Source organism: Cottoperca gobio, chromosome 14, assembly GCF_900634415.1.
Source record: "Cottoperca gobio chromosome 14, fCotGob3.1, whole genome shotgun sequence".
In the NCBI taxonomy this organism is placed as follows: Eukaryota; Metazoa; Chordata; class Actinopteri; order Perciformes; family Bovichtidae; genus Cottoperca; species Cottoperca gobio.
The window spans coordinates 13,207,837-13,352,015 of NC_041368.1; the positions used below are offsets into that span (position 1 = coordinate 13,207,837).

Consider the following 144,179-nt stretch of genomic DNA (forward strand, 5'->3'; position numbering starts at 1 on the left):
TACTATAGTACCCTGATCTCTTAAGCACACTACATCAAGTGTCTCACTGTGACACAGAGAGGAAACTTGGTAGCTGCTGAAGGTGGATTACTCCAACCAAATTGTGTTTCTTATTAACTGTTTATGGCTTTGCTGGTTTTATAATCCAAATTGTTTAACCCTCCTGTTCTCCTCAAATGTACTTTACACCCTGTATCCTGTCGGGTCATTTTGACCCCAGCAGTTTGAACTTCAAGAAAATGATCATAATCAAAATTTTGACCAAAATGTTTCAGGTGCTTTATGTTTCTTTGTTGACTTCCTAAATAACCATTTAAATGAAAAATAAAAAAGAATGACCCCCATTATAGATCCAGAATACCTATTCTGTAGCTCAAAATCATATATATCATCATACCATCTCACTGATTGCCATAACATTTAGAAATATATGTTTGCTGTTGTTAAAAGATCTATATTATTTCTAAGCACAATGTTGGCATTTAAGAAAAACTACTTATATTACCAAGGATAGTTACATATATTGTGTTTGCCCTCACCCCAATGTTTAAATGGGGAGCGGAACCATGTTAACTTTCCTTTTTTGGTTAGTAACGTGTCTGCTTGTGGTTGAGAGACATCAGGAGCATCTGCTCTCAGGGTCTCATTCTCATCAGAGCAGGAAGCCTCATAATCAAGGTCTCGGACACATTTTCTTTTACATTACTTTCACCGTCAAAGAGCTGTGACAAAACTTCTCTGACAGAAAACCTTTTATTCAAGGTAATTTTCAATTAGGAGAGAAAAATTAGGAGAATTCACACAGCGCACCAAGACAAAAGGTTTAGAACGCTGCTACGCAAACTTCAATATGTTTGCTCCTCTCCTACGTTGTGTAAACTACCAATGTCCCCATGTTGCGGGAAATATCAGAGTTCTTGTGGGTATTCTCCCCTCCCCCATGTGAATTATGAGTGGTTCTCACACTACAGGTATAGTATGTTAGATTAGATAACTAAAGCAGAGGGAAGTTTTTTTTTAAGATTATATATTTGCATGCAATAGTCACCTCAATATCATCCTAAAGAATCAAAACAAATATGTGTAAATAGTGACATTTGTATATGTTTTATACAGCTAAAACAAGTGTGTACAGGACATTTACAGGACACAGTTTGACCAGACTACAGGGAATCCCCGACCACTGACAACACGTCAATTAAAATAGACCAGCAACCTCTGCTTAACCATTAGGTGGCTAACACACTAACCTAGATTGCTGGATACCACCCATTTACCGCTGTGTGCTGTAACCCAGATTAGATCAGATGAGTAGTAGTAGAACCAATAGGCTAAAATTCCAAGCTTGATCAAACTTTGCCAATTCAACTATATAAAAATATATATTGTAACAATATTCACTTTTATAACTAAACGTGTTAAATTAAGAAAATACTTGAATACTTCAAAAACAATGGTGTCAATGAAGGGGTATTTTATCTCATGTGATAGGACTGTGGGGTTTGTCAGACAAACAGGAACCATTGCATTATATCATCAGCCTGTCCTGACGTACTTTCACAAGTGATGCAAACTTTGGCATTTGTCAAAACAATAATGTAAAACATGGAAAACCAGTGATGATAACATTGGATACTTCTAATCAAAAGTGTTGCAGTTATGAGCATTAGATCGCACCAGTGGTTTCTAACGTATGTTTAATAATAAGCCAAGGTTGGGAAAAAAAAGAGAATGAACATAAAATGAACGTGAGCAATTTAGTAGATGTTGAGTGGACTGCTAATAGAGGGGGTAATTAAAATAAATGGCAGGTGATTTAGAGCAACACCCTTTTAAGAAACAGACGTACAGCACATTTCATGAAATGACGGATGACTGAAGGCTCTGGTGAAAGGAAGGGAGAGAAATGGAAAGAGAGGGGGAGACAAAAGGAAAAACATTTGAAGCCTGCCCTGCCCCCTCATCACTCCCTGGGGAACATAGGGATTATGGAAATGTTTCAATGCAAGACAGAGGGAGACTGACGGACAGAGAGAGAGAGAGACAGAGAGAGAGAGAGAGAGAGAGAGAGAGAGAGAGACAGAGAGAGAGAGAGAGAGACAAGAGAGAGAGAGAGAGAGAGAGACGAGACAGAGAGACAGAGAGAGACAGAGACACAGAGACACAGAGACAGAGACAGAGACAGAGGACACAGAGACAGAGACAGAGACAGGGATGGAGGGAGGAAGAGAGAGAGAGAGAGAGAGAGAGAGAGAGAGAGAGGAGAGAGAGATGAAGGGAGGGAGAGAGAAAGAGAGAGAGTGATGGAGGGAGAGATAGACACAGAGAAAGAGAGAGAAAGATAAAGAGAGAGAGAGGGTGGAGGGAGGGAGAGAGAGAGGAAGAGAGAGAGACAGAGAGGGATGGTGGGAGGAAGAGAGAGAGAGAGAAAGAGAGAAAGAGGGGGGAGAGAGAGAGGGGACACAGAGAGAGAGAGAGCGAGAAGAGAGAGAGAGAGAGAGAGAGAGAGAGAGAGAGAGGGGAGAGAGAGAGAGAGAGGGAGAGGGAGCGAGAGAGAGAGAGGGAGGGGACACAGAGCGATGCGATTGGTTGACTGTTATAACATCAAGCGTGATAGAAATATTTCTCTCGCAGTCTAAGAAATAGAGGAAGAGACAAAGACAGTAGACTCAGGAAACACAGTCAGGTCTGTTTTGAACATCTCTGGAAAAGATCAAAAGAAAGAGGACTTTAGACAAAAGAAAGGCAAATAAGGAAGAGGGAGACAATAGACAAGTGGACTAATTAACTTATGACTTCTGGGGGCTGTGGAGATTTTTGCTTAAGAACAGAAGAGATTTCCAAGTCAGAATAAATGCGACTCAATATGTAGATGTTCTGCCGGTTTCTGAGTAAATTTCCCCCCTTTCCCCACCCCCAGAATTTAATAATTTACTCTGCACGCCAATCAGCAAAGACAAATCTTAATGTTTTTGGAGAAATCTGGGAGATGCGTCTGAGAGAAAGATGCAGAGAAGAGAATTCTGACATGGTGCCGACCCAAATTGACAGAGACGAGGAAAGAGTGGACTATTCAGTGGCAGACACGTCTCCAACCAGACACAGGTATTCTCTATTCGATATTAAGATTCAATTAAGATATCAAAATATTGATCCATGCTAACTCAAACTACCACCAATATTGTGCTCTGATCTTGTATTTGTAAGTCCTCTTGGATGTGTGTAATTGACTTTGTGATGTTAAATAGTTGTTTCATTTGAAACCAGATTCCAATATTTGCTGCCTCACTGATATATACTATTTTATTATTTTATAGTATATTATTCTATTGAAAAGCCACCACTAAATTGCTTTGTCAGAATATAATTGTAAAGCAATACCTTTTATCGTCAACAAATGATCAGATTCATGTTGAGGATAAATCGTTTCCCAAAAATGTAGTAATAAAATAAGTAATATACCAAGAGACTGTCCCTGTAAATGATAACTCACAATTTACAACTGTGTTAAATGCGTCATTAATGGTGTTCTTGATTTAGAGCAACAGATTAACTGAAAGCCATACGACAAACTGCTGAACTATCACAAGCCATAACCGTCTGAGACGATAATCCTCGCTGTTTCTAAAACACAGCGCTGTGCTTAGTATCGACAAGAATCCTGTGCTTCTGTTGTCAGCGTGTCAGTCAGTCACTTTGTGGCTTGTGTTACTGTGAGAAGAAACACAATGTGTAGGCTTTGTCTAAAGAGAAACTATATGAAGATGGAGGAGGAGGAGACAGACATTTTCCCTGTCAGAGACTGAAAAAAAAAGGAGCATCAGGCAAACGACAGACAACTGTGGCTGTGAGCAGACTTATAAGTGCTTCCTAAATCAAAAAGGTCACCCTGCTGTCAGATAGACAGAAAAGGACAAAGACATGAGTGGAACCAGTGAAACCAAGCTAGTTATAAATTGTGACTGAGTGCTCTACCTGCTTGGACGACACAGACCCTGCTCGCATCGCAGGGGGACACAGACAATAACCTCCAATAAAAGGAGGGAGGCAAACGCCAGATAGAGAGCAGGGGAGAAATCCCCTTCCTCTCTGTCGACCCATCTCGTCGTCAAGATGGCAGGCTCAGCTATGGCATTCACCTTTGCGGCCTTCTGCTACATGCTCACCTTGGTGCTGTGTGCTGCTCTCATCTTCTTTGTCATATGGCAGGTGAGTAGCACTGTGCACATACTGAAACCAAAATGTATGGCCTGTGAGCGTCCACGCTCCGTCCCACGCAGGGAGACAAACATCCACCTACACACAGTTGTACAACACTGGCAAGAACACGGCATACACACACGTCGCTCAGGTACTCGGGAGGTAATGGCATGCATAAATGTGTCAGCTGAATCTTGAGGTAATTTTATCCTATATGTGACTGACATTTTTAATTGCCTCTTCAAAGCCACCAAATTACACTGTATACCCTTTAATTTCAAACACCTACATGCAGCTGGAAATACATAATTAGAGTTGCAGGAGATGCAGGAGTCTGAAAAGCACAGGATACTAAGTCTAAATGTGTGTGTTTTGTCCCTCTATTTACATACAGTGATGGTGGTTTATCACCAGTACAGTTAACTGGAGCTCGTCTGACCCTGACTCCATCCCTCCACAACCTATGATCCCAGAAAACAATAAACAGTTCCTCAAACAAGATGTTCAGGCTTCAGCAAACTGCACAAAATGAGTACAGGGAGGTGGCAAAACACAATGATTATAAATCTCACTGTCAGACTGTTGTGAGTCTGTCTGCCCGCGGCATTTCGAGTGGAATTTGCACAAATATCGCCGGACACCGGTGCACGCGGCTTGCTGGTTTACCCAAGTGCAGACAGAACAAACACTAAAAGCTTTGATGTGTCACCTTTCAACATTCGATCCATGGAGGCAGGAATAATGTGAAATACAAAACACATCATTATGAACATAAGACTTGAAATGACTAACGTAGCAATTGACTAAGTGGGTGAGACTACATATGAGTCAGTCAGTGTGTCTGTGTGTGAAGGAGAAGCGTGCGTCTGGCTCAGCATTCAACCATGTGATTGAAACGTTTATCAAAGTATGATAATGTCCACCCCTTCCCCCAGTCTGCCTCTACCCACGGGTACAGCACCCCAATTCTATGTGCCTCTCAACCAATCAGAACGTGTGCTCACTGCTATAGTAACCATGGAGCCCACTGAGGGGCTCACCGTGTCGCCATGGAAACTGCATCTGTTTACAACGGAGCTAAGTGTGAAGGAAGACGAGGGAGAGCCTTACAGACTCGTATGGGGAAATTACCAGCAGCACTGTTTCTATTTCGAACAGATAATGTTTTTATTTCTATTTATTTTTATTATGTCGTTGTTGATGCAAATCAGACGCTCACTTATCTGCAAATAATGTCTGCTTTTTATTGCTTTTCAATGAGCCGGCAAAGATAAGCTTCGCTGTTTAAAAGCTAAACTGATGATAAGCACAGCGGGTGGCCTTTACACCAAGATTTATTAGTATTTTATTGAGCTATTAATCAAGGAGCTGGTGAGAACAATTATCACTCATACTCACCTCACAGCGAGCGGTTACAGAGCCAATAACGTAATGTACCCAAACAATGACTTAAGTCAACTGTGCAAGATTTTAAACATCCAATAACCATAATCCTCTTCAATACAAACAAAGTATACTTTTTAAGTTTTGCATTTTATATCTAATAAACTTTTGCAAAACATAACTTTGATTGTTTTAAGTCAGATTATGAATAAATAAATGATACTTTTTAATACCTTTCACAGCTGTATATGTTCAAATCGATATTCTTTAGTTTCCAATGTGAACTATATTATCAGGCTTAGTTAAAACAGATAGGTTGATCATTTTAGAGGAGGTGCAAATGGTCATATCCAACACTATGACAATAACAATGAGAATTTAATTCAGAAGTTAAGCTCCTTAAATAGTAAGAAACTACATACTGACACATGACCAATGTCGGAGCTCATACACAGTGTATAGGAAAGAGCGAGGCTGTAAGTAATTACATATGTACACATTCACCATTTAATCACTACGTGTGCTCGGGCAGAGTGAGCGATGTGGCTGCAGCTGTACAAGATGTAGTGGGTGTGCAGTACATTAAACTGTTCTAGGAGAGTTAGTGTTGTACAACAGGCTGAGACTTGAGACAAGAATATTTCTCGAGGGTGTAGTGTTGAAGAGATACCATTCATTTGATACACATTACAGTTACAGTATGTGCATTCATTAGTGCTCTGAAGGTAACGATATGAAAAAACAAACTCACACGTCTGTTATTTTTCAGATCATTGCATTTGATGAGCTTCGCACAGACTTCAAAAATCCCATTGATCAGAGCAATCCCACCAGAGCGGTAAGATCCCTACTGTTTCACTTCTTTCAAGAATGATCTAACCCTTGTGTGCACACAGAAAACCCTTCTTTTTAATTCCAAGGAGAACCTTCAATGATCTAAACATACAGTAAATGCTGAGAACAAATGCAGGGTTTCACTCCAAATGTTGCGTATGACCTTTAATATATCCGTCAATATTACAAACGTCTCATAAACACACTGAGTTTATAGATTTTAGCGCACTCAGCACATTGAGTTTATGCCTGTAATCATACTGGAAAAACAGACATGCTTTTATGTAAATGAAGTTTTTGTGATTTTGGAATGAAATCTTTTCTAATATTTTATTCAGCTACATTTAGCCGACATCAAATATTTGTATTTCCAGGTGTTTGCAACAGTAACAGGCAGCGTTTGCCTTGGACACTCATTTGTATGCAGATTGAGGCAATCCACTTTCTTTAAATACGCCAGCTTGATCAGATTGATGCAGATGAAGCTGCTGTTCATACAATGAGATACTGTGCAGAAACGAGGTTTCACCTCACTGTAACAAGAACCAACCGACTTATCTCATCTTAAAATCTCTGTCTCAATCTTTTGCCAAAACGTGAAATAACAAAGTCAAAGACGACTTACATTATTCATTTAGCAAGTTACCAGCAGCTGTGAATGTCTTTTTCACAAGATAGCTAATGTTCTAACAATCATGTGAACCTGCTTCTGAACTGCAAAGTGAGAGTGATGAGGAGTGGGAGAGGAAACTGTGAAAGCAGACTGGGGGAGTGTGGAGGCACGCTGCCAAATACAGGGGGTGGACACAATAACTGCAACACCTGTAAAATATAAAAGCAACCAAAAAACAGTAGCTCTGAAAGAAATACTGATGTAAATAAGTGAATGTGTTATGTTTCCCCCTCAGACAAAGATGGAGCGCTGACAAATATTGAACATTACAGGACAGTTGCCTGTTCAATAAATAACCAACAAGCTATACTAGTGAACAAGCGAGATGTAGTCAGAAAGAAGATGATCTGCTAGAACGTTTTGCTGTCAGTGACACCCAGAGACAATAAACTGCACAGACAGAAGAGCACATACCTGGCAACAGCTTTGGCAAATAAACAGCAATTATTTCTGATGTGAGCAGAGAGCAACGTAGAACACAATGGAAGAGACTAAACAACACGTGTTTCCATATCAGGTTTATGTGCAACAGCCATTAATCACAGCTAGTCTAAAAGGGAGACACACTGTACGAAACACTGCTTGGCTGGATGACAAAAAGTGGCTGAAATGTAGAATTATTTCCTCTTGCAATGCCTTAAAAAAGAGCCGTGCCAAAAAGCTTCAGTATTATATCTCTCTCCAAAATGACAAACGTCAAGCTCTAGACATTCTCTTCATTTCAAGCCTCCTTTAACGGAGGTGGCTGTAGAAAAACGGATTGTCAGTGAAATCAGATATGTATCTTACTTGCTACTTGATAAGATTACTAATTATGTTACATACTTGACAACAATCTTTGCTCTGCATTTCTTTTACTTGTTCTGTATACTGTGAAATGTCCCGACAGCCTTCGATTAATATCTCGTCGTGTTTCCCTTGTTGGAACAATTAAAAATTCATAGTGCAGTGGATGACCTGAAGCTAATTAGGGCATCTCAGGGAGTCTCCACGCTGTACAATCTAAGCAGAGTTACTGACAGACAACCATTTTCAAGTGCAATTACAAACCATACAAAGTAAATAGTTTAGCTGGCACATCCAATTAAATTAAAAAAACTCTGTATTTGTCTCTGGGGGGAAATTTGTAGAGTAGTACAGCAATATATAACAGAATAAGGTAACTGTACACTTCCTATGCTGTACATTAGTCCAGCGCGGTGCTCTTTACATTTTACAGCGGTGTCGTGAAAGGATGCGCTGCACAAAGCAAGCAAAAAGAAAGGAAATGAAATCATCAACAACTGCAAATAGTGTCTGGCTTGGAGGCTGGATGTTGTAGATTCAGGGCAAAATCCACTTTCAGGTCAGCGGGGGAGTTTGAATTTATGTCCACAGATTCATAAAAGGTGCAGTCTGTGGCTAAAGGGAATGGACATCACAAGGGCATCGATACTGGAAGCCATCATCCTGTAACTAAGACAGATGCCTCAATATGTTACACAATTAATACGATAGTCTTTCCAGCTGAGGCTTCATTAAATACAGAGGGAAACAAACATGCTCCGCATATAGCCACTTATCTACTCAATATATGCTTTCACTAAATAAATTAATGAAAACAAATGAGCAATGTGTCTGTTAATTATCTGACGATCTGTACTTTTGTTTGGTATTGGACACAGATTAATCTAGGTGGATGCACTACAGCAAAACATCTCATTTACCTTGCTAGCTAATCATTGAACACCCAAATAAAAGATCACTATAGAGGCCACAAGCTGCTGGCTAGTAGAAGATGGATGCTTTTCATTTCTAAAATGGATTATTGAGCCCTCTCTCACGGCTTTAGTGCAAAATGTCTGCAACAAACATCACTGTGCTTCTTGCTTCAAATGTGACTGAAGTCTCAGTGTACTGATGAACAGCTTCCATCAGTTTGGCTCAACAACCCACAATTTATTGTTTGTGGTTAGTCGTACGTAAAATAAAAACATATTTAATAACTATATAATGGAAAACAAGAGATTGAGATGATTAGTCAGTTAATTATTATTCATTAAATGTAGTTGTCCAGATGTATTTTGTAATCATAGCCATGACATTAATTATTCAAGCAGGACTCTCTATGTATTTGAAAGCACTCATTAGGTCTAGCTTTTGCATATTGTTGATGTGTCACTGAAATGTGTCAACATTTGTCAGCTAAAAACAAAGCATGAATTACTAGAGATATATTTTCATTGATAGACACAATAAGTGAGTAGGATGAAGAGATATGCAGACTGCTAATCAGACTTTTTTTTATATCCGCAGAGGGAAAGGATTCTAAACATTGAAAGAATCTGCAACCTGCTCCGCAGAGTGAGTAATGACTAAAACAGAGGGGCTTCTGACAAGCATGACCATTTGTCTTTCTAACCATTGTGAGGACCATGACGCACACTGATTATTTCACATGTAGCCTATCCTCACAGCCCAGCATCACCACTCTGCATTCACACACAGAGAGAACTGTTATACGTTCAAGAAGGTTTGTTGTGATGTTTTTTTTTCCCATTTCAAGGCTTTCAGAAAGAGAACTTGGTGTCCCTGAAATGAAATGTGAAATGCTGTGGAGGCCATTTTGAACATGTGTGTGTTGGAAAATGTTTAAGAGCATTAAGTAGGCCTACAACAGATGACTTCAAATAAGCTCAAGTTATTATATCAATAAATACATATAATACAACAGAAGCTTTTAATACCAGGTGAGGCAGCATACTAACTGGACTATTGGGCCACATTTAGAGTACAGTATAATCTTACAAGGTCAGGATCATAATATGAACCATAATGTATTTCAAATGTGTGTTTATGATTGAATGAACGGTTAGCCATGGGAATAGAGTATTTTAGATTCAGAAGGAGAAAATAATTATCTGAGGTTTACCTTTATCTACTGATTCGCAGATTACGACTAATTGTTTGATTTATTGACTGGTTATTTTCCACAGTGGTGCACTGAAAGGAACTTAAGTATCACTGATGCATACCCAATCCACCACTATGTAATTGAAAAAGAAATTAGATGACACGTGTGTGTTGAATATATTTGCTGTAGGGCAAATGTAATTTCAATTATCTTTAACTGTTGCAGAGGGAGAAAACTTGCAGAGCGGTTCAAATTTCATCTTCAACATGGACATATTTAGCTAAATCCATGAGAACGCTCACCAATGCTGTAAAAAAATCAGTTTCCCAACCAATTTTCAAATAGAAAGGTGATCATCTAGAATGGTACTCTATGTACAGTCTGTTCATGCCAACCCAGCCAAGAGGGTTACATATCTGTACCATCAACAATATTGTCAAAGCTATAATGGTTGATTGGAGGAGTTCAAAGTTGCTTTGTCAAAAGAAACTATGCTGTAGTCCGTGTAGCGTTACGTTAGTTTGTTTATTGGACTAAAAGCAAAGTAGCAGAAACTAGAAAACGACACGCATATTCGTCTCGTCTTCCTGGTGCCAGCCAGGAGAGCAGCCTGCCGGGGGAGGAGAGAGGTCGGCTGCCTTCGTCAGACGGAGCCTCAGTCAGCGGCCAATGAGACTTGAGCTCAGCCAGAACAAGCCCCAGCGCCTGCAGTCACAGCAGGCTGCTGGACCTGTGTAACAGCAGCAACAGTCAAAAGTCTGCAGTTTCCCAGTGCTGTGGCTGAACTCAAGCTAACTGTTAACTGAAGCTACGCCGTTTCCTGAAGCTGTCGACAACTATACAGGCGAAACAGCCTCCTGGCAGCTGTGAGGATGAAGCGAGGTGGTGCGGGTCGTTTTCTTGTTTCAGCCACTTTGAATGTTTTCCAACTAACAAACTAAAAAACTGACTGGGCTGTAATATTTAGAAGAGAGTCAGACACAATACATTCATGGTCAGGCAGTTCCTAATTAAATACTTCTTCTCCCTCTGTACTGAGGGCAGACTGGAGCTACAGTGACTCACTATCACCTCTAGAGGAACGAGTGGTATGACAAGACTGGACGGAGCCGAACTGTCAGTTAGACGGATAATTTCAGTAGATATCTCTGCAACACAACACATACACGTCTTTGACATAACGTCACCACTGTAACCTCTTCACACTGTTGATAATGTGAGTTCATTGTTTTATTGTAAGTTTAAATTCTAGAATATCTTACACATTGAACCTTTAAAAGTTGATAATATGTCACTGTTGATTGGGGGCTATTGAAGCAAGCTAGTTATCTGGACAACCTGAACCATCAATGTCAAACTACATTCATTTCTACCATAAAAGAAAAACATAAAAGAAGTGGACGTAGCCACTGTGACATCACCCATTGGTATATGGCATACTGTTTTGAAGCCTTGTGTTTGGCATTTTGGCGGTCGTGTCTAGATGGTAACCCAAAGTTATTGCATGATCGTTATAGTTCGGATAGGTTGTCCGGCAGCGAGTCTTGCTACAGATTTCGCAAAGTTTCTCATAGACTTCTATATAATCATACTTCTTTTTGCAGACAGTGGAGTCGCTCCTTGTTAATATAATAATGCAGGTTTAAGGCAGATCGGCATTGGCTTCACTATTCAGACCCGGAGGCTACGTCCACTCGTTCGATACAGCTTATGATTCATACTAACATCTAAAAACCAGTCTAAATGTATACGAAACTATATTTTATATAGTATATTACTATATTAGCATTCGTAACAGCAGCGAGCTATTAGTAACATTAACACCTTCTGTGCACAAGTGTTTGCCTCGCAGTGTGATTTTCGTTTCATCGATTGCAGTTATATCTCAACATACAACACTTGCATGTTTCATGGTGTTGAAGAGCGATGACTGATTACTGTGATTATACGCAGACCTATATCCTGACTCACTGTGTCTGTTCTACTTAGTTGGTGGTGCCGGAGTATTCCATCCATGGGCTCTTCTGCCTGATGTTCATGTGTGCTGGAGAGTGGGTCACACTTGGCCTAAATATCCCGCTGCTCTTCTACCATCTTTGGAGGTACAGTCCCATAACAGATGTCTGACAAGCTTCTGTTGATCCGGTGCGAGCGTGAGCCAAAACTCTCTGCTTTTTCAGATTTTTTCATCGGCCAGCTGACGGCTCAGAGGTCATGTATGATCCCGTCAGTGTGATGAACGCCGACATTCTCAACTACTGCCATAATGAGTCTTGGTGTAAGCTGGGCTTTTATCTGCTCTCTTTCTTCTATTATCTCTACAGGTCAGTACAAATTCACAATCTTGTCAATCCACTGTTGCTTGATTAGGTTTCAGTAATGGCTTTCAGATTTGTTGCAATGTTGTGTGAACTTAGAGCTCCTAAATTACTGTTTTCTCCATATTCTTTCATCTGTTGCCACTGTCTATTTCCTGCTGAAGTATGGTCTACTCCTTGGTGAGCTTCTAACATACAGGATATCTGGAGAAATAAAAGGAAGTATATGTAAGAAAGACACAGAGAAACAAAGGGAGACAAATACTCTTCCTCTCTCCGTGTATCCTCCCAATCACTGACTTGGGTTGTCTAACATTGGACAAACACAAGACCAATCTGAGTGATAATGTGAATGTAAAGGCCTCCAGTCAAATATATCGCTTTGACCCAGATACTTCTGTCGGACGACTGGACAAAGATTTGAAGGACTGAAACGAAACAGAAAGAGGACGCAGCAGGTGTGTTGCCTTTGACCAATTATACAAATTAACAATATATTCCTGAAGGGCTGGAGTTTTCCCATGCTGCTCTTACTGATCCAGTCGCTCAACTCACTGTGAATCTCCAAACACTTAGGGGCTGGAAAGCAAAATAATATGTCTGTATTCTTTGACTTTGAAAATGTACTAAAAGCAGGATTGTTCAGTATCATTCCATGTGTTTAAGATGATAGACACCTCTAATATTAAACCACTGCTTTGATTGTGTTAGAGGTACATACAACTGTAAGAAACAGGTTAGATTGTACAGGAGGACTTTAAAGCACTGTAAGAAATGCAGACGTTCTGGCAGGGGAATGGTGATAAAGCATAGATCAATCCAACATCTCCTTGATGCCATCCCCGGCCAAAAGTCAAATTGCACACTGTAACAAAAACAAAAAGGAATTAATCATATGTTTGACTGCAAGGGTCAGTGCTTGTAATGTGCATTTCAAAATAAGTATATCCATAAGCTCTAAGGGTGTATTTTATGCTACATGCTAGGATCATGCTTTCCAAAGAGCTCCATGCTCAGACATTTAATATCAAAAGTCTGTTTCTGGAAAAATGTTGTGCCAAATTAAAGAGAAAAGAAAAGTGATGGGTAGGTGATCTTCACCTACGTGCTGGGGCGCTGTCGGGTCTTTTTTTCCCCTTACTGTTCATTTTGGCACAATGTTTTTTTATTGATAAAAATAGAAAACACATGTAGTTCTGTTGTATTTTTTTAATGTGCAGTGAGCGCCTTATTCCTATTTCCAGTTTACTCTCACTCATCTGCATCTGTACTATTGTCATTTTTAGCACTGTAACTTTTCTCTGATCCGAGGTAGAATAGAAATCTCATGTACAAAAAGCAATTAAAAACAGCAAACTAGCAATGTGATATGATTCATGAGACATATCAATGCAGTGTTATTCATGTATGTAATAACAGTGAGTGGGAGACGAGGCAATAACGCCTATGACAATGTTTTAGTTATTTCAGAAATGTAAAGGCAGTGAAGTCATCTCGATACGTCTACAATCATACAGACTGACGTAAGACGTTAGTGTTGCTGATAACCAAGATTCGTAAACAGCGAAGACTTTCCTCAGCTGGTGCTGCCTTTGCTATCATGTGTTCATTAGTTTGATCTATTAGGAGATAAGTGATGGTTCAACTGTGTGATTTTAATATCAGTAGAAAAAAACTGAAACTTTGGAGCCTGAGAACAAACTGTGATGTTTGTCGCACGCCGGCTCTACATGTAGTAAATGGTGTTGATGACATGTCTGGTATATAAACTGTGGGACTCAATTAGGAAAATAACGTTGTCCTTGAAGCCTATTGAATTAAAATACACACTACAACATGAGCTTACATGGATTCAACAGTAGTCACTGATATTAAGGATTTGTTCTTAAATACAGGACACAATATATTAAAGTACATTTTATTGCTATTACTACACAAATCATGTTGCTGTATGTTTAATTACATTTCAAATGGAAGCAACTATGGATAGCAATATTATAGGACAATAGGATCTAGCATAAGGTTTGCATCGTTACATTGTTTTGTTATTGTCCATGAAAAGACTAAAACCAATGTGTTAATATGTTTGACTTCCCTATCCTGTCTGTGGCACTCTACTTTGTTACTACTAATGCGTAAATCTTTTTTTTATTTTTAAACTGGTTAGAAATATATTGTTTAATCTTAAATGCTAAATAATTGACTAACTGGGCACTGTAGTTTTTAGGAATGGTCACTCAAAGAGGAGTAAACAGAGCATTTATTAGGGACTATTTTCAGAAGCGGATAAATACACATTTGCCACACTAGTGAGTATTTACAGCATCAGGATGGTGTATGTGGGTAAACTAGATCAATCCTTTGCTGCACAAGCATCGTCAGCCCAATCTCATTCCCAGGGCATCAAATAGCTACCTCTTGTCACAGCGCTTGGCGTCTGATAACGACACATAAAGCACCCTTTGCATCTTTATGAGGCTTTCAAATAACTACACATCTCTAAACCCATCCGCAACTTTAGATGCTAAGAGCAAGAGCTCCAGAAGTGTAATGACGTAGCATAAAGACCAAAACATTCGCTTAGAGCGAGTGGGAGGATGGATGGGTGAACAAACACAGGATAGGACTTTCACCCAGGAGTTGTTGTTCGTGACCCATGTGGAACGAAATGTAACGTGGAGTTTTTTTCAAGTTAAGTTACGTAACTTTTATTAACCTAATAACATTTTTGTTTGCCCAAGTGTCCAATATTGACAAGCTGGGAATGAGAACGTGTTGGTTTTGGTCTTTTCATAGGATATGTTTACAACAAGAACAATCATAGACTATCCCCGGTCTTATCTTTTACATAAGAGTTTCATTCACACACACAATCAAACTTTATCTTTTTAAAGTGATGAATACACATTGCTGTCAAAATGATATTCTAAATATATCTGTAGTGACTGTTCATACAGTACATTACATATGCTTTAACTTTCAGGAGGAATAATAGCTTCACTGCAGAAGATTCTCAAGTTTAAAAAAACATTTTGTCCTCAGTGTTGCTGCAGTACATGTTCTGTATCAATATGTCTTACCATATGTGACATTCTTGATCGCTACAGAAATTAAATTAAGAAAGCTCTGTGGTAGAGCGCCCACCTACCTACACACACACACACACACATACACACACTTCTTGTGTCGATCAGTTTGTTTCATGTCACTTTGCTACAAATAACTGGTCTGAAAGGAGCAACTCAAACCACTTGTTTGATTTGAATTTCAACCAAATTGCAACATCTACTTGACTTTAAAAATCTGTCAGTGTTGTTGAAGACACATAATGGACAGTACATGCTGTGCCAAATGGTATTCCCATGAAAGTAACCACAGGACCCTGAGACCTCAAAACTCTGCCATCAATATGAGTGCATGGAGTCTGGACAATCACTATTAAAGCACAGGAACACGAGGAAAGGAGGAATAATGCAGCTCGGTTGAATGTCATTATGTAGTTGCTCTAAACAAAGCATTTTAGAAAAGTGTATTTCAGTATATCTATTTGTATCTGTCTTTTATACATTTATCATCAATGTACGCTACAGTAAATTTGGTGGATTACTTTATATTTATTAGGTTACACTATGATGTACAGTTAATAAAGCGATTCTCATGCCGTATTCTAATAAAACAGTAATGCCAAAAAGATCATCTCCAAGTTTCTTACTTCCAGTCTGTTGAGGGTCGGTATTTTGACCATCTGTGAGGAGTGTTGCAGACGTGATGCTCAGCCAACTGCACTGGAGGAAAAAATATATAACTCTGAGGATGATGAGGGGCATTTATAAGCAAGAATACTGAGTGATGCATTAGACGGAGTATAGTAGACAAGCTGCCACATCGAAAGCTGTTGAAAAATAGCTGCATTTAGAAGTGGTTTCAGAGACATTCACACAAGCTCTTTAAAAGCACCAAAATAACTGAATTCCCTGAAAATGCCTCGCTGATGTGAAAAGAGCTTCTACTGGAGAGGCGGCAAAGAGACGATGATAGCCTTTCATTAGTGTCTGCACCTCCAGAATACTAACACATCAAATTATAGAGAACTGGGTGCCTAATGCATTGCATAACAAAAATAATTTGACACGAGTGCATCTCCACAGCAAGAGATTACTGAGGAAAACGTCCCTGCAGCTGTATCACATTTGACATCTTTCTGGTGGGCAAAGTGTTTCTTCTTCTGGCTTCAAATGAACAAATAAAGATCCAGCAGGTGAAATGCTGAGTATGTGTCTGAACCCCGTCAGGGAGTCATTTGTTGGGTCTGTAAGGTTATCACTTGCCCAAACAATGATTCAGACAGAAAACCGAGCAACAACGAGGCTTCGTGGCTTTTCCCTCTGTTTGAAAAGGATATATATTTGCTGTCACCATGGAAACTAAATTGTATTACAGAGTCCTGTTGACTCATTCGGAGGCTCTCACTCAAATCACAGAAAAAAAAATCACATTTATTTTCTTCTTTTTTGAAAATTATTTTTTATTCATATTCCATACGGTGCATATGTAACAAGTTCATGTAGTCATGACGACCATGACCCCAACGCTTCTATGCATAACACCTGCTTATCCAAAGACACACACAGCAACATGCACGCACGCACACACACACAGCAATACACACACACACACACACACACACACACACACACACACACACACACACACACACACACGCATCTGTTTCTCGTTCCATCTCATCCCACGGTTCACACCGTTTCACACTCATCATCCTGGGCTCTTCCTTTTCCAGCACCCTCCACCACCATAATTGTCTCAACTCCTTTCCCCTCTCTCCTACGTCTGTGCTCTCGGAGAGGTGTTGCCATGGAAACTGGCTACAACTGATGGGGATGAAATGTAACGATTGGCAAGTGCACGTACGCAGAGGTGCGTGCATGCAGACACGCACACACACACACACACACACGCGCACACTTACACATTTTGCTTATTCATTATTATGCAAGACACTCTGGGATGTTGCATATGGCTGTATAGACATGCGTACATAGGAAGACCATAAAGACATACTGTACGTATTAAGACAATGGCAGCAACAAGAAGACTAGAGAGACTCAAAAGGACTATTTCATTAAAAGAACAGATTTTATCAGGGATGCTGATATTTAAAATAACAATTTGGCAGATGCAATGTTTTTTTGTTAGTTTTTATTCCCCCTTTTGTGACATCTTCATTATAATAAAATAATTGAACAACTGTTTTAAAGTCATTTCATTACACATCTTTGAATGAGCACACATTTAATCCTACTAATTTATGAAACATATATATATATATATATATATATATATATATATATATATATATATAAATTAGCATGATTAAATGTGTGCTCATTCAAAGATGTGTAATGAAGTGACTTTAAAACAGTTGTTCAATTACACATCTTTGAATGAGCACACATTTAATTATGCTAATCTATATATTTAATATATATAAATATATATTTATAGAACAGAAGTATTTTTAGCCTAGGTACTCAATGAGAAGAATGTTTTTCGTACTTGCATTCCCCAACAAAAACATTTATTTTGTGAAACATAAATTAAATGTAATTTCACAAAATGGATATTGTTTAATTCTTATACACCAGGGGTCGGGAACCTATGGCTCGCGAGCCATATATGGCTCTTTCGATAACGCGATATGGCTCGCAGACAATTTTGAGCTGACATTTTTTAACTTAACAAGTAATAAATAATTATACTGTGCCATTTTAAAGTAAAACATTTAGCAGCGGATTTGTTTTTAGTTCTCCCCTCTCCTTTCCTCCGCTGTATGTGTGTGTGTGTGTGTGTGTGTGTGTGCGTGTGTGTAGGGGGCGGAGCCCCGCCCGTCGCGAGACTGCGCAAAGCAAGCAGTAGACCGGGGGGGGGCCAACATTAAAAACTGGGACTACGTCGAGGGCCAAACACGGTCCACATGTATTGAACAGGGTACACATAAAGTGCAAAAAGATATGGAACATATTTAAGTCAACTGCAAACGGATTGCTGAGCAGTTCAATTAAAATATCTGAGCAGCAAAGTCGGCAAATGCTCTCAGTTGATCAGCAGAATGCTGTCGGGAACACAGAGGTGGAGATGTTTGTCAGTGTTTGGAAACACGTAGTGACCAAAGTTTCCTTCTGCATCCGAGTCTGCCACAGGCAGCTCGGCTTGGAAAGCTCTCACTGCATCATACATGTCTGTGATCACACGGCCCTGAAGCTGCAGGTTTAACAGTGAGATGCTTCGTTATGTCGCACAAACAGTCCAGCTCACATCGTCCCAGAGATCTGTGGTGTCTTTCCCTTTGCTTTCCAAAAACTTTCATTCCAGTCACATATTTAGATACTTCCTCAAATGTATTTTCCCGTGGTTGTGCCATGCATTGATTTAATTACCAAAACCGTCGGGCCAGTTATGACACACATATGACATTTTCTCGCGGGCCGGATATAATTGCCTTGAGTTTGACACCCGTGCAGTAAACACTGAAACGTGCACATAAATGAGATAAATAACGTAAGCGTTTAGTTTATTTAATAAAAGAGCTCCTGTTCAATGCAACACTGATACCTCTATTAGTACTCGGAGACGTGTTATTCTTAAAAAATGCACGCATAAAGTTGCATTCAAATTTATATATTTTTATATATGGCTCTCAAGGAAATACATAAAAAAAATATTTGGCTTTTATGGCTCTCCCAGCCAAAAAGGTTCCCGACCCCTGTTATACACAGACTTTCTTGTAGCAATTTTCACTTAAAAGGGTGATAAAGGAAAAAGTGAAAATCACTACCTTATTGATAAAAAAACATAAAAACTTATACATTTATATATAATTTATATGAATATTTTTCATTTTGTTGTTACAGAATTAAGATGTTTTTTTATTCTAAGAATGAAGAAGCAGCAGATGTGCTTTCTCAACCGTCGCTGTTTGTGTCCACGAAGGTGTCAAACCTGTTCGCACTTGTGTTTTATTTGGACGGTGGATCGTCTGTACAGAGACTTGAGTGTGACTCACTCAGAGTGTCAGCGCGGTCTCATTTATAAAAATATACCTCGCTTTCATCTGTAACTAAATACTAAGATTACTTTCAATTAGCTTATTTATAAAAAGAAAACACTTCATTTGTCAATTATGTGCAAATGACTCTAAAACAAATACAAAATATGTCCTTCAAAATGTGTTTTTGATAAAAAAATGAAAACAAAATGAGGGCTGGAGCCGTGCTCATGTTTTTGTTCATCTAAGACAATACATTGAAGGTTGTTGCTATATGATCAAATTCCTGAAGCACTTTTAAGGATAATTTAAACATAGTTGCAATGGTCTCTTAAATCAGAGATTGTCTGCTCAACTCATTTTAATATTGCATTTTAGGATCAAATCACTAGAATATTGTTTTATGAATGAGGCCCTGAGGCTTTTAGATCTGAAGTTTCTGCTCTTTCTGCTCTCAGTAATGATCATGACAGTGTCTCATGTTACTCCTGTTGACAGACTGCTGTAATATTGATCATAGCGGTGGTTTAATGCTTCAAAGATCCTAATAGATCAGTATCAGTATGATATGTGGTCAGTTTCAACAATAACTGATAAAGTCTTTGCTGCATGGTCAGAAAATTATATTTTGGGTTTCTCATTAACTTCACTAAAGATAGAAGAGCAACATGTCAGCACTGTGTTAGGCTCAGTGGTGAGAGAAGTACTTGGATCCTTTACTTAAGTAAAATGACCAATATGACAAAGTAAAAGTCATGCAGTCAAAATCCTACTTAAGTAAAGTACATTAGTATTGTAAGTATCACAGTAAAAGTATGAATTCTGCAGTAAATGCCCCGTGATTAATGTATTGTTATATTACTGTGATACATTTTTCAAAAGGCATTTCAAACAAAAAACTCCAAAAATGGCCGACAATAAATACAAATATCTAAGAACACCACGACGGGTGCAACAAGCGGTATTACGTTTTAAAATGCTCACAAAAGTGCACTAAAACAACAACAACAACTTTGTTACAATAATGAGTACATGTAATGTGTTATTTCCACAAGTACCTCAAAACTGTACTTAAGCACAATACTTGCAAATGTATTTGATTACTTCCCTTAATTGGTTTGGATGGCACTATACAAGTATTGGAGTGATTTGACATTATTATCTGCCAGGTAGCAATAAAATGACCAGAATCAGGGGGAAATAAATACAGTACATATACTATACACACATAAAACCTAAGAATATTATGTATTAATTCAGCATGAATCCAGCCACCATGTAGACAACAACAGCATTATATAAGCACATCCCTAATTAGCACTTAGTAGTGTGAAAAACAACACAAATAGCTTGAGTGCTTTGTAAGCAAGGCCAGGGGCCAATTGTGCTGTAAATGGGCATAAAGGCCGAACATTAAAAGTTGTGCATCAGCAGAGAGCTCTTTCATCTGTCTGCACACGTCACTGCAATGTGACATAAATATTATTTGCACTGTAGCTGCACAGTGATTTACAATTGAAAAGGGCCAATTGTATTTTTGCATAATAGACTAAGGGTCTTAATCTGTTTAAAAGAGGGGCAACAAGCAGAGAAACTCCACTTTTAAAATGCTATGTTAACCAAGTTGCTGGCCATGATAACAGACCGTTATGGAAGATTTACTACTTAGCAAGCAACTATTCAAAAAACTTTCCTCAAGGAGACGCACCAGTCAGCGAACAATAAGACCGCCTGCCACCCCCACAGTTAAAAACCTGCTCTGAATCAAAGCTTTTAGGCCGAGCAATGCTTTAATGATGATTGAGGCTGTTTGCCAGGAGCCCTTTGACAGCATTTACTTGTATTAATGCAGCCCACTTTTTGTTCCTTAAGAGTAATTAGGAACAGACCATATTCAAAACTGAAGCCTGACAGAATAAGCCCAGCAGCTCGGAGAACGTCTGCTATTAAGCCCTTAACACTGGAAAGAGAATCCATCTAAGCATTTAAGGTGGTGAACAGGTGGGAAAGGGTTATTAAAAACTGACATTCAAACAACTTCATAGAAACATTTGAGCTCCCCATATTAACACAGTATTATTGTGTTTTCCACAATGCTCAGAGAGATAATAAATGAAACTAAGATGCATGATCAAGTGTCATTTGTTTATTTTAAATGTATTTCACAAATACATGGACTTAAAAAAAAAGAAGACATTGTAAAAAAAATAACAAGCGTAGTAAAAATGCCCGGTCTCTTCATTAAAAAAGGCACAGGTGTTGTGCATTTTATTTACTATTTTTCTAGGATCGTATTTTCTCATTTTTATGAGAAAAGAATCTCAAGGCCTACGCTGTTTACAGATGTACTTGAGGTTTAGCCATTTATGCTGAACAAGAGACACTGTGTAGTGTATGTAGACTGCATACTTAGCTGTATAAGATTCCTGTGAGGAGTCACAATTCAATGAATTAGAAAATAGTGATCCATTGAACATCATTCTGTAATTGAACCGCAGCCTAAATAATGGAGGCTGAATAAAAGTGTGAGCTCCCTGCAGAATCCAAGCAGCAGCACCGGATATTATTGGTGGTTTGAGTTACTGAAAGTGGATTTACATTTCAAGTTATTGCTAAGTTTGTGTGGACTTAAAGAGTCCACGAGGATAGTGTGAGACCGCTTTGGTCCAGTTCCAACCACCTGCTTCCCCGTTCAGTAGATATAAGGGAAGATCCTGTAGGGGACGTGTCGGCAGTAGGTGTCCCACGCTAGTCCGTATTTGGCCCTACACTGTCTCTCATCACGGTCCTCTCGGTGAATCAGCAACACGGTGAAATAGATGACATAGAAGTAAGGCAGAAGATGTGAGAACCCTGAAGAAAAACACAAGCATACATTGACCGTAAGCAGGAAGAAACAAATAATGACAAAGAAAACATATTTACGATTTACAAATGAAATTATTCATTTAAAATGATCATCGAGACACTACTATTGATATCATGGTTATTGTTGTTGTGCCATCAACCAAGCTGTAATCAAGTGTGCATCCTCTTCTGCAAATAGCTGTACATTTTCTTCTCAATCTATATTATACAAGAGCCCTGCGATGAATACAAGTTTGATTAAGCTCGCAATGTTCCGAGTGTTGATTCGCCTCAATAGTCATTTCTTGTGACTGCACAAAAATACCGTTTTGTCTTTCAGACAGGGTCTGGATGTGACCACTGTTCCCTTTGTCAGTGCAGCTTTCATACATCTGGAACAAGCTGTCATGATTTCTTTTCTTTTTGAGTGCATAATTTAGCAGTTTGTGACTTTTGCAGCGGCATTTAAGGCAGACACTACAGTACATCTCAATTACAAAGGCAGCAACACAAGTGAGTCACATAAAGTTTGAATACCAATGAGCAGAATGTGTCAGCTGTAACAAAAGTCTGACAGCAACCGTTTTAGGAAGTGAGTTTTCAAGGGAACATAAGGCAGCTTACAGAGCAACAAAGAGAACACACTGTTGCTTCTGCATCAGTCGCAAACGCGGTTTAATTATCAGGAAGGAAATACGATACATTTTTGGTGGCTGCCAAAATGTCTTGGTGGGCACAGAGCACTGAAACTTTATTATTTTGGTTCAGTACCAAACAGCAGGCGACAAACTGGTGAACCTAGTGAGGAATTTAGCATCTGGCGGGGGCAAATCTGATGCAAGAAATGACTTATACACACACGTTTCCTGTTAATAGAATAGGGGTAGCAATCTGTTTGAAAGACGGGCAACAAAGATACAAAGTACAGCATTAAAGTGAGTATGATTTAGGGCCATCTACTGGCAGAAACTGTGTTTTCATTAGTATGTAATCACTTTGATCTAAGAATCCTTGTGTGTTTGTTACCTTCGAATGAGTCCTTCATATCTACATAGGGAGAGGGTCCTCTTTCATGGAGTCCACCATGTTGCACCGCCATGTTTCTACAGTAGTCCAGAACAGACACACCGAACTCTGGCTCTAGAGAGGGCCTTTATTACGCTAGCTAAAGGCCCCCATAGTTCTCCGACACGCTTGGAAATGGAGGGGTATTAAGTTGGTTGTAATCTGCAACCTCACTGCTAGATGCCATTAAATTATACAAACTGGACTTTAAAAATGCCATATGAACCAAGTTGCTGGCCATCGTAACAGACCATCATAAAAAGATTTACTAGTTAGTAAGCACCTGTTCAAAAACCTTCCTTAAGGTGGCACACCAGCTCGTTGACAATTCGACCACCTGCCAGATCGAGTTGGTGGAGACCAAAACAGAGATAAAAGGCGCGTGAATATTTAACTTGTATTCCCTTAGGTGACCAAAAACACTACAGTCCAAATCACAGACTCCATATAAGAAGTGGACGTGGTCACCGTGACGTCACCTATTGGTTTGTGGAATAACGTTTTGAAGTAGTTTGACATTTTGACCGTTGCCATCTTTTCTTTTTTGGAATCAGCTGTGAAAGTGGAGCAAGTACAACTGATGACTGAACTGGACCTTTTTAAGCAACCAACATTTTAATATTAACTTTCATGGACTGAAAATACAACGTGAAAAGGTTAAAGTTATAAGACAAAAACACAGAGAGCACCAGAAAACTCCATGGTAGCGACCTGTCAATCACAAGGTAGCCACGCCCTAACGTAAAATGAGCAACTGTTTGGTAGCAACCTGAATTTCTGCTGCCCCAAAGTGGCTAAAATAAATCAATTATTGCAGGTTTAATACATTTTAAAGTTGTATCACTAAACATTGATCTATTTTATCACTTCAGCTCCTTTGGTTTAATAAAAAAGGGTTTGTAAACAGCCTTTATATAGCGCTTTTCCAATCTTTGCGATCACTCAAAGCCCTTTAAAACACATGTCAGCATTCAGAGTCAGAAGCTACCACACTCATCACTCTTCAGTAGAGATAAACATTCACACACACGCGCATACCGTTGCCATCGGGAGCAATTTGGGGTTCAATATCTTGCCTGAGGAGAAAGTCGACCGTAGGGGCCGAGAATCGAACCACTCCGACCGGTGGATGACCCCTCTACCTCCTGAGCCACAGCCGCCCCAATACTGATCAATAGCACAGTATACCATTTGATGTATAAGGGCCGTTGTAGCAGCACAAGTATTGATGACTAAAGACATTCAGCCCTAACAATATGCATTAGGAAAGCTTTATTAGTAGAGAGGAACCAAAATTGACTATAAGACATATTCACTGAAAATGTAACAATACTACAAACTTAAAGCATTCAGATGAATCAACTCTGAGAGTCTCTACAAAAACTGAACATTGCTTGTTGAATAAAAAAAACAAATGATTTCCAGCATTCTTTAAAAAGCCGTCTTACCACATGGCAGGGACCACGCCAGGGCCATGAGGAGGTCACCGAGGTAATTGGGATGACGAACGAGACCCCACCAGCCAGACACCAGCAGGCGTTTCCCTGTTGCTGTGGCGATGGTCTCCAGTCCTGCAAGGGCAGCGTAAATATTTTACAAGAAGTGCAAGTCACTTTAGAAATCAACCCCCACTTAATTCTGGTATACACAGCCTGAGTTTAGATACATAAATAGAAATAAGATGGGAAAGTCTTAAAAAGTGACCGACTTGCAACACTTGGATGTGTAGGGTCTCGTCGGAACTGGTTCTTCTGCGAGTTGGATTTTCTGAAAACATAATATCCAATACCTTGAGGAAAAGAGACAAAGGTTAACATCTCTATCTTCAAACATGACACACAACATGCGAGCTCACACATGATTACCATTGAGTGCTATTATAGTTGCTGCTCCGAGTAAACTTAGGGCCTGTGGGTGCACAACCAGGAAAGCAGCCTGCAGGCCGTATGTGAAGGGAACCCAGGCCAGGTCCCCAAAGACCAACATAAAGCCAAAACCATCATGCACAATGTCCATGGTTGTCAGAACAGCCTCCTGTTACAACACAACAGAGCACAGTTAGAAAGATCTGTCTTTGTGTGTGCCACTTTAAAAAAAATAATAATAAGCTTTATTTGTATAGCACCTTTCATACAAGAAGTGCTTCACAGCAGAAACATAAGATTAGACAGAATAAGAGGCATTTACAGTACAATAATCACAGTGATGATGTACATGAGTCTGAAGTACCAGTACAAAAATAGCAGATAAAATAGTATAAAATAACATTAAATGGCAGCAGGACTAAAATGGGAATTCATGCATGACATTAGGATCAACAGGAAAATCTTTATCTCTGACTCTGTTGACCCCTCACCTCATTCCACAGAGCATCTGCCACGTACAGCAGCTGGAAGCTGTTGACCAGTATCATGGCGAGTGAGGGGGAACCTCGGAGCTCCACCTCCTTCATCAGCATGCCAAGGTTTATGACCACCTGAGAGAAAAGCAGGTAAAGTGATCACTGATGAGCATCTAGTTAGACGACATCTGTCAGCCCGCACTTCCCAAGTATTGGTAAACAAATTCATTATGTGACTCATTGGATGAGAAGGACAAAAAGTCACTCTCAGGTCATCAAACACCCAATAATCAATGCAGCAGAGACCGACACACACACGGCAACCGACACGGATAAAACCACAGTGGTTCCACAGACAATTGCCATTTACACTCAGTGGCCACTACATTAGATGCATCTATACAATCCAGTACAACAGCACTGCCATGAATTCCATATCTTCTATGATTCCTACTACAGGTGCATTTCCATCCACCTGAAAAAAGTTTTCTGAGGTGGAAAGGTTGGTTGTATCAGTAAAACAAAATGCGACTAAGTGAATAAATGATGATGTAAATGGTACACATTTCCAACAATGCCCCCAAGAACTGAACATTATAAACTTCATAAAGATAAAATTGATAGCATAGCTTTTGCATTGAATTAGAATGTTCAGGTGTACATAATAAAGTGGCCACTGAGTGCGTGTTACCGTTAAATAAGCAGAAAGGTTACAGCGCACCATATAACCACAACTTCCCCCGTTCGCTTCCAGCTGTGGAACCTTTGCTGCATGTCACCGCTCTCTCCTCATCTCCAGTCTGCCTCTACACTGTCATCTGATCAATAAAAGGCGTAAAAGCCTAAAAGCCTAATCTTAAAAAACACTAAAAACTGTATTAACTTTACCCTTGCTGACTTTCTTCATGCAAAGATTACTTTCTAATGTCTCCATGACTTGCGGGTTGGAGTGGTTTAGAAGTCAAAATGTTCATCACTCACTGCATGTGAAAAATCCAGTTTACTTCACTGTATTGGGAAATATCTTTTGACATTTCACCAAATAAAAACAAGTTGTTCTCTCTTTGAGCTTTTGACCTCCGTAAAGTATGCAGCATGTAATGACTCATCTTTCCATCTGTGCTACTGGAAGGGTCTAACATCACGAGATAAGACATGTAAATGTAAGGAGACTAAACATTAATACTTTATTTATAAAGAGTCATGGAACTATAACTGGCCTCTTGAAGACTATGAACTGGATTTATATAATATACGAGACTCAGCCCATAAAATGTCATTATCAGCGATTGTAAGATGTTGAAAGTTAAAAATTTAAACATTCAACAGGAAGGAAAAATCTCCCACACACTGTCTGTAGCCAGTTGGTTGGAGCTTTTTCTATCCTCTCCTACGCACCTGGCTTTATAACATTCAGATGTGCAGAGGTTTTACTGTTTAAACTGTAAATACGGAGATAGAAATGTAAATAAAGGACATTACATCTACAGTTTCCAGTATGACTCGATCTTTTTATTGTCTCCATGTTCATTTTTGTGACTAGTGAAGATAAAGAGAACCGTGTTGTCATTTTGGGAATTTCATTTGAAAAGAAAAAAGAAAAAGCTTTGAGTGATCGGTAGAAAGGGGCTTTATAAATGCCGTCCATTTACTATTCTCACTGGAATGATGATGATGCCTGCCCTCCAACACTCACTGTGTCAGGTCATCAGGGAGAAAAGTTTCTGATTCTGAATGCAAATTATAATGAAAGCAGCTTGAGATTATTATTATGAGAGCAACATCGCCACCTGTTGGGCTTTCTAACAGAGATCACCATCTGCGTTAAGTAAAGTTTACAAATATGTAATAAATGTATATCAGCTTAGTGTTTTAATAAACACCTTAATTATGTCATGTTTGCTGTAATCTTTATTCATTTTAGGTCTTTAGCTTTTAAATTAAATGATATTGTTTTACTTTCTCTTTGTATTAGAAAAATGGTTTAAAGTTGAAGGAAGATTCTATGAAGTTACATTTTATATAAACACATCTTTTTTTCAAAGTTATTTTAACCTCAAAATAGAGTACAGTATATCTATATAACAAGATATAACCTCTGTAACAGAAGGTTTTATCAGTGTCTGGATTTACTATTTTCACTCGTGCAGATTAACTCACCCAGCCCATCAGACCCGGTCTGAGTTCACAGAAATATTTAAGGTCAAAATTTCCTATCCGGGGGTTTAGCTCCCGTCCGATGAAGAAGTCATACAGGGGATTCCCTAGAAGGAACACAGGGATTAATGCATTAAAAAAAGTTCCACAAAAAGGATTTGACAAATGAAGTAATTCTGTAATTTCAGTGCCTGCAGGTATATACAGTAAATAAAAGTCAATCAGTATTATGTTTAAGTCTGTAATGTAATCAGCAACTTTTTCAATAATGAATTTTACGAGTCGATTCATTAGCGATTAGCTGTCATATTAATGTGCAGTTTTTCAAAGCAGACATTTTGATATCTCAGTAAAAGCACATCAACAACCTTGATTAATGGCTTCACTCCATTTAGATGTGCGAGTTCAGCGGTTAAATGTCTGCTGTGAAAAAGGCCAATTTTAATCTGTGATGTTCAATCCACTGCCGCGTTAGTAGGCGAAGTGGGGTTTTTGTGTAGCCACAATCCATCTGCCCGTCTCGGCTTTCTTTCAGTTATTTTCAGCAATGTTCTACAATTTCTCGAATGCCTTTTAACACCCAGCAGGAGCATGCATTTGTTGCTTTCAGTTGCTTTAGGCTGTTAATGCATGTGTGTAGACAGACTAACAGTAATGGTGGACTGAAAGCAGAAAGCAGATATAATGTTTACCATATAAACATTACATCTGCATGATATAATGCATGTATATAATTCATGCATCATGTGAGAGTAGCGTGACAGGGAGTCTACAGGTGTCAGAGAATTTAATTTAATACTTTTAAATATCTTTCTAAGACAACACACATTTTTTTCGTATTCAGATAAGCATAGCAGGTAAACATCAAGGTAAGTTTGGTCTAGTGCAGAAGGAGTTTTATGTAGGAACAGTTTCCTTTAGCTTAGAAGTTAGCGATGTAGCGATTTCTCTCTACAGGTAAATATGACAAGTAAGTATAAAGTGAGCAGAGTTGATTTCCCAACAGGTAAGTAGGCCTATAGACGATAAGGTTTAGTGGTAGACAGAGTGTGATATATGTTAACTATGGTGCAGGAGAACTTAACTAATTTTGACAAAAATAGATACATGGAATTACATGGAAGTCACCGACCCGACCTAAAAAAATGGAGTGTGACTGCTACTTGGAGAGGTCCCAGTTCACCTCCTGCCCTGCCGTGGTGCCCTTGAGCAAGGCACCAGACATCCCCCTTCCCCCATTGTGCGCTCTGCATGTGTGACCATTAAAAAGAGGGTTTCATCCCTCCGATTCTATCCATCTATCACTATATACCGAGGGCAGTTGAGAATGTCATTATGTTAGCAGGGATAGCATGTTAGCATGACTAAATGTGCTACATGGCATCTTGTTGCCATCCATCTCTTTAGCCACTGGCTTAATGTGTTTTGCTTTCCTAAATCTACATTCTCACAGAGGAAGTTTGACTTCATATAGCATGTTGTTTTGCCTTGATCATTTTGTCTTTTCACAAATGTAATCATTGGCGAGCAGAAGCTGAATCACAATACTGGATGCTCTCAGGCTTCTGCCTACAGATGCAGCAGAGCGCAGCGGAGCACAGTGGAGCACAGCGCAGCCGGTGTAGCAGGGTCAGCTTACTCGAAACAGTGTTCACTTGATGCCTGCAGGCTCCTGAAGAGCTCGACCGTTAGATAATTACCCACAGGAATACCAAAATCCTCCACCAAACAATAAAAGAGGCATACAAAAGCACAGTGCATCTCCAGTAACTGTTTTAAAATAGTATCTTAAGGTGGATTCTTTCTTTAATGATAAACCTCCACTCTCACCTGTGTTGCCGCCCAAGGCGAGAGCATGAGAAGGAACCCAAAAGGAGCGGATATAGAGGTAGACGGAAAACAGGAATGACACCGCTATTGCACAAACTGCCAAAGGCAACAGCAGCTCAAACAGATACCCCAGAGGAGCCCCGAGCCCCAGTAACAACATCAGCAACACGCCGCTGATGCACAGGCCGTGAAAACCTGAGGGAGAGAAACAAACAAAGCTAAATGTTGTTGCCCAGGGTAAGATATAAGCAGACTGACACAGGCTGGTATAAAACAATATAAAGAGTTGAACTTCAGATTGTATAACTTAAGTAAACTTTAGCTAAAGGTCAGATCTGCCAGGAAGTGTAGAGGTTAAACTAAAAGATACATAAAGAAACATGACTTTTGGATCCTCCTAAAAATAAAATGTTGCAGCTGGTGCTTTGTGCTACAGTGAAGCATTACAAAGCAACTGTGAAATATTACAGCTATCATAATATTACCACTACTACATTATTATATACAATAATGCTCAAGAGCACAATTCTCCTCCATTACTAACAGCACACACAAAGCTAGTCCCTGGTCAAAAGAATTGCAGAAACTAGACTTAACATATGCATATTAAAAACTAAAAATAAATGATCCTTAAAAGAAAACTCATGTGTTGCAACTCAGCAGTCATATAAATACCATTTATGGGATACTTGAGACGCGTTCCATCCCTCAGCACTAATCCTTCAGACACCTGCAGGTACAAAATTTGAATCTGAACATATAAAACATATTCTGTGTATTTAATGATAATTGGAACAGAGTCATAGCATATAAGACTTTTCTCTATTGATTCTCTATGGGGATCAATAAAGTCTAATCTTAGACAACACAGCAAGCCTGGCTCTGTTCAACAGCAACACAATCCACACACCAGAATATCAAGCTCACTAATGATCACGTTACATCTCGTGAAAAGATTCAACTTTCCAGATGCAAGATCTTATTGGTGGGTTCATCACGTGTCTTACCTTTCCTAATGGTATCACATAGAGGAGGGCATGCAGAGCGATCCAGCCCAGCAGAAGAACGAGGGCCAGAGGGTCCCACAGCTGGTCAGAGGAGGGGAGGGGAGGGGGCCACTGGAGCACACTGGCCTCAGGGGATCGACTCACACAGATCAGGAACATCACCGTCAACGGGAGAAGGATGGGTATGCATAATGCACCTGAGAGACGATTACAGGTGAAAGTGAGATGACATTGTGGCTGACGTTACTGAGCAGTAGTCCGAAGCAATGAAGACACTAAAAAGAGTGAAGCAGCAACACAAGGAAAACTTACAAATGGAGCACAGTGAGAATATTTAATATACCAGATTAATAGTAAGATATTAATAACTACGAAGTAGCAAAACAATTAGATTCGCTGTCAGTGTGGGTGCAACAAAACGCATGGTTAGCTTCAGTATAGTCTGTTAGTCCGCAGAGAGCTCAACTGTCATGTCCAAAATGTGATTCTACTTTGAAAACAAGGAGAGAGCTAATTGGATGTGATGCTCAATTTAAGGAAAGCAGCAGGAGACGAAAGACCACCGATGTGCTCTCTCACACAAACAGAAGCTGTGATGCATTTGTTCTCTCATTTCATGTCATGTCTACAATGATAAATCTTACTCGTTTCCTAACTAGAGATGTAATAACATATTGCAGCGAGCTTTGTCATCTCTTTATTTCTATTGTGGCAGCATTTTTATGATTTTATGAAACAACAATTATCACAACAGTGTCAATATATCACAGAGTAAATTAGGAATAATGTTATTTTGTATGCTGGCTGTTAAATGAATGTAATACAGCATTCACAGTTTGCAGGAGGAGAGTGAAGTGACACGTAAGGGAGAAGGGTGCATAGATAGATACTTTATTGATCCTGAGGGACAGTTAGGCATCCAGTCGCTTAAAAGACACGAACGAATGAAAGAAAAACGTTGTTTGCTTTCTGCTAAACTGCAGAAAATGTAACAGGAATAGGAATTATATTCAGTGTGGAGTTCATGGCTACGTAAAGAGCAAAAATGAAGGTGGATGTAAGGTGGTGGCGCCTGGTCAGGCCTGCTGTCACTCACCCAGGGTTCCTCCAAATTCCCTCTCTGTATCATGTGAGGGTCTGTGTTTGAGCGTGTGACTGTTTGGCCTCATTATTGGTCTCCTGAGAAAATATTAAGGTAGATATATTTCAGTCAAAATAAAGACATTTGAGGAACAAGTAAATAGTAATTATTCTAATAGTAATAGTATTGTCAATTATCAAAAAAGACAGGGGTAATAAACCTTTCTGATGATGAACTTGATTTGCAAACAAAAGATTGAACAAATCCTTGTTATAAGCAGTGATGTAATTATGCACGTTAATCATATTATTTGTACTTTACCTAAATATTTCTATTGTATGCTACTATGTACTTTTTAACACCACTACATTTTTCTAACTGCTACTGTAACCTGTGATTTTAAATGCAAAACACAATACTCTGTACTCAGTGCAACATGAGGCATTATTACAGATTAAAGGCCATGCATATCCACACAGCTGTTTTTAAAAACTGCAGCTAATTCGACCTCCTCCGTTGGAGTTGTGCACAGTTTTGCTGGGATTTACCTTCAATTACCAAACTGTACTAACAAGAAAGGGTATCAGGATAGTGAGACAGATTACAGCTACCCAACAGTTCATAACATAGCTCAAAGTAGCTTCACTCAACCAGCTACATTAAGATGCTGCCCATCAATATGCAATGCATCAATAATAATTGTACACTCATTTAATATATATATATTCTATAACATACATGTCAAATACTATATCTAATCCTAATACAACGAAAAATCACTTTTATATCAGTTTAAATTAAATACTTCATCCTATAGAATAAAATAAAATAAAAAGTCAATAGTACTAGGTTATATAATATAATATTTAACACAGGGGCTACTTTGGATTCTTTAAGTACATTTTCTGGTTTGGTAACTTATTTTCACACAATGGTGTACTTTTACAAGTGGAGACAATTATTCCTTTTCACACAGAGGGCATCTTTCAGGGAAATGTTCAAGAACCACAGAACTGTGCAAAAAAAAGTAGCAAATAGATATGTGTCGACAAAAAGTTGAAAATATTCTTTAAAATTAGGCAATATTTCCCATTCTGTGACATAATTCAAAGGAGCTGTTATTAGTGTTGTATTATTGCGACTGCTGTCGTAAACCACCGAGTTAAAGGTTACACCGCTGTCAGTTCCTGTGTGTCCAAGAAGCTACATTTCTATTGTGAAACATGAGACGAAAAGGACGTTTAGTTGCTGTCCCTGTTGATGCTAAAATAATCTGAGCGCGAGAGAAATAACGACTTTGCAGAATAATACAGCATGTAAAGAGCAGAAATGTTTGGAAACAGACAGAATACAGTGTCTTACCGGTGTAAAGCATGTAGAAGTAGATGGGACGGTACTGATATTCTAATGCATCCATCCAGCAGCTTGCAGATGGAAACGCCCAGAAACAAGTTCATCAGCACGAAACTGTCTCTCAGCCAATCAGATCCCTCCGTGGCCATCAGAAGAGGGTGGAGAGAAGAGGGTTTAGCCAATCAAATGAGCGCATCAGGTGGCGACAGTTCTACAGGGAGGAATGGCTGCGGAGGTTGTGAAACATACCTAATTTACATTGATATCGGTAAATACTACACATTTATATTACAAAAGTGGTTTTGTAAAGGAAGAACACACCATTTTGAATCCCAAATTCATACACTTTTATTGTAGACCCCACATATTTAAACCATTCCAAAACGTGCTGTTTATCTGTGGAAGTTACAGTAAACTGCTGTACTTACTTTAGTGTTAGACATGGATTACATAATCAAATCATATTCATCTTGCATATTATTCAGCAAAATATACCTCAAATAATTAATTAATACAGGAGATTTCAACTTTTTCTTTTTAGTAAGTGTATTATTCTGTATTCACTTTACACACATTTTCTCATATTGTATGATTTGAAAATGACTATTATATGACTAAACCTAAGTACTCAAGGCTCATGTGCACTTGAATGACAAGTGCCTAGAATGCAAACTGTCAGTTAAATGGCGTTTGATTTTCATTAGTGTTGGATTATATATATATATATATATATATATATATATATATATATATATATATATTCTTACAGTAATAAAAGTGCATTTTTCAGTATCATTTGAATATATTTAACATTTACCAGTAATTATGTAACAGAGTGAATTTTGGATAAAAGACTCCAGTGTTTTTGTGTCTGTGTTTGTGATCTGGTGTTAGGAGAAGACAGGCTGGCTGTTCTGCACTTTGAGCTTTAACCCCGCTCACAGATGACTTCGATCACACTCTGCTCCATTGGGGCAGGATCCAGGCAGCGGTGGGCGGAGCTCCCCACTATCTCATCCAGCAGGAAGTGCACAAGGTTTTCGTCGGAGACGAACCGCCACAGGTACATCTGCAGGTAGTGGCAGTCAACCTGGATCTGCTGCAGTCCGTAACGGCCAAAAGTGCGCAGGCGGACACACTCCAGGAAAGTCTTTAAACTGATTTTGATAATTCCTGTCATCACGGAGACCTGGAACAGTGGAAGTGTGTGTGAGATATGTTTTTCACTATAGATAACACATCAGAATATTTAAGACCTGCACTCACCTTGTTGAACTCTACTGAGCTGAAGATGTCAATCCTCTCAGAAAACAGCTTGTGTATGTTGCTCAGTAGATTAGTATCCATGGGAGCACTGCAGGCAAACAAAAGACAAATTACTCAAGTGCCTCCACAATTAAAATAATGACCTTATTCTTATGATTGAAGACAAGTCAAATGTTCCCCCTGCTGTGGAAGTGAAGGAGGTAATACAGATGATCTGCCTGCGTCCGTTTGTATGCAATATCTTAACAATATCATACATGGACAGAAGAATGCACAAGAATTAATGGTGGACATGTGTAACTGCTGACGAGAGGGAGTTTTGATGGATCTTGGCTTTAGATTTAGGAAAGAGCTCTGCTTTACATATTTTCACTTCTAAATGATGCATCTGTCTCATATTGAAGAAATGACAAAAACACACTAAATGAAGTCTAACACCCCTTTTGAACCAAAATTATTGCATAAATGTGGGATTTTTAAAGCATTAATAGGCGATAGACTCTTCTCCCGTTGCCAATAGACGAGTACGCCTTTCTGTTTTCTTCCCTGGTGTGTCACGTTCAACGTCACAAACACACTGGAAAGGCGGGTTAGTTAACAGTGGAAACAGTGGTTACTTCTTTTTTATATCCGTTACCGTCTCACTTTCAAACTGTCAAACCAGATGATTGTTGGAAAAGTGGAAAGACTAACAAAGACAGTTTTGATGAGTTTTGTTTCTGTTGAGTTTGAATAAAGTGTGTTTTATGATGATCAGTGAGGTAAAATTACTTTTGTCTGACTAGAGTCTGGTGGCTTGAAGGAAATCCTATAAATTGTAAGTTTTTGTAATAAATTATAATAATGTTCTTTTATATTATATATACACTCACTAGCACACAGCATCGAGCTGGAAAAAGGGCAACATTAGCATGCTCATGACTTCATCCGTTCAATCTATCCCTGACAGTCTGATTTGTTGTAAACATATAAAAATGCTGTCATAAAACCAAAAAAAAAAAAAGTTCTGCGCTTTGTTTTAGCAGGTCACCACCACCACCACCGCAGCTTGTTTACCTTGGAGTGTAGCTGGCAGCATAGCGGGCCTGCTGCCTCGAGCTGCTGTAGACAGAGAAAGTCCTCTTGCTGGAGTCACTGCTGTGTGCTTTCCTCACACCTTCTTCATACAAGAAACCGACCTACAGGAGAGCAGACAGTTCATAAGGCAGACTACTCACACACACGGTGTGGAAAGCGGACTGGACTTCAAGACAGAATGCAGATGATGATGTTGTAAACTGTCACCTGCACATCAATCGAGGTGGTGTCTTCTACTACTCTCTTCATCACAGCACGGACATTTCGTGGCTCGATGGTGTTGACCCAGTCTCGTGTTTCCACACTCTTTCTTAACATTTGGGAGATAATGAGGCCCTGAACCTGCATAAACAAACAACAAATTAAACTTATATATGTGCGAAAAGGTTATTGTATAATAGTTTCCTGCAGGGATGTCTCACTCAGTGAATGTTGTAGGTTCAAACATACCTTTACATAATGGTTGAGCAGTTTCTGTGCTGCCTCCCTGGCTTCTGTACATAAAGTTGTGACAGGTGTAACGGGACTGTGGTGCTGAGAAGGATAAAAAGAAAAAGACCTGTATTATATCATATATGGCAGTGAAATAGGTAGGAAAATATGAATAAAATAGATGCATGCTGCTGCATTTACAAGGTGCCAAGCATTTACCTGCACAAGGAACTGTTCGTCTGTGAGAGTGAGTATGTAGGAGATAGTGGAGGTTTCATAGTCCAAGCAGAGGCGAGACAGCAGCAACAGAAGGGCCGGAGGAGTGGAACCTCCCTTGTCGCCAGCACTCTCACAAAACTGGCGAGAAGACTGGCACACAAACTTTATAAAGCTCACCACCAGGCTCTCACGTACACCCTGGCTGCAGAATTCACCCTACGAGGAGAAGACACACAGAAACAGCTGTCACTCTCACTATTGGGTAGAGTAGAACATTATTTTTTGGAGTAAGCTGGCAAATAAACAGAAAAACTATCCACCTTAAAGTATGGCTTGTTGGAGAATGTAATGTCCTTAGCTGTGAAGAGATGCACTGATGCCAGCACTGACTTAATCTGATTGAGAATAGAGGCTGACAGGGAGGAGAGCAGCTCTGGCAGGCTGGTCGGAGCATCTCTGCCAGAGGCCACCCCCCCTAGAAGAGCTCCTCCTCCCGCCACTGAAGCACTGGCCACAGAGAGCCGAGGTGTCGCCAGGGCCTGCCTCACGTCCGTTAAGCTGTCCATGTAGAAGCTCTGCAGGGCAGAGAGGTACTGCTTCACTCGCTCCGTTGCCGCCCGTATCACAATCTCAGTCCCCTGGGATGACACGGAAGAGCCTGGCAGCAGTTTAGTCACAGCCTGAAGTCTGCGGTGGAAGCGATCGAGTGCGCGGACCAAGAGGGAGTTATCTCCGACACCTTTCTCCTCTTGTATCCTCCGCTCCACAAGCGAGAAATACCGAGTAGCCAGATCATCCACAAAAACATGCAATTTACCATTTGCCATCTGAGGAATGTTTTTGGATGCAAGCTCACCTGTCTGAGCGTGGTTGATAAATAGTTCTTGATAGGATGTTATTGCTAAACATAAGCTGCTGACAAATTCATTGCAGCCTCTGTCAATGAATTCCAGGATGTCAGTGTTTGAGCTGGGAGAAAAGATATTGCTCGTTTTAGGGAAGTTATGAGTCGGAGATCCAGGGGCTGCAGGAGATGACAATCCGCGTGCAGAAACATCTTTCACGGCTGAGGCAGACGGGTACGGTCTTATCTCTGCTTCCAGACCCTGGAGGTCCGACTCGAGTCGAGACCGCGCATGGCTCAGGAATTTATCACAGAGCTCCTCCGCTGGCTCATCCAACTGTAGCAGCATCTCCACACACTCTGATAAATCTTTAGCGCTTGACCCACCATCCCTTAAGAGACAACAAATCAGGTAGAAATAGTGGATCTACAAGAAATAAATCTGTCTTTCAACATTTTGAAATTCAAACTGCAAAAAGGATTTTGTAAAAGGCAAGCACAACATTCAATGATGACAAATTCACTTTTTAGTTGAGTAGCATGAATATCTGCAATACACAATGCAGCAAATTGGCAATATTGATTTGAGTAAAATCAGGGTTAAATTAGAAAAGTGTCATTTAATCCTAATTCATTTCTATGGTTCATGAACTCTAGGTACACTCGTCAATCACGTTTCTTGTTAGCAGTAAACGTGACTCAAGTGTTATGTTCTCTCACAGTGCCGTCTCTAATCTGATTGTAGGTTGAGAGTTTCCCACCTGAACTTCTGTCGAAGCTCCTGTGCCAGCTTGTCCATGATGGCGTGACAGTCGTCCTGAATCCCCTTGAAGGAGGGCAGGTGGCTGTACTGCTGCAGCACACAGCGGGCAAGGCGGTGGGACCTCACCGCCTGAGCATAGGCCTGCATCTCCAGACACTTATTTAATCTAGCAGGCAGTTCAAACAAAAACTGCAGCTTCCTTAACAGAGTGTGAACTCCTGGGGTGGAACGACAAGAGGAAAATTAGAAAATAACCATCACATCAAGTCCCACAAATGACTCAACAAAACAAACTACCAATGTAGGTCTCACCTGAGAGTTTTGTAATCTGTGCGTGCTGGTCTTGAAGAGTACCACTAATACGAGCACTGAACTCGGTGATTGCAGACATATTAGCAGACAGGCAATCCATCTCATCCTCCATCTTTTTGAAATCATTCTTCATCTTTCTTATGGTGTCTGCAAAGACATGGCAAAATGTCCATCAACGAAATCTGACAACATTTCAACAGTAACTAACAGCGAGTGAGTCGTTCCCTCACCTGTAGCAGATATGAACTTGTTGTAGTTTTCATACACAAGCGTCTGCATGTCACTGTCCAAAGAGCGGATCTGCTTGACCATGCACGTCTCCTGGTCCATCAACTCCGCAAGAGAGCACTCTCTTCTAAGCTGCATTTGGACACAAAACACACAAATAGTCAGTTACACCAAAAAAAGTACATACAATCCGACGTTAAATGACACACTATTCAGTATACTTTTGTTATTCATAAAGCAGCTTTCTTCATAACTGATTCAACCAAAGGGGTGTATCATCCACAGCCAGTAAGTGTGTGTACAGTCAATCACAACCATTCCCCCGCAAAAAAAGGTATATGCAAGAGTGCAATATGTGTATGGAATTGAAGTTACTGAATGTATACTGGTGATTTGTTGTACTGTGTGGTTAAAATGTCTTGTCCACTTCATTCTCTGCCATTATCACAAGACGTAATGTTGGTTGAATGACCACCTGGTAATTTATGCATTGTTTGGTAATACAAACGGCAATATATTCCCACTTAGCTTTGTGATTCTTTAGCCTTTATCACAAGACCTCATATTAAATCACTCTGCATTTTCTTTATATAGGTGTCCATATTCTCTGGCACACCGAAGGAGACTTTGTAGTGTGTCATCAATCAATTTAAACTGCCTGCTTGTGATGGTCAGACACGCAAATAGCAAATGGCACTCTGGGTATTGGTGTTTATTAGCAGTGATGGGAGTCAGCAACAATAAAACGCAATGAGACTCTTCTAAAAACATTGGTTTATTGTATATTTTAAGTTACTAGGCTAGGCCTACACATTAGCCGGTTCAGGTAACACTCATATTGCGACAGCTTTAATAGCATACTGTTTCTACTGTGTCTATTACTGTGTGTGTGTCACAGTGGAAACAGTTCACATGACAGCAGTGCTCCTCACCTTGTTGAGAAAGAGCTCGGGGTCAAACTGCGGCCCGTTGATGTCGCAGGGATCCAGGGAGTCCGCCAGCTCCGCGGTCTTTCCTTCCTCGTTCAACCCGTAGTAGAGCTTCAGCATGCCGTGCACCCTGCGCTTCCTGTCGGGGCCGGAGTCCCCCGACACCGCCACCAAGCCGTCTGCCTCACTGTCCATACTGTATGCCGGCAAGGTGACAAATGTACAAATAAAATGACGATAAACAAAGATGACGGGCGTCCAGCTGGCAGGTAAAAACGGACAATCACTGCCTGAAAACGTTATCTTCTTGCTCCAAAGTGACTGATATTGGTGTCGCTTAGCTGCCTGCTCTTAATACGAGAGTTTTTCAAAAACAATTATTGGAAAATGTCATATTCCTTCTGATACACAAGCAGCTAGCTTGAAAACCAGTTGAAAACGTCACTGCTTTCCGGGTTTGTAGCCTATCCAGTGTTACGTCGTCAAAGAGTATGTGTAGTCAAGAGAGTTAACTATACAAATCAATTTGGTGAGGAACGTACTTCTTGTCTGACAGTCCGGAAGTCCACTACTGCATATCATACTATTATCAGAGACATTTAAAAAAAGTTAACATGTGTAAATATCTAATAAGTATATGGTAAATATCTAATGTTACCAGAATAAAATATAAATACATAAGACCGCTCCCACTTAGGAGACATACCATTGGCGCCGATTGTAATGCACTATCTTTACTTATAGAACATCTTTGCTATTATACAGCAGTTAACTGAACCACGAGATCAGATGTAATGCATTTAATAAATATATAAATAAATATCGATCCAATACAATTAATACACGTAGTGTCTAGTGTCTGTGTGCATGATGTGTCATAAAATATAAATAATAATATCCTTATTTAATTTGTATGAAAAAAGTTAACAATTAAGTAAAATCCTGCCACTTTAATAATCTAGACGTCCATGTCTGCATTGATGAATGTTTGGAATGGGCTGCACTGCTGAAACAAGGAACGTTTCAGATCTTTTTGACTCATCAATTGTGAAATTGTGATGCTAAATCATGGCTGTTATAGACGAGACATGTTCTTGCATTAAAAAAAACAAAAACCCTGAAATCCGGAAGAGGAATCAAGAAAAGGGGAGACATTTGAAACCAGAAAACAGACTTTATCTTAAGAGAAAACAATTTTCATTTTATTGGACAATACTGTGGAATCATTTTTTAACTTATTAGTAAGTGTTTATAGTATGCATGTTAAACCGTTTCCACGGGCGTAATAATAAAGCAACTGTCTAAATAAGACTTAACATTGTTACATCACATCCCTGCACATTATATTGCCAAAATCCCATTTTAATACTATATGCTTTTCCAACCCCATCTAGTTGAAATGTAACAGTGAGTTGTGGCTTTCATTGTACAATACATCTACAAGTGTGGCATCTGAGCAGAACACATGGCAAAATAAAAGCTTTCCGGAGAGGTTCACCAAAGGGTGAGAAAGACTGAAAGGATATTAATATTGACAGCTACAATGTATATAGGACTAATCGACCAAAAAAGGGTGGAGGTGTTGCAGTCTTTGTTAAATCTAAGTTTCATGTAAAGATTATTCTCTCTACATCACTGACAAAACAATTTGAACTTTTGGCTCTTGACTTGGAAGTATCAAAAGCTCTCCATATCACTGTCGCTGGTTGCTACAGACCACCTTCAGCTGTCAGTGACGCTTTACCGTCTTTAGCTTTTGCAGCTTTTGTCCAGTCTAAACTATAATGAAATTGTCATTGTGGGTGATCTTAACTGGAACTGGCTGCTACAAGCATCAGAGGACATTAAAAAAATACTGCAATTCCTTAAATCTCTTTCAGATTGTTGGCAGTCCCACGAGACCCAATCAGAAATCTCCTGAAAAATCCTCCTTAATTGATCTTATCCTTACAAATACTCCTCACAAATACACCACTGCTTCTGTATTTGCAAATGACATCAGTGACCACTGTGTCATTGCCACAGTAAGGAATACAAAAGTCCAAGACAAAACCCCATGTCATCATAAAGTGTGATATGAAACATTTTGTGGAGCAAGGTTTTTTTCAGGACCGGTTTCTCTTCGATTGAGAGAAAATCAATCTCATTTCCGATGTCGAAAATGCTTGGAAATTCTTTTATGATGGTTTTATTATAATTGTTGATAGGCACGCCCCCTTAAGACAGTACAGAGTAAAAGGCCACTGTCTGTAAATGCTTTAATTAATGTTATGATTGTGACTGTGCTGCTGCCTGTCCTAGGCAGGACTCTCTTGAAAAAGAGATTTTTAATCTCAATGAGACCTATCCTAGTAAAATAAAGGTTACATTAAAAAAATAGCTGCAACAATTAGTCGACAAATTGATTCGTCAACCAACAAAATAATAAAAAATAAAAATAATCAGCAACTATTTTGATAAATCAATTCATTGTTGAATTAATTGTTCATGCATTAATGGCAGAAAATGCTGTTTCAGTCACTCAGATATGGAGATTTCCCATTCTTCTCTTTTTACATCATATTAAACTAAACATCTTTGGGTTTTGGGATTAAACAAGACATTTAAACCTTGGATTTTGAGAGTCTGGGATGGACATGTTTCACTATTTTCTAAAATGTAAAATACCAAATGATTAATCTAGAAAATAATCAGCAGATTCATTGATAATGAAAAATGATCGTTAGCTGCAGCGAATTGAGAAACAAAATAATTTTATAAGCAGTTAACTCCCTATTCACCAGTCAATGTTAAAGATTATTCAAGTGATCAGTTTAGGCGCAAACTGAGCAACCTCCTACATACAAGATTAATGAAGGAAAATACTTTGCAATAACCTTTGTGTTTTAAAGCAAGGTAACTCTTTCTTCAGTGCCTCAAACATAGATGAGCACCAGCCTTAAATGGATGGGTTTACAGTAGACATCACTTACTGCAGAACGGGTCAAATAAAAATAGTAAATATAGATACACAATTCATATTGCCTCAATAAAATCACACACAAGGTAACAGTTAGTGTGGCTTCAGTACATTTTATCTGTAGGTAGGTGATGTATTAAACACACTTAACAGATTGAATGTCTAATAATAGTAACTTTTCATCCATTTATTAAAAAGAAGGGAACAAAAGGATATCAGACATATTTTATTGAAGGCAGACTGACTACTCTATTGAGAGGAATCACACGGGTCAACAGCAGCACAGTGTAGTCATCCAGTATATCAATATACTCACATCAGCTACTGTATGAAAGATGAAATGCATGGTCTAGCTGAAAATGTGGGAAATATATTATAAAACACAATAACTATTTTAAACCATAGCAATAACAATTGTCCATTCCTGGTTTCCAAGCACCAAAACACTCATTCAGATGCAATGCTGTACAAACAAAAAGGCACTTAATGCTCCTGCAAACTGATTGCTTAAAAATATGATGCTTTCAATTACCTATTTCTTCATTTCATTCTTGTGTACGAACACTGACAAGTATATGAAAATGAAATACAAATATTCTCTGGTAAAAGCTAACAAACAATACAAAAACAGGTTTATAAACAGTGTATTAGTAGTAATAGTGCAGTATCACAAGATGTGTGTAGTCTGTGGTGGAATGCCTATTCTACAATGTGACATGCATAGTGTAAGTTAGCAACAATATATTGGACTGCTGCAGTTAGGTTACAGACGGTAGCCGACGTATAACGAGTCAAAGCATAGAAAAGTAAAAATATTCTACAGTACATGCCCAGGAGAAATCAGGAAGAATACATGACGTCACATCTCAAATCAGTGGAAGGCAGTATAATAAATGGCCATTAGTGAGGTGCGCTTGTTTGTTAAATGTATCAGCATTAGGGTGAAGCTCAGAGAGACACCTGGAGGTCTCTGCCATGCGGTGGCGTCGGTCTCTGGCGTGTTAAGGTAGCATACTGTGTTGCAGCACGTTAGATAGGCTTGCTTTGGTGTACAGACTGAGATTTCAACAGCATAGTCAAAAGTTCTTGGTCAGTTGGTCTGTGCAATAAGACAGAGTCCTGTCCCGTGAAAATGTATCTCAAAGTTTGGTGATTTATTTTTATTTTTTAGACGCAGTTATGTTCCTTAACGTGTTGAGAAAACGCTATTTTTAAACTGAATAACCAATAAATAAAATAAATTCAAATGGAGGTCATAATGTGAAAGTAGTGCTAAACAGGAAGCGTTCTCGTTTTGTCTTCTTGTGCCAGAAGTTGCACAAGTACAATATTGCATCAGTTTACTTTGCTGATCAGGTCGGACCAAGCAACTTTGAGTCAACTGTGCGTGGATGTCACATGTACCAATGGTGCAGATTGAAAGTTAAACTTTGAATATCAAAAAAAGAAAGCGGTTAGCTGTGTGATCAATAAGTCATAACCAAAAAATACCAAGTACAGTGCTTTGCAAAAATTGAAACCCCTTTGATAAATGGGCTTAGCGCCTACACGTTTCAACCTCAGTCTTTGTCAGGGCAGTTCAAACTCTTACTGGTCTCATGAAATGTCGTTGGATCCAAAGAGCCCTTTTGTTAAATTAGTTTTTGTATTACCTGCATTTGTGAAGTTCATTCCTCAGCCAATCTACAGGCATCTTGTTCACTCTTTAAACGTTGAATACGATATGCTAACCATTCAGTGGCAAGAATAAGAGCTGGGTAGGATTAAATAATTGCTAACTAACTTTCAGCTTTGGGTGGTTCTTGACTCTAATTTGATTCTTTTATTGGTGCAAATCAATTGATGCTGTCCAATGAGGACGTAAATGGGTCATTTTACGTAGCTTCAACAACATAATGCTTTAAAATGTCTGTTTCGTCCTGTTATTTTACCGGTTTGGACTACTTTTACAAATGAAAATTACTGTAGAATTATTTTTAAAAGTGGGACGCCCCGCCGGCTCCTACCTGCAACAACAACAATCCGCAAATATTATGTCTTAAAAGCATGTACTTCCCCAATACAGACAATGTGCTCCCATACGGCTTCTTCATGGTCACTAACACCAACACTAAACGTTTCTACCAGTACATTACTAAAGTGTCTTCACCCTTAGGTGACAACAAGGCACTGGCAGTTTGAAAAAGCAGAATAGTAGAAACACGCCCTTAGATCGTCCCCTGAAAGAGTTTGTGGTCACTCTCACACAATGTTTAATGTTATATGGGGACATGTACTGTAGTTCTTGAAGTTCAACCCCCAGTGAGAGTAGAAAGATGTAATGCAGTGGGTATACTCTAATGAGGTTCAACACTTCTGATTAACAGCAGCTCTGGAGTGCTGCAGAAAGGGCAACGCGCTCATGAGATATCGCACAGTTGTCAATTGGAGTCGTTGTCTGAGGATTTCTCTAAGGCTCGTCTCAGACTCATGAAGTCACTCCATCATATGGTGCTCAGACAACGCTGCATTTATCTCCGCCAAGGATTGTTTTCAGCCCGGTGCGTTTGTGTGTTTGTCTGTCACCAGGGTTACGGAAAAACTACTGGCCTGACTTTCATGAAACTTGATGGAAGAGTGAAGCGTGGGCCAAAGAACAGCCCGTTACATTTTGGAGCGGATCCGAATCACAAGGCGGATACACTCCTCAAGTCTCACTTTGGTTAACATTGCAAGATAGGACATTTGTGCTGCTTTCACGTGGTGTTGGAATTATCGGAGAAATTGGATTTCGACTGGGAAAATTCCCAGGAACAGATATCCACGTGTTTCTTAATCGCTCTGAGCCATAAAATACAACATATCCTTTTGCTTATGAACACACTAAAATTGGAAGAATGACTTCCCGACCCAGGAAATCTGACCTTTCTAGAAGCATGTGAATGCACCATTGGCCTTGGCGGAGGTCTGCACTCTCGAGTGTCATTTCATTGTCTTTATGTAAAACCCTCTAATAGAATAGCCACTTCAGTTTAACCTTGGAAGCGTAGCGGTTAATAGATTATTTAGTTTTTCACATTACTGTACTCTTAATATACACACACAACTTTAGAAGATAAATATTGTCACTCACACTTAGATCCCTCGCTTGGTCCTTTGCATGTTCATATATTATCAGTTAAATGTCTCAAGCTTTTATCAAGTCTTTTCCTCAAATGTCAGTGTAAAATGTTCATATTTGGTCTTTGGGATGCGTGGGGGGGAGAGTTGATCAGCGAGTTTAACCCTGCTCCAGACTCTCCGTCACTTGCACAGCAGAGTACGTGGGTGCAGTCGCCTGACGGGTGAAGAAGGACGCTGCTCGTTTCGGCTTCAAGCGTTTGATTTCTTTTCCTGAAAGACAAAAATCGAGAGAAATAAGAAAAATTACTCCAATTAAGTATCTACAAGGAGATTGTCTGGGTACAGCTGTAGCTCAGAAAGATTATACAGCAAGTAGGCTTGGACTATTTAATGTAACCATTGGACTCACCGTTGTCCACGTAGCTGATAGTGTTAAGTGAATGGACCCGACTGCACAGAACGCTGCTTTGTCTGCGCAGCATCCCGCGCCGTCCTCCGCGTCCGTTCTTGTTTTTGCCATCTTGCCCAGCAGGCTGCTGGGACAGACTCAGCTCACCGTCCATTTCAGCTGCAGCTCCTCCATCAGACGCAGACTTCAGCTCCACACAGAACTCAATGAAGCCGCTCATTAGCTCTGCCTAGTTAACAAAAGCAAAACAAGTACAAAAGACTAAGTCTGAGCCTTAAACTAGAGCTGCAATAATTAGTTGTTTGACAGAAACACAATAGCCTACAGCATATAACTATTGATAATGGATTAATCGTTAAAGCAATTTTTCATGCAAAAATATTGTTTACAGCCCCTCAAATATGAAGATTTCCTGCTTTTCTGTTTTATATCATATTAAAGGGAATATGTTTGGGTTTTGGACTGACAAAACAACACATTTAAAGACATCACCTTGGACTTTTAGAAGCTAGGATCGACATCAATATTTACCAAATAATTGAATCGAGAAAGTAATCGTTAATTGCAGCCCTACCTGAAACATTAACATAATGAACAGCTTACTTTCTAATGGCCCGTTAGTGAACCACAGGCACATAAAGGGTCACATTGCCAGCTTTGGATTATGGCCTGACGTGATTATGTATTACTGCCTCAACTATTATGTAACATCTATTCAACATCTGTTGTCTTTTTCAACCCAACAATCATTGAACAAGGATGATACACAAGAGTACAATAAAACATTAGAAATCTATTAAGTTTCAACACTAATATCGAGTGTTGTGCTCCTCTAAGAACAAAAAGCTCCAGCAGCAGCAGCCTGATCCTGGAGCTCTCAAAAACACCAGGTGCAGTGCGCTCGCTGGAGACGGCTGCATCCCCTCACTACTTGTTGAAAACGTTTGAAGTGAAACACACATACTAAGGACTACATCTGTCACAGCAGCAAGACGTTCTTAAATAGATTTTCACAGATGACAGGTGCGACCCAAAAAATAAAAAAGCCAATCAACACAACATGCTCAACAGCTCTGAGGCGAGCCAAGGCAACAGGACACATGTTGGCTGGTGACACCGTATGTACAGGTGTTAAATATTATCTTATCTTATCAGATGATTAGTGGATTCAAACTAATTAAACAAAATTCTACCTGTTTTGAGTAGATCTTTAGTAACTTGTTGACAGGAGTGCCGTCTTCATCTCCATCAAACTCCAGCCACAGAATGTGCGAGTCCCCCTGGTCCTCGGGGTAGCTGTGGTCCCAGGAAAGCTCGTTGAAATGCAGGCCAAGCAGCACATGCTGCATGAACATGTGTTAAACCAGATAAACCAGGTTAGTTTTCATGAAGTGAGATAAAAACAGCTTCCAACATTCTGCAAGTATGCACATGCACAGTGAGAAAACTGGCATTGTGCTAGGCCTGTCACAATGCATGATTAATGATATTATTGTCATTTAAAGACCATTTTATGCCACTGATATAATGACAATAAAATAGCATATTAAAGCAAGAACACCCTTTCAAAGAGCAAGGAACTTCTAAATCTTAAGAGTATATAGACATTGCAATTTATTCTGGCATCTTGTTGGCTAAAATGTTGGTGAGCATTTTCATTTAAACAAACATTCATGGAATCGCAACGGGCAATATCAAGGTCAGCAAAAATGATGGCGGACATGTCCATATATGGTACGATATTTCGATGACGTAATTTCCGTGACAGACCTACTTTTTGCTGATTTTTAACCGAGCTGTCAACCGAAGACAATGCATCGCTCACCTTCTCTTTGACATCCATCACATAAACTCCCTCCAGGCAGATGCCAACATTGACAGCTTTGCGTTTGGTCCTTTGGAGAATCCCTTGCACTGGTTTGTCAATCTCTCCAAAGAAGAAAGCGCACCTGTTTGTATAGAGTATGTTAATTAACACATAATAAATATAAAGTGATTTGAAGTCAAAACAAACATTTCTGGACATATGTAGAGTATAAATCAGTGTTCATTTTGTAAATGAAAACTATGACAACTAAACAACCTTTCATCACGAAGAAGAGACGGCACCGACGCCATGAAACCCTAACTAACGATATCAACATGAAATATCGTTGACAGGAATGACGAGACTAAATTGTAGTTTAAAAGTAAAAACTTTTGTCACCCTCCCCCGTGTGTGTGCGATTGAGAGCGTTTAAGAGACGCACACGCCGTGGCACTCAGTCTGTCTTTGTCTCAGTTCTCAGTCCTGACAACTGTGCTACTACAATGCGTAACGTTTGCGAGTTGGGTGGGATTCGGGTAGCTGATCAACACATATCTTTGCATGTTGTGCAGTGCGGATTGGTTCTCATATGGGGCCGAGAGGGTGCGACATGCATCACTAATGAGCCCAGTCAGGAGGATTCGGACAAAAACATTTGTTTTCGGCTAGTCTAGATAGACGTGACAACTGTGTCGACTAAAACGAGACTATAAAGGATAAAAATGACTAAAATGTGACTAATACTATTAAGCATTCTAATCTGAAGAGTAAGACTAAGTCTAAACTAGCTGACAAAATAAACACTAGTATAGTATAAATGGCTCATTACACAAATTCTTACCCATAATAAGGCAGAGTGTGACATGTGTTGAGGTACTGGTGTAGGAGCCGTGTGGGCTCAGAAGAGATTCCAGCAGATGTGCTGATCTTCCTGTACTCCTCCAAGAGGTTCTGCTGCAGCCCTGTCTGACGGCTCGACTTCCCTCGAAGAGTGGAGAGCAAGCCTCCACTCCCCATGGCAACATGTGGAGGCAGAAAAGAAGACAGCTTCTTCCCTCTGTGGAAAGCAGAGGAGTAATTTATTAACATTTACTGTTGAATCTCATGTTGTCCCATGCTTTAGCTGCTGCGTCTTTATGATGCACAGGATGCTGAAACAATCATACATCAACCCAATACTTTCATGTGCAACGGTATTGTGCCATTATGACTCGCATTATGTTTTCTTCACTCCTGCTGGTGCTGTAAAACTTAATGCTACAAATTCTTATCACTCAATTACTTCTTCCCCCCCCCCCATGCTCATCCCATGACATGTCCTCTGTAAAGGGTTTTATGATTACCTCGATGATGCTGAAACGTGTTGGTCTCCGAATGCATTTCTTTACAGTACGGGTGTTCCTCTCCTTATTCACTACCCATTACTGACATATAACATTCAGAGTCATAAAAGACGTCATCTGATGGTTACCTAGAGCTCCTCTGAAAAGAACCTCTTGGTCTAAAATATAATTAGCAACCAGTAATTTGAATACAAAGCATTATCCCGTCAGTATATTTCTCGATTATCAAGTTGTGTTTTTCTCCTCCACAATAGTCCAATCACATTGTAATTTCAGGATTTGATTCGACTACATTGTTAAACATCATGTAATTTATGTGTAGAAGATCAACTCAATGTCTTCTCTCATTTCCTCTATTGTTCAGAAAGCTTGGAACATTATGCTCAGATTCATGGTCAGAGAACACTATGAATATGAAAGGGAAGTCACAACAGGCAGAACCCACAGACACAGACATTAATACTGGGAGCAAACACATATGAGACTTCCTCAAAAATATCTATTCAGTATGTTACTGTAACTGTAGGCAGCCTGTAATGTGCGAGTAACTAAAATCAGAACAGCGACTAAACTCCTTTAGTTTGCAGTGATATAGTTCAGGCCTCGGTCAAGTATCAGCCCTTTAATCTCAATCAAGTCTCTAAAGGCTTTACAAAGAAAAACCTTCCCATGTGCATCACACTCCAATCAAAAATGTTATTTTATGAATTCTTGCACTTGGAACATACAGAACAACGAGTCATTCAAAAACACTTTTGTGGCACAACATAAAAAAACAAAAAAAAACACGGATCCTCTCAAACAAAAGAAGCATAATTGACCTTATTTTTCAATGCTTGTGGATTTCCAACAAATTGCATCTCTGATTGTACTTTAAACGGCTCAATCTACCAGTCTTTTACAATAATGTGGGTTAAAGGACAAGAGTTTGGTTACTTGGGTCAGAATACTTCTTGATTTTCTAAAAAGGAGAAGTCAACTGTGAACTTCACAAAATGTCCAAGTAGGATCATGTGTTGAAAAGAATGCCAGGAAATGGCACACATAATAGTTTATCATTTTAAGAAATACCATGAGAAGATACCACTATTGTGCCTTAAATATGAAGCTACAGCCAGGAGATGGTCAGTTAAGTGAGACTAGCTCTGACCAAAGGTTAAAACAACAAAGTGAATCAGCATATTTTCCCAAAATAGAAACTGAAGGGTCAACAATATATAGAACTCAAAAGCATCTAAAACCCACATCCAGAATTTGGTAAAACATTTTGTTTAACTAACCTTTCTACCTTACCTTATAGTAGAAGTAAATTGTTGCCCATCAAGACCAGTACCCTCGTCGAGAGCAACAGACAAGGCTCCGAGACCCGTCCAGTGCTCGGGGTCGCAGGGGTATCGACCCATGAGAATGTTGCCCCTGGCCTCCTCATACAGAAGCCTCAGCACTCCCTCGTCATCTATCTGCTCAGGAGGGAGAAGAAGATAACAATTATCAGGAGAAGTGGACTCCAAGAACCCAGTGATGGATAACAAAGCCTAATAATTCTCTCATATCTAACATTGATGAATGAATTAGTGTAAAATGTACCTGCAGCTCTTTAGATTTAGGATAAAACACGTTCCTACGATACTGGAGACATGGTTCATCTGAGGAAAAAGCAGAGGACGATGATGCGTTAGGGTAACACAGGGAACAGCTGCAGAAACAAGAAACTGGCTGTGCTTGGCATAAAACGCACGCTATGTTTTGAAACCAGCTTACTTAGAGAGGGCAGCTTCAGGCAGAACACCAGAGTATTTGCACTGCGGTAACTTAGTTACTCTAAAACTGATATTTAGATTTATGTGGTTTAGTGGATGAAGTATGTTGTTATGGTTCAGATTTAAACGCAGAATCTTTCAGCCACTAGGGGTCTCAATCAGAGTTTGTTGGCTTTGTAAAGTAGCGTGGGATCATGGGAGTTTGTCATTGCAGTTAGATTCTGCCGGTTAGGATTCGTTCCTCGTTAAGGAGATTTTGATTGGGAGCCAAATTATTCGCATCCGTAGACACACTCTCCAGCAGTAATCTGAAATTATAAACCAAGTCCTCCCATCCTTTCCTTACCCGCTTACTTGTTCAGACGACTATGAAAGCTGACAATAACGCAGTAACATAATGCACATAAACACAGCGACTTACAGACCAAACTCTCACCTTGTGAAATGTCTTCCTCTGAGGCCTCAGTGAAGCGATAGAGCAAGTCCTGCCACTGCCGACACAGCTTGTACGGTTGATGCCTTGCCTTTAACTGCAATTCTGAGGAGTAAGGAAGACGCAAATGTAACAAAGTGAGAGGTGTCTGGTTTCATGCTCCGAATATTGTGCCGTTTGCTGTTGTGATATTGGAGCTGCTTACATCGAAGTGAGGTTCAATCATTTAAAGAGTAAATGGTCATTTCAAAAGGCAAAGCCACAGAGTAAAAGCAATTTATTTTCTGAGACTAAATACATAAATTAAACATACTGTATTGAACATGATTGTACTATTTCATTACTGATTCAAGCAGTACTGTACTGTATAATGGCTATATTATTTTGGCTTGTTCAGGACTCTACCAAAAATATCATATACTATGTAATATGTTGTAGACAGACTGTGATGCTTTTTTTTAAAAAGGAAGTAGGACTAGTATACACCAGTGGCGGGCCGTCAGGGCCAGCAAGGCCTTCTCTGCTGGCCTAAACATCATCAGAATGTAAAAAGTGTGGGGGGGGGGGAAAGTTCTTACCGAGCAGTGGAGAAGAAAGCCAGAAAGCAAAAGCATCCTGTGCAGACTCAGGAATATGGAGAGCATCGCGAACACTGCGGCCCAACTCCTGCACTGAGACACTGCCAAGCCCTTCTACTGATAATTGTACTGCACTGTCACCACAGAGGTATACAAGCACATCTTGAGCTGTGTGAACAAACAAACAATTACAAAGACAAGTAAACCAAGGAGAAACAACACCATATCAAAATGTAAACTTTCCTTGAAGTTAATTTCCTACATATAAAAATAGTGCACGCTAGAAAACACTGAGAATTATCCTCCATGAGTTACATTAACAATATTTGCTGCGCCATACCACGGGAGAGTGTTGCAGAAGAAGCAACACTTCCTCTTTGAGAGTGATCATCTGATGAATCTGGAGGAAAACTGCAGTCGTCTCCGTCCATCTCTACTCTGGAAGACAGTCACCAAACACAAAAGCGGTCACAATATATACACAGTAACAAAACTGTACATTACAAGTATTATAAGTAGTTTAGAAACGGCCTTAAAAAGTCAGTACAGCTGAATTGGAAAAGTAACCTGAGTAGCATTGAATTGTGAGACCGGTGGGAAAAAACAACACTGCTATAGAGAACATATTCACATGGAAAATGCATGTGTGGTACTTTTCAGGTTTGCAGCTGTTACCTAAACGCACAAATACCAACATCTGCAGCTTACGCCTAACTAGCCATGCAGAATGCATTACCCATGCATGCTTCCTAAACTGCCTGATGTGGGACATAGGACCTGGAGGGACTACTTTAACCTAAACGCGTGATGGAATAGATTTATTTATTTATTTATTGATGTACATTAAAGGGGTGTCTGGGGTGCTCAAACTTGCATTAGTCTCATATAACTTTAAATAAAGTAACTGCTTCAGAGACGACTAGACAGATATCAGCAATATTAGCGGTTCCTCACTGACATATGCCATTAATCCACTATCTTTAGTCATGTTTCAATAAACAAGTTATCAAGCTAATTTAGTCTCACGTTGCACCAGCGTCACCATGTGGTATTAGACTAAAAAAGAAAGACCCTGTACAATCAGAACATCCCAGTCGACTACTGTTGAACTAGACCTACCGTATGGCCAAAACATGTCAATGTCATTCAGCACCGTTTATATGTTATTTATTAGGGCTACGAGCACAGAAATAGTAGCCTACATACAGAGAGGATGTAAATACAGAGACATAACAGCAAAATCCCGAGGCCTGTGGTACAAGGGCTAGCTAGCTAACTAACCCATGTCCTATAGCTAGCTGTTTATGGCCAAACAAACCCAAACAATGGTTCAAATGTCCCAGGGAACTATTCAACGCCACTAAATTAATTTCGTTAGCTAAAAGGCAAGGGAAGCTACCGTGCTAGCTATTGACGCATTGAGATTGTCACAAAACACTATTGCGATACTTTAAGACACAACAATACGTTTGAGTAATCAGTTGATGACGATTGTGTCACTTTAGTGGTTGGTTATCTCCCTGTTGGTGTTTTGCCCAACAGTCTGACATACCGTTAATAGCAAGTGAAGGAACAAAATGTCTCTGTTGTCCACCTACCTGCCAGTTTTCGTAAAATTTCCCTCCACTTGCTGCCTATGCGCGGGATGGGAAAGCTAATTGTGTAAATACTGTAGCTATATACGATTCGCTGTTATTCCCACGGCTTTGGCTACCAGTTGTCTGAAACTAGCTTTCCGGGCAGTGCAACAGTTAGTGTGTGACCGGCGGATGATTCGCTTCTTCTGAACGGCTCTTTACTGGGTGTGACAGTCACTCTGGAATATTTGAAACACAACTTTAACTGAAGAATTCACGAACGAAGTTAAATTAAAAGAGCTAAATACAAACAATGCAAAGTGTATGGTAGATAATTTGAAAGAACACGGCTAACAGACTGTGTGCATTTTGAAGACTTTTACAGGTTCAAAAAGGTAGGATCCCGAGAATGAGTCGAATATCAGAGAGCGCGCGTCGTCGTCTATCTGCGTAATAAGAACGTCATCGCGTCTGATTAACTACGCAGGCAGGTTTATTTTATTTATCTGCTGCCTAGGTTGCAGCCAAATTTAAACCATGGATTTGAATATCACATTTGCAATACACAAACTCTGCCTCACTGTGGAATAACAAAGTACCATTACTACAATGTAATACTGTAATACACCTCATCCATAAGTTATGGACCAGTGGAATATATTAACATTTGTTTGTTTGTTTTGTCCTCCAGGTGGACAGAAATATAATATAATACATGGGAAGTCTCTGGGATGTTTATTGCTGATTCGAGGATTCTAGACCTACACAATTGATTTGAGTCAGAAGACTAACTGGTCTGCCTATCCCCAGAAAATCACTCAAGAGGCAGTCATGTTTTTAAAAGGACCTTTAATAAAGCTATTCACAAGTACAAATAGATTTCAGAAATTAACCAATATTTTGTTTCTGGTCATAAAGAGAGTGTAGAATAATTCTCAATTATATTTAATACACTGTATATGGGCATTGGTAAAGAACACACATCCAAATTTGAAAAGTTATATATCAATATTATATTTTTTCCCTTATTAAAATTTTTATAAGCAAACAAAGCCGTGGCATAGTTTACCTGACGCAGGTTGTCTAGCTGCAAGGGCAGCAGGTTGAATATTAACAAATGGGATTAAAAGCTTTAACCAAGGTGTCCGGACAGAGGACACACTTGATGGCTTTCACTGCATTACTGACATCGATTATATCAATCTTCATAATCCTATTCCTTTCACTGACTGGAAGAAGAGAGGCAGGGGCAAATGAACAACTTGAAGCACCTGTTATGGAGGGGGACATCTGACATGTGAAGTATTTTAATGCCTGCATGTCATTACAAAGAAGCAATAAGTGACACCACTCCATAATGTAATTAGTAACCTCAAACTTAAATATGTCCTCTGTTATATTATGTCATAGTTCTGCAACAGAGCATTACGCCTAATGTCTCACTACAGTCAGCTCTACATCCTTGCTTTTGTAAGACCAAACTTCGTCAACACTGCTTCGTGAATTACTATTTACAGAGTGACTGATTAGTGATTGTTTTACTGCTTTTGACACAGACAAAGCAAATAGCAATGCACCTCACATTCAAAAGCAGTGAGGTGATTTTATGTATTTGTGGAACTTTAAACACATAAATATGAAAAAAATTAACTGGAGTATTAATAAAAAATGGAGGGGTATTGACAACTCAAAAACATTGGTTTACAATAACTTATGTGGGTATCTTTTCTGATGTTATACAGTATGTGATTAACAGAAGGGGTATCAGTTCAACATAATGACATTTGAATGGAAAAGCACAGTAATATAGTAAACATTTACTTTAGCTGTGATGGTCATCTGACAATAAAAAATACTATCACTATATCTGTGAAATTCATAGAAATGTGTGATTAATATTCTATTTGATTTTAAATAATAAATTATCATTCATTAGTTGCCCTCTGTGTAAAAATTATTTACATGTGTGTTCATAATTTGTGGTTCAGGGGCCAGCTGGGGCTCCAGTAGCGCCCTCCTCCACCTGGTTTGTAAGCAGGAAGAACGTCATCAGAGGTCCAACGTACTCCATCACCGTGTCTTTTACTGATTTCTCCAGCAAGTACCCTTCTGTTTCAATCTCTGTGTTTTCATTCCCTGCCACTGCCTCCATGGAAGTCTGCAGGAACCGCAAGCTCACCAGCACAGAGCCCTGGGAGGGAGGAAGGTGGAGAATGGGGGGGGAGCAGGTTAGATGTAGAGCAGATTTCATTAGAAAGCATCATCAAGGATCCAAACTGAAGTGGTGAATGATGGATATTGCATAGATTGTGCACATCAGACCCAATGAAGGAATGAGGAATCAATTGATGTTCACTAACAATCAAGTCAGGATTCGCATAAATTAAATCTTTGAATAATACAACTGCTAGAATTGCATTTAGCCTTGTGTATGCATATAGAATAGTGGCACATTTCTTTCCTGTGCTTGTAAAGACATGACACAATGTTAAATAGTGGGGTTTTATACAACGATGGCAGCTGTACCAATCCCTGAAAAGCCAGTGTTATTCTTCGACCATCCTCCAAACTAGAAGGTCACCACCAACTCTGCCTGAAATCCCTGTAAAACCTCTAACTCTTCATAGTATACCTGTAAGAGGAAGACTGACAGTACTCCAGCCCCAATGGTGTTCATCAGGCCCATGTAGTAGTTGACCAGTGCCTCTCTGCAGCCTCGGAGGTAGATGTTGAGCTCCTCGGTTTGGTATTCATAGTTATAGTGAGCTGAGTTGTTGGTGAGCTGATACTGGATGCATGGCCGTGGAGAGCTGGGGTTGCAGCAACTGAACGGGACTCCATCTAGCAAGTAACGGCCATCCACGTTGCTCTTGATGCGACTAAGGAAACAAGTGAAAGGTATGTTTTAGAGTGCATAAAGTTACAGTACTGTAATCCAACATCCACAGGTGTGAGACCCATTAAACTACACTCTATAGGTTGCTGCAGGAATAAGTCTTAAAACGTGGAAATTAGTTCGCATTTTTTCACTTCCGGTTCCATTGTCTCAAAGTCAATGGGTTTTTGGTTAAATAAGGTTTGTGGTTAACACAAGTTTAAGAGATTTCCATGCTTATTTTCTGCAATAATCCAAATTGTAATGGAAAAATTGCATTGGCTTTTTATCGAGGGAACCAGCACGATGCTAACTTCCCGGTTGGTTAAAATACATCATACAGCAGCTCTATATAATATTGTACACAACTTACTCCTTCACTTCCTTAGTGCTGAAATCAAGGTAGCGGTTGCTGATCCACTGGACCTCAAACCAATCCCTGAAGTCATTGTTTCCACAACACTGAAACTCCATCTGCAGGCGGTCGATGTTCTGTTTCTGGAAGCAGCGGCCCGGGGTGTCTGTGTCCTTGTAGAAGCGGATGCCGTTCCTCAGGCCAACCTTCAGAGATGACTCCAGATTGCCCTTCATTACATAGCTCATGATGACAGCTAGCAGCATGAGGACAGTGAAGAAGCAAGAGATGGCAAAATAGGGCTTCAGCATGTTCTTCCAGCGAGGAAATCTCCCGGCGTCTAGGGCATCCTGACAGATCTTTGAAGCAAAGTAGTTGATACCCAAGGACGCCAGACCAACAATCATGAGGGTGTTGGGCACAACATGTATGTCTGAGTTATCCATTACCTGTAAGTAAGTAACACAATCATGTAATCAATGTAGAATATATGTGTTTGCTGTAAGGAAACAGTACATTTCAGTACATACCTTTTTGAAGTGATCCACAATCTTTCAAAAACGTATGAAAGTGTGGCGTTAATACAATATGTCTGCTACAGATTATGTGGGTCTTTGCCTCAAATTACCAGAAAATTCACCTGGAAACGTTTGAACATCAATTTCAAAAGTTTCACAAATAACTAAAGTTCTACCAGGTATTAAACAGCCATTTCTTCCATCTGAAGCTATATGCTGCTGGTAATGTATAAAATATCCAGACCTGGATGCAATTATAATAATAGAAGTATTGTGCCTCATTTTATTATGTCCAACTAATTCAGGCTTACTTTATGTACTCAAATGTAAAGTTATGTTGGTTTCAACAATGCTTGATCCCACAACATGTGTGTTGATAAACCTCACATTGAGAGATGAGAGTTCAACCTTTATTTATAAAGGGGAGATCTTCTAGATGAAGGCATAATAGCTTTCATTGTCAGCATTACAGTCAGTCACAAATATTAATCTCAGTTTAATCAGAGTTAAATGAGCGCTGAGCCGCTCAGTTCAAGCCGTTGAGGCTCAGCTGTATTGCTCAAGGGCACCTACAGTACAGTAACTGCAGGTCAATATCACATTTGCTCACTCAGTCCAAGTTATGCTGGTAGGATTTATACCTACAATGTTGAAACTCTTTCACTAATGTCAAACCAGTACATAAACCAACATATATGAAAACACAGTTATGATCTGTCCCATGTTAAATGTAGCATTGACCAGTCAGCTTATACAGTATGATACTCACAAGCCTTTGCTAAACTATTTTCCACTGGTTTTTCAAAAGGATCTTTGCACAAGCCATGAGTCTGGAAATGATCATGCAGAGTAACATTTAAAGTGGTGGATTTTATTAAAAATGGAAGGAATTTTGAAGAAGACAATAGATAAACTTGCATAGTTAAACATTTGTGAAGAAAAAGGCTTTTTGGTGTATGGAGGTTACCCAAAGTCTTTAAAGATGTCTTACATTCAGTCACATATTACATTGATTTTACTTCACTGCAAAATCATGGAATGAAAATCAGTGGAGTAAACTGCAATGCCTTGAAATATACAGTGTCACATGACATGAGAGTAATTTACCTATTTATTGATCGCATGTGTCATTTTCTTTATTACTCTTAATGCCGGGAAAAATACATCCAAATAAGCTAAAAATTATATAGGTTTGTTATCGATGCTAAACTGTGATGACGGCCTCCAGGAGCAGGGATTAGGGTGACCGACAGAGCCTGGTTTATTAAATGATGAGTCAGGATCCAAAGTGGGTCACAGGTGTAGTTACTTCTTATTGTTCTCCTCTCCAACAAGAACATTTCTTTGACGGTATATCCGATTTAATTTATCCCTTCAATACACTTTCCTTCAAAACGTTTTCTCCCAAAAAGATTGTTCCATCAGTTTAAAAGTATGACCGGTTGTATGTTGATGATATTCATGTCATTTGGCAAGTTAGTGTGTAATCCACTGCATCACTTTACCAATTCCAAATATGCTGTCCCTCAATGTAGATATGTACCGGACAATTTAGAGATTAGTAGTTCATGTGTTATCTGTTTTCTCTGTCACAAGTGTAATCATACAACATATTCATTTTCTCCCCAGTATGAACACAGTTAGACTACTTACACTTATACTTACACTGAAGTAAATACACTATTGATTGTTGATTGAAAATTCACATGTTAAAATATTGTCAACTACAACAGAGCTTTGGATAAATAAGGTTCAAATGTAAAACTTGAGTACCTCTGCCCTCCTGCGGAGCTCCGTCTTGAGGATGCAGCCAAGGGCGAAGGTGATCGCCCCGGCCAATGTGGCACACCAGGAGAGGAGCCACAGTCCCTGGGCTAGCTTCACCCTTTTCTGAAAGGGGAACTTCATCTTCATCACCACCATGGTTGCAGCGAGGGAATCCGAGTCTTACCGGGGGAATAGGGGAAGGAGAGCGACGAGGCAGCGAGGGCCGATGCTGTGCTGCTCTGTCTGCAAGGAAGAAGGAGAGGTCAGAGGCAGGACTCTGAAGCTGAAGAAGCTGAATTCAACACTGAAATGAACCAGTGGCAATATAGTAAACCACAATAAACAAACATAATACACTGATAAGAGCTTTCTGACAGCAACGTTTTATGCTAAAAGTCAAGAGAGGTTAGTGCAAAATCCTTAGAGAATAAAGTTTTACAGCTTCACAAGTTGTGCATCTACAGGTAAACTGATAGTTAGTGCATTAAAATTTACCTTATTTGTCTCCCCAAAAAGTGTTGAAAAAAGTCCAGGTGTCTCCACTGACCACTATGTACAATCCAGTGTGCCACACAGCGGATTTGGCACACTGGATTTGGCATACCTGGATGCAGGGAGCTTCTTACCACTAATACCTACCTATCCTATTAAACTGGTCTTTGAATCCAGGCCATTGTGTGCTCAGCACCCATTACTCATACAGAGGGACATGGATGACAACTTAAATCACACCTGACAGGGAGATGGATATTAATATAAGCCATTAACTGTGTAACACATCAATGTCTATGGTCAGTGAAACAATTCATATTGAGTGTTGATTATCTTAAATGAGGATCTCAGAGGGACAAATAAATAGGACTCTCTCTTTGGTTCCCCTGTGCTCATCATAAGGTTGGGTTGTCTGCTCAATGTAAGGAAGTTTCCAGCAGATTCAAACCAGCATGAGGAGGCTATTTCCTTAGGGTAACATTAGCTTTTTACTTCTGCAGATCGCAGTCGCGGTACGCTGATAACTTCCGGGTTGCCCTACAAAAATACATCATCCCTGCAACACTTAATTATGTAATTTCATGAAACAAATTGTAAAACAGAGTAGTTAACATTGTGGCCTCTTGGTTGACTGTGAAACAGCAAACAAATGGACCACTGCTCTGAACTGTGTATAAAAGCCTCCTGAGGCTGGGAATATCCTCCTACTCAGCTACAATCTCAATGACCTCCTTTAAGGAGATGGAGTATTTCCAGACTCTGTCAGCTCTGCCTGCTGAACAAGTGGGCTGTTCACTCACATTTAAAAACCATGTCTCAGAACGTCAGGCAAGTTTTGTTCAGCAATGTATCTTTTTGAGAAACGTTCATCAGAAATAAAACAAATGTACGGTTGAAATGATGTTTTATTGTTTCTTCATTTGTTTTATTAGATGTTACATGGACAGAGTTACATGGATGACATTCACACAAGCTTGTGAAATGTGTTCAGATGCAAGCATTTCTTTTGGCAGTAACAAGAGGAAACAAATGTTTTGCGCAAAGAGAGGACATTAGCTTTGCATATACACAAATTTACTGCTATTTCATATTTATAAGTATACATTATGTTATATATATATATATATATATATATATATATATATATATATATATATATGTATATATGTTTTACAACAGGGAAATTAATTAACAAGAAAACACTGGATTTCTTTTCTAATCTTTTAGGATGTTTTTAGATTGTGCTTAACGTTTTTTTATATATAGCATTAAACAACACATTGCATAATTGTGGCTATAACTACACAAGAAGTACACCTTATATCATTACATAATGTTACATGCAATAACGCAAACAAAATAAAGAGATTAAAGAAAAGGAAAGAAAATGTCTATATCTGTATTTATACAAGCAAAATATACAATAAAGTTTTTCCATTAAATTACCAAATGTAGAGGATGTTTCAAGGAACAGGTAAATATAGCATAGTTTATGTTTGAATACATGTATTATTCATCGGCCTCCAATTCCACTTGTCATTTCTTATAGGTTTATTGAAAACTATGAATATGTGTTAAACGTATGTGCTGTAATGCAAATGTCTGAGTGTAGATCTTTACTGAGCAACAACTGAGGGAGCCCAAGAAAGGTGTTAGAGGGGACATATTATAGGTCATTTTCAGGTTTATACTTGGATTTTGGATTTTTACTAAAACATGTAATCAACCTCTGTCTGAAACAGCACGTTTGTATATTCCCATGAGCCAGTATGTTGACATTCAGCCAACTCTGAATGGCTTGTTGAATCAAATGTTTTCTGACCTATGGCAGGCCACAAAAAACAGGACTGGGTTTTCTTTTTTCACAGTTTGTTTGGAAACCCAATTGTATGTACACAAGTGCTGAACAAGTGAGTTGTTCATGACATGTCCCCTTTAACTAGAGACAGGCTATCAACATGAATCCAGAAAGTCTCACATTTTTAATTCAGAGGTTAAGTCTGAACCACGGACAAATTGTTTCATTGAACTTTTCATAATAAATAAAGATAAAAGTAAGCTAATTTATGGTATCAGACACAGTGATGTTTCATGTTTCTGTCACAGCTTTGTTCGCTCTCCTTTCAAAATCTCGTCTGGAAGCCCTCCTGCCCAGGGGTGCCCCTCGGCCCTGCCCTGCCCTTGTCCTTCACCGGGCTGCAGCCCACTTATGAAGTTGTTGAGCATCCGCTCAGCTGACTGTAGGCCGGCCAGGCTGCTATCCGCCTCGGACGGCCTCGCAATAGCGCCGCTCTCGTTGCTTGTTCTCCAGTGATGGATGATCTCATTATCTAAATCCTCGATAGCTTCGTCCCGTTGGTGGTGCAAGTCCAGGCCTCTTAGCTCCTTCTCCATGTGATGGCGTGCCAGAGGTATTTCCTCCAGGCTAGCTGACCGGATCAGGATGGCAGAGCCCAGGTTTGGACTTGTGGTGATCCTGTAAGTGCCCTCATCTGTCAAGCCATCAGACAGTTCCTTATTGTGGATGGTGAACTGGAGATGAGGTATCGGCATGGGGCGCGAAGAGTGTCGTCTGACAATTTCCTCGCCCCCTGACTCGCTGTCTTTGTCTACATCTGCATCCTGGTGTCTCCATACTTGACGTCTGTTCGATCCTGTCAGTATAAATCGTGGGGTATCATCTCCCATCTCTGACCAGTCAGATTCTTCCTCCTCTGGAACTGGCCCCAGACATTGCTCCTGCCCGGCATTGGTATTTTCATAGTTATGGCTGTCCATGAACTCAGCCGGAGGGGGGGTGATGGGAGGAACCGCCTGATTCATGGCATCACCTGACTGAAAATAGAGGTCAGTTTTGTGTAGCACTGATGTTAACTACAGTAAGTAGAGGTTTCAAATTGATCCGTTTATTGATTAAATGATGCTTTTTGTTTTTGTACAAAAAAGCGAAAACATACAAATACTGAAATCTGAATTAGCACTAAACAATTTCACAGAGGCTTATCAATATTGTATTATTTCTTGGTCTGTCTATTCTTGCCCATAGAGGGTTAAACAGAAATCATAAGGAATACCAGAATATTTTTCAGTCATTGTGGTGGTGCCCTTCTCCGGTTTCTCTCCCCTGCCTCTGAATGTGTTTGAGAAGCCACTGTCTACCTAGAATTTAAGAAGGAGGTAAAGATCTTACATTGAATGTTTCCACACTGTTGGCAAATTTTGCATCAGCGAGGTGCTCTGTCAGTGCTGAAATACGCCGGTTCAACCTCTCACGTTCTCCTTCCATACTCTGAGACTGACACAGAGAGTACAGGAAGCACAGCTGTCACATGTAAACATTCAGTAAGAGGGGAATGTACGTCACACTATCCCCTCCGAAGACTTAGAATAACTATTATTGCTTAGTCAAACTTAATAATTCAGCAGAAAAATGCTCCTTGACAAAATGTATTTCTACAACCATTTTCCTGTTTCTGATAATTCAAGCTCACGCACAAGAAACATAGAAAGGTGTCCAATCTCACCACTGAATGAAGCTTATGCTCTAGATCACTATTAGTCTGTTGTGTGGAGGAGCACTTCTCGTTTAGTCTAAAATAAGGCACAGACACAGAGAGAGAGAGATGTTACTCAACAATACATTGCAGTAAACACGCACATTGTATAAAACAGAAACAGAATAATCATATTTTTGAGGAACCCCAAACTGTTTTTTAAAAAGTATACGTTGATATTCAAGTGTTGTCAAGTGTTTGGAACCAAAGCAATAACATAGTATAGACTGGAAAAAGAATACAAGGATTTTGTTTATTTGAATGATCTGTGTCATATGTATCGTGCCAGCAGGAGGTTAATCTCCACCAGAAAGACAAAAAGTGTTTTCTTTACATTACCTACTGAACCTCTCTGTGAGGTTGCTGAGCTCCATACGTGTCCTCTGAAGTTCTGCCTCCAAAAGCTTTTGGCTGCTCATGAATTCCTCTCCTAAACACTCCATCCTCACTGCTGTCTTCAGCAAACTTTGATGCAGACCTTCATTCTGCTCCTGTAGCATCCTATCAAGATAGATACACAAAAGAGAAATACAAAGAAAATGAACATGAGCATTTGATGAATTCATTGAATAATTCTTAATCTTTTCTATCACTGCTCTCATTACTCTCATTTTACACATTGGGCGTAATATTACACAATGTTTTGTATGATATTCACATCCAAAACTATTTGAGTGTGCAGCCATTTAATCTATGTACAATGTCACAGTTATGGTTGTCACTTGGAATATTACCAGTTAACAAACCCAAAAGAATTGCATCATACGTACATGATTTTACCAAGTCCATGTGCCTTTTCCTGTATGAAAGAAAACAAAATGACTTACAAAATAAATACTATTGATGATGCCTAGAAATAGCTGGAAAATTAAAGAAGACTGAAGAACATCACTTGGGAATGTCAATTGGATAAACATTAGTTTGTTCATGATAACCAATCTATTGTTCAGTAATGACTTATCTAGTGTCAACTGTGACATGCACACTGGTGCCCAAATCAATAGGCAAGCAAATGAGTGGAACATTATTAGATAACCAGTTAATCAAGCATGTATAACAAAGGCAACTATTGACTTGCCAATAATCACTTTATGAAGATACTGTCATAGGGGATTACATGAATGAGTATATGCTTAAACCCAAGAGAAAGGCCATACTTTATGTAATGATGAGCCAGTGAAGCTCGTCTGTTCCTCGTCCTGACTCGAGGGGCTAGTGTTCCTGAGTAAATCCTGCCTTGCTAGAGAGAGACTCCAGCTGCGTGTGAAGGGGGGCTGCCAGTAGCATGCCCCTTTACATGAGTGTTGTGTTCATCGTGGTCAAGATCATTGTTTGTGGAGTGGGGCTGGTTGAGAAGTGATTCAGTGGGAGGTCCTGGGTTATTACTTGTGCCAAAGTAATCTCCATGGTGATGCTGATGGCCTGAACTGTGATGGTCTCCATGGTGATGCTGATGGCCTGAACTGTGGTGGTCTCCGTGGTGATGTGGATGTGATTCACTGTGGTGGTCTCCATGGTGATGTGGATGTGATTCACTGTGGTGGTCTCCATGGTGATGTGGATGTGATTCACTGTGGTGGTCTCCATGGTGATGCCGATGGCCTGAACTGTGGTGGTCTCCATGGTGATGCAGATGTGATTCACTATGGTGGTCTCCATGGTGATCCAGATGTGATTCACTGGGCTGGTCTCCATGGTGATGCAGATGTGATTCACTGGGCTGGTCTCCATGGTGACGCTGATGGTCTGAACTGGGCTGGTCTCCATGGTGATGTGGATGTGATTCACTGTGGTGATCTCCATGGTGATGCTTTTTGCCTGGACTGTGGTGGTCTCCATGGTGATGCGGATGGTCTGGACTGTTGTGGTCTCCATGGTGATTCTGATGAGTTTTGCTGTGGTGGTCTCCATGGTGATGTGGATGTGATTCACTGTGGTGGTCTCCATGGTGATGTGAATGTGATTCACTGTGGTGGTCTCCATGGTGATGCTGATGGTCTGGACTGTGGTGGTCTCCATGGTGATGTGGATGTGATTCACTGTGGTGGTCTCCATGGTGATGTGGATGTGATTCACTGTGGTGGTCTCCATGGTGATGCTGATGGTCTGGACTGTGGTGGTCTCCATGGTGATGTGGATGTGATTCACTGTGGTGGTCTCCATGGTGATGTATATGAGATGTACTGTGTTCGTCTCCATGGTGATTGGTTTGGCTCTGGTGTCCATGGTGACGTGGTGTAATAGGGTGTTCAATTTTTGAATGGTTGCTATGGCGGCGGTGACCTGAACTGTGATAGTCTCCATGGTGATCTGTTGGGGTGTGATTACCTTTATGGTGATGAGTTGAGATGTGGTGGTTTCCATGGTGATGGTGACTAGAGGGGCTATGATGGCTGCCATGGTGATGGCAAAGAGTTGCACTGTGGTGGTCTCCATGGTGATGATTTGGGCTGTAGTGGTCTACATGATGATGGTCTCCATAGTGATGGTGACGGGGAGTATTGTCATTGTCTTTGTGTTGATGAGAAGTGTTGACGTGGTCACCATGGCGATAAGTGGGGCTACGGTGATCTTCATCATGATGGACAGGACTGTGGTGGTGTCCGTGGTGATGGTGATGACTTGGATTGTGGTGGTGTCCGTGGTGATGGTGATAACATGGGCTATTGAAGTCACTATGGGGATGATGATGACTAGAAGTGTGATGGTCTCCTTGGTTACGGTGGTGAGAATGAGAAAGTCGAGAAGAGTGCTTGCTGGTATGGGAGAACTTGCTGGAGGTAGCTGAGTCTGCACTGGCATGCCGAATCCTCTGCTGTGTGTGTTTCTCACTGCTGCTTTTTCCCTTATTGGATCTAATGGAGATCTGTCCTGGACTGCTGGGTCTTTTAGCATCTGTAACCCCAAGAGTGGTGAGTCTCATCGGGCTGAGCACCTGCCGAGTGATCTCATTAAGGAAGGCAGAGAACTTCATTTTTTCCTTCATTAAATTCTTCTTGGCTTCACCATTTCTCCTCTCTTGTTCATTTCCAACTTCATCTCCATGCCGTTCTCTTTCTTTGGGTCTAGTGAGAGCCTCCATTGATTTGGATTTGCGGACACTTCCATCTTTTCCTAAGCCTCTTGTAGTCCTCTGCTTGTTCTTCAGGGTGCCATGAGTAGGGCCACTGTGAGAGGACTTGCTTTTCACAAGTTTTTGTTTGGCAGAGAGCCTGTGTTGATTATCTCTTTTTCCTATCAAAGGGGCTGTGTCATCTGCTTCTTCAAAGTACTTGTGTTTTCTGGAAATATCAGCACAGGACTGTGAATGCTGGGGCTTCTTAAGAGGATATCTGTCCGAACACTTACTGCTGGTCTCAGAGGACAGGCTAGTGGAAGAGGAAGATTTTGAAGAGGAGGAAGAAAAGGAAGAGGAGGTGGAAGAAGAAGAAGAGGAGGAGGAGGGTGCTGATGAAGATGATAAAGTAGAAGAAGATGAAGAAGAGGAGGAAGATGAAGAGGAACCAGTTGAGGAATTCAAGGGAGTTTCTGAAAGAGAAACATGGCGATGGTTTTGCTTGTGACGGTGATGCTGATGGTGATGGTGAGAATGAAGAGTCTTGTCATCATCACGATGTTGATGGTCGGGGGGATGATCACTGAAGATGCTCTCCTCTTCTGTTGAATGGGTGCTATTTTTAAAAAGAAAACATGGATTATAAAGACAAACTGGATACCAAAACGGGGATGAGACAAGTTAATTATAATGATAATTATTTTTAATAGGAGTGCAAATTTATGAATCAAACTCGGTAACACTTTCTATAAAGACCACATCTATAGTGAATCATAATGCATTTATGACTACATTCATAAACTCACATGTTTACTAATGCACTATACCAACAGTTATAAAACATTATAGATACAATAAATCACTACTGTCATGGATGCTCTTGACTAGTTATTAACTACTAGAGGTTGACTCATAGGGCTTATAATGCATTATGACTACCAATACTCAGCTACACACATCAACAATCAACTGTAGTAAGAAAGTACATATTGATGCATCTATAATAATAATAATGCACAATGCTTCATCATAATGTTCACCATAAAGTCACGTATAATTTATTATATTTTATTGATATAGTGCATCAGAATGCATTTTGTGTGAAAGATTGTATTCATAAATCATTATGAATCCATTATAATTCACTCAGAATGCTCTATAGACCCAAAAGTCTTATAACAAATAAGCTCAGAATCCTTCTTAGTAAAACATTAAAAAATTAAAATAAAAGCAGAAGGTTCAGATATCTAAAATTAAGCACATATTCTATACACGAGGAAAGTAAACAGTGGAAAAAATGTCAAAACTTACTCATGGCTATCATTGTCATCTGATAGATGTAACTTTTGAGGATGACGATGATGCTTCGTTTGTTTAGATTTTGAGTGAGCAGTCTTTCCGTGCTTGTGGTCTTTTTCTTGATGGTCGCCCATTTCAGACTTGTGTCCTTTGACGCCTCCGGTGTCCTGATGACAATGTGAAGGTCTGGAATATTTCTCCATCAACCGGCGCTGCAGCTCAGAATTGTCCTTTAGAAACTGGCACAATATTGATCCGTGGGGAAATGTGAACAATGTGACAATTTGTTTACAGTAAAAGAAACATGGTAATACTTAAATGTTAATGAAATGTGGTAAATTAGGAAAAACATAGTGATTATGTAATATATGATTAATAATCACTACTTTATATAACTATTCTGGTTCTCTACAGCAGTAACATGAATGCTTATCAGGTTTATGCACATTTCTAAACTGTACTAAAGTATTAATAAATTAAAAAAACGAAGTAATGTAGTGCTACATGCAGTGAAAAGGCAAAAGTAAAAAGTAACCCCATGCAGATTTCTTTGTGCAAAACGCAGCTTTTTAAAATGACATGAAATGCCATAATGCAAGTTCATTCTAGTTCAGAAAGCAGCGATATAGAAGTTAATTCAGATATGTTTCTAATCTACCATGCAGCCAACCTCTGTACTTACGTCCTCAAAGAAGCCACAGGAATGAGACAGACAGGAGTGTTCATTGGAACACAATAACTCTCTGTCTGTCTGTCTGTCTGTCTGTCTGTCTGTCTGTCTGTCTGTCTGTCTCTCTCTCTCTCTCTCTCTCTCTCTCTCTCTCTCTCTCTCTCTCTCTCTCTCTCTCTCTCTCTCTCTCTCTCTCTCTCTCTCTCTCTCTCTCTCTCTCTCTCTCTCATCAATGCACTGTTTAATTGAACTGGGAGGGACATGGCATCAATATATACTCCTGCGTCATCCAATGACAGAAGAGACAGTTGTTGCACGCAGCTACTTTGAAACTCCACTCTATAATGTACATGGCAGCTTATGCAAGTATGTTAAAGATACCAGCATGAATGAGTAACATACTTTACAGTATAACTTCAAATACAACAAACAGATCATCCATACACACTGTACATTTGAGCAAACTATATATAGGAGAGACCGGGGTTGGTTGGCACACAGCTATTTTCTGGTCCTTTGAAGGTCACAGAAACAAAAATGTCAAAATGTTTGATTTTTCCTCACCTGCACTCATAGTCACTCACTTTTTGTTGATGGTAACATTTCAGTTTTTATCAAAAGTAAAAAGTATTCTGTGGACTAAATGTATTCTAAAATTGTGTTAGACAGCGTTATTGGTCATGTGGGGGTTGGTTGGTACATATACCCATTAATAAAGCTGTTAATGTTTATTTTGTTGGGGCATTGTGAGAGATTAAAAACTATTTTGAAAGATTAAAAACAATGTTTATATTTTTATTTGATTATTATAATTGTTTTGAATGGTCAATTGCAAAAGTAATTCGACATTTCTACTAATGAATTGCTTAAAAATTTAATTTGCTATTAAAAAAGTACCAGATATTCTATTAAATGTTCATGTTTTCTGGTTCTTGTTTGAATTAAATGTTGAAATTATTTCTAATGGTTGCCACATTTTTTTGTACCAATAACATTTTAACGTTGTGCCAACCAACCCTACGTTGAAAGGAGCCAGTTGAGGTGGTTCGGGCATCTAGTAACGATGCCACCTGGGCGCCTCCCTAGGGAGGTGTTCCAGGCACGTCCAACTGGGAGGAGATCCCGGGGAAGACCCAGGACTCGGTGGAGAGATTATATCTCCTCACTGGCCTGGGAACGCCTCAGGATCCCCCAGTCGGAGCTGGAGGATGTGGCCCGGAGAAGAGAAGATTGGGGTTCCTTACTGGAGCTGCTGCCCCCGCGACCCGATCCCGGATAAGCGGTAGACGATGGATGGATGGATGGACAACCAACCCTGTGATGGCACACATTCACAACATGACATTGCTTATGAATCACTTAATTTTATAAATAATTTATGTACGTTACGATATAATTATTTATAGCTGAGACCTTAACCTTTCATTTGCTGCTGGTTAGAATAGTATAGCATTAATGATGCCAGAGAAATATTGCAAAGTGAAAAGGGTGCCAACCCACCCAGATCTCTCCAATATTAAAGATATCAAAATGTCTTATCTTTCCCAAATATTTCATCTAATCCACTCAAGAATATTTTAGTATTTTGTTTAATTAAATACTTAAACTGCCAAATAATGATGTATTAACATATTCTGTTAACAATTAAGCTTTCCAGAGAATTTAAGCATATCTCAATGATGTTTTATTTGGAGATGCCCTGAGCACATAATAATATATATATGTTGTCTTGATGTCGTAGTGTCTGTAGCAGCCAAAATAAACACTGTCTTCCAGCATTCAAGGGGTCCCTTCAGTGTTGCACATCTAAAGTAGCTGGTAAAGTGAGCTTGTATATCTTGAGGCATGGTAGTGGGTGGGTGTCAGATGTCACCCATATTTTCTTCTCGTATAACTTTGTAGAATATTCACAAACTTCTCTCTTTACAGTCAGAATACGTTAGTACTTGGCTTGCTTTGCTTGTGTGAGATATTCATGTGAAAAGGCCGAGATAAGAACCATAAAACTCTGAAGTATAAAAAAAATACTTACAATTTTACAAAGCGTTTTCCAACTATGATTGTCATCATGAGAACAGAGCAGAGGCACAGAAAAACTGTGCTGCCTACAGTATGCACGTCAAGTTATTGATCAGGATGTCCCTGTTATGTCAGTACAATGGGCAATCTAATAACTCAGAGCTATTGAGAAATACATTGAACTCCAATAGAGTGACAAAGGCAATTACACATCACAAGGCATTATGACGTTATACTAAACCACTCATGGCTTAAACCATTCTCTTATGTAAAGAAATATATCAGACAATACAAACTCCAGCTTTGTGTTGCATCCAAGTGCCAGATATGAAATATTTGTTGTAATTTTGCAGCACGTCTCTTCATTGCCGCCGGCAGCTTTCCCTGCATCAATGTAATATGGCTCAGAGCCACCGACAATCAATGGCAAACACACACGTCTGTGACAGTTTGGCAAACGCAATGGAAAGTTAGAAGAGGGAAATAACATTCGCACGTAAACACATGATGTGTTGGTGAATATGTAGAACACAGATGTCTACACTTGAAGGGGGTTATTATGAGGATTACCAAGGACAGCATGTGACAGTTACATCAAACAGGATGTTATCATAGGCCCAATAATGAATGCAGCACTCTCCATGCTCAAACACACTGCTCGCGTCCTATGGAATTAATTAATGAACGCATTTTTCACATTAAATTTATTGTTATAACTTTTGGGAAAATAACTCAAAATGTGTGACTAGGAAATGTGATAATTCTGTTTCAGCTGGATAAACATTTCCTTCTCGCAGCACACCGCTGTAGAGCGTCATACATACAGCAGCACACACCGCTGTAGAGCGTCATACATACAGCAGCACACACCGCTGTAGAGCGTCATACATACAGCAGCACACACCGCTGTAGAGCGTCATACATACAGCAGCACACACCGCTGTAGAGCGTCATACATACAGCAGCACACACCGCTGTAGAGCGTCATACATACAGCAGCACACACCGCTGTAGAGCGTCATACATACAGCAGCACACACCGCTGTAGAGCGTCATACATGCAGCAGCACACACCGCTGTAGAGCGTCATACATACAGCAGCACACACCGCTGTAGAGCGTCATACATACAGCAGCACACACCGCTGTAGAGCGTCATACATACAGCAGCACACACTGCTGTAGAGCGTCACACATACAGCAGCACACACCGCTGTAGAGCGTCATACATACAGCAGCACACACCGCTGTAGAATGGAGAAGCTAATTCTTTCATAGGGAACTTTACAACTATTAATTAATTGACCTGTGAGGTTTTCAATTCCAGTTGTCCATGCGTCACAAAAACATAATACTGTATTACATAAGCAAGCATGAAAACGCAGAGAATGGCTGCTCCACCAGGGGGAGTAGTGAGCAAGAATATTTAAAGCGAAGTGTCTGTGATGTCTCAGCGTCACAGTGAGTCCATTCGTCAGGTTTAGTCCAAGGGGCAGCTCGGTCTGCAGTTTCTCAGAGTAAAAGGTTAACATGATGTTCAGCACAAAGTGTATCTTATATCTAATTTTCCAAAAGAGAACTAGACATGACATTTTTCTTGATTTAGATTTCATTCCTCACACTTGGTGCAATAATTGTTTCTTTGTGTGATACGACATGATGCACAAAATACATTTTCAATTAAATTTGTTGCTCTTACAAAAAACACACTTTTCAGAATCTTATTTTCTTCTTTGCGTTTTGAACTTCACCACTGCATCTTTTGAGAAAAATCTGACGAAAACATGTTGGGCTGCCCTTTCAGAAAACAAGAACGTGATAAAAATGCATTATGAAGCTCCCACCAAGTGATGCATGCAAGTTATTCTAAGGCGGTCTGAGCTTAATACATGGGAGTGAAGCCTATTATCTTTTTAAAGAGACTTGTACTCAGTGTGAGACACTATATAAGAGAGTAAGTAAGTTATGTTTTTTTAAACGAATTATTCATAAATGTTGTCACTTTAGTGCTAATATTGTTTTGGAAAGGAGTGAAGCAATTCGGAGTTTAGTACACAGAGAGCATAGCACTGCAGCTATTGTGTGGGATCTCCTTCACTCTCATCTAGTCTGTGATGGCATCACTATGCTGCTTACAGCTGCTTCATGAGCACTGGGCAATGGAATAACATTTGTTTGAGCTGCTGCACTCAAATGTGCAACAGTAACACATATCATGCTTTATGACATATTATTCAGTCTCAACTGACATTTCAGAAACCCTTCACTCCATGTTGCCAACGGTCAGATTCATGGAATTTAAAAAAACATTATAATACTGAAATTCTGCAGTATTCCCATTTAATAGACAGTCAAAAACAAGAGGAAATGTTCATACAGTGTGTATGGCAAATCTAAAAGCAATGCACTCAATTCAGAAGTAATGCAAACACCCATAAATAGTTATGTATTAATTATGTGTGGGGTATTTGATTCCAGTAGTGAGGGCCACATCTTCTCTAAAGGAGAAACAAAGACACTCAAATCAAATCAGCAAGTGGAGCCAGTTTATAACCGTGTAGACGTTATTAAACGTTTCATATATATTGTGACTTTTCTGCCAGCTAGAGATGTTTTTTTCAACACTAACAGTGTTTATTTAGTTACTACTGAGCTTTAAAAAAAAAAAATCAACTTACAAAGATCACTGACAAATGTTAACTGGAATTGTAAATATTAATGATACCCCTCTTCATCATTAGATTTACAAAGCAACAATAACCGGATCCTTCATCTATGCACCAGGCCTTGGTCCCCTTTGGAGTTTGCGGGTTGCTTTGCTTGGATCACAGGAAACTTCTGAATGTTGTTGGATTTTTTTCTGTCAGTGAAGGACCTGGCATGTTCCTACTGCCTGATGTAAATGAATGGAGCCAAAGATTACCTCCATTCTAAAAAAAAAGTGCAGCGTCTCTTTCTCTTTCCATTCAAGTTAGGTAAACGGCTCCCTCTGGTGGGCTACCCATGTATTGGAGAGTCCCATTTCAACTCGTTCTACACAGGCTTACTGTATATTGTGTTACACAGAAGGAAAAGAAGGAATCAATGCTTGTTATCAGTTTTTTCCCACACGGATGTTGGGGTTAAGAAGAGGATCTAAGTTTGGGTCGGATCCAGCGGAGGCGCGTCCAAGTTTAGCCATGATGATTATCAACGTAAAGAATCCCAGAACTCCGACAACAAGGAGCATGAAGACCCGCTGTTTCCAGGACAGAGATGTCCGCTTTCCTCCTGTTCGATTTCTGAAAAGAAAAACCATGTAAAATAAAAAAAGACATGACATCTGTATAATCATTTATTCATAGTAACTTAGTAATAAAAGAGAGATTCACTTAATACTAAGATCATAATACTAACTTGAGAATTTGAGCAAACCAACTTAACGTTGGTCGTCGCCGGTACTTGTCATCGTCAAAGTCAATCTGTGTGACAGAGCTGTGACCAACGTCCCGTGTGTCGTAGATCTTTCTTGGTGATGATGCTGGAGATTAACAACAAATGATTAAAGTATATCAAATGTTCAGTATGTGCACTAAAGTGATCGAAACATTATTTTAAATGTTTTAGGGCACTTCAGGAAAGTCATAACTTTAAAAAGCAGATAGTAGGGCTTCCCGTTGCTTTACCTGTGTGTAGTGTAATTGTGTCACATGTAGTGGCAGTCGTGTAGTTGACCACAGAGTGCTCCTGTTTAGTTGGATCCCCATTTTTACGAGGACCTACAAGGTCTTCCTGTGCTGGAGGTGGGACAGAATCTGGTGGTGGGTTGAGGCTGGTGTTGTAAGAGTGGCTGGGGTAAATGTTACTTGGTTCTTGTGCTGTGGGAAGTAAAAAAAAAAAAAAGAGTTTGTTTAAACCACTTCAAAAACACTGAGTAATAAATGGCTACAAAACAGTCCCTAATAAATGTACATTTGTACAGTGAAGTCATTTACTGAAAGTAAAAATTAAGGCTCACCGTCAAATGTGGACCAGTCAGTATAATCAGTGACATCATTAGCTGTGGTCTCCTCAAGGACCCCAATGGGCTCCTCAATCTGTCAATCAAAGATGGGACTCTGAATAGTCGATTGCTACATAGAATTGCTATTGCAAATCATGACATACAGCCTATTTTGGTTGAAATATCAGTCTATGAATAAAACTGTTTAAAGTTTTTTAAATAACGTGTGTGACTAAGTTACACTTTTCAAATTTGTGGGACTATCGGAGCAGCATCCAGGCGATATCCTCAGACAGTCACATATCAATGAGCATTTATTAATCAGAGAGCACTCGTAAGAACTATCAGAGCACTAAATATATTTTGAATTTATGAATGTTTAAACTCAAGGCGCGTAGAAACAGCTGTTGCCGGCTCTCCCTCTCTTGAATGTTCCTCTTCTGTCTGTGCATCGCTACAACACGGGGACTGGAATTGGGGTCAAAAGTTCTATTTACAACCACGAAAAGTAAGTAGGCTAAGAAAACTGTCTGACTGGCTATCGATCAATCTCTTCCCTCTATTTTCGTAGTACGACAGCCTTCACACGGACCCTCTACACCAGGGGTGTCAAACACACGGGAGGACTTTGCAAAGTGTAAAAATTAGTTGTTTTGATCATAAAGTAAAATCCTTTGTAGATACACTGTGATCTGTAAGTTGTAACACACATTTATAAATGATAAACTAATACTATTATTGAAATTGCACCTTTTCTTCTTAAGAAATTTTAGGTTGTTCTTAATGTTTTGTAAAAAGATTAAGTTTGAACATTTTCAGAATGTACTTGTACTTTTTTGCACTAAAACGAAGGGGAGCATTTGAAGTTATTTATACGTTACTATGCTCTGATTTTACTGGTCCACTTGAAATCAAATTATGCTGCATGTGGCCCCTGAACTAAAATGAGTTTGACACCCCTTCACAACAAACAGCGCCAATAAATGAGCAAAACTTCGACGACCAATAACATTCTACTATGTATATTCTTAGTCAGGGACACCCCTACATTCACTTTAATTGTTTTCAGGAAGACGTGGAATGGTTGTGAGATCATCAAACAAGAGATCTTATAAAAACAAAAGGCCCTTACCAGCGGCAGCCCTAAACCAGCTCGAGCCCAGTTAACAGATGACAGCTGTTCTTTCAGCACATCAGCAATCGGGCTCGCAAGGTTGGAAGGGGGAAACAGTGGACTCTGACAGGTGGGACACTGGTATCCCGCTGGAGCCGTGTGGAGGGGCAGCCGAGAGGCCAAATTATTAAGACAGGACCAGTGAAAGACATCTGTAGAGGGAAAAAACTGTTTCACGCTACAGCAACAAGGATGTCAACAAGTAAAATTCAAATCATCTCCATTGTTTTGTATTTCTAGACAGCGTAAGTAAGTAGCACATATTTTTAGCAAGTGTTTTGCATTCCTGTCGAACATCAGTGGATTTATTTGACACAGGTGAACTTGTTTCTCCCAATGAGTTTATAATAAACAGAATCCTCATAATCTCACCATAGCAGACCAGCCTCACAGTGTCTTGAGCATTCAGTGGAGTACTACACAGAGTACAGTTGGGGTTGTAGTCACTGTCCTGGAGCCATTGCAAATATGACTGCACGATACACTGAAGGGCAGCAAGTGGACATGCAGAATTTTAATATGGTGTTACACGTTTTGTACAAACATAAATCATGTAATACTTGTTCACTGACTGACCTTGTTGTGGTTGGAGACTAGGCAATGCTCGCACACATTTACACGATGTTCGAAGCAGAATAAATTGGTCACCTTTCTCTTCGGACACTTGCAGAGACCCATAGCCACCTGCACTGTCTTGAGGACAAAACAACAAAAGGCAGGTTTGTTATGGATGTATACAACAAAATATCCTGGGGATCCTAGTTCTCATCATTCTGTAAATTACAGACTGTCCTCCTGTTTAGTATGAACAGAAGCTAGAAGGAAGAAGACTGTGTCTTCATCTACAAGCAAAAGCATGCAACATTAAAAGGTTTGCACTGAATTTATGTATCCTGAGCCTGTTACAGACTTGAGTAACACAATAGAGTCGAAAATTGAAATTCCCTTTTCCATGTCACCAGAAACACTGAATGTTGACATATTTTTGCTTGTGATCACTTTGTGTCACAAGCTTTCTTACTTTCCTTATATTCTGAATACAAAGTCATCCGAGAGTGTTGTACGATGTGTGTAACTCTTCTGCCAAACCAGTCATAAATATTTACCATGTGGACAGGGAAATTATCCCATAGGCAAAAGAATAATTGGAGCGTAAACATGTACAATAAACGTTACATATTGCGGTTTGTTAGTACAAGAATAAGGGAAGTCTCCTTTAAAATTCTACAAAGCTATTAGCCAGCTAACTATTATATTGTCAAGTTAAGCAAAGGAGGATATGAATGGTTAATTCTGTAAGTATTAACAGAAACACTTACATTTGTTTTGGCACCGTACCCATACTAAAGGAAGGAGTAGATTTATTATGACTCTGATTTCACTTTATGCCTAGAGAATGTGTAGTTTGGTTTCAATTAATGTAATGGCAATAACATATATACATACATATTAAAAATATTATATTATTAAACTATTCAATCTGTTGGCAACATCACATTTGAGTAACCCTCATTTATTATATTTGAAAATGAAACCGAGCAATAATGTATGTGCATGAAGTCCTCCGGCTTTGTGCATGTATATTGTCCCCTTTCAGTTTGCATTTTTAATTTGTTTATTTTACGCTTATGTTTTCTGTATTCAATTTTCTATAATGAAGACCTTGTAGTTAAAAAACAATACTATATTGCCAATGTCACAAGTATTGAATGGGGCAGTCCCAAACAAGGCTATTACCCCAGATGATTGGAATTTAACAGTTTAATCATTCATGGCTAAAGACAAGCTATTGGGTCTTGTATACTTATTAGCTAGTAATCAATGGCACCCAGCACTAGACGCTACGCATGCCGTCTGTGGGTGTGCGTGCTACTTCTTTAACTGTCACTCGCTGCAAATCCAATGTTGTGGTTTTTGCTAACTTGACATAAGTTATCGTACACATTTCGGGAGGTCATGAGTTGTACTGCTCTAACTTTATGTTTCAACAGCGACTAACACGTATCGTCAGTGAAAACACCAGCTCACTTCCGACATTTATCTGAGCTAACATTAGTTAGCTGCTACCTTAGCTGGAAGTTATCAGGTGATGTAACGTTAGCGAGCTAATCTAGCTAACATTAGCTAGCTGGTAGAGTTGAAAAAGTTCCAACTCAAACGATAAATAAATTACATTTTACCTGTCACACAGTCTTTAATCAAGCCCCGTTCGTTTCAGGTAATGTTGTTCGACTGTCATTTAAGCTTCCTTGTCAAAATGACGTGGAAGGCGGCTCCAGAAGCTGTCATCAGTAAACTTAACTGCAGCTAGCTTCCTCTCTCTGTTTATGTGCCACGTCTCTTCCGCTTCTGCGTCTTCTTCGTGTCTTTTTTTTTTATCACAAACCAGCAGTTGCAATCTGCCATCTACTGAGTCGGAGTTCCTTTAGGCAAAAATGCCGGGTTTTCTTTTTTCAATTTGGTACTTCGCGGTATGATTTTCTTACAACAAAATGTAACTCTATTATACATAACGCACTGTTAAGCTACATGTACACCGTAGGCAAGTAGGTGTTTGTTTATTGTCTTCACACCGCCATTTTGTTTATTTCTTCTTCTCTTGTTGGTTGCATATCCTAAATCAGTTTGAAGAATCTTGTCACTTCATACTGTACTGGAGGACGTTTTTGCTTTATTTCACATGCACAGGTGCGCCAAACTGTCTGTGCAAGACATACACTGACACTGTGAATTATATAAAGGAAAAATCATATTGTGCTCCAGTTTCTCACAACCGTGTATCTATTCGACATTGTATATCTACAGAGAGATTTTTGACTAAAAGGTTTATCCGCATCATATGTCTCTCTTGTAACAGATTGTCAACATATGATTGTATATATAGGCTACACTAGAAATATTAGGCTTTTAGGAAAATATTATTTCTCAATCTCTTCAGCACATGTTAAGAAGAATAATGCAACAAATCTGGAGATTATCTTTTATTTATTTTAATCAGCTTTGTTAAAACTGTGATTGAATGGTGTTTGTTCATTTGTATTTGCTATAACAATGACTATGCTTGAACAACAGTTATAAACATGCAATGATGCAATCCTTTAAATCTTGACTCTTGAGGTTAGCAAAATTCAACGGATGTAAAATTATTATCATGTCAAATGTGACACTTTATGTATTTATCCGAGGTAGCAAATGTACCTACAGTATGTGCTTAAATGCTTAAGTGTGGCATCAAGGAGAGGCATCAAAGTGATGAAACTGTCATACTTAACCGTTTTCTTTTAGTGTAACACATTCACATTTTTTCCTGGCAAGACAGCAGCAAAAAAAGACTCCTTGTGTTGTTCTCCTGCCTTTTTGTACTTGGCAGGTTTGTGTCAGATTGCAGTTAGTGTGTTTAGTCAGCAGATGGTGTAAAAACTGACAGCCAATAAAGTTTGGTTGTTACCAAAAGTACACAGAATGCTGGTCAATCATTCACCAATGAGCACTGTCTGTGTAGATAAAGATATTAACTTTTCATCACACAGTGAGATATGGATTATTGATCTTCTATGTGTACGTCTGCATCATTTTAAATAGATGATCAATGATTGCAGTGGCCTATGGACATAAGACTGTGACTTACTGCAAGGGCTTAATTAAAAGTAGTTAAATACAGAGAAGAACAGATGTTGAAGGCGCAGTGTAGTTTTTCTTGCACTTTCAAGCAGCAGATCCCTGGGACAATTTGATTGCAGCAAAATGTGTCTTCATTAGATCTGATGGTGTTGTGAACACATTTTGAGTCGGTCTGGTGGAGAATGTCTGCCAAATGTCATAAATGGAGAAAGTAAGCGATAGTAAGAGACTGTAAATGCAGGAAATGTCTTGTCATAAAAACCTAGGCCATCCTTGATCAACAGTAATCCTGAGCCACTGCTTTAAGAAGTTGGGACCCGGTTAGCTCTCAATTCAGCCATGACAAGCATTTTCTTTAAATGCATGGTAATGACATTGATGTGTGCAAGAAGCTGCCCGTTTATGCATAGTAATGACATTTTGTCTTTACAGTAGGCTATGCAAGAATTATTGTGTGTGTAAATGGCCATGCATGTATATGAGAGGGTAAAAATAGTTTCCCTTCACAGTTCACTGCAAATGTGAATTATCTGTAGAGGTGGAAGTGGCGAGAGGAACATGTGAAAACAGATACAGTCCAAGAAGTGCAAAGGAAGGAGGCAGATATGTCCTATACATCTTACAAGGTCTCAGGCACTGAATCAAATTATGCTGCATAAAATAAAAAGTTGTTTCATGAAGCATTGAGTATAAAATCCTTCTGCAAATTTGCATGGCAGTGAAAAATAATTACATTTGCAAATGTCTTAACTTGCTCCAGTTCTGTTAATAAAGTTACATTTAACAATTAGATAAAGCATACTTAAACAACTCTGGATTTGTGTGGGATCATCTCACCCCCAGTGGCAAATTGTTAAACTTCTTTGAAGAAGAAAAAAATGAATATGAGACTAAATGACTTTGTGCAAATGAGCATGAACTTGTAGTGTCCTCGGTGATGACCAGACACATATAAATCACTGACAGGGGGTAAGGACATGTGGAAAGGGCATTTGAAAAGCACTGGAGCTATCAGATGGAAGGGAAATCTAAAGACAAATGACAGAGGCACTGGAGGACAAATCAGCCCTGGAGCTGAGGCAGCTGGGTCTGAAGAGATTGTCTGGTTGGGCGGGGGGACGTTGATTGATTGAGTCTGGCAACTATTGATCAGCTATCAGCTCTATCTGTGAGGGAAAGCGTTAAGATTCAGGCATGCTTGTTTAATGAATCAGTTCCCTAATGTTACAGTAGAGGGATTAGCCTTAAATCAGAGCAGTGCTGAATATCCAGTCTGTGGTGGCTGTTGCTTATTTGAGTAATGACATTTTGATGTGTAACACCTTTTAAACATGTTGCATTACATACTCACAAAGAAGTAAGAATTCAAAACATTTTTCAGAATCACAGGCTGGTACCTACAATTCAGTTTGTTTAGTTAGTACGGATGATTCAGATCTGCACAAGAAAGGAGTGAGAAGATAGTTTTCTACATGTCATGTCATGTCATGTTTACAAATGTGTCCTTCTTGCACATTCACACTATTCCTGCTATTCTCTACACAACATGCACCATGTGCTGTACAAAATCTGGATTTGTTTCATTACTTGTGGGTCTTACAGTAGAAGTGTTGATGAAATAGATAAAGAGGATATTTTCATTCTAAATTAGGTATAACATTTCAATACTCTGTGGCATAGGATTAGTTCAACACTGAGGTTCAGTTACAGGTGTTTAACTTTACAGTAACACATGTTCTCTTACTGCTGTGTTCACCAGCTTTGCACACAAGTTAATTTCCCTTTGTTACTCTTTATGTTTATGCTAATGATGAATGATGATTTAATTATTGATAGCATTCTTGAAAACAGAGAAGAACTCACACACACTGTCTCGCTTACTGCTGAAATATGTATTCATCAGGTACAGTATGTCATTGATGGCATTTTATTTAAAGTTCACAGACTGTTTTACAACAAACCTCCATTATGAAACATAATGCCATGGGTATACTGCATATACAAATAATCTAAATCAGTAACAAATTATCACTGTATTATCACCCATTTGAAATTTCAAGGCTTAGATGTGAGTTCATGTGCATTTATTTTTGAAAACAGTGAATGCAAATATTGTTGAGTGATCTGAAAGAGCTGAATGCATTTTAGTGTCAAAGCAATGAAAATAATCGTTAATTTCTTGCTCCGCATACAAGCATGAACAAGTAAAAAACAATTAGCATCTAAGCATCTTAACTGAATAAAAGGCCAATACATTTATGTAGTAAAAAGGTGTTTATTTTTATTCCATAATCATCTGAAACAATCTAGCGCTCCATTGGGGGTCCCACTTTCCAGGACGAAAACTGCTGTGTTTACCCTATTTCACAGTGAGCTTGAGCTATTAAATATGTCTCTTTCTCGTTGCTATGTATTTGTTTGTTTGTGTTTTGTTGTTGCTCTGTGTGTGTGTGAAAACTGAAATTGAAGCAAAATCAAATCCATGGTCATAACCACATCATTAAATTTGTAATGTAATCACACTGTGCATACTGTTACTTTATCGGGATGGAGCCTCAGGATCAAATCCATCAGGCTTTGCTCTGAACGAAATTGGATTGAGTGATTGATTTATGTATGTCAAGTGAAGGGCAAAGAGACAGACAAAAGGAAACCGCAGAGTGTGAGAGAGGGTCAGGGAGGGGAGTCGCAGATATATGGATGAAGCATGGCCCCCTGATGGGGGAAGGAGAGCATTGAATCAGACAGAGATAAATGGAGTGTGAGAGACAGAGAGAAAGAAATTCAGACATATGCCTGCTGACCTCAACCCTTTTTTTACCCAACTAATCAATACAGGGAAATGTATGTGTGTGTGTGTACGTGCTTGTCTGGAGGGAGGGAGGTTTTGTCTGTGTCGTTCTCAATAAAGATCACAAACACAGTGACATTACCTCAGTCCTGACTCCTCCCTGGCCTTCCAACCTTTGCACATGCTTCTATTTAATTTTGGGCCCCTGTAATCTTATAAAAGACTGAGAGGTCGAGAGCACTTAGACAGTCCTCGTCACTGAGAAAAGAACGTGAGGAAAGTGGGAGATAAAACGTACAACATCACTGCTGCACAAATGACATATGCGTCGTCGTACATATAAAGTGCATTTGCGCATCTGCTTTCCTTGTGTTTCATTTGGTTTAACAAATAGAAAGGGCTGCATTTTCACACAAAATAATTGACAACAAAGAATAAAAATGAATGGTTGGTCATTAGGATTTTTTGTCTGACTGCCAGACTCTATTTACTCTAGTTTTATAAAACACACAGACACATTGGCTAACAGACAAAAGACAGCACTTTCTACAGAATCATTTCTTTGACAGATGCCTGGTGTATACTATTACTCTGAGCAGTGCATTTTCCCAGCAGAGAATTCTGCAAAGTTTCTACAACAGTAATCAGATCAAATGTGCTATATTCCACCTAGTAGTCATCCCTATGAGCCTTATAATCGGTTCCTCCTGCCATTTAAGGCAAAACATGTTTCCCATACATTCCAATTAGGAGGAAGCCCCAGCATGGCTTTATGCTAATCCAAAGTGCATAACGACTACATCGACCCAACGTTCAACTATCCATACTTCTTGAAATTAAAGAAAGAAAGTGAAGATGGCAGCTCTGCAGGTAAAAAGAAAAGAAAAGCGTGCCCCTTTTCTTTCTATGAAATCATGACAGACAGATCAATAGCTGTCCGGATCAGATGGAGCAGTGCCCAGTGTTTATAGCAGAGCTTCACCCGTGAAGACAAACAGTATGCAGTCAAGGATCAGATGCTCTGGCTGAAAGGGAGTGAAGGTGTGCAGAGGATGAAGGCACCCTCCCTATCCAAACACTCAGCTGTTATTGGTTCTCTGGATGGCCTGCAATCACCGTTTAAGTCTCGAAGGGGCCCGATTTATGAGATAGTAAATTAAAATGACACTCCCCAATGTGAGCTCCACAGTGAGTACGATAACACTCCTACAGAGATCTCATGATGGACAAAGAAACCTTGAGAGGTGGGGTCCACCTGACTTGATTGATTGTTAGAATAGATATTGTGACATTTGATTTGGTGCAGGGTATCATCAGTGAATCTGTAACTACTGTAATCTATTATATGATATGGTGATTATAACAAGACTACAGTCTACAGTCCCCCTTGCAGCTGTGGCTGTGGAAACAGTGATGCTTTGAGCTAAATGCTAACATCAGCTTGCTAACATGCTGACAATGACAAAATATATAATGTGTAATATAAGGTTTACCATCTTCACCTTCTTAATTTAGCGTGTTAGCATGCTAACATTTGCTTACTAGCACTAAACACAGACTATAGCTGAGACTGATGAAAATATTTTTCAAGTATTTGGTGATAAACAAATGACCTGATAATGGCACTAGAAGAAAAGTTAGGGGTTCACCCACCAAAGTCAGTAAACATTTTCCTGACTCGCTAGTTTCAAGTCTTCTTTAATACAGCATGATGTTCATTTAGTAAATGATGGTCCCATTAAGACTAAAAGTAGATAAAGCAGAGTGTGCTTTAGGGCATGGCTACATTGAGAGGCGGCTACCATAGTGTTGTCCGGTCTGGGTGTTTTTCGTCTTAGAACCCTTTTTAGTGTGTTTTGCATTCATGAAATGTATTTCCAACATTTTGGTCACCTAAAATGTCTTGTTCAGAGTTCGGTTGTACTTAGCTCCGCCCACTCATGTCACAGACGACAGGCTTCAAAACCATAGTCAACAAACCAATTGATGACTTCAAGGTGACTTGGTCCACTTCTTATATGCAGTCGATGGGTAGATAAATGGTTATTACATTGAAAGCTTTGTTGTATCCTTTCCTACATGGGACAGCGGGAGAATGTAGCGCTTTGCAGACTGTGATCTGTGAACTCTCTGGTTCAATGTAATGTCCAGCAGCTGTCTGTGTGTTAGTGAGCCATCTGTGACTCTCCTCACCCAGTGGCTCTGAAAGAACATGTTCAACCGAGCTTAAATTGCACTTGACCATTCAATGTCAAAGCACTAACACCAAAGACACGTCATGGTAAAGTAATGCTAAAACCATGTGCATATGTTTAAATACTGTTTGTCCACCACACTATCGGCTCCTTCATGGAAGTAGAGAAAAAAGGATGGGAGCCAAAACCCAGAGTATACAGTTGTTTTTGTCCAAGTTGATGACAATGATTTGAACGGTGTCATGGACATGTTCAGTCATAGCGGAGGGAGATGAACCAATAAAGTGATGTGTCAGTATCACCTACCTTTGAGGTGTTTGATCAGAATGGCTTTGTCGAAAAAATCTCAAATGATTAATCGTAGAGAGAAAATAACTCCTGATATAAAGAAGAGTAGTCAGTGTGAATTTGTCATAACAATGTCTTGTAACAGTTTACCCACTGGGATTTTTCAGTAGAAATAGTGGGCCAGTGACTAAAAGGTTTTTATAATTTTTCTTTTTCCTTTTAGATATCTCAGTGTCAGTAAGAAGAGACGTTGTTTACTCCAGGATCAGATGTGAAACGCTTAAAACCAGCACAACACAGCTTCCACTTCATCTTAGGAGGCTATTATTCTTTTTGCTGCCTTACAAACACTTACTGCCAACATTGTTCGGTAGCTTTCAATGTCAAGTGTTGAATATCATCAGTGCCAAACCTGCTGGACAGTTATTTTTATATTAACTGTTTCAGGGGGAAAAACACACTATCATGTTAGGAAACCAAAGCAAAATTTTCCTTCTGTCCCACTGCTCACATTTAATCACATAGAACAAGACATCCTTTCTAAAAAAACATTATTTCCCCCCCATGTGTGATCATTCAGAGGCAGTCGTTTACAAAACACACAATGGAAATATTATTAGACAAAAAAGACTAAATGATTGTCTCCTGACAGTCAAGAAGAACACGCACACGCACACGCACACGCACACACACACACAAATTCTGCCAGCATGCAAATAAGCATTTTCTTAACGGTATTAGTTTTATTAAGTGTCTCCTGCAGAGTCTATTTACTATCTGAGCCCATCCTGCACAACTGCGTGAGTAATACCCCCTAATCTAATTGAGAAACAGCTAGACAAAATAGTTTTACAAAATGTAATTTTATTCCAGTCTGGAGCACTACCTTAGTAATTTGAGCCACATCACCATGATTACTACCACTTCAGAATAAATAGCACACTTCATGCAGATGTCAGGTTACCTACAGTAGATGTTCGCTGCAACAAATGTGTCTTTGGTAATACTCTGCTGCAATCCACTCTGGGAGAAAACCTCACACCTACACATTGTGTCTCCATTTCTGCCCTACATTAACTAATTAAAAAAAGAATGCAAGCTTAATAGTAGCAAATACAGTATGTCTGCAGGTTAGAGGTGAACATATTCCTGAGAATCTTTGCCACACACTGACTCTGAGACCTTGGAAGAGACAAGAATAACAGGAGCTGGGCTGCTACAGTTTAACTGTAGGATCATTGTGCAGAAATAAAATGTCTGAAGGCAGGACATTCTGGCTGATGAATGTTGGTCACAGGCTATAATATAAAAATAAACAGGAGTAGTGGTTTTACTATTTATTAACTAATCTCATATAACAACTAGAATGACACTCAGAGAGCGGAGACCTCCGACAAGTTGGAAACAACATGTACGCTACAAAAAAGATGTGTTGTAATTTATTGCTCATAGCATTCAAACAACACGTTGAAAGCTGTGTCCGATTTGAGAGGGCGTTCATGTGAATCTTCCCACTTGGAAATTAATTTTTACGATTATTCCGATGCAACATGAATGCAGCACACAAATGCCTCTATCTCACAATGTTAACGCAAGTGAGACATCATTCGTCCTTCTGCCCAGTAATTTGCATCTGCTCCAAAATGTAATGAGTTTTTCCACCAAGTTTCACGAAAATCAGGCCAGTAGTTATTTCCTGTAATCCTTCTGACGGACAAACAGACAAACAGAGCCAAAAATATAACCTCCTCTTCAGCGGAGGTAATAGCAATTAAAGCTCAGTTGAAGCTTAGACAGGTTCAAGAGCATATACTGTAGTTCCAATATTCAGCACCACGGTCCACTTCATGCCACAGTCTTACCAGTGAGCTCCAGCTAACAAGCTCAGCCCCATCTCTCGGGGACAGGGCTTATGTCTGGTTCCCAATCTGCAGTTTTCTATTTGTTTGCACGTCCGAAGGCCGTTAGTGTCAAGACTGAAATGGAATTCCAACATTTTTTCCAGTGTCATCATCGTGACTGTTTTCTCTATTTATGCAGTAGAAAAGGTTTTTACCTGATCTTAAGCTATGACTTGCTGCTACTTCTTTTAAGTCCAGGAATGCTCTATTCTCAAAAAGGAAAACGTAATAGGCTTCTGAGTTTGGGATGACTATGTTGCTTACCCTGAGCCAGAACGACAGTTTGTCTCTCTGCTTTTAGAGATTGTGTGTGCAGTCTCCTTCCTAAATACATGCAATAATATATTACTCTTATCCAAGACGATCAGACTGAAAGCTTATCATCCCTTAACTGTTGAAATCTTGGAAAAACATTCTTAAACCATCTGCGTTAGAAACCAAGCAAGCCCATCTGCTGCGAGCCTCCTCAATGACTCCCATCGCCAACATCTCCACGATCTCTCTCTCTGCAATATCCCTCCTTTTGGGCTCATTTCCGATATCGTATTTTTCTCATTTTTCATTCCCCCTCGCTTTTTTTTTCTCGCTACACAATGAGATTTACAGGGGGCGGTCTTAAATCGTCAATGAGTGAGGCAAGAAAGAGGTTACTGCCCAACCTTCAGGTCACAGTTATTTGAGTTGTGATCTGGCTGACCGTGACAAAAGGATACTCTTTCATCTCTGTGAGCACAAAAGGGGCTTAAGAGGGGGGGTGCACTGTCCAAGACCAGCAGAGAAATATGTACTGAAGCTTTCCATGATGACCATGAGGTCAGAGAGGGCCTTTCTTTAAACAAAGATGGAACGAGAATGATCGTTGTATATGCAATCCCAGTTTGCACCTCTCTACACTGAACGCTGGGTGTAGTACCACTGATTTCTGATGGAAGCTTCTTCATCTCCAAGGTGATGTGGCTCTTCTTCTCAAGTTTACACTATAAAGTATGATTATCCTCATTCAGTTTTCCATGACCTAAAAGTCAAAATACTCCACTAATTAAGCATTGCATTCCTATAACATAGTGGGAGTCACAATTGACAGTTAAAACAAACGGGATGAAATATAATATTTTATACAAATTTTAAGAGAAAGAAAATAAGAGAAGTCAACTCCAGATGCACCAAACGTTCTTAACCATCCAAATCTGCTCTCAGCCAGGTGTGCTGAATGATGAATCCTGCTTGATCATAACTTGGAGACGTATGGCCGATGGTTTATTATTAGCATAGGTAACGTCCCCTAAACACTATATAAGGGCGGGCGTTTACTGTGCAATTACTTTGGCACCAAAAAAAGGCTGTAGGAAGAATCTGAACTTCAGCAGCAGAGAAATTGAGATACTGTTAAATAAACTTAAACAGAGTGAACATGACTTTTCTAGAGCGTCACTACTGGTGTTACAGGAAAATTAAAAACCTCTAAAAGCAATATAAAAGCCATTCAGAAGCTGAACACACGCAGTATCACCCAAGGGTTTTTATAGTCCTAATTGGGATCAATGGACCAATAGTAGTTCTTTAGCCCACAAATGTAATAATCCAATCATTAAATTACTCTAAAACATACAATAATCTAAATTTGATTATATGATATTCATGCAGTCTTTTTATGTTCCTCAAATAAAAAACTTTCTTTCTTTGCCTACATTAACCACAATGCAAATCAACCACCAACTGTATGGTTGGAGATTCGGGTGTGTAACTCATCAGACGTCACACGGCTCCACAGAAGGATTTATACAACTTTTTTTTGCATATGCAGTGAAATTGATGGCGTTCCCCTTTACAATCAGAATTTTTGATCATATAGGAGGGGATACATGTGTATTTTAAATGCATTCATGTGCTTTTTCATTCAAGCAAGTTTTACCTCAACCATATTGTGCCAAAGCCAATAGACGTGATGGAAAGGTAAAATATTTGACTTTCAGGTGTGTTGCTCCATCTTGTCTGTTTATTCAGAGTCTCAGAGGTACTGTATGTTTAAATTTTATATTTTATATCTCCCTTGAAATTAATTAACTTGCATTGGATTGAATCACAGCTCCAGCTATGTTGAGAAGGGGATAATCCAATCATCTTCTGTTGCTCTGCATTGGGAATTCAGCTGCTGTTACAAACTGTTCACAATGCTTTACAACAGCAGTTACATTGTTGATCCGTGCTGATACTCATTAAATCTCTCACAGACCTACCACACTCCCATGGGCATAGATAGAGAGTAAAAATGGCAGCACATTGCAGTTCTTTGGCAATCAAACAAGTGGCTGCAAGAAATTTAAAATGCATTGAAGAAGGAAAATGAAACAAAATGAAACAATGGCAGTTTCAAAATGAGTACCTCAAGTTCATTTGTTGGTTCTCTTCAGTCCCAACACACGATAATTCCACTATTCAGGAGAAAGCCAAACACAAGACAGGACTTTGAGTACACAAAGGCTGCCAATGGATTCTAAATTTCTCCTCAATCAATGTTCGTTGTTTACCAGTAAAGGAGTTTAATGTGAGGCCTTGTTTCTGTGTCTACGGCTTGCAATGATGTAATTGACAAATGTCTCGCTTTTTTGTCATGCACAATAGCAGAGAATATATTGTGACAGTCACACTTTCACTACACATAAGCGGGTTGATTCTATTTTTTCGGACACAGTTCTCATTCCAATTTATAATGAGACGGAACAGGTTAAAGGTGCAACAGAGCCCACTTCTAACCTAACCAAATGACTCTTTGTATTGCAAATGAAACAACGTTTTCCTTCACTAAATTAGCAAGTGGCTGTGTCATAGGTGGATGAGGTAACAGACGGGTATCCTGCTGATGCACTGGCCTTTAACTCAACCAAAAGTTCAACCCAGTAGAGGCCGATTACTCAATTTTATCTGTTTTGATGAAGTTGTTTATTTAGAGTTGAGCTCGTTCATCCTCGTGGAGTACCAGGCTGCATGTAAACGTAAAGTCACCGAGGGCTACAGCCTGTTGACTCTTCTAAGATCCATTTATAATCTCAGCTGGTTCCAAGTGTCTTGCCTCAGGCTGTAGTTGGCACTGATTTATCCCAGAGCTATTCAGAGCCCTCATCAAATCAAAACAATATGTAGGTCTAATTTTTGCACGAAAAGCTTCTTCTTGGCATAGCATTTTATCCCCCTTCAATACCTCTGTGAGTAATAAAATATTCTGTTTCCTCAGGCTTGAGATGAAATGACAGGTTGCAGTAATAACAAGATTATAAAACTTTTTATTGATCCCCTCTGAAGATGAATTCATAAAGCAAATTCCACACAAATCTCAGGTTCACATAATATTTTTTTTTACGCAAAGTTATGGCACCATTACTTTCTATAATTTCACCAGAAAAAATATTGATGTGGCTGTGGCCATGGTTTTATTTATACAAATGATGAGGAAGTATGTGTGGACCCACTGGAAAATAGTAATTACACTATATCAATGTTCCCCAAAACAGAATTAGCAGGGCCAGTACGATGTTGAAGCCAGTGATTTCGGGTGCGAGATAAAATATACATTCCACTGACGTATTGTTTGACACCAATGTAAAACTCCTGCGGACGGAACAGTCAAGGAAGCACAATTGGTTTCCCCTTTGGAAGCAACACAGTGGTAAACAACTGATGGACAATATTAAACCCAAGGGGAGAAACTGAGTATGACAAACAGATTTATGCATGGATGAACTCCACTGCGCCAGAGCCATCAATTCTCCATCTTTCTCAGAGCCGGTTTCTTTAGCCTCTGTCTCACTGTGCCTGTCATAACATTTATCCCTGTTCTCTGCTAAGTGCTAATACATTTACATTTTTAGTGCTGCTCAGTAATAAAAGAGGTGGAATGAGTGGAGGCCTTTTACCATTGCTCAAACAAACATCAATGAACTCATCTCACGGAGGAGCCACCCCACTTTCAAAACTCCCTCCGATGGTCCATCCACCCACCCACAGCTTGGCCACTGCTCCACAGTGCAGGTCAACAGTGTTGCGGTTTGAGTCTCCTCAGTTTCACTCACAGTTCTCGCCCTCATGTCGAGGTTCACTCACAAGAGTCTGCCTCACACAGGAGGCTCCACATTAGTCATTTGTCCAGTCTGGATTCTCTGTGCACGTCGTTGTCGCTTTTAGAATGTGGATGAAACATTTTGTAACCAAAAGTTACCAACTGAAGTCACAGGTTAAGCACACAGGCACAAAACGGGAAAAGAGGGGTTGAGGTTGGTCTCTACTGTCTCAGTGGACTGACATGCTAGTCTTTGGGTGGGGTCTAATTTTCAAATGACATATTATAAACAGTCTCAATCAAGAATTTACTCTGCTGCATTTAAGAAAACATGAACCTGGAGACAGCCTTCAGGATGTTTTCGTCACATCTCTTATTTTGTTGTTAGATGAAATCCACTGTCTTCATCAAAGCTGGGTTTTATCAGTTATGACAAAAAGGAGGGCGAAAATTAAAAAAAGCAATTTTAGTAAAGACAAAAACCATCACATAAGGAACAAAATAAATAAATAAAGAGAGCTGTGCAGGATTTGATGACGAAACAAACCACGGATAAAAATAGCGAAGCATTTTTCAAACACAGCCCAGTCGGTATCTAAGTAGATTATCTACACACTTGTGCTGCATCTCTTCTGATGCAACACTACAATACTGATCTTAGGTTAATGATCTCGAGAGGTATAACCAAGGCCGACCAGCCATGATAAGATCTTCACGCTGCCAAATACTGAATAAGGTAATAACAAGCCTACTTTAAGACAAGTGGTTATTGGGTCGTTTGAAATAGAACAATTCACAGCTTTACAAAGCCCTTTCCTTGGATAGCTGGTAGGGCACATCAATATAGTTGAGGCATTTGGAACAATGACTTGATAAGACTACATACTGCGTATGACCGGTGAGCAGGAAAAGACTACCAATAATGTCATCTCATAATTTCCTAATCCATTACCTGCTGTGGCGCCTGTGTGTGAGAGGAACTATACCTGCACCTATGCTAAGTTTGACCTTTCCACAGTGTATACATTCTTTGCTTACATGTCACACAGAAAGAGCAGAAAAGAAAGCATACACAGGCCATTACTAAGATAGTGAAGAAACAGTCAGCTGTGCATTTACACCTGGGACACTGGCTGCTGCTTCCTTCAGTGAACTGTTCCCACACGGCTTCAGTTCCAGTTAATCACATACAGTACTTTCAGTGCAGTGAACAGCAGGTATTTTGGAATGGGAGACCAGAAGAAGAAGGCACAGAGGGGTGCTTCAGAAGTGTCCATGCGAAGGGAAATTGTGCATCTATACAGTTTACACTGTGAACAAGATCTCGTACAGTACATCATGTGTAACAGTAGTCTATATCTGGGATTTCTCCTTCTCTATAGCCACGGTTGGTGCCATGTCCTGCATTAGAAACATGGTCGTCACCCTTGTACAGGCCAGTGCCATTGGAGGGGAATATGGTATGAATGATGTAATCCTCTCGTAGGGGTTTTGGATGCATTGGCTGGCAAGCTGCCATAGGCGTCATCTGGAACCCTGGACTGCGGATCTCCAAAATAGTATTGTCCTTCTTGGTGCCTGACTCAATGTAATCATCACAGCTCTTCTTTTTTCGGGAGCTGCTGCGAGTATAGTGGTCACGGGAGCACAAATGCCCAGTCCTATGTCCATACCAGCAGAAGATGCCAAAAATAAGAGCCAAAGATACAATGGCGGTAGCTCCACCAATAATCCCTGCCAAGGGCAGCACTGTCATCTGCTTTGAGTCTTCATTCTCCTCCTCCTCTAAAGGGGTGAGGTCAGACGTTTCAGCTTTTGCACACACCAGAGCTTCATCAGAGTCAGCATCTCCAGGAATTGCTCCTTTGCTTTCTGAACTTGCAGCAAGGGGCACCATGCAGATTATGTAACTGGAACGTGGTTGGAGGGAGGTAAGAAGGTACTCACGACGGTCTCCTCGGACCAGAGTCTCTGTGATTGATCCCAAGGCGTTCCCAGTACCCAGTCGGAGCCAACTCAGCCTGAAGGAGGAGCTGGGCTGGGCCACGCTCCAGGTAACACGGACGCTGTTGTGAGAGAGAGGCTTCACGTTGAGGGCTAGGCTCTTCCCTACACCACTACTGCTAAGAGTGTAGTCTAAGCCAGAGTCAGGAAGCCCCAGGCCAGGTCGCTTTGAGCGGAGGGTGAAGAGAGAGCCCTGTGGAGGGGTGTGAGTGGTAGAGCTATCGACTCCACCTCCGCCAACTCTGTCTCTGGTCCCTGGTGCCCTCACCACCTCACACTCCTCCATCTCGCTGGTCAGGTCTATCAAAGCCATGTCTCGCACCCTGTCAGGTCCATGGCAGGTGAGGCCTCTGACAGTGATGGAGTTACCGCGGGCATGCAGCCAGTCATACAGCCAACGCAGGTTGCAGCCACAGTGCCAAGGATTGCCTCGCACAAGCAGCTGACCCAGGCTGTCTAGGTCTTTGAACAGTCCCCTCGGTAGGGTGGTCAGGTTGTTTCCTGACAGGTCCAGTCTTAGCAGCCTATGCATGCCATCCAAGGAACCACGAGGCATATGAGTCAGGGCATTTTCCTGTAGAGACAGGCGCTGCAGATGGGCGCTGGGGAGGTTGACAGGTGGGGTCTGGAGGGAGTTACGGACTAGGGACAACTCGGTCAAGTTGGCAAGGCGGGAGAATGTGTCATCGGCAATGCGCTGGTTCGCCAAAAGGTTCCCATCCAGGACGAGACATCTAAGAGAGGCGAGGCCTCGGAAGGCGTGGGTTGGGATAGTGGATATCCGGTTGTCATCCAGTCGGAGTTCTTCCAGTGAGGCAGGCAGTCCTGAGGGGATACTGGACAGGTGGTTGCGTGAAAGGAAAAGTAGACGCAACCGTGGGTTGTCTGCAAAGGCCTGGTCCTCAATGCTGACAGTGGAAATAGAATTGTCGTCCAAGTGGAGCTTCTCTAGCAAGGGCATCCGAGCCAGTGCACTACGAGGAATAGTGCGTATGTTGTTGTCCTGCAAATGCAGTTCACGGATGGAGGGTGGCAGGTGCACAGGGAATTCATCCAGTTCATTATCATAGAGGTAGACCACACGGACAGCAAGCTGGCGCTCCAAGGACGTGGGCAAATCCTGGGTTGTTTATCTGGTTGTTCTGAAGGTAGAGAACGGACGCTGTAGGAGGAAGCGACGGGATGGAGCTCAGACCACGATCATTACAGTAGATAAAGTCCTCATCGCACCTGCATACAGAAGGGCATATCATGTCCCTGTCTCCAATGTACCCTTGTATCGTGGCTGTAGCAAACTGAAGCATGCCGGCACGTAGTGTCAAGCAAAGAATCAGCAGGAAGAGCCGAGCCCGCAGCTTAGCCACACCTACAGGTGCCATTATGGTGAACATAAGCACTGTCTCTCTTTTCCAGGTCTGTTGTTGATCCTCAAATCGTTGCGGTGAGCTGGATCCCTGTGACCTCCAACCTGAGAGAGAAAGAGAAATTACAGTCAGCACTGATGCACAAAATAATTAGTAAATGGGTTAGGGTTACAAGACAACTAAGGTAATTTTAGTCAAATTTTTCAGTTCAGCTTCACACTGTACAATTCATTCTCTAATGTCTAAACGATATTAGAGCATAGGAACATGCTACAATTATCGTATCTAAACAGAAGAGACATCTTTCGCTTAATGACAAGATTGTTTTTTTCTCCACAATTATTGGTCATATCATCAAGGAGTTGTGCACACATGGCTGGATCTGTGAAGAATCCTGCTCAGCCTCTCAAAACATTCTGCCATTGATTCAAAGTGAAAAAAACCCACATAACTGCACAGCCATCCATCCTTATGTGGAATTAAGAACATTAATCCAAGATTACAGACAGTAAGACTAAACTTTAGTGTGTCCTGTAAGGAAAAGTTAGGAACAGCAAGTTCGGAGTTGACAAATCCAATCCTACATTTAGAATTAAGCCTTGCACATAAATATGAAGTCTTGAGAATTTTCTCACTGCTGAATTATTCAAAGAGACCTAGAGAGGCTCTATGAATCCATTAGGAGTTCCCAGCAGATGGCTGCATTAGCCAGACAGAGCTCAAGATACTTTTCATTATCAAGACTGAACAACATGTTTTAGCTCAGAGCCGTCGTTTTCAAGAGCTAAATTCTCATCAGGCAGTCAAGACGGTACTTGGCCCTATAAAACTTACACAACAACACAAATCATGTCTTCTTAATTAAGTTGCATCACATTAATAAACAACAATAAAATGGTAAAGGAAAGGTCCATCTGCAGCAGAATGCAGAAGGTGCGACAACTAATAGCTTTTTGTAATCAACACAATTGTGCTTCGGGAGCCTATAAGGGCTGTACTCAGAACTTGATTGGCATCCGGGTTTTCTGTTGTTATTGATTAAGCTAGAGATGTCATAACAGAAGGTACATTATTGAATACAGAGATTTGGAAACTGGTAAATTGCAACAGAGTGACAACTGGAGCCTATCGCAGTCTTCAATAACCAGGGCCATTAGTCAAACCGTTAAGGCCCACACAGCAGCAAACATAGTCAGGCTGTTTTATTGATTTTCTCACAAATCCGAGGTGATCTGCCAAAGCCAGTCGGCTCTTATGTATATTACAGGATTCCCAGCAGTCTAAGTCACGATAATTAACCAAATGAATGACAACTCTGCTGGGAGTTGACCTTACTGAGAATATATTTGCAAACATTAATCTGTGATTATTCATTACCAAAATATTGAAAATGATGACAGCAAATTTTGTTGACATTGCACTAATTTTCAAGTATCATGAATCACCGCTTGAAAACATAAACAACTCCAAACCCTCTCACAGTTGTTCAGCCATTATAATAGAAAAATAATTACTGTCTATCCGTTCAAATGTTTTTCCACTGAGTGAAATGGGCATGATTTTACGACCATCTTATTTGATTCCAATAGAAACATATCTAAGCTGCCAGTATGCTGAAGTGGATATTACAGTATGTATTTTATTTTTATAATAATATAATAATAATATATATATTTTTCAATCTCTTAATATATCCACAAAAAATATAAACATTAATTGGTTGCAGCAGAAGATGTCTCTTGATTCTTCCTCGGTGGTTGTACCCTCCTATAATCAGTCCTGGAGCAACAACATAGGAAAATGTCAGATTTAAAGTTTTAAGAATTTAAAAAGATCAAGTTTATGACAAACTTGTCTCCAGTTTAGTATGATAACACGTTTGTGACATATAATTGTGGGTACGTCAAAGAATGTTGTGCTTCTTTCCCCTGTTAAACTAGATAGTGTTCATATATTTCTACATTATAACTCTGATAGGGTAGATTATTACAGAATCATGCTGATAATCTGTTTTACAGGATAATGTACTGCAGCATTAATATATGTCTTCATTGGATATCAGGCTTGAGACTTCAGAACAAAAGCTTCAATAGAAAATAAATGCATAATAGTACCGTCATTATTAATGTCACCTTTTGTCACTGCATTATTTTCCAAATTCAAGCCTTACTTTATATTTCTTGTTTGATTCATGTCCGTCTCCACCAAGAGTTCATATACTTCAGTGCAGTTTTGTATTGGTCGATTGTATGACTAAGAAGGCTATACAATGTATTCTGCAGTAAACGTTCACAAGGTTTCATGTGTGTGGGGCTGACTGGTGCTAAAGAATGGATGACTTTTGAGTCCCAGGAGCTTCAGCAGAGACTCTCTTGAACAGTAGAGTATTTGGGTCATCCCTTTAAAAACAACATAGATGTGGTGTGAGATTGAAGTGGTGCAGACTAGTGCCGGAGGGATTAATAGAGCATATTGCACTGTGATTCTCTGGATTAAGCAGGTGCTACAAAGAATGCCAAACAGTCATTTCAGTATCTTTTTGCCCTATGGTTACTCATTTTTCTTCCTCTATTAGAAAATAATGTAAAAGCATATAAAGCTCCTGACTGCTCTTTGTGTTTGTGTGTGTAAATGTTTCTGCTTCGGACATGCTGTGTGTTTGTCTGTCCATGCACGACATAATTGCAAAACATTAACCTATATGGGGACAATCTATATGGACGCAGTCTACATTTCAGTTATCTGTACAGGGGAGTAAAGCAGGGATGCGACGCAATGTGTTAGCCAGACAGCCAGCCGCCTCAGGCAGAGAACAGCAACCCCCAATCTAATACTGGAACCCAAGACTGGATCGATTTACATAAACAAAACAGGGAGGGAGAGAGAGTGACAGAAAGCAGCTTTGAGCAAGATCTTTGAATCCAATCTCTCCATTATTCCCCACACAGAGGGATAGGACTTGGAAATCTGGAAAACCAGATTTTGGATGACCAAATGGGAGGCTGATGTATCAGGAAATCCACTTTACTGATGGCAGGGAAAAGATAATAGTGGCCCACAGCTTATCTTACATACCATGCCGATTAATCGAATTTTAGATTTACAGATTGGACATGTGCAAAGGATAACGCAAAACATGATGGTTATGGTGATGACAGAAATAACTTAGAGAGAAAAAAAATAAGAGGAGGCCAGAAAAGCATGGCCTATTCATTTTGGTATTCATTCTTGTAATACTCTAGCTAAGAGTCCATGTCTTTGCAATGATGTACTATAATCTTTAAGCTATTAAAACATGGAGATAACTAAATGGACTTTAATCCCCAAACAAGGCACAAATATGCACGGCAGCATACGAACAAATATTTTCCTCTACAGTTTGCTTCTTTCAAATATGCAAAATCATGAACTTCATTGTCACTTTTATGTCAAATAAACAGACACTACGGTCATCACCACAAATGATGTTCTAGTGTTTTGAATGAAGCCATCTGTATTCCTCGTCTCACAAAGCACATTCAAAGTAAATGAGTCCCTGCGTTTGTGGCTCAAAATAAATTATAATTGTGAAGTATTTTGATGTGCAAAGCATTACAATGCTTTTGAAATCTCTCATCATCTTCTATTCTTTGAAAACACGCCATGTGAATATGCTAAAGAGGCTGATTAAAATACATGTTAAAGGCTAAAGAAGTAATGGATTCTTCCTGACTACACTAACTCAGTTTCTTTTCTTGGTTTATGCTCTAATTTCCCAGCATGAAGAAGTGATTGGATTTGTACTCAGCAGTTTCTCATCTGAACTGCTGACACAAAGACCCAGGGTATGTGACATATGTGACACATAGAAAGATTGGTGTTTCCAGATGAAATAAGTTTTCTTCTTTTTTTGTCATAAAGTCGATATTAACACTAAAGTGAAGAGACCTGTATTTTCTCTTGTGTTTAAATGGATGAATTTTTTTTAATCTCCACCAGTTTAATTCTTCAGTAACAAAAAAAACAATCATTAAATTAAATCCATTTCTAATCATTTACATATTACACATTTAAAATTGGATATGGATTCAAGACATTAAAAGCAAATCTTTCCATATTTATGACTATGGCAATGCAAAGCACTTTCAGAGTATCTGCATGTTTGCATCTTATTACCATATAAAAATTAAGCAAAAAAAAAAATCTATATTGGACCTCAAGATTGACAGTTCATACTGTGCACTTTACTCAATATTGCTTTGATAATATACTGTAGCAAAGTGATAGAGATATTAAAGCAGCGACAGAGTGCTTCACATAATTCACAGTTGGGGATGTACTGTACCTTCAACTTGTTTTTTTTTAGTTTGCTTGTGGGTATGCAGCTCACAGGGCCCTGAAGTCACTTGATATATAGCGCTACAGCAGTATAACATGTTTCATCTTTACAGCACTGTAATATGTTGTGTCGTGGTACCAGTTTAATTCCCCGTCCTCTCCACTGCAGCAGCTGCTGCTGCAAGTGAATTATTTTGGCTCTGTGTTTCTTCTTCCAGACTACAGGTAAATCCTTCCAGCATTAACAGAAGGGCCACAGCGACATGCAGAAATATGCTCCGGCATTTTGTGCAAAGAACAAATCTTAAATCTGTGCTGATAGTTTGTTGTTGCTTTTTTTTTGGGTGGGGGGGTTTGCAAATGTGTTTTTTTAATAATCGGCTCATTAAAAATAAACTGAGTAATCCAACAAACAACAAACAGTCCAGAATGAAATATCTAAACAACTGCCAGTTCGCAATTTTAATTTGTTCAATATGTTGATTTATGACCAAATTACCTGCAAAACTAATGAAATTCCCATCAGCCTCTGCTTCACAATTATTAGGGCTGCAACCAATAATTATCTTCATTATTGATTAATCTGCCGATTCTTTTCTAGATTCATCAGCTATACAATGTCAGAAAATAGTGACACATATTTCTGTCCCAGTATCTCAAACTCCAAGGTCATGTCTTTAAATGTCTTTTAAACCCGACAATGTTCATTTTAATATGATATGAATTTGAGAAATTAGAGAAAATCTCAGTATTTGAGAGGCTGAAAACAAATACTTTTTAATAAACGATTAATCGATTATCAAAATAGTTGCTAACACACTGATCTAAGATAGGGAACATGGTAAACGTTATGCATGCAAAACATCCGCATGTTAATATATATATAACATATTAATATATACATGCATAATTTAGTTTTCCTTTTTATTTCTTCCTGTAGTGCTACTTGAAATGCTTTATTTTATTGTATTGCCTATCTTATAGTTTTACTCTATTCTAATTGAAATATTAGAATTCCTTCAACCTTTAATATACACGTTTTCCGCGCCTTTCTTTGCTAATTAATGAAAAAAACCACAGACCTACAAGCCTCTGGATTTAATCTATGAAGCAATTTAAAATAAAGGTCTTGATATTTAATGGGAGATTAGCTGTTCAGCCACATTGGTGGATGATACAGTGAGAAAGCACGATCTTGGCAGACTAGCTGGCAAATAAACTTTAGATGTGTCAGTCTGTGTCACTGATCATAATGCAGTCTTTGATCAACGCCTCGCTGCCTTCTCAAATCATTTGCACTGCTTTTAATGTTGCTGCTTTTTCCAGTAATGTTGCTGCTGCTTAAAATACAGGAAACAGTTTATTCTTAAGAAGAGTCTTCTCCGTTTTGAGAAAACATACTTGATCGTTTTAAATGGGACTTATAAAGGCAAATTTATCTTCTGCCTTTAAGTCAAGGAGTCAGGCTGTGGGTTTCACGCTTCGGCGAGGACTCGGATTGGATTTTTTTTATTATTTGTGAGAAAAGGAGAGAGGGAGGTTGGTTAGCTCAATTGGTTAAATTTGAATTCAACCCTGACGAGTTGCAATATAAATACAGGGCTCTGGGCAGTCTAGGCAGTCCCAAGGCTGAGCTTTCTGGGTAAAAATCTGAAAAACAACAGCAACGAGAAACAGTTAACACGGCTGTCAGGTTATGCCAAGCAGCCCTGCTGGAGCTGAGAACAAGTGTAATCTCACCACATCTAAAAGGGTGTGAGAAATGTAAGTGATGTTGAGAGCAAAGTGATGACTTCACTGTCATGTAATAAACACACCGGACTTTCACACATCGACATCAGCGGCTGCTATTGAGGCCGCCTTTAAAGATGAAGAAGATAACTGCAGCTTGTTTTTAATTGAATTGAATCCTGCATTCTATATCCGTGAATGTTTTGTTGTTAGTCAATGTGTTGCAGTAGTCCTTTTATTTATTTATTTATTTATTTGTTCAAAAATAAAGGTAAAATGCATTTTCCCTATGAGGAACTCAAATTGTCAGGTCTGCTTTTTTTTCTGTATCTAAATCAAATCAAATGTATTTATATAGCTCAATATCACAAATTATACATTTGTCTCAGTGTGCTTTACAGACTGTACAGGTTACGACACCCTCTGTCCTTAGACCCTCGCATCGCACAAGGAAAGACTTCCTAAAAGAAACCCCATAATTAAAGGGGGAAGAATGGAAGAAACCTCAGGGAGAGCAACTGAGGAGGGATCCCTCTCCCAGGACGGACAGACGTGCAATAGATGTCGTGTGTACAGGATAAACAACATAGTACAAATACAACATTTGACAAAAATGATGTTGTGTTGAGAAAAGAGAAAGTATGGATGAATCCAGGAAAATGTCAAAAAGGCTTCCCGGTGTTCCAACCTAATTTAGTTGTTCCACACTATGACTGTTAATGGATACAGATAGGTGACAAGAACATTTCAAAATTAAAAATTAAAATGAAATAAAAAATCTACCAAAATAGAAAGTAGGAGCAGATCAGTTTCCATCACATGCTGGTGCCATGATCTCAGCCTGCTGCTCCCAATCTACTGCGTTACTCAGCTCCCTGTCGGCTACTTGGATCTTCATATTCTCATCCACGCCTTCCACATCAATTTACACTTCAAATCCCACACTGTATTTCACAAAATCAAAACATGTTGGTGCATGTCTATGTGCGCGCAGCCTGGACGTCTTAGGACTCAATTTCAGTCTTCTTTGATTGAACAAAAGCAGTTGTGCTTTTCAGTTAAAAGAAACAGATTTTCTTCCCACTCTCCGTGACACGGTTTCTCCACTCATGTATATGTGGCTTGTGGGCACGATGAGGCAGCTGCCTGAGACTCAGTTTTCCTTTGCCTCATCCTCACGCCTCCCTTAACAAACACATCTTCCTTCCACTTCTGTCTGGCCTGTCACCTGTTTGTGTTACATTAACACATTCAAATTCAAATTCAAATTGTCCATGTCAACTGAATTTAATAATGTTTTCATCTTTCCATCTGCAATTTTGTTTTGTTTTTCTGCATATTCTATTCCATAGCATTCAATCTGTTGCCGCTTCTCTCTCTCTTTGCCTCTATATAACTCTCCGTTTATGCAATGTTAGCTTAATCCCATTTTATACAGTCTTTATATCGCCCCAACAGAAATACAAAGGCAAACAAATACTTGCTTTTCCTTTGACTGATTGAAATAACATATGTTGGCAAATCCCTTCCTGTTAAAATCCACTTTTTTCTAATAAAATATTCATCTCTGCAGCAATGCAACTTTGCAGAACGAATAAAGGAACCAATAAATTAATGTAATTGAAGTAAATGTGAGGAAGCGTTTTCTTGCAAGATGGAATTTCAGTTGTGGTGTACAAGCACTTACGGCTTTTGTTTTTGTGTTTGGAGCTGTATACGTTTGTCTTTCACCATATGAGAAATCACAGCGGATTAATAGATACAGGCTGCCTCCGGGGCTCAGAAAAGATCCTCGACTTTGACTTCTCGCTGTGTGTGAGAGTGTGTGTGTGGGTTTCTCCTGCATGAAACATCAGCTGTGGGAGTGTTTGGAACTTAAGCAAAAGTTGCTTTGAATCCCGCGACGCCACAAACAGTCGTTGAAAACTCTTCACTCTCTTATGACTTCACATGATCTCAATTGTATGTGCTCCAGACACCGTGCATATTGTATTTCTGCTGATAAATCTATGAAAATGACATAGTATTGCTTCAGAAGTATGGGCTATATTTATATGGTTTATTTTTGGAACGCAGTAAAGCAGGAGGAAAAAGACAATAAATCCTGCCCCTGTGAACTTATATGTGTTGGCTTTGGAACAAAACAAATTGAGGTATCATGGAGTTAGTATATTTCATTAATGGCGCCGGCTTTTAGAGCAACCTTTACTGATTGCTTTCTTTGGCCTCCTGCCCAAAAGGAGAAAATGAGAGGGATAATCGAGCTTTATTGCCCACTGGTTAACCGTTGATAAGTGATAGTTTGTTAATGGCTTCATTTATCTCTTATTTAATTACCGCCACCATTTGAGAAGGTGGTACAGTGAAGGCGCTCCTCGGGCTTTGTTTCTGTTTGCTTTAGTTTTAAGGTATCATGACTTTCGACTCTTTGAGTTGAACCAGAGTAGATTTTCTTTTTCTGTAGAAGAAAGAGACAGTTTTCTTACATCCGAGCAGTAATTATATTGCATTTCATAGAAGTGAGTCTGTCGTAGGCTAGTGCTTTAGAAATCCTGATCCTAATACAAAGGTTCATTGAGTTAGATTCACAATAGATTGGGTTAAAATAGAGTTCATTCATTTGAAGCACTAAGCTTTCATTTCTATGAAAAATAATGACTCGGCCAACTTTGAAAAACCCAGAAACCTAGAAAAAAGACTTATGTAATCATCCGGTGAACACGTTTTCTTTTTGCTTTAAAAACATTTCAGTTTTTACATTACATTTCTCAAGGTGCGATTGTATTTTAACAATCCACATGTCCTGTTTCCTTTTGTGAAACTCAAGCAAAATACTAAAGCATTACTTTGTGTGAAAATATATCAATATTGGAAAGAAATATTAATATAACTGTTGATAAAATGTTGAATTCTGGTCCAAATTGAGCGAGGAGATATGTACGTTCTTGTTGCAACTTTGGGAATGGGTTAAAAGTCTTTTATTTTATCGTGCAGTGGAACCAATATCTTATAGATATTTGTTGTTGATCGACTTTCTGGGTTTTTCAACGTTGGTTTGATCACATAGTTAAAAGTATAAACTTCTCAGATATTTCAAATGCATTGATTACATGAAGAATAAGTGAATACGTGCTTACTTTTTGAAGTGGGGCTGCCAGGGAAGGAGGTGCTTTGGCACCATTTGCACAAACTTCCCAACACGACTCCTTCAAAGTCTGCAAACTGTGTCTTCTCCGGCTTTTGTCGACATGCAGTCCATAAACTGTGGTGCGTAGGGGTGCAAACCTTTCTTCTGTGTTTTTATGTTCAGCTTTGATGTCGATCAGTTGTCACCACTAGCTTCAGATATGTTCTCTGTCGAGAGAGAGAGTGACAGAAAAATCATAAGGGAACACAGCTGACCATCAATGTCAAGATGTTACTTTGTCTGATGAAACTGTAATGGCATTACAGATCTTTCTGCACGACTGCCATGTGTGTTCTTACTGTATGTCATTCTGTTTGTAATATTCCTCTTTCTATCTTTATTACGTTTCTTAATCTACTCTTTGGTTAGAGGATTAAATGATTTATTCTTCATTTGCCAAACTTTCATTACATTTATACCAAATAAATCAGATGTGCATTTACAACGACTGTGACTGCATTTAATCAAAAGCTCTTTAAAAAATAAATGGCTGTTTAAGTGGTTATAAAGCCAAATAAAAGAATGATTTAATGCTGTTCTCTTTTAAGCTAAATCGATGACTGCATCACAATGATAGTCTTGAGGTTGTTAAATAAACTAAGTTAAAGATTTACATCAAGTTTTTGCCTCTAACCTCACAAAATTACCATCTCACATCTCACTTGTTTTCCCAGACGAGGCCTTGAAACTCCGCCATCTGCCCCTCTCCGCCCTCACTGCCTTTCCTTCACATGGATGCTGATCGGGTCTCATTCTCACAGCTAACATCCACTGCTTTGTGACATGAGACAGCTCGCCATCTTCCTTCGCGTCAGTTCAACTTACTCCTCTTGTCATGAAACCAAACCTCATCTGATCAGACGTCTGAAACTACAGAGCAGTTTTGCTCCTTTAACTCTTATTCTTGAACATTCTGCCTCCAATGAGCTCTGTAAAAATATTTACCAACAAACAAAAAGAAAAGGTCTGGAGTGCACGGGAGTTCAAACAGGTGTAATGAAGGTGCTCTTTGGTGGTGAAGACAAAAGTTAAAAAAAGATCCAAGACCAAGGCACTCTTTAGCTCTCTTACAAGGGCACCTATTGGATCATTTCAACAAGGTGCTTGCAAAAGGTATTTATGTAGATCAGGTATCAAAGTCTGACACTGTGGGCCCTCTGCCTCAGAAAATAAATCAAAAACAACCGGCAGTAAAGTATGCCGAATGAGCTATTACCAGTTCCTGTTTGCAATGTCCATGGATGTACAGACAACTATCACTGGATTACTTTGATACTGAAGAAAACTGTGACGACTCTCAGTGGAGCAGTCTTTTTTACTGTGATTTCTAAGCGGATTTATGAACAATTATTTGCAATGAACATTGGAGTTATGACTCAGAGACTTATTTTAATTGCTGATGCTTATTGCGACAATCAGGTGCTAAGAGTTCTGACGTTCCTTCATTGCCTCCGTGGGCTGTGTGTCACATCCACTGCTGCTGCATCAACTGTTGATTGTGTTTGTGTCCGGGTCAAACTACAATAACTACCTTCCCATTGTTTTTAGAACACCTGTCGCTTTCAACTCACGCAGTATCTTCACCTCATGTCTGTCCCTCCGTGCCTCCCCTTCAAATCTCCCACTCACCCCTGGGGAGACGCGCCTCAGTTTGAAAATCTCTGATGTAAGAATGAATAATTCACACAGATGTGGATGACAATCTGTACATGGAGTTAAACATGTGATATTGACACTAAACTGGAACTGAAACTGCAACAGCTTCCAAATATCTACGTGTTGGTGCATCTCACCTATGATTTAATTCCAGTATGTCATCAGTTATACGGGTTAAGATTAAACAATCTTCCATGCCAGGTGTCATTCTGAGTCCAATCAAGTGACCCAGAGGCAATAAGAGGGCCTGCTTAGCATGGTACTTATGTAAAACTTGTATGTCAGAGAAAATACACTTTACATACCAGTGACAACTAAAAACAAACGCATCTGAGGACAGAAACAGATTCATTATCGGAACTAGAATTGCAACATGTGATGTGTTGTATTATATTGCTCAGTCGAAAGTTATTTTCTTGATTATTCCTACACCCCATGAATGCAGCACAAATACCCAATCTCGCAATGTTACAAAAGTGAAACTTAATGCGTGTATCCGGCCGTGATTCGTACCCTGTCCAAAATTCATTGGGTTCTTCCTTGGCCCGAGCTACACCCTTCCACCGGGTTTCATGAGAAACGGCTCAGTAGTTTTTCTCTAATCTTGCTGAAAGACAGACAGACAGACTATGGCCATAAGAGGAGCTCCTCTAAGTAAACACAGGGGCATTGTGTGGGAGAGCAGATCAGATATTTTTCAGTAGGTATCATGAAAAGGGTCCACATCTTCCTCTCTAGGGAGGTCCAACAGGATTAAACTGTCTTCTTTGACTACACTAAAACCCATGGCACTCTCACCACATCCCATAATTCCTTCTATCCTTGACATGACACTTAACTGACCTTTTGATTCCCAGCTCTGACACACAGGTTTGGTTGCATATCTCCAATTTTCTAGCTGAAATCTTCAATTGGATTCCTGCCAAACACCTCCCGATTGACCTTGACAAGCCTGAGCTGCTTTCTCCCTCTTAGAAATCCCGCCCTTAACAAGAGCCCGTCAATCACAATGACACCCGCACAGTCGCACCTTCCCAGACGGACGTTTAGGTTGGTCTTAGACAACCAACTGCTACAGCTGCTGTTGCAGATTTGCTGTGTGTAAAATGTGCTGACTCAGGCGCAGTTGCTTGTACAAACACTCTTTGTCTCCCATCTGGACTGCTGCAGCTCCGATCTGGCTGAGCAACCTGAAAATAACTGCAACTTCAAAATGGCTCATTTCCTATTACTGTGACAAAAATTGGTGATATAGTGCATGCAGGTTGAGATACTTAAAACCGTTGTTGATGTACGTCAGCATATTTACACTACATTACCCATCTCAAACGTTGAAGATTAATATTTACCAACACCTCTGAAACTGTCTTTTCTGCATGATGCTTCTTGTTTGTTTAACATGAACATGAACAGAAATGTAAAACGGACAATTTAAGATTTTAAGGAGCAGACTTTGTAGCTCTTTCTGACAGCTTGACAAAACATGTTCTCGCTCTTTGTATAGACCGTTTTTTGTCCCCATGCACCGTAGCTGGATTCTCCCATTATCACTAGAGCACGCGAGAATTAGGCTTCAAGTAATGTGCTTGTGTCCGAACCATCAGTGGACACAGTGTACAATCAGCATGTGTGTGACGACACGGGGAAACTGTTCAAAACATCAATGGCGTCTCCTAAAGAGGTTGGCGTAGATGCTGTAATAGCATCAGTTATATGGGAACTGGAGAGTATTTCTTCATTACAAGAAGAGCCAGGAACAGCACTGAAGGCTTTTCTTGATGGAAAATATGTTTTTTCTATTCTTCCGATTGACTTCGGCAAGAGTTTGATTGACATATGGTTCATCCAATCAGCTGCCAAGTATTTTTTGAAAGTGCCTGCCCTTTTCCAAACAGTTTCCAATAACGGCTTCCTCAGATGTAAAAAAACATCTGGTGCGTCAAGTTATGGAAGCACAATAATTGCCCATGTTGTAAAAAATTATTAAATCCAAAAAAGACACTACCACGGCACATACTGCTGTATGGTACGCTGTAGCAGGCTCAGGGAAGCCAAGTTCTTTTGCAACGTCATCTGACGCAATGTGAGGGGGCTGCTCAAAAGTGCCGACTTCTTCCCTCTGAAATTCCTTGTAAAAACACATAAAATCATACATCACTTTACAAATGATCCTTTCTCTGAAATGCAAAGCATAGATTTAGTAAGAAATAGCGAGTTGCTATTCAACACACTGGACAGGAAATCTTCTCAGCTTACTTGCAGGAAGCAGGCAAAAAGCATATTTCCCAAAACATTAACAATTAATTAAAGTCATAAATCTTTCGGCCACATGGTGGAAAAATCTGAAGACTAATCATGTAGTGATATTATTTTTGCCAAAAATATATCAGGTGTCCATGAAGATCAGGCTTTGTTAAATATCTCTGTTGCTATAGTGAAGCCTTTAGTCGCTGACCGCATGTGGGTGTAAATAAAATAATCAAATGTGTGTGTGTTTTAAATAGTTTAAATCCCAACGCAATCCAATAGTGATAGACAGCAAAGGTGCAAAACCTGAAACTGAATGATTTGACACACTCACACACTCACACACTCACACACTCACACACTACTCTCACACACAGATACCCTGCAATGTGACCGGACTTTCAATGCAGCTGCACATAATGTCTATTCACCGACAAGGAGGTGGTTGAGGGCGGCGTAGACTGGGATGACAAAGATGACAGATAATTGAGACAAATCCAGCTAAGTGAGATGATTTCACATGAACAGTTAGCTCAGACCTTTTTTTCATCATTGTCCCAAAGTTGTACTCGCTCTTTCCCATTCATTGCTTTGCTGTTTCACTTTTTCCTCGAAGGCTCATCTCAACGACAACTGAAAGAGCATTCTCTCTTCCTCATTAACTGAGCAGTGCATCAGTCCTAATAAGAACGCTTTTACACGGTTAATTAAGAGACTGAATTTACTCATCTCATTGTGCGACTCGTCTTCTTTAATTTCATTCAGAATTAATCTGTCGGACTCTCTTTTTCCCCCTACTATATGTCCAATTTGCTCGCGCCGGTTCCATTTTGAGCCTTTCCAATACTTCCCTCTTCCACTGCGCTCTCTGATCGCCCATTTCTTTTAATTCTCTGCCTTGATGTTGTTAACTCAGGGCAGAGGGGAGGGGAGAAAAGGGAAAAAAAACAGATATAAGGAAATAAATTAGCTGGTTGGAAAATATATTAGGATGATAAAAAGCTGGAAATAGGGGGCAGCATTCACCACAACACAAATATTGGCAAGGACCGAGCTGCAAGGACTTGCCAATGAAATGTCAACATGGAGGGAATATAGAGTAGAGAGGAAAAGAGGAGCAGTGGAAACAGAGAGTGGGACAGTGTTTAAGTGAAAAGCGGATGAGTAAGTAGACCAACCACACTTGAAGGACAAAGAGGAAGAAGAAGAAGAAGAAGAAGAAGAAGAAGAAGAAGAAGAAGAAGAAGAAGAAGAAGAAGAAGAAGAAGAAGAAGAAGTGGTGTGGACGTAGGGAGGAGTAAACGGAGGTGGAGCGAGCTGAGGTTGGCGTTTTAAATGTCCACACGTTATAACATTAATTAAAAGTTATCCACTGATGAATTGCCCTGTGATGAATTGTTTCCCTTACCATAAAAACTGTGTATGCATCCCAGAGGGATAGAAGCAGGCCACTAAATCTGTCAGCCATGTTTTTCATGCTCTCCGCTTTTGACAGTAATGAGCCAGGCCAGTATGATTGGCTGCTCAGCGGCTGATTAAAAGTAGTTTCCTCTAATACATGGATTTACTTTGACATTTTTTACGCAGGGAACCTAATGGCTTCATAACAGTGGTGAAAGTAATAATTATTTTCATTAGCAGTTAGTCTCTCAGTTTTTGATCTGATTATTAATTGAATCGTTTTATCTTTAAAATGTTAAAGAAATGTGAAAAAGAGACCAAGGTGATGACTTTAGTCGATATGTTTTTACCATAAGAATGACATTCAATGTGAGAACAATGTGAAGTGGGTCGCGTGTCGTGATGAACGTACAAACAATGACCACCTGAATCTGAATCTGAATCTGTTTTCTGAGAAAGCTCTTGTAAACCCACCGTCCATTACTGAACCTGCTCAGCACCAAACTTCACGTGGTTAATAACTTTCAATGATTAATTGTCTATCAAAAATAGTTTCAGATGAATCTTCTGTCAATTGACTACAGCTGTAACATTTAGTCCATTCATCGATTGGCCGATCGACAGACAAAATATTTAGATAATTGAAAAATCGTTTTTTCTTTTTGTCAAAAATGAAAGAAGAAGAAAAACACAACCTGGCTCCAGCTTCTCAAACATCAGGATTTGATACTTTCCCGTACCTTCGATAATAGTAAACTGAATATCTTTGGGTTTTGGACTATTGGTTGGACAAAACAAGACAATCGAAGATGACACCTGTGAGAAATTGTACCAGACGATAAATCAAGAAAACAACTGCAGATTAATCAATAACGAAAATTATCCAAAATTGCAGACCTACAAATTGTCTTATCGATGAATTGACAATCTGTCAGAAATTCTTCATTATGTCTTTTCTTGAGACAAATCTCAAGTCTCCAGTCTTTTTCCCCCCCTAACATGCATTTAAAGCAAAGCCACAGAATAACTGAACTAGTATTAATCATATTGTTGTAAAAACGCCTTGTCATGCAAACGGTATTTGCTAACATTACACCATTCATGACTTCAAATATACCTATAGGAGGACACGAAGCACAAGGCAGGACACACGTGCATGTTGCAAATGCGCACAAGCGAGACGCATTGGAGGCTGTTATATGACGCGAAGTGGGAGACAAATTGCAGAGTTGCAGACCAAAATGGTTCATGGCCTCGGCTGAGTCTGATAAATTCTGCCCGCTGAGCTCCACTAATCACTGCAGCCTGTCACAGACACGCCCCCCTTCCCCAGAGAGCCGCCGATCACGCTCCTGATCTCAGGCCAGCCGCCGGGCCGACCCCACATAACACACGGACGCAACCGTGCAGCCGGTCGACACCTCAGACGTGCACTCTTTAGGCATGAATTTGCTGATTGTCAAACGGATCAGAATCAAAATACAGTTGGATTTTCTTCTGCTCCTCTCCCTGGTAACAGAACAAAATAATATATAATTCTGCCCCCCTGTGTGTTTTTTGGGACTTCCATGAAGCAAAAAAACTGCACAGTCCAGCACAAAAACTTCCATATCTATCATTCTTAATTGTTTCTCTAGTCCACCCCCATCTCACACATACACACAAACACACTCAGCACGCTCGTTTGTAAGCTGTGTCAGTGTAATTGATGCAATGACTGGAAATAAACAGGCAATTTAAGTGCTGGACACCTCACTGCTCTCTCTCTCTTTCCCTCTCCACTGCTCTCTCTTCAACCTTTCTTCTTTGTCCCCCCCACACGCACACACACACACACACACATACACACACACACACACACACACACACACACACACACACACAAACACTGTGCACTATATCTCACAATCGAACAAGCTGGAATAAGGGACAAGGTCAAAATGCTGGAAGGAAAAAAAAACTGTGTGAGATGGAGAGGAAATTAGGCAGGATAAGAATAGAGAGGGACAGAGGGCATACAGAAAAACAAAGACTAATCTCACAGATGACTCATATCTGGATGGCCTGTTTAATGACAAATTTAACAACCCCATGAGAGAGAGCGCAACCGACCATGTTATCACCGAACAAACTACGATTTTAACCATTTTCCGTTTTTGCTGCTCGCTTGTTCACTCATGTCACTCAGAGGCCTGCAGCTCACGGAGGTGCAGTTCAGTCAGCGCTTTCACCTTCCAAAATGTTTCCTCTGAAAAAGTCTTCCTTGTTTGTGTGATAGGTCGCCCTCACTCGACCACTCAGCCGAGCGGACAGTGTTCCAGCCTCTCCTGCCTGCAGCGAGCTCGGACCAAAAAAGACAGAAATAGCCCACGCTGATCCAACAGGCCACGTCAATCTGACCAGGCTGCAGCACAGAACAGACTTTATCTTTCGACCGTTTCAAATGTCCCTCATGTTGTCCATTGTGTGCATCTATAACCTGAGCCGGAGCAGCACTCATAACTAAAAGAGCGACATGTCAAACGTGTGTACTTGCTTGTCTTCTTCTGTATTTGACTGAATTAATTTGATCCCCCTTGGTCCTGTTAGCATCAGTCGGGAACAGATCATGCCGCATGAATATTAAGAGGTTGCAGCCAGTTGTGTATGCAACAGAGTTCATAATAAACAAGGTGTAATGATTTAATGCGTCCTCATGTTGACATATCCCATGGGCTGCCATATTGTCTGCACATGAGGTAATAGGAAAACATAGTCAAGCATAAAATGATAGAGCAGGACTTGACAAATGGAGAGGGGTTGAACAACCAAAAGCACAAGGAAAAAAACAGGAGGTATGGTTTCCATCATTCTTGAAGCATCCTCCATCCTCGATGGAAAAGGCCTTTAGACTATCCTCAAAACAACCTGGGGACTCAGATCACTAAGAGCCACAAAAAACACTGGTTTTATGTATCCATGCAGGCTGTTCTCATACACTGTTCGTAGCTCTACCTACAAAAAGTAATGCACTGTCATTCACATGCATCCCACAAAGTCAATTCGTATTAAAAAACACCGGACTTCAGATCGCTGTTTATTCGTCACTTAACTTCCGTACTTATTTTAACCCAAACGTTGAGTTATTTGTCACGTATCTTCTTTTAATCATTTCATTTCATTCATTTCTAACCCAAACCACAATCTTTGTGACAAACAACAAAAGTGGTTTTGTTGCTTAATCCTAACAAACTTTCCTGTGAAGAGGGAAGTTTATTTTTAAAAGACATGCCTGTAACTAGCGGAAATTGACAGGTGTTGCCAGACGCACTAAAAATGAGGAATAACTTTTTGTAAGATATCATACGACGGATATGGATATGTTGACCTAATCAGATGAAATCTAAATAAATACAAATAAAATAAAATACATTTCCATGTATCTGTTGCATTTTTAAAATATAAATCTACTGTAGAGGTTTGAGCAGGTTGTACATCAGGAGCAATTTGGGGTTCAGTATCTAGTATCTGACTTGCAGGGGCTGGGGATCAACCACCGACCTTCCGAAAGGTTGACGACCACTCTACTTCCTGTGCCACAGCCTCCCGGATTTAAAGTATACATAGAGAGTCCTTGAAGTGTTCAATGTGTGTGCCCAATCTATACAGTCAACCAGGTTTTTATCTCTATCATTAAACCTGTTGACCTCCATAAAACCATCATTATCTTTCTTGGGGGGAAAAAAGCTCTATGTGTGAACACTGTCTCTCATGACCTTTGACCACAACACTGCTGCACAGCCATATTTTCAGGACTGATGACATTTGCTCTCCTGTTATGGAAAATATAGTTGTAATCCTTCAAACTGCGTGCCCTTGACTCAGCCTACAGAGCAACTCAACCTTGACTTTGTGTCCGAACATCACATTGGCAGCATTTTACAGAACGAAATAAACATTAATTTAAAAAAACTCAATAAAAGTTTACAAATCATTTTGATGCTACAATGACCTGATGACACTGATTTCAAAAACGCATAAAAGAAGCTATATTTACAAAAAGAAAACATGTACGTGTGAAATCTAGGGAAAATTCTCTGTGCAGTAATGGTATTATGTGTATGGGTATTTCTACTGTGGACTCCTGTGTCTTCGTTTTGAAAACCTCAGTCTTCGTTGGACTCGAGTTTGTCGTGTATTTACTGCATTACATTACTTGTACGTTTCAGATGAACGCTCAGTGCACAAGTAGAAAAATGTAAAAATGTGAACACGTATCAAATGGAAGCTTTGGGTCTGAAAAATAGGTTTGCATTCCAATCTTCATTCATAACGTTGACCTTCAATCTCTAATACTATTGTCATAATATACGGTATGTATTGCTATTCTAACTACCCTTCTGTTTCTTATTTTGGTCTTAAATTTCCTTCACGATGTCCTTTCTACTAAAATAAACTCCCCTCTCTCCTTCTCTTCCTGACGTACATCCTCATTCTCCCTTAAGAGACTTCACTTTTTGATGGCATCATTATCACCGCAGCCCCCTGACAAACAAACCCCCCCCTCACACAACAAAGTACACTGACGCACACACGCACTGTACATACACACACACATGCACACTGCGTAGGCTCTCTGCAGTGCCTCTACCTCATTGACCACAGTATAATACTTCATTAACTATATGGCAGATTTTACCATCTAAGTGAGATTAGCTTCCTTTGTCTCCTTTTAGCCTCTGAAAAGCTCCCCGTCATAAACCTTCTCTGCAGTCACAAAGCCAATAACCTCAAAGTCAAGACATTTTATGTTTTCCTGGCTTTTTTTATTCACTTTTCATTTCTGTATTTGCAGAGAGTGTGTGTGTGCTGGACGAGCTCCATGGCCATATGACTGATTGCAATTCTGACACTGTAAAAATAGATGAAAGACTCCCAGAGGGGTCAAGCTACAGTTTTATTAGTTAGAAAATAGAGAAACCAGACCCTTGTATAAAAAGGGTATGATGTAATTTTCTAAAAAGCTCATAAATTATAACTGTAATGTGTTTATATATTTAACAACTCTGTACTGTAATATTTAACACCTACAGTATTAACAATCAAACTGCTTAAGGCTGCTGCATAAAGGGCAGCCATTTGTCTTTCTGTGCAGAGGAAAGTTAAAAGAATTCATAAGGCAGGCCGCGACCACAGAACTCCATTTTAAACCTTCTGAGAAATTTCAGCGCTATTGATCATCGCACCTCATTTCACGAGCGCGGAGAGAGGACTGCTCAGTGGCAGGAGGAGGGAAGGAAATCAGAAACAGTAAACCTGTCCATCTGGGCCCCGTCTGTGTGGGCTGCTGGTTATTGCACCCTGACGGTGCTTCCACACTGCGAGCGGCTGATGTGTCGCTATAATCTGACCCGGTGTGGGCGGTGCAAGTAGCTCTGATTGCTTCTATGTTCCGGTCTCGTGAAGCTTCAAAGTTTAAAACAGGCAAGTTATTAATGTTCTTTTGCTGCTTTACCATAGCAATAACCATAGCTGACTGCACGCGAGCACTAAATGGGAAGCATCAATCTGCAACAACAAACGAAAAGGTCACAAGAAAAATAAAGCTGTGAGCAGAAAGGTTCACTTTTATAATAAGAAAGAAATGGTTATATGCGAAGTGTCTGGGTTCTACAGGCAACGCTGTATATTGTATGTATATGTGTGTGTGTGTGTGTGTGTGTGTGTGTGTGTGTGTGTGTGTGTGTGTGTGTGTGTGTGTGTGTGTGTTATATGTATGTAGCAGGTTAATTAGTCCAGCAGAATGGTAATTATGAAAGTTTGACTTTGAGACTTCACTAAAGCGACCCCAATGATCACATGTGTACTTTACAAACCCCTGGTGCACACTGTGTGTAGTTACGGTACAGATTTTCACTAATGCAGCATAATCAACTCATAGTTTTTTGTTTTTTTTGCATACATATTTATTTTCATCTTCATCTCAGTAATTTTCTCCTTTCTGTTACTCTACTGTTCCAACTGCATGTTCTCTTTAACATTAAATATTCATGACTAAATGAGAAACAATCAAAGTAAAATGAAAAATCTGCTTCACCGGGACTGCGTGGGTGCTTGCGGGTGTCAGATTTAATTGACAGTAAATAAACAACTCACCAACATTTGAACCAGATTCTTATTCAAATGTTGCTCAAACCTGATTGGTACACAGAAGTATGTGATGTCACCTTTTTGTAACTGAGTCCCGCCCACTTTAAACCAGTGAGAAGAGCACAGAGACTTATAGTAAGCTGATAGAGAAAATGGGTTTTCAGGGCCTTAAAGATTTCTGTTGTATCGATGACAACCTGTTCTCTGTGCATATGAAAACAAGGCTTTGAAACTTTGCCTTGTGGCGAGTAAGGGTGTAGGGAAGTATTGATCTTTAATTAACAGTTTACATGCAAAGATGTGTGGCAGACCTACATATGCCACATATCGAAATATATTAAAATGATAACCACTGATGTGTATTGTATCAGCAGATTCTTGCTCATACTTAGCCCGGGTGGAGAGGCAACATTATATAAATCAGTTTGTCTCCAGCTTTTTCACTTTGGCTAATTTCTGTACAACATGTTGATCGTGTTGTTCACAGAGCGTCTGAACACGGAACAGTGACACACAAATTCTCCCTCTCCATTAAAACATTTAGATTTGATCCACTTTCATTTTGCAGCGATTCCTTGTAGGTCTCCTTGCAGTATAAGGGCAGTGCCCCTGCTTATGAGCCATTTCTGTCACAGTTTGTGAATTATTCATTTAAACATGTTTGACCGGGGGATTGAATTATAGGATTGATTGATCAGTGGGCTCGTAAAAAGGAATTCCAATGACCACTGAAACCTAAGTGTGACTTAAATGACTAAAGGGCGGAGCAGCTTCTGCAGGCTGACGCGCTCAACCAGTGCAGGCAGAAAATGCATCACTCCGGATTTGGTTCACAACATCCCTCCTTCTTACCTCGTCTGTAAAAAAAATAAAACAAACGCTGGGAAAGGTGGGGGGATAAAGAAAAATAAGAAATACACATAGATGAAGGGAAACTGGTGGAAATGTGACCTCTTGTGCTCCCAAAGCGTTTCATGGTTGTCTGTCACTTTAATGAAGGTTAGAGATTAGGGCTCAAGCAATTATTTTCATAATCTATTGATTCGTTTCTTGTTTGAAATATTAATGAATTGCTCAATAAAACGTCAGTAAATTGTGAAAAAATGCACTTCCCAAAAACTCAAGATTTTCACTTTACTATCGAAGAAAAACAGAAAACTCCACCTCATTTAGACGCGCTCTCATCCTGTCCTGTGCCACCGACCACTACCAATCTAGTGAAATACAGAGACACATGTCGTGTAAAGGCTTTGTGGTGGCTGCCCTGTTTGTGTTGGCAGTTAAACAAATATCTCAGCTGTTATTGTAGCAATGGTAACAATCAGTGTTAGAATACTGGATGTTAACACCTTTAACTATCGCTAAGAGCAACATTCACACAGATATGAGATTTTATAGAAATGTTTCATGTTTCCAGGAGATTATTGTTGCTGGTGTTTCTGTCTCAGACTCTGATTCTCTCTCTGTCTCTCTCCTCCATCAAAGCAAAACAACAAATCCCTGTATTCCTGATTTTTCATTACCGCCTCTCTTGCTTTATCCCTTAAGGTTCAAGTCTGAGCCTTGTGTTTTGTCTATTTTGTGCATTTCTTCGTAGCATGAAGTGCTGGACATGCCCTCCTTCTGCACTACAATAATCCCAGATTACACATAGATATTGAGTGTGTGTGGAGCATACCAATATATGGCACACATCTTCTTTTACTCTATGTACGCTTTATGTAATCCTGTGTCTTTTAATTTTCTCTTTGCAACTACTGCACCTCCATAAATTGTTGTAAAATTCTGCAATCCAGCGTCCACAAAACATTAATCAGTTCTTTGATTTTTCAGAGCTGCTGTTCAGTCGACATCAACCAGAGGACCTGACCCAAATGTCACTTCCCATTTAGAGTGAAGGAGTGAAAATGAGAAAATTGTGGGAATTAGAATAACTATAATAACTGCTGCTCCTGTTTTTAACATTCACATTATCAAGACTCAGCTGTGCTGTCTGTAGTGTGGAGCTGAGTTTTTCACATATGTGTTTGTATAATAAAAAGTGCTATTTGCATATTGCGGAGTCATTACAGGAGATGTCTTCATTTTGCTGTGTGCTATGAAGATCCTGAATTTAAAGGCAAAGCACTTTCTTTTCTTTTTTTTAAGGGAAAGAGAAATGGAGATATAAAGCCGTATGAGCAACAAAGCGGAGCTTAATTATTCCTCCAGTGAAATAAAAAAGAAACTAATCATAGCAGCCTTCCAGAAAAAAACAAACACAAACATCTTCATGATATAAGGAATGAATTTTAGGATGTCAATCTATCTTCATCTTTATAAAAAAAATCAATCTAAATTTCAAATCAGCCCACGTGTAATTGTTTTTTTTTTGTTTTTAATCAATTCCTTTCCACGCGCTGCTGCTTTCAACGGTTGATTTTATGGCAGCTACTGGCATGGCCTCTGCCTCGATCCTGTCCCCCCTGGATTCATTTACAATCCTTTAGTGAACGTACCGTTGCATGTTTTAATGGCCACGCAGCTCTGCAGGGCCGCGAGTGTGCTGCCTGTGTATCCAGAAAAGAGCAGCAATAGGAGATGTGGAGCTACAGCACGCAGGAGTCACGTTCAAATGTGTGTTTTCTCAAGTCAGTTGGCAAATATCTGCACTTGGGTTGGCATGCCCACTGTACCCTACTGGCTGCCAGCTGTCACTCAGGAAGACACAGAAAGATGGGGGATAGAGAACGAGAGGGAGGTAGAGGGTGGGAGGGATAAAGGGAGTGGTGGTGATGTAAGGACACAAGCCCCGAGGCTTTCTTTCTCTCTTGTTTCTCATTTGTCTCTCTGATGATAACAAAAAACATGGCAGCCTGAAAGAAGAGTGGTCGACATCAGAGAAGAGGAAACAATGCTGAAGGGGAAGAAAGGGAGAGTGAGCGTGATATGGAAAGGAAATATGATTGAGCTTTTTTCATGCTTATGAACATGCATTAGTCCAAATGAGTGCACTTTTGAGTTTACCACAACAACAACCATATACAACATGTGGTTCTTTATGTATGCTTTTCATTTAATACGAGGGAAAATGTGATGTGAAAGGTCTCGCCCTGATGCTAGGGAGGTTCATTACGTCTATTTTCTCTTATTGAAAAAGACTTTGTGCTGCACAAATGAAGTTTATAATTTCATTACTATTGTATTCCAGTGACGCAGGTGGAGTCATTCAGATTGTTAGAGGTGTGCTGTCCCCGTTATGATCCAAACACGAGTGAACTACAATCACTAAACAGCAGAAAAATCAACAGTCCGTTTTCACAAAAGCTTGTTTTTCTATTCGTGTATGAAGCAAGAAGACTAGTTGTTAACCCCTTATGGAGCTGGCTGTACTACACAACATGCTAGAGCAGCAACAATTAGTCTACAAGTCGATGAGTCGAGACAGAAAAATAATCGGCAACTATTTCGATTAACTTTTAAGTAATTTTTCAACAGAAAGTACTGGAGATTTTCTGATTTTCTCTGTATTATATCATATTAAACTGAATATCTTTGGGTTTCTGACAAAACAAGACATTTAAATACATCACTTTGGACTTTGACAAACTGGGATGGACATTTCTTTACTATTTTCTGACATTTTATAGACCATATATATATATATAGACGATTTATTGATAAATCGAGAACATAATCAGCAGATTAATAAAAATAATCAATAGTTGGAGCCCTACAACACACTGTACACAATCTAATATCATGACTTCTCTCAGAAATAATTTCAGTTTAGTAACTCTCTTTAATAAAGTGTGAGAAGCATGTGTGGGTTGAAAATACTATATCAGCACATACTGTACATTGGATCTGACATGAACTTACTTGATATTCTTTGCTGCTGCAGCAGATTTACAGATTTCCCAAAGCCTTTCATGTTACACGCATGCACATGCATACAACTTGCTCATATTGCATCTTAATATTTAATACATTTGGCCCGTACAAAGCAACTGAGCTGCACTCTTCAGCTGGAGTGATTCGGACAATGCTGGAATTTGTGTGAATATTTTGTCGACACATGTCAGATACAGCTCTATTACTAACAAGCAAAACCAAGCATGAATGCTTAGGCTTTTCATGAGACGCTGATTTGCGTGATTTACAGAGTACAAGGGGGTTTAACAGATCACTAAATCACTGGGAGACACATTCTCTGACTTGTGCTGGATTTAAACGCTTTTACCGTCTACAAATGTCAATACTATATTCGGACAATTTAGCTTTCGAATGTTTGTTTTTACTATTACTATTCTGATTTTCCAAATCATTCATGCAAATAATATTTACCAGCATTGTTAACCTCAATCTCCAGCAGTCTCTCCCGTGTCACACAACCAATAACACATGAATATTCACTAATCTGGTACATGTACAAGGTTAAATTACGCATTTCTTTCAAGGCTGCATGAGACTGCATTGTCAAAGAGATATTGCTCTTATAATACTTAGATAAAGCATATTTTTACATTCAGTAGTGGTGTTGTATTAAAAACGGATATGAGCTACATATTTAACAGATGTCGATGGGGGCAGAAAAAGCTCAGAGAATGCGTAGGACAGAGCAAATTAAGTTCACATGCCAGAAGAACATATTTCCAATGGGAAAACCATGCACCAGCAGGCAGGCAGAAGGTTTGATTTACCGCGTTGAATATGATCAACGTTACATCTCCTGCATCAATGTACCCAGAGACGGTTCCTAAAATGAAGGACAAATGAAAATTGAGTGAGGACGTAGTTTGCTTTTCCAGTCTTTCATCATGGCAGGGTGTAATGTATGAAGGAGGAAATAATATTGCCTGTGGTCGAGCAACACATAGGCTCTTTGAGACAGAATAATTGTGATTTCATTCCAGCTCAGTACGCTCTCACAAGCAGCTGCAAGCTATTGATGTCTGTTCCCACAACTATTGTTATTCCACACTCAATTCACAGACTGGGATACCACTTTTAAAAGTAAGCCACATATTGGACTGCGTCCATGCAACAACGACCCCCACATCCTCACACAGCTTTGATCTGCACAGAGCTTTCATCTGAGGATGAACTGGTCACTCTGCATGCACAGCCCAAGTACAGCTACTCAGTTCCTCACAGCGTTAAACCGTCTGTTTTGGAAAGACTGAGACATCAAGTTTTTTTTTCCTGTAAAAACGGCAGACATTCACAATAGTCAGAAAGACAAAATGAATGCAGGAAGCTGTGTTTCTTTAAACTGGAACCACAGTAAATGGTTATATCAGCAGCACAGCTGATGTAATCAGGGAAAGATATGCACTGCACACACAGCAAGGCTGAAGCTCAGCAGAGGAGTGAGAGCAGTGCCTGTCTGCTCTTTTTACTCATATCATGACATCGTCTTAGATTCAATATCAGAACCAGAGCTTGAACCTCACAACTTCTTGTGCATGATGTATTTGTGATGGATTATTCAGGCCAATTAATGGCATTTGAGATAATCGGCATCAGCCAATAACTGCTCTCACGAGGCCGATTATTTATTTATTACAGCATTTCACAGGCAAGGCCACGAAAACTAACTTTGTTTATTTATTTTTGTATTTAGGCAAGTTAGTCTCTCAGAAACGAAGAGATGCTGCTAGTCTGCTGATAAATGTTGTTGTTGAGTGGACTACAACTATTTGTTTATCATTCATAAATGTAGCTTTTGGATTATCTGTGGACATAAAACATTTTTTTAAACAAGTGCCCTGAAGGCAAAGTGCAGATCTACTTAAGCAGACAGAGACATTGCAGACAATAACAGTGTCAAGTAAATGTTGAAAACAACAGCAACAATATATCGGCCATTGACAAACCCATATCGGCCGACCACTAACATTTACTAAAGCCTGTGATGTGATCTATAGGAGTGTCTCTGTACTTCAGGGATGGCTGTACAACACTGCGGTTATCATCCAGTATTGCCCAACCAGATGATCTCAAGTACTTCCTCTCATTTTCCAAATGTGTTTGTGTCTATTTCATCCGATTATCTCTTCATTTCGGTTATAAAATCAGCCGTTTATTCATTAATGTGAGCTATTTATACTAACCGTTTATCCATTGCTTTTAGCAAACTATTTATATCTATCCATGACTTCCATGTTAACTGTTTCAACTTCTCTGTTCTTCTCTGTTGCTAAATAGTTTCACGCATTCTCAACTGCAAAACTTGGTGTCAGTAGTCAGCATGTATTGCTAAATCAACCTCCATGGAAGCCTGATGTGAGCTGATGTTATGTTTAGGGTGGGGAGTTATTATCTTGACAAGCTTTGGTATTTACTGTTCTTCACGGTGACATCGTAATGATGATAAAATAAGGATAATGTTTATGAACATCTACCTCAGTGTGTGCAAATAAATATGGACTATGAGTGTTTTGTGTAAGGGATGTGACGATTGACTCAAAAGACATACGCTGTCTCTTTTCATGTCAAAACTGACAGGTGAGTGTGACTTTTCACAGCATCAGCACTAATGAACACCATGCACTGTGTAATAGGTATAATGCTTATGGTCATTATGGTCTATTTGCATGCGTTCAGTGCTTGACTTAATTACATTTTGATATTTGGAAATGACATGTAAAGTGACATGTTTCAATGTCCATTTCCTGCATCACAGCTTGGGTGGCCTAGGTGGCTGCTAAATGACATGCTAGTCTGCAGAAATGGATAACTGGTGGCTTTAGTTGCTGTGGGTCTGAGTTGTTGTAAAAAATATTTTCTTTATTTTTACCAAACCTGCTATCTACATACTATATACAAAAATGACCACATATTGTTATAATAGTTATACCTTTCTGTTAGTTAATAATGATTCATTTGTATATCATATTTCATACTGTGAATTACAACAATCAACACCAATTAGGACACAATTGGAAGTGTTCTCATTTATTTTATTTGCCTTGGAAGGATTTCGGTTTGGAGCGCATGTGCTGATATCGCCGTTCCCGCTCTGGCAAATAAATAGCACTCATAAAACTCGGGCGTCTGCTGCACAGGATGGCAGGAAGTTTACAATAAATGTCTGGATAAATCCACGAAAGACAGTGTTGCCAACTCTTCTCCAATGAAATACACTAATGGCTGCTCAAAAAGTCTCACAAATACCTTCATTTACATATAAATTAATAGATATTAATCATCAGATTGAAAGAATTCACAGCATGCAGAAGAGAAAGCTGGATGTTGTGAGAGGAGACTGAGCTCCAGTAAGACTGGGCTATAGAGATGCTTCATTAGCTGGTGGTAGAGAGACACATCCTGTCACAAGCTGCCCCTTTCTTGTCTCTCAGCCAGCTGACTAACACTGCTCCAATGAATCTCAGTTTTGTCAGCAGTGGTTCAACGTGCTGTTTACCCTGCAAATGTACAACTAATTATTTTGAGGTCATGGCCCAAGAAAGAGGCTGTCCAGCTCAGCTCAGGCCTGTGGCAATGGCACCAACACCAAAGGCCACACTGGTTCCAGAAAGCCCTGCCTTTCCTTTCCTTTCCTTTCCTTTCCTTTGCCTTTGCTTTGCTTTGCTTTGCTTTGCTTCCTCCCCTCTAGTGCTCTCCGTGGAGAAGAGAGGAACTGTGTTTCTGTTCCTGCTGCTGCAAGTGGCTCAAAAACGGCTTTTTTTAAAACAACAAAAAGAGTTGGATGCAAAATGCAGTTAAAATATGACAAATCCCTTAAAAACGGGTGTATACCCACAGGCATTTTGCAGAAATTAGATCTCTAAAAGAAGGCTGAAAGGTTGCCGAAAAGCTGCAACTTTCTTTTATGGCAGAAAAGATCATTTATTTTTCATACTCAATTTTCTCAAAAAGCTGTCCCGCTATACGCACTTATTGTGTACCTATCATTTGAATACATGCTCATAAATGTCCCATACTGCTAATGAGCAGTGCTAATGAGTACTCATGCTTCTCCTTAATCAGTGTTGTTTCACCACTTTGGAACCGAAAATAACACTGCAGGATTTTTGGAATGACATGCAATTAACGATACGAGTCGATAGTAAGTATAGGTGCTTTCCGTCCAAATCAATCTGACTCTTTTTTTCATGAGTTCCTTTAATCCTGTTTCTCAGTCCACCTCCAGTCTCTTCTGACAGGTTTCCACTGACTGCCCACCACAGACACAGCAAGCCATCAATTTTTCAGCTGTAATGGCAACAATGGGTAGCGGGAAGGCTGTCGCTCCTATAATGACTGTGCTGTCATGAATATAATGGCTATGCTGTTATGTTTTATGGACAGGAAGTGCACATATTCCCAGTGTGAGCAAAAAGCACTGTAGCTGAGGGCACTGCCTTTATTTCTATCTGAATCTGTTTTGTGGCAACACTGAGTCCTTTGATGCACCATTTTCTTGCTTGTTTTGAATTACTTCTTCTTGTAAAACATCCGTAGTTGACGTTCTGTGACGTGTGATCAGGACAAAATGATCTGGACACCAAATGAACGTCAATAACACGAAAAAGACAAATGTCAGTGAGTAACGTTACCTTGCATTTACAGCCAATGGAAACGTGCCCTAATGTTTTGGGACTGGCTGATCAACTGATCTGCTACAGTGACAGTGAGGTGGTCAGTGTTGAAAGTAAGATGAAGCGCAAAAATGAATGGCTGCCTATGCATTATCCTGCTTTTTACATCGCAGCTTACTAAAGACATTAATCTTCTGACATTATACCAATTTTAAATATTTTTTCTTTGATGAAATGAAGTAATCAGCAAGGCAGCTCTGTGGTGCAGCCATATACATGTGTGCGTCCTTGGCTACACTGTGAAAGAGCTGGAACAACAGCAACACAAACAAACGATATTGCATTTTTTCTGGTATTTCAATAAAGAAAATTGTCTGAAATAACCACATGATAAAACCTATTTCTGTAATCCAGTGTGAATTCAATACTTGAGAAATGAAAGCTACTGAGCAATCTCTCATTTCATTAAGAACTTAAGAGCAAAATTAGCAGTTTCGAGTGAAATTGTAGACAAATAATTAATGTGATGATGTAAAAACAAAACCACAATCTTCAAATGATATTTCCATTACAGTATTTCACATCAGATCTTCTGAGAAATGTGTGTTAGTATGTTAAGACGTAATTGTGTATCACGATATCTTGACAATAAATTATCATGTTGAATTATCAATATTCAATAGCCGTGTTACTGATCTAATAGCACTGGCGGAGGCTGCATTGTGCCTGAGCTATTCATCCAATCGCAAATCACCATTTCTCGCATATGTAATGATATATAATTAAGCTATGCACATCAAGTCAGCAACACTCTGCAGCAGCAGTATCACAGTTACAGTGCAACTACAGGGATTTCTTTTTCTTTTCTTAAAAGGTATGGGTAAGTCATAAAAGTGAGCGATGTAATCAGCGAAGGCCATTCACAAAGACTGCCATCATTACTGCCAGACGCGGGCCTCGGTTCCAGCGAGTCAGAGGGCAGTCCAACCATGAATATCTCTTCCAACTTTCACAAGATGAATTCCTCTGGAGATGCCATCTGTTTGTCTAACGCCCGTGTGCCATGTGCACAGTTTAGATCAAGTTATTGCAGCAGGTATGTCTCAAGCCTCTGCAGTTCCTTATTCATATGAGTGCTCATCACCCTGTTCTGTTTCGCCTCTGTGAAGTATCTCCATATGAGGTTTCTCAAGACACATCTACCTTCATCCGGATTTTTAGCACATGGGATTATTTAATGAGTTGCATTGGTCGACATCATCTCCCAAAATACTATAATCAGACACCAATGTTTGAAATGTGGTGTTGAAAAGAGCTTTTGTTGATGTTGACAGAACATTTAGATTTTTGTCACATAACAAGATGCTGCAAAACTATTAAAATCGTACCCGTTTTCCATTTTAATTCCAGATCAGCTTGGCGAGTGCATGAAGCGAGCTGTGTAGACACACATGAGCACTTCCCTGGCTGATGTTCTGAAGCACAATATCTTTCTATTTTTACATGTTTAGATTTACTGCACATGGTGTACATCCAACTGTTTTACCAAGTTAATGGCAATTTAATGGGCATTCATGGTGGGAGGCACTGCTGCAGGAGTAATATATGCAGTCATTCTGTCCACAAGTCAGATAAGTCAATGGGAACCCGGCAGTGGGGGTGGGGTGTGTGTGCGTGTTCAGGTTATCCAGAACTCACCAACTTTACAATGCTCATTCAGCCCTAAAAAATAATAGTGGGCTATACTGTATATCATTGGAGTACATTCTGATTGTGACCAATTCGTGAAAGCATTGTCTTGATTGTCCCTCTCCTAATTGTAACTAAAATGCAGACATTAAATACACATTACCAAAGGCAAATGTGTTAGAAATATTACAATAGGAAACTTACATGTTGTTGCTTCAATATGCTGTTTTATGGTCTCGCATGCCCATCACAGCATAATGTAGATAACTGTAATAATTGTCTCTTCTCCTTTGTTTGGATTTATATCCAAACTGGGCCTTTGAACCAGAATCCACTGCTTATATATGTGACTGCCAGCTATTCACTGACACACGTATCCTCAATCAAGCGGTTTGGCATTTGCAAAGAGGCGATTGTATTGTTTCACAGACAGACCTGATTATTTCTTGCACCGAGCCTCAAACAGAAGACAAATATGTGTCAAATACTTGTTGGGGGCATAATAACGCGCGATAACACACTGATGGTGTGATTTTTCTTTCCTTTTTGGACAGATCGGATGATGAACGGCATATTGGCAGTCCGTGCACATCAATCAAGGCTCACCTACCGGATGGTGCTTCGGTCGGATGCCACGCTTTCTCTCGGCTCTGTTTGATGCAAAGTCCCTCAGATTTTGGCCGCCCTTTTTCCCCCTCAAGGGTCCTCCGGTGTCCTCCAGAAGCAGGTGTGACCACTATCTTGCCTTGTTGTATTCCCATATGTTGTCGCCAGCGCAATTATGAATGCTCCAGTTGATCAGTGACTGGATAGCCTGTGTGATCATGTGCTGCCAGCTCCTTCTCTCTCTCTCTCTCTCTCTCTCTCTCTCTCTCTCTCTCTCTCTCCCTCTCTCTCCCTCTCTCTCGCCCCCCCTCTCTCTCCCTCTCTCTGTGTCTCCTCTCTGTAACTGCTCCCTCCGCCCGATTATCTCCCCGCTGCGGCACTGGCTACATGGTAATACGGAGAAATAAAACGTGCCCGAGTCGGTGGCGAACTTGCGCGCCTTATTATGGCAATTAGTCACCGGACCGGTCCGTGCTTGCTCATCCGTGCACCTTTGTAAAAAAAGAAAGAAAAACAATCTGCTGGCTCTCAACTATATGCGCTATTTGCACTGAATAAATTGCCCCCGAGACGCTGAAACGTCTTTTATTTTCTGAAAGAGAGAGAGAAAAAAAATCTCTCCGATGTGCCGGCTGAGGCTGGAGAAGAGGAGCAGCACAGGAGAGAAAGACTGAGGCGTAAAGGATGGAGAGGATTAAAGGAGAGGGAGGAGGAGGCTGCACATTTGTGAAAGCCTTTCCTCTATATGTCCTTTGAATAACGGTGATGTCTCTCCGTTATTCAAAGGACATATAGAGGAAAGGCTTTCCCAAGCATATTTCCCAAGTCTCTCTTTCACTCAGCTGCTTCGTGTGTTTTAAATGTACTGTGAACTTATCAAAAAATAAGCTGTACAGATCATTGATAATCAAGCAAATGTAAAGTCAACTCTATCTATCTATCTATCTATCTATCTATCTATCTATCTATCTATCTATCTATCTATCTATCTATCTATCTATCTATCTATCTATCTACCTACCTACCTACCTATCTATCTATCTATCTATCTATCTATCTATCTATCTATCTACCTACCTACCTATCTATCTATCTATCTATCTATCTATCTATCTATCTATCTATCTATCTATCTATCTATCTATCTACCTACCTACCTACCTACCTATCTATCTATCTATATATCTGCAGGGTTTTAGTCTAGATCTCAATCCTTCTCAGTTACATTTTAGAAAAAAACAAGTTCCCCACATATTTTTGCTCTGGCTGATCTCAGTCTCTCTCACTCCCTCCATGTCAGACTGATGGATGTACTTGTTATGTTTTTTAATTAGACCTCCACTCTGATCCGCTCAGCATGTTGGGCAGGTTATGATTCTGTCCAATCATGGCACTGTTAGTCCGAGCCTTGACAGCGAGTGTTTGCAAAGTGGTCCTCAAATTGGTCAGACATCTGCTGCTCCAGTCCCCAGAGTGATGTGGACCACAGCTTGCTCTGGGAGGAACCTGGGCCATGTTATGAAACCCATCGGTGTGTCTGAGTTTAGACCAGCTGCTTACATTTGGGTTGTGCATCAAAAAACAATACTAGTTGTCTTGAGAGCTTTCAACGAATCCGCTGGTGTGATTAGGTGTGGCACAGCTTTAGCCTCTTGTTTTGATATGTCCCTCGAACATGTTCCATGACAAGCCGGCTTGTGATCTGTGTGGAAAAGCCGAATTATATACATAAAAGGCAAACCTGTAAGCAAAGATCAGTGGCTCCTATAATTACAATGCAGAGCATCAGCGTATAACATTAATGATTCAGTAAGACCTTGAAAAATGAAAAATGCAGCAACTCAAAATTTTCTCCTGTGCTTGTGGTACGGTGCATTTGATATTATTTTGTGAGCGTCAGAATGATATCATTGTTTGTCAGGGAAACAATTACTGTAACATATGAGAGTACTATAGCGTGGCAAAATGATAACCTTAGCCCTTTGAACAGAGAGCACAAGGGACAGGGTGTTTGGAGCGTATAACCTACAACTGTGGCTCTCCTCACTGAGAGATGAAGCTCGACAGAAAGGCAAGGAGGTAACCTAAACTAAATCTGTGTGAGAAGGGTTGTTTCTCAGTCTTTTGACAGGCATTGTGTTTAGAATATTTTCCCTGCGTTACCTTGCATTCCGATAGCCTTTATATCCATCCAGACTCCTTTGACATAAACAGTCATTTTACCTTGCAGAATACAGACGTTTCTGCATCTATCGGTTCGTTTTATGTGTTATTGTATGACTTTGATGAATCCGAACTAACCCTTTAAAAACACCCAAGTCACACAATAAGACTAACTAACTAACCGATCGAGGCAGTGGTAGACCAGCAACCCCCCGCGTTATGCAAGGTAAAATTAATGTTTTTGTCAAAGGAGTCAGGTGGCTTTGAAGAGAGCACAGATGGTGCTGCTGCCCCCGTCCACGGCAGTACATTGCTTACTCCTGCCTCCTTCTCCAAACTGGTGGCATGCTGACCGTCATCTACTGCAGGTAACACACTGACTATGGATAAGTACCTCATACAACTTTACTTTAAAAACATCCAAACTATCCCTTTGAGCTGCCAAAATGTTCATAAAAATGTCCCAACCTTTTATGAATTGGTAGGTAAGTAGGCTTGTCTGTAGTTGTCATACTTGCTTATCAAAAGTACATGCCCCTGCCATACTGTGTGACAGCGGAGTTGAGCTGAATGTGCAGGCTCCTTAGACATGTGCTACTAGAAATACTGTAGACTACACCTGTGGTCAGAGGGGCCATCTGTCATTATGTGCAGGCAAGTCATCGATAGTCCAATCACTGTCATACTGGCAGGTTCAGACATTTCAGTGGCTCTGCAGGCTGACTGTTGATTTTTACAGCTGCTGTACAGTCATATAGTGAGGTGAGCCGAGCATTATGGACTCTCCTCCGTTTATTTGGCTTGCCTGACCTGCATGTTGAAGCACTGAGAGGACTACGACGCCAGTTGTATTGTACTAGCTAATATCCACAACCTTGTATTAGTGCATGGCTCGTCAGCAGTTGATGTGGATGTACAAAAGTGCACATGTTTTCAAAAGTGCTAATTAAATGTACCTGGTCCTCATAATAGAGGCTAACTATGTTGTTTGGCTGATGATGCTGCTGTCCTTGAAGGCCATGTGTATCTGGTTCCTGTTTACAGCCAGCTGTTAAGATCCTTTTGTGATGAAGTGGCTTTCAGTCCATCTAATGAACTATTGTGCTGCTGAATGTGATTTTCTATTAAAATTGCCATATTGTAACTAGACTACAGATTGAGGGAGAGTTTCAGTGTTGCGTGATGTTCATTTTCATACATTTTTCCAAAGGTGCAAATATATAAAGAATCCCTAAACAGAGCTCCATCGCCGTGGTGGAAAATGACTTGTTGTCATTATCAATAAACAACGTTCATGCATGCCATTGTATTATATCGATCAGCATTTTGTTTGATCACGTTTATTGTTAATAATAAATTAAGTAGCCTACTTAGTAGCGTATATTTAATACATTGTGTCCATTGTATCACCTCCATGCCACATGACCTCCAACAATAACACAAAGGCAAACAATACAACCATAACATTTTGATATTACTGTATGATATAACGTAAAGTTAGTTACCGTTAAGCCAAAAATAACTTGTATAAAATTTGCTAAAGTTTTCTAACTTTAGCTAGCTATGCTAGTGTCGTTAACTAACATTAGTAACAACAACAGGAGAAAATGTCAAAAAGCTTAATGTAATCATTTCAGCTAACGTTCCTTTGCTAACGACGTTGATGTAGCTAGCTAACATTAGCAAACTCAAAAGGTTATTACAAGTTTTTTGCTGCTCAACTTCATAAGTTAGTTATATCGAAATATTCAGGTTGTATTGTTGTCGAGTGGCTTATTCAAATTCCTGATGACTTTCAGACATCACTCTCTTCTCCAACCTCCGAGGGGGTGGGCCCGAGCCTGGAGCTTTGCTGGACGCTTCTCAACAGGGCTGAAACAGAGACGGCATGTGACTCCAGAGGAATCGGCAGTTTGCAGTAGTTTAGAGCGATATTTTGAGGTAGTTTGCAGTATTTGTCTTTAAGATGTAATGACCAATATGGTGATTGAAATCATGATGTTCAAAGTCACCTTTCCCCCCCTAATCTGTAGGAGTGCCCAGCCAGCGCCCAGGACACATTTTGTCATCTTTACTCTCACCCACTGCTCTCCATATATGCTGCATTTCTTTCCTTATCCTCCCTCTCCATGGCATCTCAGTGGGAGTGGGAGTATAATTACGCAGTCAGACGGTGTTTACAGACGCAAAAGCACCTTAATTTATTCCAACAGTTAGCAGTAATTCCCCACTTTAATTTATAGCTCCTCCACCCAGTGGGAAAATGAGAGTAGCAGATAGTGAGGACGAGGGGAAGAGTGAAGGAGCATATGGATCTTATATTACAGAATACAGTTGACTACAACGCACTTCTACGAGGCTTACGCACACGTTAAAGCCATCACCATTGGTTTAACTGCACATTTAAATTGTTCCTTCCCAATCTATGGTGGGTTGGCTCTTTAATGGAAGAAATACAAACAAAAAAGATGTTAATGGCAGTGTTACTGTTCAGTAATCATTATCATCCCGCTGTTTTATAGGAAGCCTCATCAGACGGCCAGCAGTGATATTTATGTCAGGTCAGACAGTAAACCATGCAAAGAGTGAGGGGTAGTTCAGTTTGTCTTGACTGTCATTTAAACAACACTGACTGGATAGCAATTTAGTTTGGCCAATGTCTTACACTACACTCGTGTAAACAGATTTTCAGCCTGTTTTAGGTGTGATTTACCGCAAACAGGGAGTCTTTCCAGGCCAACAGTCAATTACTTCTGTGTTTCCTTAACTTCTAAGTCCCTCTAAAGCTGTGAACACTGGTGAGAAAACTGGCATTGATTACATTCATACTGCCGTCTCAGAACAGCTTACAAAGGTTCTTATTGACTTTTTGGAAACCATATGAGGCAAGGTACAAAACCTAATGAAGGTACCAAAAGACTTACGTCAAGATACCCAAGAAAAACAGCCTGCTGGACTGTAGCAGCTGGCACGAAGACACACGTCTCTATCCCCAGCATGAAAGTGCAGTATCGATGCAGCTGTTGATGGCAATTTGAAACAAGAACAAGTCAGAATGGCGAATAAAGCACGGACCAAATCTCTGCATTGAGGGCTGTTGGGGAAATCTTGAGGACATATTCAAGAACATCTGTGTTAAGAATTTTACATTGATAGAGAAATCAAATGCAGGGTCATCTTCCTGGACTTGATCCTCTCCTAAATACACCTGTTTGCCATCGTCATGCACAAAAAAAACATAAATCTTCTCCACAATAGACAATCCTGATCAATATTTACTCATTTAACTTGAATGCACAATATCTTATTTTCTGCCACTAGGGGTCTCTCAATCAAAATCATAACAAAGTTTTCATGGGATCAAGGGAGTTGTTGTCTTCGCCACCATTGCTGTCAGCTTCTCCCGGTTAAGATTCCTTCAGTTTTTATGGTTCAGGAGGTTTTTATGTTTTTTTCCCGGGAGCTGAATTATCCGCAGAGGTCTCCTCCTCCCCAAACAAACGGACAGTAAAACACTGAATAAAGCGGTTTCACATCAGAAGTCAGTGTTTCCCTGACGGGCACAGGACAGAGGGGCTGAGAGATAACAATTGCTCAACTTGTTTCTCTGATAACTCCAGACGTCCAATGATGAAATCCTTTATCCGGTTGAAATATATAGTTAAACCGACCAAGATCTAAATAGTGTGTTGTAAAAATGTGGCTTTAAAATGGATAACAAGTCAATTTATGACAGCTGCTGGCCCGACTACCACAACACTGATGCAAGCGAAAAGGGGACACGACACCGTTACAGACGAACAAATGAAACAGACCGTTACCTTGATTAAAACAACGGATTTCTTTAGGTTTGAAGATCGTTGCAAACATTTTGGAATAATGTAAGTACACATAACAAAATATATAACATAGATCTAGTCGTTTTTCAGTCATTCTATTGCTTATTATACCTTTAAACTCTCATACAGAAGGCACATTGCATTTAGTGTAATGCTAGAATTCTTGGATAGCAAACATTACAGCAAAGCATTAATAAGTCCATTAGTAGGAGTGCAGGAGTCAAAGCCACAGGGGCCTGACAATGAATACAACAAATGTGTGTGGCTAGAATACTCATTTATAATAGAGAAACACTAACTAAAGGAACAAGGTATTTCCAGTGCAAGAAGAAGAAATAATATCATGTACAGGGGAAGAGGGCTACTGTAGTGGAGAAGGGAACTTGAAGATATTAGATTTTAGGTTAGAAAAACAGAGACGCTGATTGCAGTGTTGACTGGGAGCTTGGAGATGACTTCACTAATGATGAACCACGAGTGAGTACTTGACGTGTAGCCACAGTTCTGTCGCCACAGGGAAAATAAATCTAACCTAAGAGCAGATGACGCACAAACAAAATGTGCACTTCAGTAAATAAGCTGCATCTGTCGCTGGTCACACATGTCAGCGGTAAAACCAAACAAAATTGGCAAAGAGTTGTCTCATCTGGCAAGTCTCTTCAGCAATTACGGCAGACTAAATGATATCACTGGGTCGTCCTGATGAGCCAGACACTATGTAACTGTGACCTGGTTTAAATCTGGCTGGAAACTTGAAGAATGTCATCCTCCTTTTGAAGAGGCTATAGGCAAGGAAGGACAACTTGGATGGGTGTGAGTGCAGGCAATTTGCAGCAAAATATTTGACAATTTAGGAACTGTACGAAAATGATTGTCGTGGTTTCACAAAAACAAAAAGTACCTTGTTCAAACATCTCAAAATAATATAACAGTGTACTTATTTAACCATTAATTACTACAAGAGGCAAAGCATGAAGAATACAAGATGTAATGCTCCCCTTTAAACCTCACTATCTTAAGAGTACTCCACCGATTTAGCAGTGCCCTCCTATATCATTGCCAGACTTTAACAATTAAAACAGACATATCATGAGAACCTCACTTTTCCAGTGCGTGTGCACACACATTTGGGTATCTGGAGTGCCTACAAACCCACAAACTGTGAAATAAATCTACACAGTCAGTCTTTTGCTGGCTACCTCGGTCAAAAAACATAGGATTCAATGAGGCATTCAGTCATTTTTCAGGAGTGCGGTTTAAAGAGACAGGCACTAAAGCGGAGCTTTTCAGACAGAGGATGAATACAGATATATTCAGACAAGAGAGTTTAACACTAAAAGATATTTGCTAATCTGCTTCTTCGGGGCTGTGTTTGTGTGGTTTGATTGACATGACATGTGATTGACATGACGAACAACCCAATCACAAGAGTCTGATTCTAATGTTGCTCAAATCTGATTGGTGCATGGAAATACATGACCTCACAAGTTACGAGTCCTGCACACTTCAAACCAGTGAGGAGAGCACAGACAAAACTACACTGACACAAATCTGTGAAATAACCAAAACTGTTTGAACTTTTGGCAGAAAGAAAGTGTGTAAATAAAAATATATATTTCAGGGCGTTTAAAGAATGTCTTTTTCTAAAACATTCAGAGAAAATGCCATACAATAAAACAAAACTTCTGCATACCTTCTTATGCTTCTTATGACTTATGTCACCAACATTATTCCACCCATTTAAATCATTGACTATTTAAAATGCTATGTCAATTAAATCTACTGGAACAAACACTACAGCCATTACTTTCTCATTCCAGTGCAGAGTCATTACCTTCTGGATGTTTCAGTTTAAAAACACTGCTTATCTGATGAAGAAGTACATGACTGAAGTCTGTTCTTGGGTGTCATGTCGGCATTTAACACCAGATATATCACATTTTTGGATTGCGTGTTTCTTGATGATTCTTTTTTAATAACCCTTTTAGGTAAACCCAGGAATTGAAAAAAAGAAGCTATAAATCATTGCAGTAAATTACCACAAAAAAACCCTCAAGACCTTATACAAGTACCTCATAAAACACAATCACAGAATAATTTGTGGATAATAAATTTAGCATACAGGAAGCCTACAGTTGGCCGTTTCACAGCCACTTTTACTATAAATGGCTCAAAGCTTTCTTCATCTTAAACACATTTACATAATCAGAATCGCTACAGTATAAAGATTAAAGAACTGAAGTTGAAATTTCCCTACCTGTCACATCATCCAATTTTTAAACAGCGAAGATAAAACTGAGAAAAGCATGTAGCGTTCAAATGACTGCTTATAAACGCGGGAAATTTCAGTCGTGTAGTGTAAATGGGTTTTGTGAGAACCATTTGTCAGCTTTCCAACCATCTCATCGTTCTGTGAGGCCCCAAACTACAACAACAGTTCCCTCTCTGTCATTTACATATACATTTCAATGTTAATCATCCCTTTAAACCATTCATCCGGCTGCATTTGCTATACATTAGAGACACATAAAAAAAGCTATAGATGGATAAACCATGGCAATCAGCACTTAAAACAGGAGGAAAAACAAGTCTCATCGCTGGAAAGAGAAAAACAGGTGATAAGCAGGCGTGGAAGGGAAGAGTTAAAATGTTCATTTTAGACTTTAATATCCCTTTTTCCTATTCATGCGATAAACAATCCATCTAACCGTACTGCAAAGGGTAGTGATCCATTACAGCGTGATAACAGTCATTTTGATGAAATGAGGCAGACCACTCAATTAAAACTGAAGCAGCTGTCAAATTCCTCCAAACTAATAAATCCTATCTGCTAAGTATATTTTGGTGTCCTTGTGGGTCATTTAATTATATTTATAAAAGTGATTTTGGTCTCATCTATTACGACTGTCCTTGTTTCTCCTACTTGACTATTTATTCCTGGGGTCTTCTTCCTGCTGGTGTTGCCTCACTGACAGGCTGGACTCTTCAGGCTGCAGTGTTAAATTGCCATACAGAGTAGAATTTCCCCACGGGACTCACCAAGGCACAACCAAATATTTACAGAGGAGCACATTCTTTAATCCACATCGCAGCCATCATTTGTCCCCTGCAGAGGCAGGTGTGAAATATTCTTGGCACAGAGCAGGCTGGCACAGCAGAACGAGCGGGTAGAGAGGCAGTGAGATGAGAAAGTCGGGCTTTAAAGAGGCATTTGAGCTCAGCATTACCACGTGTTAGAGGGTCAGTAGTGGTAATAAGACATGTTTTGTATTTTTCTTATTTTTAACAAGTCCTATAAGACCAAAACCAACAATGACTTACAAGAATTATCGTTTGTTTAGTTAAATGTGTTATTCCTATCTGCCATAGAGCTCCATTGTTTTGTGAGTATTTTGCAACTCACTTATGTTTGCACTTAACAGCCAATACAAGAACTCCTTCCGGAGAGAAAGAGGGGCTAACCTCCGTAGATACAACATACCTAAAGCCGTATGGCAGAAATGTATGCTGGCGTATATGAAAATTTGTCAGAGTCCAAATACGTCCAACTTTTCATCGGATCGGAAAAGTGAACATATACAGATACGCATGTCTAACCTATTGATAGAGTATCACTTACTTATACAAAATGTATCAGAGGAATACCCAACAAATGCATAACGTATACACAAATACGGCGTATACAAAATATCGGCAACACGCTGGTTTACGTTGATATAAGGTAAGGTATAAGTAGTATTCGTTAAGAGCTCACTGTGTTACGCTGGGGTGCGTTGTTGAACGCTGATGTTTTGAGCATGTTCAAAATTACCGGACGTACCCGACGTGTGCTTCATAAGTTATGCAGACGTTACGTGAAGTTAGACATACGTGAATACGGAATACGTACGTGAATACTTACCTACGTAAATACCTACGTGAATACCTACGTGACTACGTTAGAGGTACGTTAGATATAGGCTACGTCGGCTGACGGTGAACCCTACAGCCAACTTATTGATAACGAGTGGATAACCTATTCCTACCCTATGTTAAGATGATGCCTGACGACGGAGTAACTTATTAAACGTGTTTCTACAGTACAGCTAGCGTTCAGCATGTTAGCCGTTCTCCAGCATCAGCATGACGTGAACCAGATGGCACTTTTCCAGCTCCGTTGTCCAGACGCCCTGATACGTTTTAAATATGTAAGTGATACGCTATCAATGTTTGACATACGTATAATAATTTGTTATGTATACGTCAGCAACAACACTGCTGTGGAAAAGTTGGACGTATTTGGACCCTGAACATTTTTTAGCTACTTTTCATATACGGCGTCATGTTTCTGCCATACAGAACTGTGTGACAGGGCCGTATGTCTGGCGTGTTCGGCGTAACGTCTGCGTCCTTCAAACGATCACAACTTACCCTTAATTTATATAAACGTATTGCCGATATTTCGTATGCGCCGGCATACGTTTCTGTCATACGGATATGTGTGACAGGGCCTTGAGCAACGTTTCTTTCTGATATCAATTATGACAGAACTATTTTCAGAACTTAACATTCAGTCCATTAGCTTTGCTCTCTTTCTGTTCTATCTCTGCACAGTTTGGACGTTGAGTCGTAGAGCTCCAGGAGCCCATCGACCACGACAACACATTTTTCCTCCAATTCAGGTTACTTTTGCGACACAATGTCACGCAGTGTTTTTGCTCAAGCTGAAACATTTTATATCGTGCGGACGCATATTTGCGTGGATTCACGTCGCCTGCATTGACATTGCATTTTATCTCGCTGCGCTAAAAACCGGCTTTGCATTTTGTCTAATCACATCTTGAGTCAAACCCACATACACCATCTTGCTACTAGAAATACTCAAAGTACATCAAATGTGTATTTATCCGCTGCTGAAACTAGTCCCAGACAAATAGCAAATACACCGTATTATATTTATTCCTTTTGACATATGCTAAAAACTAAAGTTAGGAGTTACATCTACAGGAGAGTGAGAGCAAAAGACAGAGATGTGAAATACTGAGAAACAGACAAAGACATTATTGGGTTGTTTTGTTTTTTTAATGGGATTTCTTGACAACAAAAATATAGAATATGACCAGCCTTATCCTTTAATAGACTATTGAGGGATAAAGCTCATGCCCCGCAGCCGCTGGGGACTCGCTAAATTACTTATCAAAGATTCCTTGTTGATGATTCCCAATTAATGATGTAATTTTCCACACCAATGAGCGGACGTACTCAACATACGGGACAGAAATAGTGGAGGCAGGGAAGGGAGACAAAATCACCACAGAGGCATATTGTTGGGGAGGGAGTGAGTGTTAAGGGGAAATCTTCTCTCTTCATACATCACCGGTTCCTTCCTCACATGGACAACATACAGTGTGTATCACAACGTGCCCCAGCAAAGAGAGGAGAACAGTCGTGCGATCATACGCCGAACCCTCCTAACAAATGGATATAAATATATGTGTACATATATATATATAAATATATGTTTATTGTTTGTTAACTCACAATAACAGTTAGAGCTCCTTCCAGTCGGAGCTAAAGCCGGTGTTTTCAGTTTCCATTAAGGCTCGACATCAGCGGCTTAAGGACGAGCCAAGGGTGCCGCAAGATTCATCACATCAGTGTTCAATGTTTTGAAGAACGTTACATGGCAACATTTACATGAATTACTTTTTAAGTTCTCAGACATCAAAACAATAAATATCAAAATCACTGTTCGATATGCAGCTAATGCATGACAACCCATGGTTGCCAGTTGTCATAGTAACTCAACACACTTTCCGGCTCAGGAATTTCTCAGGAGCTCAACAGTCAGAGAAATAGTGACCGTCAGAGAAAGTGTTGGGAGAATATGAAAACTGTGAACAGAGCTCTAAGAAATGCTGATACATCTCAGAGCTCAGTGTCACAGGACTGAATCACAGAACAAAACAACAATCAGACTCAACACTACACACACCGGCTGAACGGGCAGGTGTGTGGTGCCGTGTGTCCCTAATATCATGTATGTGTGATGTGGCATCCCTGAAAACAAGACAAGAAGGCAGCTGTCAGCAGGCTCAGGCCTGCGGGTTGTTTTCTCTCTCTCTCCACGTCAACGGCAGCCACACATGTAATGTCTTATTAAAATGCATCCAACCTTTTGTTTTGTTTCAGATGTTTGTCCTTCAATATAAGCCTATGTTTTATTTGTAAGAAAATTAAATAATTGATATGGACTGTAACATTTTAGCAAATGTGTGGAAGTCACATGACTTGGACTCAAGTTAGACTTCATTCACGAATTTGATGACTTTAGACTCGACTTGAGAAAATCAAAACAGACTTAGACTTTAACACATGACTCGTGACTTCACTTGGACCTTTTGACTTAAACACACTTGATATTTTCTCCCAAGCCCAAAGATTAAAACATGTCATTTCCTGAATCAACTAATGTTGACGCGATTCATTCAGAGCAAGCAGACACTTAATTCCCCAGATCCACTTTGTTGGTTTGAATCTGTAAATCTGCAGAACACCTTGGCTTTTATTCTGAGTGATTGATATTATTTAACTTAAAATTGATTACATGCAGGTGAAGCTATTGTGTCCAACTGAAGTGGACTTTGGTGCTAATTTGTATGTTAAAGCTTAATATTATTCGCTGACAGCTACATTCATAAAGATTAATTTTCTGTTCTTCAATTTTATATTATTCAAAATTGATTATGTTGAGGGTTATGTCTGTTGACTGAGCAAGCAATTTCTCAAATATCATTATAACGTCTAATTAATATTTGTTATTTTTTATCATTTTGTACATATAAGCTAATGATGAAAATAACTTTAAATCAGCAATAAGCACACAGTTCTGTTTACGCCCCCAGTTTTTAGAGTTATGGATTGTTATGAAGCTTACTCAAGGTTATCTTGTTATCTTGGAGGATACAAAAAGTTCCATTTTCTAAAATGATTAAACACACAGATTGAAACATCTACAGTAATTTCAGTTTATATTTTGTCACAGCAGTGAAGTAGCAGAATGACTGAAATCAACGCTGACATGTGGATGAAAGCTCTGGAAAAAAGAATACAACATTTATTTAAGTCAAAATAATATAAATACATTGAATGTGTGTGCAGAAAACCGATTAGCTCCTTTTTCTAAGTCTTAATGTGGCTCTGTTGTACTTTTGATGTCCTGAAACCTGTTCTACAACATCAGTGCTTTACACCTATTCCTTTGCCTTTGGACTTGAATAATGCGAAGCAGAGCACTCTCCAGGATATTTGTATGAATTAAGAAATCATGAAATAGCTCCAGCCTTAAGCAAAGTGGTTGGCAATAACTGAACAGCAGATAACAAATGCGAGATAACCTGACAGAAATGCGAGGGTACATGCATAACAAGATTCTTATCTGTACTTTAACAGTGAAAATGGTTCTTGGGCTTTAGGAGTTTCAAATGTTAGGTACCTTTAAAACTGGGTTATTTCAGGAAAGAGATTCAGTGGCGGTGAGAGCACTCGCTCTCCCAGCGGGAGCCACTGGGGAGGGAAACTGAGGCCAGCTATCGATCCAGTGATCTGCTCTGCATGTGGGCAGTGAGCCTCAAGTGCAATACAGTTCTTTATTTCCCACTAACCTGCGTGAAATGGTTTTATGGCAGAAGGAGACAGAAAAGCTCCAGAGTTTGCGGCGAGGTCAGAGCTGCGTCCAGCTCCCTGGAGCAGTAAATGGCTTCATGCCAAGCTGTGGGAACATCTCTGGATGTTGGCGGCGTCGATTTTCTGTCACACCTTCCTCATCCGTCTCTCCCAGGACAACATCTGCCAGGGTAACATCTGTCTAGAACCTCAAAAGGATCAAAAAAGGTCATCAGGGACAGATGTTCCCCCTTTCATACCTGAACGTTTACAGCAAGTGACCTTTTGCTGAAATTGAGATCAATTTGAAAATTGGAATTTGAAAGTAAATTAAGTAAACTAATTTAAATTAGACAAGTTGGCCATTGAATTGTTTCAATTTTCTAACACCTGGGCACTGTAGCTATTAGCAGACATCGCTCAAATAGGAGTAAATAGTGCATTTGTTGGGGACTATTTTCAGCCGCGGATGAATACGCATCTGATGCCCTAAAAGTATTTTAGTCTTTGCAGCAGCGGGATGGTGATTTACTAAATAAACTACAGTGCCCATGTTGATTGTAATGAATAAATTCCATCCATCCATCGCCCCCCTCACGAGCAACACTTCCCAGCTCCTCCTGGGGGATCCCGAGGATCTCTCCATCGTGTTCGGAGTGTGGCCCGAGGTGTCTTAATGAATAAATTGCATTTCTAAAATGTGTTTTCGTTTTTCACTTATAAACACACCATTTGGATCGTAGTATAAAAGTGCTGGAGTGTGTAGGTAGATTGTTCTTTGCCAAGTTTGTGGCTCCTGAACATACTGAATACCAAACATACATCTTCATCCTCAATTTGGGGAATGTTAGCTGCACATGAGCGGTGTGTGTCTGTTTGTACCATCTATGTAAGTAATGCACAATACATGAAAATAACTGTGAGGTGATGCATGAGAAGGAACTAAATTAATAATGAAGATATCACAACACAGACTTCTCCCTTCATCGTGCATTATCACCGCCTCTCCCAGCCTCAAACACAGACACTCACAAGCTGCCACCACACCTCCTCCTGCATCCAGCATATGGATTGGTAATTATTATGCTTTGCTGTGTGTGCACAAGGGCAGGAATGCATTACATGCGTCCTTCAGCAGCGTATTGTGCCAATTTCAGCACAAATGTTGCCCATGCATGTGTTGTTGCTGAGAGGCTTGAGTGATAGCTGTAGGCGCTCTCTGCACATACACATCAGCTAAAAGCAATTTAGTGCCTGTTAATAAGAGCGGCCCAGAGCCCACAAAAGAGTTGATTGTGCTTCCTCTGAAACGGTGGTCCTGCGTGCTGCATGTCGGCCTTGTGCGTGCCTGTAAATGCACTCATGCATTACAAGGGCTTGACCCAGATCACAGATAGACATAATAATGCATGACAGGTTGTCCTTTTGAAAGCCTTGTGTCCTAAAAGGCAGACTGGCCATTCACAGTCTCCATGTCTGATACCCTCGTGAATAAAAGAACAGTGTGCCACGAATGTCTGAGTTTCTCTTTAAATTTCAACATGTATTCATCTAAATCTTTAAAACACTTCATGAGATTATCACATATACTCAGTAACGGCTTGTCCCAACATTGCTTTACAGCTGTGAGATGCATTCTTTGTTCTTTGTTTGACACCACGTGTTTATGGCTGCATCAAACGGAAGTATTATATACGTTGTGTGCATCGTTGCAACACATAACCTCCAATTCAGAATATATTTGGTATAGTTAGAAATGACATCAGATTTTCAATACACTAAAGAATTCACAATAACGATTGCATCGCAATATCTATGGAAAAGTTGAAAATACAATAAAAGATCAAATACATATTTAACTTTCTTTATTGTTGTTTGGGAGACAAAGTGAGAACGGAAAGAAAAGGAAATGATGTAAGAAGCAGCTGATATATTATCATGAGTATTATTAACATGATATCAATATTTCATTTTTATAACCAGTAGTCAGTACAGGCATATGCCAACACCCATATTTGGAAACTTTAAGATCCCTACTGTAACTTAAAGTAAACTTACATAAGTTTGACAGTTCAAGAGATCAAAAGTCCTCAGATTGAGCGTTCACATTAATGTGGGAGTGTTGCTGCTTTCACTTTGGACATGTAAATATTAGATTGGCAAAGAAACCCAGCCAAGATCTTTTTCCAGTTGCATGAAGGGCTAAAATTACTCTGAGGATATGCTCACATGCCAGAATGTCAATTTAAGTACAGTTTCCATGGCATCTGTGAGTATATCCAGATTATATTTATTCATTATACATGAACACCATATTAAAGATGCATATGAACAGCTTCTCCCAAAGACTTTATAGGCGCTCCTCACCAAACAAACAAAGATACTGTATTATTCAAACGATCTCATGTTGTGGAACTGTACCACACATTCCTCTGCTTTGAGTTATTCAGAGATAATGAGGCTGAATGTATCCTGAGTGGTGTCGTCTGAAGGACATATAGGACGGGAAGTGACACTTTCATACTGGTGCAACATTTTTACGTTTTATAGTTCATGAAATAACTCCACCTTGTGAATGGTAATCCAACAATCTGGCTGCTCTGATGATCTTTAGTCAACAGGGTTTTCTGCAGTTATTAATATTGAGGGTTTGTGGCGGTGAAAGACGAGTCGCGACAGCACCTACAGTCTCAGAGTACAATTCATTTATACGCCGCTGTCGTAAATACGGACAGCTGTAACATTACACATGCATTGGTTGTGATTTCATTACTTATGATCAAAAACTAGCAAGTTGACAACTTTGCTAACACAGTTTGAACATATGATAAAACATATGATCGTAAAGCCTTCCGGGAGATTGTATACCCTCCTCACCAACAGAGTGGAACTGACAGAGACACCATTTCACCTATTACAAGTCAGTGTAGCACGGAAACATTTTGAAGCTGTTATTTTAAAAAGGTAAAATAGTTACATAATGTTGTTTTAAGAAAACATGCAAATGAAGAAAACATCTTCACCAATTTGACAAAAGGGGCATAAGCAGCTAGAAAAACGCTGCAAAGTAACATTTGTATATGGGGGGGGGGGGGCAACAGTTGCAGTGTGATTAGCTTTCTGTGCTGTAGGAGAAGTTTCAATGAGGTTTTGTGTCTGACATTTCAGTGCAAAACATGAAACATTCTGAATACTCGATCTCACCAAGAGGCTGCAGTCAACATATTCTTTAGCTGTTCCTACCTGGAATACCTGGTGCATGTAAACATACACACTGCATTTATTCATGGCAGTGTCTGATGTTCCATCTGAATCTATGTGCTGGTTAGTATTCATCTCTCTCCATAATCTAGTCTGTTAACGTTTCTCGCTGTCTCCTCAAGCGTTTAACCTTGTCAGAGATAGGCTTGGATCCATTAAGATTTCCTGAAAGGGTTGAGCATTATGGGCTCATTTAGAATGACTTCCATTTTTAATAAACTGCTCAGAGCCCTGCAGATCAGATACCGAGGAGGTGCACTTAACAATGCTGGAGAGATAGATATGCCTCATAATTTATATTACACAAAGGCTTTGGAAATCATACCAGTGCACACTCCATGATTTCCCCCACTTTCATTTTGTTCTGCTCCTTCCCTCCTCTTTGTGAAAGCTCTTTTCACGCCACACGCTCTTAGTTTGACATATTCAACACATGTAATAGCTGCCTCGTCATCTTTCCAGGTTTGCCCTGCTGAAGCTCTGGTGGGATTGTTTTATATGCTGCAATAATGTTTACTTTCTTTTTTTTTTATCAGACTTTGGTTATTTGTTTGTACACGGGCATCAGCGCTGCCAACTGACTTTATAACAGTCGGAATAGGCTCGTTAAAGAGGATGCTACTGTCCTCTGGATATTACCGCCGGTGATTTTACATTTCCTTTTACAACACACAATACACTGGTATTTGTATCATTGCACAATCATGCCTAAAGGTGAACATGCTTGGAAAGGTAATGATCATATCTCAGCTGAACCAGAAATGATGGGATGAGAATAAAGCGAGCAGGGTTAACAGACAGTGAGAGGGGTGATGGTGCCGGAGGGTAGGGGGAGGTTAATGGAACTGGTGGCGTAAAAAGAAAGTACAGGGGAGGCTGTTTAAATGGTATGTGAATTGAAAATGCATTTTAAGCTACTGAATCAATACGTTTCTCTGTTCTGAGAACCTGTCGGTTAGCGAAGGCTTTGAGTGGAGAGGGAGGGGGCGAAGACAAACTCAAAGTAAAGGCCTTTCTATCTACTAACTACGTGACTCTAATAACAGAAATCCCAATGTGTCGACACATTCATAAGGCATCGCATTCTCTCTTTTTTTCTTTCTAAGCTCCAATGCTATCCTCCCAGTCAATAAAGCAAAGAAATATGCTGCTGGAGAAATATATATGTCTTTATCCTCTCAGCATCTCTTGGGTCGACCGGCATGATTAAGTGAAAGCAGCTCTGTGCGCAGCGCATGACTCATTTTTCTGACACCTATTCACAGATGTTAGCTACTGCAAAATTAAAGTTGCCTGTGTAAATGCTACAGAGTCAGAGTAGGACAAGTTAAGAAGGAGTATACGCACAAGGCAAAGGATCATTCTTACTTGTTCATCAACAAAAAGCAGCCAAGTATGCAGCATGTTCACACTTTCCCCCACAATACAGAGGGAAAGATGATTCACTCATTAGCTGAAAAGTATTCTTTTACATACCGCCGGTAATTTACAAACTGTCACTGCCAGTTGAAGACCTCTTAACTGGTTGTTTTTCATTTCCAACTTTAATTAAAGGAAGCTATAAGCTATGAAAATGTGTTGACCCTAGGGTTAATGAAACACATTGCACGCAATGACATGAACTCAAACTAAAAATGCAAAGTCATCCATTTCAAAACTTAGTCCTGACATGTTGGAGCTCAACTGACAACAGTAACTGTGTTTCAACAAACGCCTGAATGTCGCTTGTTTAGCGTTCCTTCTTGCTTTCTCGTCCAGGCATTAATTTACCGCACTAAAGCAACAACACTTCGCAAAAGGTTTAAGTAGGGCAAAAAGATGACTTTGTGTTAAAAGGGGTATTCCGATGATTGATTATTGGACACCCATAAAGTTGGGGTACTTTGAGAAATCCTAACCTTTAGTCACTACTGGCATAGGTCAAGCTTCAAAATGGCCGGAAACTACAGTTCCCAGAATGCAACTCAATAGTATTTTTCATTAGACGCTCCCTGCCTGTTAAATGCATTAATTTTTCTCTCTGTTTATAACGCAGGTTTTTCTGTCAAATATTTAAGGTCTCAAGCCCAACTCAACATAACCCGTAACTAAAAGTAACTCAGAGATGTTTGTTTAAAGAAGTCTGTCACCAAATAATTCTTGTTTTTTGTTTTGTTTTAGCTATTTTTCTTCTTTCTTTATTAATTGAATTGGTAGGATTGTACTTTTATTATGTTCTGTTAGCTTAATTGTCAGTTTAAATGAATGATTTATACGAGTGCCCCTTTAAATTGACTTAATTCAATTAACTTGTCACATTAACGTTATATTCTGCTCTATACTTTCCTTCAGTGTAATAGTACTGTTCAGTTTCCATCATATGGCACAGGTATCTTGATGCCCGTACACAACTAAAACACATTTTGTGACTATTGACTGTTTAATAGAGAAATCTACAGATCACATCTGTATGTGTGATCCGCTGTGAAAACTCATCAATAAGTGAGTTACTACAGCATGATAGTGCTGCTGGCAAACGTTTCTCCCTATTGTGTGTGTTCGCTGCTGACTAAAAGAAGTGCACTCAGTTCTTGGGTCACTTCCAAGGCGCACATACTGTAATTGATGATTTTGAGCATTTGCTCCATCCAGATCTGTCTTTGTCATGCTCAATATATTACATTTATTCTGTGCAAATCATCCACCCGGGGATTGATTTGATTAATGACTCAATGACACATTATA

The 144,179-nt window shown here is 39.8% G+C and overlaps 7 protein-coding genes across 9 annotated transcripts; 1 reads left to right on the forward strand and 6 right to left on the reverse strand.

The window, feature by feature from the left end:
- Positions 1 to 2,595: 2,595 nt before the first annotated feature.
- Positions 2,596 to 15,992, forward strand: cnih2 (cornichon family AMPA receptor auxiliary protein 2). 3 transcript variants are annotated; one of them, XM_029448265.1, is made up of 6 exons: positions 2,596 to 3,105; positions 3,993 to 4,209; positions 6,353 to 6,421; positions 9,386 to 9,433; positions 11,973 to 12,085; positions 12,164 to 15,992. In XM_029448265.1, exons 2-6 carry the CDS (start codon positions 4,114 to 4,116, stop codon positions 12,351 to 12,353), a joined length of 516 nt encoding a protein of 171 aa, XP_029304125.1. In that variant the 5' UTR covers positions 2,596 to 3,105; positions 3,993 to 4,113; the 3' UTR covers positions 12,354 to 15,992. The 3 variants fall into 3 exon arrangements, with proteins under 3 accessions (XP_029304125.1, XP_029304124.1, XP_029304126.1); XM_029448266.1 differs by having other exon boundaries at positions 2,598 to 4,209; positions 12,164 to 12,307; positions 12,466 to 15,992; XM_029448264.1 differs by having other exon boundaries at positions 2,596 to 4,209.
- Positions 15,993 to 21,495: 5,503 nt separating this feature from the next.
- Positions 21,496 to 33,776, reverse strand: tm7sf2 (transmembrane 7 superfamily member 2). Its single transcript, XM_029447790.1, has 11 exons — positions 33,055 to 33,776; positions 31,708 to 31,790; positions 30,612 to 30,808; positions 30,280 to 30,334; positions 29,605 to 29,799; positions 27,778 to 27,881; positions 25,633 to 25,752; positions 25,142 to 25,310; positions 24,985 to 25,065; positions 24,725 to 24,847; positions 21,496 to 22,217 (listed from the first exon to the last, which is right to left on the reverse strand). Exons 1-11 carry the CDS (start codon positions 33,192 to 33,194, stop codon positions 22,057 to 22,059), a joined length of 1,428 nt encoding a protein of 475 aa, XP_029303650.1. The 5' UTR covers positions 33,195 to 33,776; the 3' UTR covers positions 21,496 to 22,056.
- Positions 33,777 to 33,809: 33 nt separating this feature from the next.
- On the reverse strand, positions 33,810 to 39,602 carry vps51 (VPS51 subunit of GARP complex). The gene is made up of 11 exons (XM_029447789.1): positions 39,119 to 39,602; positions 38,189 to 38,318; positions 37,959 to 38,105; positions 37,645 to 37,864; positions 36,360 to 37,275; positions 36,040 to 36,255; positions 35,839 to 35,922; positions 35,596 to 35,730; positions 35,368 to 35,489; positions 34,312 to 34,399; positions 33,810 to 34,234 (listed from the first exon to the last, which is right to left on the reverse strand). Exons 1-11 carry the CDS (start codon positions 39,308 to 39,310, stop codon positions 33,974 to 33,976), a joined length of 2,511 nt encoding a protein of 836 aa, XP_029303649.1. The 5' UTR covers positions 39,311 to 39,602; the 3' UTR covers positions 33,810 to 33,973.
- A 2,683-nt stretch (positions 39,603 to 42,285) lies between these two features.
- Positions 42,286 to 53,503, reverse strand: frmd8 (FERM domain containing 8). Its single transcript, XM_029448159.1, has 11 exons — positions 53,105 to 53,503; positions 51,847 to 51,944; positions 51,507 to 51,674; positions 50,932 to 51,033; positions 50,323 to 50,381; positions 50,029 to 50,195; positions 48,234 to 48,449; positions 47,411 to 47,534; positions 46,779 to 46,928; positions 45,586 to 45,814; positions 42,286 to 45,446 (listed from the first exon to the last, which is right to left on the reverse strand). The coding sequence occupies exons 2-11, from the start codon at positions 51,935 to 51,937 to the stop codon at positions 45,334 to 45,336; spliced, it is 1,419 nt and encodes a 472-aa protein (XP_029304019.1). The 5' UTR covers positions 51,938 to 51,944; positions 53,105 to 53,503; the 3' UTR covers positions 42,286 to 45,333.
- A 1,564-nt stretch (positions 53,504 to 55,067) lies between these two features.
- Positions 55,068 to 58,754, reverse strand: rom1a (retinal outer segment membrane protein 1a). The gene is made up of 4 exons (XM_029447969.1): positions 58,605 to 58,754; positions 56,332 to 56,762; positions 55,716 to 55,962; positions 55,068 to 55,274 (listed from the first exon to the last, which is right to left on the reverse strand). The coding sequence occupies exons 1-4, from the start codon at positions 58,752 to 58,754 to the stop codon at positions 55,068 to 55,070; spliced, it is 1,035 nt and encodes a 344-aa protein (XP_029303829.1).
- Positions 58,755 to 72,009: 13,255 nt separating this feature from the next.
- On the reverse strand, positions 72,010 to 77,211 carry zfpl1 (zinc finger protein-like 1). Its single transcript, XM_029448875.1, has 8 exons — positions 77,023 to 77,211; positions 75,419 to 75,535; positions 75,215 to 75,326; positions 74,801 to 74,994; positions 73,684 to 73,762; positions 73,352 to 73,543; positions 73,083 to 73,206; positions 72,010 to 72,967 (listed from the first exon to the last, which is right to left on the reverse strand). The coding sequence occupies exons 2-8, from the start codon at positions 75,518 to 75,520 to the stop codon at positions 72,781 to 72,783; spliced, it is 990 nt and encodes a 329-aa protein (XP_029304735.1). The 5' UTR covers positions 75,521 to 75,535; positions 77,023 to 77,211; the 3' UTR covers positions 72,010 to 72,780.
- Positions 77,212 to 88,899: 11,688 nt separating this feature from the next.
- flrt1a (fibronectin leucine rich transmembrane protein 1a) lies at positions 88,900 to 124,806 on the reverse strand. The gene is given in 4 exon segments (XM_029448918.1): positions 88,900 to 92,813; positions 92,815 to 93,164; positions 102,246 to 102,462; positions 124,549 to 124,806. Coding segments are annotated over 2 exon segments (2,058 nt in total). The 5' UTR covers positions 93,088 to 93,164; positions 102,246 to 102,462; positions 124,549 to 124,806; the 3' UTR covers positions 88,900 to 91,028.
- Positions 124,807 to 144,179: the final 19,373 nt, after the last annotated feature.

Bases quoted from the DNA above. Each gene is read 5' to 3' on its own strand.
- cnih2 (XM_029448264.1), top strand. From the start codon at position 4,114: ATGGCAGGCTCAGCTATGGCATTCACCTTTGCGGCCTTCTGCTACATG. The intron at 4,210-6,352 runs GTGAGTAGCACT...GTTATTTTTCAG, and splicing joins TCTTCTTTGTCATATGGCAG to ATCATTGCATTTGATGAGCT. The intron at 12,086-12,163 runs GTACAGTCCCAT...CTGCTTTTTCAG, and splicing joins CTCTTCTACCATCTTTGGAG to ATTTTTTCATCGGCCAGCTG.
- tm7sf2 (XM_029447790.1), bottom strand. From the start codon at position 33,194: ATGGCCACGGAGGGATCTGATTGGCTGAGAGACAGTTTCGTGCTGATG. The intron at 25,311-25,632 runs GTGAGGGGTCAA...GTGTTGTAACAG, and splicing joins CAGATGCTCTGTGGAATGAG to GAGGCTGTTCTGACAACCAT. The intron at 22,218-24,724 runs GTAAGACGGCTT...GTTTTTCTTCAG, and splicing joins GGCGTGGTCCCTGCCATGTG to GGTTCTCACATCTTCTGCCT.
- vps51 (XM_029447789.1), bottom strand. From the start codon at position 39,310: ATGGACAGTGAGGCAGACGGCTTGGTGGCGGTGTCGGGGGACTCCGGC. The intron at 37,865-37,958 runs GTGAGACCTACA...GTTCCACCCCAG, and splicing joins ACAGATTACAAAACTCTCAG to GAGTTCACACTCTGTTAAGG. The intron at 35,923-36,039 runs GTAAATGCTTGG...TATCCTTCTCAG, and splicing joins ACGAACAGTTCCTTGTGCAG to CACCACAGTCCCGTTACACC.
- frmd8 (XM_029448159.1), bottom strand. From the start codon at position 51,937: ATGGACGGAGACGACTGCAGTTTTCCTCCAGATTCATCAGATGATCAC. The intron at 51,675-51,846 runs GTATGGCGCAGC...TTGTTCACACAG, and splicing joins TTCTGCAACACTCTCCCGTG to CTCAAGATGTGCTTGTATAC. The intron at 47,535-48,233 runs GTAAGAATTTGT...CTATACAAACAG, and splicing joins CACACTCTGCCTTATTATGG to GTGCGCTTTCTTCTTTGGAG.
- rom1a (XM_029447969.1), bottom strand. From the start codon at position 58,754: ATGGTGGTGATGAAGATGAAGTTCCCCTTTCAGAAAAGGGTGAAGCTA. The intron at 55,963-56,331 runs GTAAGTTGTGTA...TTGTTTCCTTAG, and splicing joins AGCACTAAGGAAGTGAAGGA to TCGCATCAAGAGCAACGTGG. The intron at 55,275-55,715 runs GTATACTATGAA...CCTCCCTCCCAG, and splicing joins TGTCAGTCTTCCTCTTACAG to GGCTCTGTGCTGGTGAGCTT.
- zfpl1 (XM_029448875.1), bottom strand. From the start codon at position 75,520: ATGGGTCTCTGCAAGTGTCCGAAGAGAAAGGTGACCAATTTATTCTGC. The intron at 74,995-75,214 runs GTGAGATTATGA...TTCCCTCTACAG, and splicing joins TGTGAGGCTGGTCTGCTATG to ATGTCTTTCACTGGTCCTGT. The intron at 73,763-74,800 runs GTAAGGGCCTTT...TTTGATTGACAG, and splicing joins CTGGTTTAGGGCTGCCGCTG to ATTGAGGAGCCCATTGGGGT.